The sequence below is a fragment of the Amphiura filiformis genome, chromosome 13 (assembly GCF_039555335.1).
Source record: "Amphiura filiformis chromosome 13, Afil_fr2py, whole genome shotgun sequence".
NCBI classification, from domain to species: Eukaryota; Metazoa; Echinodermata; class Ophiuroidea; order Amphilepidida; family Amphiuridae; genus Amphiura; species Amphiura filiformis.
The window spans coordinates 22,215,103-22,359,281 of record NC_092640.1 but is presented as its reverse complement, the minus strand read 5'-3'; the positions used below and the strand labels follow the sequence as shown (position 1 = coordinate 22,359,281).

At 37.8% G+C, this 144,179-nt stretch overlaps 4 protein-coding genes and 1 long non-coding RNA gene across 5 annotated transcripts; all 5 read left to right on the top strand.

Annotated features, from left to right (window-relative positions):
* The first annotated feature begins 42,540 nt into the window (after nucleotides 1-42,540).
* Nucleotides 42,541-43,719, top strand: LOC140167492 (uncharacterized). The gene has a single exon (XM_072190798.1). The coding sequence runs from the start codon at nucleotides 42,541-42,543 to the stop codon at nucleotides 43,717-43,719; it is 1,179 nt and encodes a 392-aa protein (XP_072046899.1).
* Nucleotides 43,720-55,130: 11,411 nt separating this feature from the next.
* On the top strand, nucleotides 55,131-97,222 carry LOC140167490 (zinc finger CCCH-type antiviral protein 1-like). Its single transcript, XM_072190797.1, has 17 exons — nucleotides 55,131-55,644; nucleotides 65,484-65,526; nucleotides 72,693-72,853; nucleotides 73,779-74,034; nucleotides 75,685-75,893; nucleotides 76,184-76,385; nucleotides 79,542-79,673; nucleotides 81,784-81,799; nucleotides 82,332-82,492; nucleotides 84,294-84,441; nucleotides 85,059-85,228; nucleotides 86,102-86,262; nucleotides 87,009-87,198; nucleotides 88,239-88,468; nucleotides 88,625-88,837; nucleotides 94,565-94,719; nucleotides 95,640-97,222. Exons 1-17 carry the CDS (start codon nucleotides 55,289-55,291, stop codon nucleotides 95,900-95,902), a joined length of 3,066 nt encoding a protein of 1,021 aa, XP_072046898.1. The 5' UTR covers nucleotides 55,131-55,288; the 3' UTR covers nucleotides 95,903-97,222.
* LOC140167489 (uncharacterized) lies at nucleotides 96,357-125,761 on the top strand. The gene is made up of 13 exons (XM_072190796.1): nucleotides 96,357-96,464; nucleotides 103,433-103,517; nucleotides 104,601-104,960; nucleotides 106,657-106,773; nucleotides 108,700-108,813; nucleotides 110,116-110,271; nucleotides 110,723-110,820; nucleotides 111,261-111,408; nucleotides 112,145-112,513; nucleotides 112,972-113,085; nucleotides 118,908-119,272; nucleotides 124,347-124,469; nucleotides 125,421-125,761. Exons 1-11 carry the CDS (start codon nucleotides 96,357-96,359, stop codon nucleotides 119,120-119,122), a joined length of 1,884 nt encoding a protein of 627 aa, XP_072046897.1. The 3' UTR covers nucleotides 119,123-119,272; nucleotides 124,347-124,469; nucleotides 125,421-125,761.
* Nucleotides 125,762-128,104: 2,343 nt separating this feature from the next.
* On the top strand, nucleotides 128,105-131,459 carry LOC140167229 (uncharacterized). The gene is made up of 4 exons (XM_072190575.1): nucleotides 128,105-128,462; nucleotides 129,505-129,615; nucleotides 130,604-130,735; nucleotides 131,183-131,459. Exons 1-4 carry the CDS (start codon nucleotides 128,222-128,224, stop codon nucleotides 131,305-131,307), a joined length of 609 nt encoding a protein of 202 aa, XP_072046676.1. The 5' UTR covers nucleotides 128,105-128,221; the 3' UTR covers nucleotides 131,308-131,459.
* A 4,020-nt stretch (nucleotides 131,460-135,479) lies between these two features.
* Nucleotides 135,480-142,764, top strand: LOC140167228 (uncharacterized). Its single transcript, XR_011861007.1, has 4 exons — nucleotides 135,480-135,554; nucleotides 137,215-137,286; nucleotides 139,366-139,449; nucleotides 140,908-142,764. It is a non-coding gene; the product is annotated as an uncharacterized lncRNA (long non-coding RNA).
* The last annotated feature ends 1,415 nt before the right edge of the window (nucleotides 142,765-144,179 follow it).

The window sequence follows — 144,179 nt, the reverse complement described above, 5'->3', positions numbered from 1 at the left end:
TAATGACCAAGGGCGTAAATCGGGTGGGGGACAGGGGGACACGTCCCCCTCACTTTTTAAAGTGGGGGACACAATATCAAATGTCCCCCCCTTTTTGGTTCCCATCCTAAAAAAAAAGGAAAAGAGAAGAGAAAGGGAGAAAAGAGAAGAAAAAAGAGAGGAAAAAAGAAGAGAAAGGTTAAATTGCATGTAATTGAGTATGCCCATCACTGCCCATGCCTACAAAAACCGCACAGTCGGTTATATCACAGATACTGGTAGGCCTGTGGTTATTTTAGGCATTGCGTGAAGGCGGGTCCACGGCCCATAAGCATGTGAAAATTCCTGCAGGACCTGTCACATTTTATCACCAAAATAAAGTCAGTATTAAGCAGGGGCGGACTGGCCACTGTGGCGTTGTGGCGATCGCCACATGGGCCGCTTGGTTCTGGGCCGCTCAGGGCCGGTTGCTCAAAAAGAAGAGAAAAAGGAAGAAAAAGGAAAAGAAAGGAGAAGGGAGAGAAAAGAAAAAGAGGAGAAAGAAAGGAAAATAGAAGACAAGGGGAGAGAATGGGGAATGAGTATCTTAAGACATAGGCCCTAGGGCCTGAGGCATAGGTCCGAGAGCCGAAGGCGTAAGGCCCAAGACATAGGCCCTAGGGCTTAAGGTATAGGCCCTAACACTAAGCTATTATAGGCCGGCCACTACACCGTCGTGACATCACCTACAAATGGCCTTTTGAATCAATTCTCTAGACCATAAACACAGCAAAAGGCCAATACTCTAGATGCAATACAGTAAAAATTTTAAATTTTAAGCTAACAGCAAAATATTGGGCTGGCTGTCAATGGAATATTGGTATTTCATTGCAGCTGCGGAATGAGACTTGGGCCGGTATGGGCATTTGGTATTAGGCAGACATAGGAGAAAGAAAGGAAAAGAGAAGAAAGGAGTGGGATCATTGAGGGGGATGAGTAATATAAGGGCCTACACAGTGTGCCCGCTGTTTGTCTGCATAGTGATAGGGCCTAAGGCCTGTAGAAATAGGGGCTGATAGGCCTACAGGCACTCGACTTTCGAAGTGACGGGGATGTGCAGACATGGGACACCAGTTTGAAACTATACAATAATGCTATAGGGGTCTTTTGGTGAGAGTTTCGACGCCATATAACAAAGGGGGTCATTCAGTAAGGAGGCCTCAAAAGGGGGTTCTTTCAGTGAGACTGGGACAAAACTTGGGTCAAAATATAAAAGTTGACAAATTTTTGATAATTGTTTTTCAAAAGTCATCAAAATGGGATTTTTTTTTGATAAACAACGATGAAAGACTACCAGAAATTTGTCAAAAATTCTTTACAAAGGGAGGTCTTATTGTGACAGGAAAAGAAAAAATAGGGGTCATTGAGTGAGGAGTTCAGTAATTCAGTAAGTGGTCATTGAGTGAGAGGGAGTTGAAAAATGGGGGTTAATGTGGGTTGTGGCCGCACTGCACGCACATCGCTTCACTCATTTTTAGTGAGTGCCCCCCTACCGGCCTTTGGACCACCATCAGCTGTCAAAACTAGCACGGCTAGACCATCATTCGAAAACCTTTACATTACATAATACTTACAGCCACATTACTCAGTTCAATACTCAAACCAATTTCTTTCCCTTTTGATGTTTCAACTCATAGGCGTAGATCCCGGGGGTGGGGATAAATCCCCCAATATTTTAAAAGGATGGTCCATACAAGCCCCCATGATGACACCTGCAGACCTATGTGAGTTTCTGACCAAATCAATCTCATATTTGGCAATTTTAGCCTAAAAAGTGTCAATTTTTTCGCGCTTCGCGCGAATTTATTCCACTGCATCATCACCAGTTTAGCTTCAATATGCCAAAATGTCTGTGCGCTTCGCGCATTTTGTACAATAAACTTAATGTCGCCAAAAGGTGCCATTTCAAGAATATTTTTCCAACCCCAATGTCAAAAACAAATCTACGCCACTGTGGAGTTTTATCACGCTCGCTATGAAATGATCAATGCAATTTTTGCCAAAGCTCACTACCATTCGCTAGATGCTGTGAACTACCAAATCGCAACAGTTTAAAAAAGTTGTTATTAACCTTTACCCAGTAGGCGCAAAGATGTAATTCTATATGTGTGCAAATGAGTCAAAACATAATTGAATAACTGTTGGTTTGATCTTGATTATTGCAAGCGAGTGACAATGGATAAAGAATATTTCAAGTCTGTACAAATGGAATTTGGCTTCAGAAATCGTTGTCAAATCCGGGCTTCCTGACCCCCTAGAATAGCTAAAACCCTTAGTTGTCCGGGGGCTTCGCCCCCTGGACCCCCACCAGGGGCTTTGCCCCTGGACCCTACCAGGGGCCCTTGCGCGGGCCCCTGGACCCCATGCGCTAGTCGCTACGCTCGCTTCGCTCGCTGCGCTCTATTTGACTAATAGGGCCGGTCTTAATAAATTTGCCACGGCCGCCTAAAACCACCAGTCCGCCCCTGGTATTAAGACGGACTCAATGTTGATTTCAACATCAATCCATGCATACTGCAGTTACTGTCCGTTTTCCTATACACAATACACAGTGCTCTCACCATTGACGCGTGACCCCTACAAATGATGTATGTTGGGAGAATGGACACTTGCCTAGTTAACATCACTGTGTGAAAAATAACCAGCCAATATTTTATTTATTCTCCAAAACTTCTAGCAAATATATTTCTCTAACATGACCTAAAATTACAGCTAGGTTAGATGTTCAGAAATGGTCGCACTTTTGTATAAAAATTCCCTTTAAAAGGGAAAGCCAGCCTCAATGTAGAAGAGGTCTTGTAATTAGTTTTGGTCAATGTGAAAGGCATTTTTAGGATCACGGCTTACTACATCCATGTTACATGACAGTCCACCAAACCATCAACGGTGAGAAGATGTACACTGAAACTGCAGAAAACATTAACTCCTAATCTCCTGTCAACTCTTTAATTCATTATTGTTCATTATTATTAATTCATTATTGTTCTCTAAATTGTTCTGTTCTGGTTTTATTTGTCTTTTCAGCTTTTTACCCACGATATTTCAATTTTCAATTTTTAATACCATAACTTACGAACTCAATTTCTTCGCTTAGGAATGTCCGATTTTATTGGGGAAAACGGCGTTGTGGAGCAAAATAGCTCTTTATGTGAAAGCCTCCAAATTTATAAGCTGTCCAAAAGATGTCTGTTTTTGACATGATACGCCACATTTCTTAAAGACCCATTCAGTGATCCCAGTGCAAGAGTAAAAAATTAAAATTGTTTATAAATTGCTTAAAAGAGAAGGATAGGCCTAAGTCATTCAAATTGTCATTTGGTATTTTGATACTGTCAGTATCTAAAAATACAGATTCGTGTAAAATGTCTTATTTTGTCTTAAATAGGCCTACACGGCTTTTGGCTGAACCATTCGCAGACTTAGCACATCTATGTAATAACAAAGGTACGGTACCAAAATTTTGATGATTTTTACGATCGTCCGGATGAGCAAATCACTGAATGGGCCTTTAATATTAATAATAGATAAGCTGCCTTTAAAAATATAAATTGCTTAAAAGAGAAGGATAGGCCTAAGTCATTCAAATTGTCATTTGGTATTTTTGAAATGCCAAATTTGGCAAAAATGAAGAAAACAGCAGTACTGACGAAGTTCAAGCCCCGCCATTCAAATACTTGTAGCTAATTTTAGATACTGTCAGTATCTAAAAATACAGATTCGTGTAAAATGTCTTATTTTGTCTTAAATAGGCCTACACGGCTTTTGGCTGAACCATTCGCAGACTTAGCACATCTATGTAATAACAAAGGTACGGTACCAAAATTTTGATGATTTTACGATCGTCCGGATGAGCAAATCACTGAATGGGCCTTTAATATTAATAATAGATAAGCTGCCTTTAAAAATATTATTGACAATGTTGAGAGTAGGAATTACCTTGAAAAATGTCTCAAAAATACAACATGCCAGTTATATTCCGGTCTGAAACGATCAGACAATATTTTAAACATTAATAACATCATAAACCCAAATCGTGAAAAAATCACCCCGGGTAGATTTTTGGCTATTTCTCCATTTACGATCCTGCCCAAAAGTGTCTGCTTTCGATATACCACGTCACAAATACTACACTGCACTGACTGCAGGTTTTAGTTAAAAGGGCATTTCGTGATCCACAGCATCATCCCCTAACTTTTCTCAAAAAAGTTGAGATTTTTATATCACTGGAAACCTCTGGCTACATAATGTTTATGTACAAAATATTTCTTGCAGATTAATTCGTTAGCAAAGTAATCGTGAAATTTGAATTTCGTTCTGGTATACCAGAACAAAATTGCAACACATTGTGTACACATAACCATGCATAACTCGTAAAGGCAAAATCGGAATCAACTGAAATTTTTTAGAATAAGCTTTTTTTGTGGATATCTACTGAAAAATGTCATAAAAAGAGGATGCTAGGATCACGAAATACTCCTTAAATTCGCCATATAACATAATATAAACTCACCTTACATGTACATTTTTATTTTAAAATAATTTGATATTAATTCGCAATGTATAGTTTACTATATGATAGATGGTGGCAAGAACATTTATAAAGGACTGATTACTCACTGCAATCTTCACTCTTGTGTGTTTTGACTGTAAGTTTATGAATCAAATAAAAAGATAGAAAGTAGCTTCACTTACGTTATGTGTCATTTTATTTATAACATAGAAGTTATTAAATTAATAAAGTAAGACAATTTATTTATCTATAAGTGCATGTCAAATGGGTACATTGTTCAATACTATAGGCCTACATGCATAAATTATGCCCATATTATAGCTAGGCCCTAAAAACTTTATTTTGCATCGGATTTTTCCCGTTGAAAAGGCAAAACTGATGTTCATGATAGCAACTATTTCATCAATAGCATTTTGAGTCATTTTTATCCATAAAACGACACAGGATAGGATAGATAATTACTTTGACATCAATATGGTCCATATGATGAAGATTTTGATTCTTAGATCTGTTATCAACATGATATCACCACATCTGTGATATCACGCTGTTCAGTGGTCAAGGACCCCGGGTCAAAGACACTGAAATGACATACTTTTCTTCTGCTGACCATATGATGCTGTATATTAACTATTATTGTTACATTTTAGGCCTATACCTAAAACTTTTAAAGTCATATTAATTCAAACATAACTTTGGTAATACTCACTCGTTTTCGTTCGTTGAAACGGCAAAACATACTTACTTTTCCTAACAAATCGAATTAAAAAAAAAAAAAAAAAATTTAACCACAAAAAGTAAAAAAAAAAATCATTCCAATACCACTAAAATATAATCTCTTGAGTAAACTGACCCCAAACCTGAAACAGATCCAGCCCCGAATGGGCTGGCGAAAATATGAGTGAGGGCAAGGCATAGCTAGCCAACTCCCCGTGTTATTTGAATGGAGATTTGACCGAAAATATTGGTATCGGACCGCTCACTTCTGAAGGATGCCACAAAAAAAACCGGTAAAAGCTACATTTAAATTATTCTAAATAGGTTCTAGAAAATAAAGTTTTGTAACATGTCCTAAATTTTTAGCTAATTTAGGTGTTTGGAGAGGGTCGTACTTTTGTGTTTTAGGAAGGACATGTAAACGACAGATAACACCAAAAATATGAAGAAATTATTTCTAAACCGTGTTAAGTCAAAAATCATTATGTTGCTCATTTTCAAGAATGCTGGTTTACAAAAAGCACGACATTGTCTGATTTCGTGAACAAAGCCACACATAACATTGTTTCCTTTCGTTTCCTTTATAATCGGTTACCCAACTGAAGCTATGAATACCAGCTTTATTGCGATATCGCACATGAAAACAGTCACTTGTGCACAACCAGAGAAGATCCGATTTAATCAGTTGAGCTGTTTCAATGAGTGTTATCTTGGTTTAATAGCTTTTAATGGGGTTAAGTCCTGCAAAGGTCGAGATGAATTCTACTGTAGACATGACTGCATCATGGCATGCTTTAGCATGCTTAGTAATTGTGAATCTCAAATCTCAAGTAAAAATTTGACAAAATGACTTCAATTGGACCTTCATTTTGTAAAATTTTCCAACGTCTGAAGGGGAACATCCCCCTCAGACACCCCCTTGTGTGTATAGGCCTATAAACAAGTGGTCGCTTTCACTTGGGCGAGATGGCCGAGTGGTTAAGGCCGGGAGATACGATCGACGAGGGTTCGAGCCTTGGGCTTGCCAAAGGTGAAAATTCTCTTCCCTCCCAAAAAGTTCCTAAATAAATGTGTACATCCATATCAAAACGATGCACTTGTCGGCTGCTACATGTGTCTCATTTCACATAATAGCTAGGAATAAATACCAGACTCATCTCCGAAGTGGAGGTCACTTCAAATCATCCCAAGTCACATGGTTTAGGAATACAGAGAGCATTCCTTATACAATTTGACTTGGGGATGATTAGAAGTGACCTACACTTGATATGAGTCTGGTATATATTCCTTGCTATTATGTGAAATGAGACACATGTAGCAGCCGACAAGTGCATCGTTTTGATATGGATGTACACCTATATGGTCGGGAATCCTTCAATTAAGTTCAGTTAATTAATTTCAGAATTTAATTGAAGAATTTCTTCTCGCCCCCATACACTGCTTAGCACGTGCAGATATAGGTAGTGTATGTGCTTCGTCCGTGATTCGGAAGTCACGTAAAGCCATTGGTCCCGTATACAGGAAGAGTCAAACCCTGTGCACGTTAAGTGTCAGAGCTATTTGAAAAGAGAAGGGGACCATCCCCGGTTCTGATATCTGCAATCAATCCTTGGTTCCAGGATCGTGCATAGGTAAAAAACTGTGCACGTTAAGCCCGTGCGACAATACTCAATTTGAGGTATGCACGTAGGCCTATATAAGGATGAAGAAGAAGGAAGAAGAAGACTTCCACACCCGCAGGCGCGGATTCAGGGGGCGGGTCTTATAGGCCTAACATATCAGTGAATCTGTGTAACATTTAAAATTTTGCTAATTGAGATCGGACCCTTTTTTTCTGTTTAAAGCAATGATTTAAATAGTGTAAATATGATGCACCAAATGGCTTCAATTGCACCTTCATTTTGCAAAATTGTCCAACTTCTCAGGGTGGAACATCCACCCTCAGACACCCCCTGCGTAGTGGGTAAACAAGTAGCCATTTTCACTTCTGCTTTCCACATTTGCCAATTTATGTAATTTATAGGCCTACAATAATAGTAAAAACTTTTCCACAAAAGGCTTCGTGGACTGTCATTTCACCAATTTTTGGCTTTTTTTAACTAAAATTTTACACACTAATAGTGCCAAAATAGGCCACCAAATCGTTTCAATTAGGTATTCATTTTGCAAGTTTCCTACTTATGAGGGCGGCACATCCCTCAGACACCCCCCTGCGTCGCGCAAGTGCGACGCGATGGCCGCTTTACTATATTTATTGATTTCCCCCACTGTCACTGTGTCCCCCCCACTTTCAAAAACGGATTCACGCCCTTGGTAATGACTAACCTTGATGTAACGGCCTGAAAGCAAGGTGAACGTAGTAAAGTTACTTAAGGGGCTGTGCAATAACTATGAGCTGGGGGGGGTCATGCGCCCATAAAAATCAATCGCTTGCCCCCCCATTCGACCTGCCAAAATCGCTTGCCCCCCCCCCTTTTGCACATGCCAAATTGTTGGGATCCCAATTTGCAAACCTAAATTGTATATATGTTGTGAGCGCAGCGAGCAGGAAAATTTGCATATTAAAGCGTTTCCGTATATAGGCCTGCTGTTTTCCGAAGCATTTTTAGAGCGTTTTATTTAAAAGGCGCCCCATGAATGTGTGCCAAAAATCGCCCACCCCTCTGGGCTTGCCAAAATAGCTTGCCCCCCTTCGGCTCGCCAAAATTGTCTTGCCCCTACCCAAATGTTACCCTCCCATCAGAGCTCATAATTATTACACAGCCTATAGACTATTTCACCTTAATATGTATCCCTTTACTCCTTCATTTCCCTCATTCTTCAGGCCCTGCCCCCTGTACCAGGAGCTAATTTATTGTTTAAAAGAAGTCTCCGGCAATCACAACATTATGCCTTATATGTAAGAAAAATAATCATCAAGCACGAATCACGTTGTTTTATTTAAAACAAACCCACAGTGACCATAAAAACGAATAATAAAAATCCCTTTAAAAGGGATGTACCGGCAAAGGGATGAATTACAATGAGTAACATTAGATTTCGTTTTTAAAATATAAATATACAGTAAAAATAGTTTTTAAGTGTAAAGATTATGGTTGTATTTTGAGCCAAATTCCATTTGTTGCTATTCTTTCAAAATCAGTCTTTACGTTGTTACATAAATTTGATAAGATGAAATAAATTCCAAACATTTAATAACATTTAGCACCAAATGTGATCATTTGGTACCAAATGTGATCATTTGATGTGATCCCTTCTACATCCTTAAGAATTTCGGAAGCTAATTTATTAGCGATTTTGCCCAATAGTTTATGTTACACCCTGTTTTGTATTCTTCTCTCACTTACGTCAAAACTGTCTTTTGTGATTACACAAATGAAACTTGTCAAAGCAAACAACATTCGCATCTTTTAGTATAGATTAATTCATAACAATCTGGTTTTGAAAATTTAAACACACAGAATATTAAACACTATATCAAGAATAATTATTTTTGGAATATATAAACAACAAATATATTATATAGGCCTACACATACTGAAACCCAAAGCTATTGTATTAATTTTGTTAGCATGGTTAAAGACTAGTGATATACGTAACATAATTCGTTACATCTGCATTAAAGTTCCATTTTTCTGATTTATATCATCATTATTATAGACCAAAATATATGAAGTTAATCAACTTATCCAAAAGAAGGTAATTGTTTATCATGTGTGCAAATAGGTTTTGATAGCAGACTTTTGATTAAGGGCATAACATTACACCCTCTTCTATCCTAACATCTAATTATTATCCTGTGAAAATGTAGAACCAATTGTCCTGCCAATTATTCTCTCCCACCAATTACCAATTAATTTTCATGTGTAAGTTTTCTGGAATAGATGTGTAATGACATCAAAACAGTTTCATTAACTTAATATAGCAAGATTGCTGATAGATTACCTCGACCCTGCTTGAAAAGCACTATGACCACAGACTGACACACAGATATTGGAACTTGTACCAGGTGGATGTCAGTTCATAAGAGCAATGTCGGGGATTATAGATCACAATTTTTCAATCGATGGGGAGAGATGACACGTCTTTAGCGTCCCGTAATAAACTTTTTAGGCTTCTTGTGAGAAACACGCCATCTCGCGATGACCTCATGGCATGTGAACCAATCAAAATCCAGCTACTATCCAACCTGAAAAAGGACGTGCCCTTGATGTAAAAAGGGATAAAGTCAATACGTGATTCTGAGAATGTGTACGCATGGTGGTGATTGTATTAAAGTATATTGTAAAAAATTCGACGTTGCCAACATTATAGGCTATCAGCAGTTTTACGTCTGCCTGCATTATAACAATGCATAGCAACGATTATGGGACTGGCTCAACAAATCAGATACCGGTTAGGATTTAATAAAGTTCAAAGTTCATACAAAGTAAAATCGTTCGACGATTGTCATGGATAAGAATTTACGCACTGGAAACATACATGTAGGCCTATCATAGCTGAATAGCTCTCAAAAATGATGACATGATAATCGATAATTAGCATGATCAAACTCAGAACTGCAAAAGTCAGATATCTGATAGTATGATTCAGCAGCAGGATGTCATGACTTAATTTATTCTTTATGATTACGATTTAAAAAATAACAACGAAATAATAATTATAATTAAACGATGATAATATTATATACTATAATGTATAGGATTTTGTTTTAAATTAAAGAAATTATAAACATTTTTTTATCATAGGCCTAATTTAACATGTTAAATATAGGCCTAGGCCTATATATCATTTCGCAACATCTTATAGGCCACACAAACAGCATGAACATGATGAATTATAAACTTGTCAAATAACTTAAAAACACTCAGTTGAAAACGTTTGTCATTTTGTCTTTATTTATACAATATTGCTTCTCGTATCATTTGTTTTTGTGTAATTATTTTAACAAAACAATAGCCTACCAATCCAATTTAGCAGAAAAATGTTATATTAAAATGCGCTTTGCGATATTTGTAGGCCCTAAATTCAATTAAAACGCCATATAGGCCTAACTGCACGCGGTTGGTATAGGCTGAGAGAGAAACTTTTTCAGCCTACAATGAAATTATTATTATTATTATTATTTTATTTTTTTTTTTTGGTTAAAAAAGCAGGACAATAAATCTGAAGTGTTTTCCAATTTATACAAATACATTTTTGTAGTAGGCCCTAACCCAGCGAACACAAAACATTAATTTTTAAAACGTTGGAAGCAGGTTGTATTTTGGGTTTTGGTTTTGGTAAAAACCTTTTAATAACATTAAAGGAGTATTTCGTGATCATAGCACTGATATCCTCTTTTTATGACAATTTTCAGTATAGATATCCACGAAAAAAGCTTATTCCCAAAATTTCAGTTGATTCCAATTTTGCGTTTGCGAGTTATGCATGATTATACTGCTCCATAGACTGTGTTGTAATTTCGTTCTGGTATACCAGAATGAATTCATATCTTTGCTAACGAATTAATCTGCAAGAATTTTTTTGTACATAAACATTATGTAAAAGTCTCAACTTTTTTTTGAAAAAAAGTGGGGAGATGATGCTGTGGATCACGAAATGCCCCAGCCCTTTAAATGTCGGATTATGTCAAAGTCATTAAAACGTTTTAAAATGTTTTGTTATGAAAACACACAACAACAATATTTTTAAAATGTTTTCAAAATGTTATTTTAATAAAAATTTCCAAACATTTCTTTTGTGAAATATTTTGTCAACACTTAAATAACATAATGTTAGAATATTTTGAATGTTATGAAAAACGTTTTATATATCGTCTGTATACCCTTTATATAACCCGACATTTAAACATTTTCTGACAACCTTTTCTAACCGTTTGCGAATGATCTCGAAAATGTTTTGTGTTTGCTGAGAAGGTTGCTTCATTTTAGTAATACGTTTTATTTATTTTCATATATTTAGTGTAGCAACATTGAATAGTATTGTTATTATTTTATATTGTTTTATTAAATTTTGAACTATATATGTTCAAAATCTCACCTTCTCTGGTTCAACTATGGTCTTTCAGACTTTCACATTAAAATGTAGATTATGTGGTATCTTTATACTATAGGCTATATAAATAAATGGCCAATGATTTAACATAAAAGTGGGAATATTTTAACTTTATAACATTAAGTTTTAAAGTTTTAATATTTATTTAATATTATTATTATTGTTATTATTATTAATTTTAAACTAAAAGTGCCAATTATTTGCGCTTCGCGCAAATTAATTCCGGTTTTGTACTATATTTCACCAGTTTAGCTTCAATATAGCAATTTTTTGCGCCCTTCGCGCGCATTTGTACCATAAACTTATTTTGTCGGCAAAAGGTGCTGCATTCACTAGACTTTAAGAAATTTTCTCCAACCCCAAAAAGAAATTTATGCTACTGTTAGTGATGTATATTTTTGGTTTCTTTTTAGGACATGAAGGGGGGATCAAAAAAATTTTAGACCATAAAAAGGGGGAATAAAAAAATCCACCTTTTTTAGGGGGGATCAAAAAAATTTGACGTCCGAGGTTCCAACTTTTCCAACCATCCCCACCAAAGTATTTATGAACACTCCCTAGACTGGCGCAAGTCTCTGGCACAAGTCTCTCTTGTTTTAGAAAAGATTAATTTCCGGCTTACGCGACACCACCCGGATTTAGAAAATTCCCGGGAAAAAATGGCCTATTGGCATTTCAACTCAAAACTTGTCATATTATCTTTCCGATTTAAAAGCACCTATCCTAAAGAATATGATCCCGAATCACACATAAATTCGCCCAGTCCCATTTCCCAAATATGAAAGTGAAAAAAAAGTGAATTTCAGTTTGGCAGAGGTGGGACTCGAACATACGCCGCAGCTGCATACAGTATCGCCAAGTCCAGCGCGCTAATCCATTGGACCACATGAGTTGCTGGTAGCCATATTGAATTTTAAACATATAGCTTTATAGGCAACTCCAACATTTCTGGGTATAGAATAGAAATACAACAATACGTGTATTCCCGGCGTGTATTGTGCTGAGCACAATAGATGATATCAACTTTGACTGCATCGTGCATCATGGTATTGATATATCGGTCCGTACAATGTAGGCCTATAGGGAATCTGCCATTTTCTTGTAGGCCTATAGTCCCCGGAGTATAGACGTTGGGTTTTCCCCCAGTTTATTCAAGATTTTCACATAGAACCCCAAGATGTTTTTTAGAAAATAGAAGATTAGATTACCATAAAAACGACACAGTAATCTTTATCGGGGCTCTAGGCCTATGTAAAAATTACATTAGATTTTTCATCATTTTTTGAGCGTTTATTTTCAGTAAATTCAAAAAATATTTTGACGTATATAAAATTGAAATAAAATTCTCCCCTGCTAAACAACACCAACTGTAGGCCTACCACAATTGGGTATCACGAATCGTTCTACATGTTGTGCAGTTAATATTCATATATTCCTTTATAGAATGCTGCAGTTTTTACACAAAAAATATTTCAGCGAAAACCCGCCCACTCGGCTATTTTATAATGATAATCAGACTTCCTTGGAACATGCAATAATTAGCATTAAAACCAAGTTGTTTTTATGCATTTTAAAAACACTTTGGCTGGACGGCGAAGGCCGCTGTGATCCCGAATATAGAGTGCTTGCACGAAAAGTCATTAGTTCAAATCATCATCCAGACATGCTCCAGAAGATATGCAAATGCATGGAGTAGGCCTACAAAAGAATTACTTTGATCAATACCAGTTAAACAGGCAATTGGTATTGTACTCCATGCATTTGCATGTCTTCTGGAGCGTGTCTGGAGGATGATTTGAACGAATGACCTTCCGTGCAAGCACCCTATAATTATGATAGGGTCATGCATAAATTCAGCGCACACTTTAAATTTTCGTCTTGGGTAAAGACTATGCTGCAGGGATCGTTTTAAACGTAAATACCTAAATAAATCATGCAAGTGGCCATATTTTTGGGAATTTGTTGTGACGCACCATGATCTTTGCGAAGGTTGCATTCATAGAACACCTCAATGAAATATGATATGTCCCATATATATGTTTACTTTAAAGTCGAAACTAATTTATAGGCAGAAAAAAATTAAAATTTACTGGCCAAAATGTGATATTTTTGGCATGTTTCTAGTAACATTTTTATGGAAACAAAAATTACAAAAACCTCGGTAAATCTGTCAATTTACAACCAATTCTACCACCCGAAAGAAAAAACTGTCCGTGTTATTTTGCTCACACAATAGTTCTTGTTCAAAAAAAGCAAAACAGCAGAATGCGTGTTATCTCTAATTTTAAAAGAAATGTTCGGGACTTTTTATCACGATTATTGTAACACGACAAAAGAAGTACAGTACATACATCCGACACGTAGCATACATCCTTTTGGTCTGATAACATACCAACATAGCACCCGGCTATATGGCCACATAAATTTTTAATCCGTTTCGCATCCCAGTTGGAAAAGTGAGGAGGGAGGGGCTGTTGATTTTTGTTTTTGTTTTTTTGCTGAATTGACCAAATAAAGCAGTTTTCATGTAAAATTGACATTGCTAGCAGTTTTCGGGCATTTCAGCATATGCCATGAAAACGACGAAACCATCATTAATGAGGGGTAAGATCCCTTAGAGTTCCACAAAAACACTAGCAAGTGATTCATGCTGACTAATAATCTTGTTTGTACGCATTAACATTTCACTCATGTATTGAAACCTTTTAATGTAATATGAAAATTGAAAATGAAAAAATATAGACTGATCCCAGAAAGTGAGGAAGGAGGTGGGCGTACAACAAATGATTTTTTTTTTTTTTCTTAGCATGGACTAACCGGTGTATGTCTATTATTCTTAACCGTAACTGCGGGGTCAACAGTACATCCGATTTATAGTGATCTACAATCAGTCGCCAAGCTGTGAGTTATTGATTAGCAATCAATCAAGTAAAAGCACTTTCCTACAATAACAAAAGCTTCTAGTCCTGTCTCGCAGTTGAAATCGCAATAATCTTAAGCGACCAGTAAGTATAAACTCAGCGCCATGGGTTGTTCCTGGGATATTATATATAGAGGGAGACATTCCAAACCCAGAAAGATTATCGCTGTAGGACCTATGCTATGAAACACTTGTGATGAGGTCCCACCAGGTCCGACCAAGTCTCCTACACAGGTTACGCTCCCTGTGGAGGGCGGAACCAAACTGGCTGATGTGGAGACTAAGCCAGTTTGCGTCGGTCTGATATACTCGTCTATCCTCGTCTTTGACCATGCGCAGATCTGGCTGGTCAGGAAGATATTTAATATCCCGAATTTATAATATGCCTACCAGTTCCACCGTATAACCGATTTGCTAGAGAATATTTGTTACCATGTTTAATAAATTCGTATTAATCGTATAATAAAATGTGGCCAAATGTATATTTGTGTACATAGTGTGTGGACCCACTCTTCTACGGACTTGGCTACTAAGCATGTCGGGAAGGATATGGCGGTATGCTGACCTGGGTCAATATATTCTGGGCAGATGAGGTCCCACCAATTGCCTACGACCTTGTGTGCGATCATGTGTGACAGGCAATTCCCGATAATAATAGAGGTTCCCTGCTTGTACTGAGTATTATATTGTCCCCTGTGCTTTATACTCTAATAAGGTCAACGTACATGGTAAGAGGACCAGCCAATTTGCCAAATTTTCAATTTAGAAAGAAAGTTCCTAAAATATATACTGATTTTACCTTAGTAATGCAAAATCAACACAAAACTTCTGTTGTCTTCACACACCAATTTTGGTATTTCTCTTTGCACTGACAACTTTTTTGACAATATTATCTCAGTGTTTTGTTCATACACTATCTATAGAAAGTTAGAAACAACAACAAACTTGAGCCAAATAATAAGTACCGGCCAGCTGTGGCTGGCCGGTACAAAAACATTGCGTCTCTCAACACGCTACATTCAAATTGCATTTACGACTCGTAGACAATTTCGGCACGGGAATTTTGAGTATCGCGTGTTGAGAGCCGACTGTTTTTATTCGCTTTTATATGACCAGTATGACTTTGTTTTAAATAAAACCATGTGATTCGTGCTTGATAATTATTTTTTCTAGCATATAATTATATGGCATAATGTTATGATTACCGGAGACTGCCTATAAGCTTGGTGGATATTTAAGAGAGATTATTTGAGAAATACCGACATATTATATGGGAAAAAGGCGGAAGACGAGGGCCAGCAAATTTCAACCATATTTTGGCAATTTAATAACTTTTTTAATACCCCTGTGTAAGATTTTGGAAATATGTTCCACAGGGGGAGTATATGAATTTCAATGCAATTAACACATTAGGCAGCGCCTTGTGATTTTCATACACCCTCTGAGAAAGATTCAACCTGAATCTTCCACAGAGGGAGGGTGAGTTTCAAATGGAGCTGCCTTATGTGTTCATTCCATTTGAAATTCATACTCTCCCTGTGGAACATATTTCCAAAATCTTACACACGGGTAGTGTGGATTTTAACATAGACCCTGATTGTAAATGGAATAGCCCATTGGTTTCGTGTCGATGCGAGTTCGAGCCCTGGTGCAGTCCTTGTTTGTTCTAGGCGTGACAGAATTGCTCTATAATTTGACATTCCCGTGGGCAGACGCAAAAGCAGGCAGTTATGCCACATAAATATGCTCAAACCGCTGAGTGCACCAAATCCGCGTAACTTCGGAGTAAGTTACTAGTTTAGTAAGTTGGCGAGTATCTCACATTTTGAGACTTCCAAATCGGCGTAAATTACTAGACTAGTAAGTTCTATTGTTATATACTCGGCAACTTACTCTTCATCTTTTGCGGAGTAAGTTGGCGAGTATCTCAGAATTTTGTGACTTCCAAATGTGCGTAAGTTACTAGACTAGTAAAGTTACGCCGCAGCTATTGTTATTTACTCGGCAACGTACTCTTCATCGTTGGAGGAGTAAGTTGGCGAGTAAGCAAAGCGATTCATAGATAGAGGAGAAAATCATTGATATTGATAAGATTTTGAATGTAAATAATAAGATATTTCGCATTATGCGCGTGGAGCGTCTCGTATGCGGCACCGCAAACCTTTCGAGTAGGCCTACTGACGGAACATTTTAAGTTAAGGTTGGGCTTAACCTTGAAACTATGGAAACCTCATAGTTGCTAAAACATAATTGAAGGCCTATATAAAAGAATACTTATTTTATTTGAAATGACAAACACTTTAGGAAATGATGATGGTATATCATAAGCGATGAAATCCAGGTTGGCACAGCTAAAAAACTTATTATCACCCGAAATGCCGGTGATGTCATTTATTCTGGAAGGGAGAACAAGGCATGTTGGAAGGGGTGATCATCGCTATATACTCCCATCCCACCCCTGGGGCACACCATCCGGTTAATGCCCATGATTGTCAGATATTTGGCCCAAATTGAAAACAATGTTGCGACATTGTTACCAAATATCATTAAAAATACAAAAAGCGCTTTGTGATGTTTTAGAAAAATTGTACATGAATGGGGACCATTATTATACAAGAGGCCCCAAAGTGACACCCATATTTGCTGCTTATTATGACGTACGGTCATTTGAACTGAGTACCAAGGTAGCCGCAGTGTGTGGCCCTCACGGACTTAGCGAGCGCGTAGCGCGAGACGTTCAATCGAGCGCGTCAACTCTCTGGATAGTATACTAAATAGCAACAGAGCCCGAAAGTAGTGCTATACCAAGGTGGTCTGGGGGTGCTCCCCCCCAAAGAAAATTCCAACCCCCTAAAGCCAATCTCACAAATAAAATGTCAACACTCTAAAACCAACCCCCTAACAATTTCAACCCCTAAACACACAATTTTACCCTTATTTGGGCAAAAATAAATAAATATTGGCATTATATAACAAAAAATATCACCTTAATTTTGGGCTAAAATGGTGTACAATAAATTGAAATTAGCAATTATCACAATAACACAGGACCAAAATGATGCCCACCAAATTTTGTTTTTGTCTTTTCCCCCCTCCTACAACTGACCCTGATACGCGACTGAACATGTAAACTACTTTGACCCCGAAAGGATTTTTACAAAAACTACACGGCTGAATCCCCACCCCCGGCGGGTTACCCCTTCTGTCATGGTGTGACAAAATAGATATCATAATCATTATAAACCTATTATAGGCCTACTACATGTACAAAGCACGCTAAATAAGCTTAAATACACCGATAGGGTATTTTGTTTGTACCGGGGTATTGTGACATAACACTGCATGCCTATTGTTAAAATTGAATTTTTTGAAAAGAAAGGACGGGAATGAACAGAACCTGCTAAAAGATCCAGAAGATAAAGTCTTTTGGTATTTTCATACCTTCTTAGGGGGTTTTAAAGGTAGGCCTATCGGCTGCCTTTATATATAATGCTTTTTTCTCTTGGGTGGAATAAAAATGCATTTATTCCGTGAAATATTTTCTGGTGTAGGAAAAATAGATAGGGTACATTCCACTCTTAGTACCAACTTTATTCCACAGTGGAATCCATTTTATTCCGTCCTGGAATAAAAACATTTTATAAAAACTTTATTCTTTCTTAGGAAATGAAAAGAAAGTTTCCCTTACAAAGAGGGAAAAGAAATTAATTTTCAACAAGATGAATAAAGTTCCTATAAAAGGGAAGGTTCCATTTTCGATTTCTCGAATTTGGGCAAAATGAAGGAAGGCCTATTGAGTTATCTTTTTCAATTTCTCAGAAAAAGATGAAAAAATCCCTTTAAAAGGAAAGGTCCATTTTCAATTTCTCGAAGTTGGACTAGGAAAAAGATGAGCCAAGGGAGAAGTTTTTCCAATTTCTCAGAAAAAGAGGGGGGGGGGGCAGGTATACAGGTTTACTGTGGTATAAATATACCTTTATATCCATCTCTCGATAGATATAAAAAAAGAATAAACCTTTTGGAAAAATTCAAATGAATTTTTTGAAAAGTCCATTTCAAATTTCTCGAATTTGGACTAAATGTAGGATTTGCCAGATAAGATGCCTTTTTCAATTTCACTGAAAAGGAGGGGGACTGGTAGTCAGGTTTATTTTGGTATAAACGTACCTTTATATCCATCATTTGGAGAAATACAAATAAAATTAACCCTTTGGAAGAATAAAAATTCCTATAAAAGGGAAGGTCTTTTCGATTTCTCGAATTTGGACGCCACGAGGGTAGGCCTATCGGGTTTTCTTTTTCAATATCTCAGAAAAGAAGGGGGTAGGCGTATAGGTTAATTATGGTATTAAAATATCTTTGTATTCACCTTTTGGAAAGGTAAAAGATAAAATTAACCTTTTGGAAGATTAAAAAGATCCCTGTGAAAGGGAAGGTCCTTTTCGATTTCTCGAATATGGGTAAAAGTGTGAGTAGGCCTATCCAATTGTCTTTTCAGTATCTCAGAAAAGAGGGGGACTGGCGTAGGGGTTAATTGTGGTATTTGCATACCTTTGTATCTACCTTTTGGAAAGGTAAAAATAAAAATAAACCTTTAGGAAAAACAAGAAATTCCTATAAAAGGGAAAGTCCGTTTTCGATATCTCAAATTTGGACCAGAAATAGGACATGCAAAAAGCAAAACCCTCCAATTTCTCAAAAACCGTTGACATAGTTCTGATGTCCAGCAAGGCCGCAGGGCCGGCAGGCCCTAGGCCGGCGACTCCCATACGAAGAATAAACACTCCAAGTGAGTTCCAATATGAAAGCGCCCCGCAGGGCAAGAAAGCAAAGGTTATAGCTCCTTTTTCATTTTCTCAGAAAAGATGGACGACAGGTAGACAGGTTGATTGTGGTATTTTCACACCTTTAATCTAGCCTTATGGAAAAATTAAATATTAAAATTAAAATATAAAAACCCTGTAAAAGGGAAAAGTCTATTTTCGATTTCTCGAATATGGACTGAAAACAGAGCATGCTTGTGGAATAGTATTATTCAGTTTCAGTGTCTCATAAAAAGAGGGGTTTACAGGAAGAATTATTTTGGAATTCATATACCTATAATTCAACCTTTTGAAAAACCCTATGTAATTCCTTGTATTACGGTATAATATCACGTGCGCTCTTTCGGGGTACGAAAAAAGCCCTATGTATGGTCCTTTCGAACACAAAATGGAGCGAAGAGGGAAAAAGTTGCAAAACTTCTTCATTTTGTCTGATGTGAGTAACTTATTTGAAAAAACCTGATAATAGGTTTAGTGTGGTGGACAAATATTAATAAAATATGGCCCGTTCTGTAAGGAATGCTCTTACAGAGGAGATAAAACGATGAAAAATATTTACCATATGGTGAATATTAAATCAAAGAGAAATATCCCTGTCCAGGAGTCAAGAAGGAGATCTGATATCATCATGAGTAAACTCTATGAATGGTATCATTTATATATCATCCTTATGCCTATAAATAACGCTTAGAAAAGGCATAACATGATTATTATATGTGGATGTCTTAAACATGTTAAGCGTTATGTGTATTTAAAGCCATCTCTTTTCAAATTTTTTTGAATTGAGATTAAATTGCCATGCTGAGGATGACTTACCAATTAGGCCTATACGTGCTTGTCTTGAACATGTTAGGCGAAATGAGGATCAAGGATAATCTGTCTTCAAAATGTTTTGAATTGAGATTATTTTGTCATGATAAAAATGACTTTCTTTACAAACATGAATTGTTTGTATAATGCCCTATTAAATATGTAGGGGCATAAATTTGTAGACTCCTGGCTCGATGCTAGGGAGTATACTAACGAAACATCACTTAAAATTATTAAGAAATGTCGATGCAAGAGCGTGCATGCAGTTAGTAATACGCGTTTCCGGGATATTTTAATCCCTTCAATCTATTTTCATCGTTTTATCTGCAGTCAGATTTCTCTTATTAAATGATGTTATAAGAGAAATGAAAATATCAGACGCGTTTCTGGTATAATACCGTCATCAGTTACTCTGCGAGGCCATGGATGGACCCTGGCCTGTGCTTTTTAATGCTCGAAAATCGTGTTAAAATAAGCACGATGGTGTAATTTTGCAAGGGCTATTAAACCATATATGTGAGAGGGTGGTTTAAGGTATTAGGCCCTAATAGACTATCTTGTCGTTCTCATGACTCGATATCTGGATCTTCTGAAGACTCCCATATTGGGTTTTCTTCTGGTGGAAGGAAGAAGTCTTCAAAACCCCTGCTTTCCATGGCTAGATCGTACAGCATGTTGAGAGTTGGGGAGCCAGGACGAGTGTCTTCAAAAAGAGTGCTTTCGTCTGGGACTGAATTCTTTGAAGAGTTCAGTCTTGTTCTAACTCAGTATATCGCTCAGGTTCTGAGCTCTACTGAATGCTATTATTGGGACCTCTGGGAAGATTTTTTTCAAAGAGGTGTGATCTTTGATGATGTCCCAATACTTCAGAATGGCATGCTTAATATGTTTCCCACAGATCTGAGGGAAATATTGAGATTTGAATACCAAGGGATCTTATTTGATCTCACTGGTTTTTCAGTTAAGTATGCCTGTCTGCTTTCAAAGTTCACTTCTTTCGAAGCTGCATTGATCTCTTTGAGGTTATAACCTCTGCTTAGAAGTTTTTCTATGAAGATTGATTTTCTATCTTCGAAAGACTTTTTGTCGCTTGAATTCCTAATCAGTCTTATGAGTTCTCCTTTGATGAAGTCTTTGAAGACTGAAGGGTTATGACATGAGCTTCTGTCCAGGTAGCCCCACGTCTCTGTGGGTTTGGTGAAGCATTTTATGTCAAGTATATTTGACGATAGAAAGCGAACCCCTTTATAGATGGTCAGATCTAGGAACTGGATTTCGTTTTCCGATGCTACATGTGTGAACTTGAGAGATGGGTGGAGATCGTTGATCTTGGAGACGAATATTTCAAGTTGCTCCTGTGACCCTGACCACATCAGGAGGGAGTCATCCATGTACACATGGAAAGAGATGACGTGTTCGTCCATGTGGAGTATTTTTTGGACCAACTTGTTTGCGACAAGGCAACTCAGGGACACGCTTGATCTTAGACTCATCGGTGTTCCTGAGGTTTGAAGGAAGTACTGGCCGTTGAATTCAAAAGCATTTCTGAATAGCACCAGTGTCAGAAGTTTCTCCATATATTTTAAGCTGGGCATGGGAGGATCGAATGAAAGTGGATCTACTCCTTCTAATGCATCTAAAGCAACCTCGAGTGCCTCTCTTTGGGGAACTGAGGTGAACATGCTAACAATGTCGATGCTTGCCAAAATTATATTGGAGGGAGAATTAGCTTTTCAATCTTCCGGATAGTGTCAGATGTATCTTTGAGATACGTAGGTGCTTTCTGTACTTCCGGTAACAGATAGTGATCTAGAAATTCTGAGATCCTGTTCAGTGGGGCTCCACAGTGTGAGGTCACCGGGCGGCCTATAAAGGTGCCACTTTTAGGTGTCTTATGTACTTTTGGTAACATAAAAAACACTGGAGTTTTTGTTTGCGAGCTCTCCACTGGATCTAGATAGTCTGCCAGAGCCTCGTCTATCTCTTTTGCAAGTAGCATTTCATTGATCACATCACTCACCATTTGAATGGTGTCCGTGGTCATATCGTAATCCAGCTTGAGATAAGAATTACGGTCGTAAAGTTGCCTGTGACCCTCGGATATGTAGTCTTTTTTGATAAGATACAAATCCTCTCCCTTTATCGAATTTTTTCAAAACGATATTTGGGTTATTTTTCAGTCTTTTTATGGCTAGGAGCTCATCCTTGCCAATGTTGGGTTGTGCAGTTTCGATCGGAACGTCTGCTAATTCCGTTCTCACACCCTCTAAGTAGTCTTCTAAGCCTATACTTGGAGCCAGACCAGGGGTCCATGATGATGGATTTCTGAACCTGTGTCTGGATTTCCAACCTCTCATTGCTGCATAGAATCTAATTCTCATGTTTCTAGCAAAATCATCTGCTGCTTGCATAATGGTGCGTTTAGCAGGTTTGCTAGGTGTAGGTATGAAGGATAAACCTCTAGAAAGCGCTAAAATTTCTGAGTCTGAAAGTTCATAGTCAGAAAGATTCTTGACGAATTGTTTTGCTTTGTTAACCAATTGTTTCCTGATTAGGCATCTGGTTTGTGTTCTTTTCAATATATTAGACTTTCTTTTCTTACGTCTAATGTGTGTAGATTCCCTGTGAGGGTGCCTGTGGAAATGGCGGCCCATTTTAGAATATAAAAAGGTTTTGGGTTTACACAATTTATTGCGTTAAACCCCCTTACTTATATACAATAAAAGAAGGTAAAATACTCAATTCTCTAATCTGTATTCTGATTAAGAGTGAAAGAGAACAACACTAGACAGGTGTCCGACTTTTGTCTTTCTTCCTTTTGTCTAGCAGCCAGCTGACACTGAGTGAACTCGGTGGATGGTTATGATGCAAGTGACAGAGAAATTAGGAACCGTTTGCTTTTGTAAAAAGCACTGATTCCCAAACCGGATCCTATCAAGTTCTATTTCATGATTGGCTCTATGGGCACTTGTCCCTAGCCAATCCTGTTGTTCGTTGACAGGGTAATTTGTGATTGGTTGAGTGGATTGCGCTGAGGAACCTTCCTGGATCCGACCCAAGTTAGTGGTATGTATGGGCGCCAAAATCTTTGGCTTTATGGGTCTTCACTATTTATTGTGTTGAAAGACCTGTTTATTTATTTTATAAAATAAGGGTAAAGGGAAAATATAAAGAATTACTCTCGTATAATTATGAGATAAAGCAAAAGAGGGGTACTCTTTTTTACGAGTATTGCTGGCTCTGGAATGAGCCGTGGTTTCACCTTGGTAAAACGTGTGACATTAAGTCAATCTCTTTTAGGAGTATTTGGTGGCTCTGAAAAGAGCCGTTTGGTTTGCAGCGGTCCACTATCGTGGTTTTACACTGTGCTTTTAACCTCTTTCCCAAAGAGGAATTCCAATGTTTTTTCGGTTCCGGTTTTGGTGGCTCTGAAAAGAGCTTTGGTTTGGCGGTCCACTATCGTGGTTTTACTGAACCTCTTTCCCAAAGAGCCAATGTTTTTTCGGTTCCGGACTTTTGGTGGCTCTGAAAAGAGCCGTTTGGTTTGCAGCGATCCACTATCGTGGTTTCACACTGTGCTTTTACCTCTTTTAGGGGTATTCTAAACCTATTCGTCCCTCAAGCGTCTGACAAATGCTTCATCCTGCGTTTTAGTCATGTCTTCAAACATGTCTTCAAACTTCGCCTTGGCTCGAACTGCCTTTTACACCTGCTCATACGTGAAGGAGTGAGTCACTTCTTGACGGTGTTTCCTTCGGATCGGGTTCCTATGGTCCCCTTTTGCTAGTGCTGGCATGAGTGTTTTGAGAAGGCTGCGTCTCCTAAAAGAACTTGGTTCTTTTAGAACCAAATTCTTGTTCTGACGGCGAGTTGTCCTTTTCGGAAAACATCTAACGGGTTTTCAAGCTGGGTTTGTTTAAATAAAGACCCAGTCTTTATCCAAATGCTTGAGTAAAACCAGTGGAGAGCAAAGCACAAACCATCCCAGTGGGCCGCTGCGAACCAAGTGAAGAGAAAAAAAAAAAACAATTGCTTTTATTAAAAGCATGGATCCAAAATCGGATCCCAGCGAGTCCTATCTTGCCATTGGCTAAGATATTAATAACCTCGGCCAATCATATAGCCTTTCGGTCAATTAATTTTTTCATTGGCTGGCTGGAAAAGGCGCTAGGAATGGCAAGCTTGAGAGAAGGATCCTACGGAAACTTGTTCCTGAAATCTGGCTCAGTGAGATTAACCAATCAGGTCCCGAAGCGGTTTTTAATTTTTTTGATTGGTTGATGAAATTGCGCCAAGGAACCTTTGTGGATTAAGCCCAAATTAGCTGTGAAAATGGGGGCCAAAAATTTATAGCCCTTATGGGTCTTCATAAATAAATTTATGAAAGACTAATTTTTTATAAAAAAATATAATAACATATATTTGTTTTATAAAATAAAAGGGAAAGAGAATAAAACTTAATTACTCTCGTTAAACTGTGTAGTGAAACAATAAGTGTGGGACTCTTCTTATGAGTATTATTCACCAAAGTAAACCGAACGACACAAGACATTCTCTTTTAGGAGTATGTGGTGGCTCTGAAAAGAGCCGTTTGGTTTGCAGCGGTCCACTATCGTGGTTTCACACTGTGCTTTTTACCTCGTTTTGAGGAGTTCCAGTAGGGTCTCTGGTCCCAGTTCCACATTGGTGGTGGAGGATAGAAGTGCGGCGGGGGCTGATATCCCTGACGTCGCCTCTTCTGCTGTTGTCTTTTCTCTATCGGCGAAGAAGTGGGTTTCTTCGTGGATTTTGTCGAGTTCCTGTTTTTGAAGTGGGTACTTCTGTTTTTCTCCTTCTTAGAGACTTCGTCTTGGAAGATTTTTGTAGCTTTAGCTAATTCTAGCGGTAAGCATTCTTCTTGAATTTTCTTATCCGCCTTCTTGACTGTTTCCAAACAAGCTTGTTCGCATTCCGGAATTATTCTTGTAACGAGATCATCCCTCAAGCGTCTAACAAATGCCTTATCGTGCGCTTTAGTCATGTTTTCAATCTCGGCCCTGGCTCGAACTGAAAAGTTATAACCCTGGGCCAAAAGTGGCAGAACCCTTCTGCTCTGAAGGTTGACAGGAATCGTTGCTTTGGAATCTTCTAGTAAGCTCGAATAGCAGTCCCTTTTAGCTTCCAAACTGGCTAGAGCGTGGTACGATCTTTCGACCGTTTTACCTGCTCATATACGAAGGAGTGGGTCACATTTGACAAAATATCCTTCTTGTCGGGATTTACATCCCTGTTAGTGCTGGCATGACTATCCTGCGCAGGCTGCGTTTCCATTAAAGAACTTGGTTCTTTAGAACCTGGTTCTGTTCAAGCGACGAGTTGTCCTTATCGGAAAACATCGTGCGATTTCTCAAACTGAGCTTGTTAAATTTAGACTTTTTAAATTGCTTAAGTGACATACTCTGAAGCACAAACCAACTCCAGTGGGCCGCTGCGAACCAAGTGAAGTGAAATAGAAAAGACCCTTGCTTTTATAAAAAGCAGGGATTGAAAAAAGGATCACAGCAATGTCTCTGGCAAGTCCTGTCCTGCCATTGGCTGAGAATAACTGACCTAGGCCAATCATGTGGCATTTGGGTCAATTAATTTTTTCATTGGCTAGCTAGAAATCATGCTTTTGAGAAGTATTGGTGGCACAAAACATTCTCTTTTAGGAGTGTTGGTGGCTCTGAAAAGAGCCGTTTGTTTTACAAAGGTAAAAAACGTGAGACTCCCTGGCTGGAAGTGGAGTAGTGTATTGAAACTCTGGGCGGGTGAGGCCCTGTTTGAAGCGGACTGTACACCCGTAAGCCACGGCTACAGATAGTGTTTTAGTACGCTACGTACGGGAAAACTGGAAATCAATGACAAAACCCCAGAATTGTATTTCCTTTTCACAAAAGGACAGACTACTACCTTATGTCGTGCTACGATTTAGGAAAGAATCTTATAAGGAGAAATGCTTACTTTGGTATCACTTTGGTGAGATTTGTGACAAAAGACATTCTCTTTTAGGAGTGTTGGTGGCTCTGAAAAGAGCCGTTTGTTTTTCAGAAGTAAAGCGTGAAACTGTTTACCTTTAGACATTAGTCATTCTCTTTTTGGAGCATATGGTGGCTCTTAAAAGAGCCGAGAGGTTACTTAGTAGCCGGTACCGTAGTTGTACCTTTGTGCTACAAGTGGAGACAGAAGGCGCACCCTTCTCAAGGGTACAAGGTGGCTCAGGAGGGAGCCGAGGCGGCCATGAAGACTGGCGGGAGCGTGGTGCGATCTTTCGACCATTTACACCTGCTCATACACGAAGGAGAGAGTCCCTTAAACGTCTGACATATGCCTTATCCTGCACTTTAGTCAAGTTTTCAGTCCAAACTGTCGTTATAACTGCTCACTCTTGACAGCAATTCCTTCTGTTCGGGTTTTTCATCCCTGCTAGTGCTGCGGAGGTTGCGACGACTCTTATAAAAAGAACTCGGTTCTTATAGAACCTAAATCTTGTTCAAGCGTCGAGTGGTCCTTTCCGGTAAACATTGTACGGTTTTACAAACTGAGTTTGTAGAACAATATACTCCAAGTCTTAGATGCTCGAGTCATAGTCGAGTGACATGATCTGAATTGAATAGAGCGCAAACCATCCCAATGGCTCGCTGCAAACCAAGTGACGGGAAAATAAAAAAGACAAATGCTTTTATAAAAAGCAGGGATTGAAAATCGGATCCCAGCGAGTTCTGTCCTGCCGTTGGCTGAGAAAAAGCTGACCTCGGCCAATCATGTAGCCGTTTGGTCAATTAATTTTTTCATTGGCTGGCTGGAAATAGCGCAAACTCCCAAAGATCGTAAGTAGGATCCTACGGGAACCTGTCCCTGATTGGATGCCTGGCGCAGTGAGGCTAGCCAACCCTGTCCCGTAACGGGCTATTAATTTTTTGATTGGTTGTTGGTTCGTTCCTGTTTGTGGAGTAGTGTATTATTATGTTAGGCGGGTGAGACCCTGTTTGTAGTGGGCTGTATACCCGTGAGCTATGGCTAGCTGTGGCGTTGTAGTACGTGAAGTACGTGGCAACAGAAGATCACTAACATAAATCAAGATTTATTTTTCCTTTTCATTCAGAGATAAAACTACTACCTTTAGACGTGCTATAGTATAGGAACAGTAAGACCTTACAAAGAAGGCCTTGGATGTGGCACGTTTCGGTTTTGAGTTTTGAAAAAATGAACGGCTCTTTTCAGAGCCACCAGAAAAAGCATAAAAGTTTTGAAAATATCTTTCAAAAAATAACCTCGGTGGGTTCGAATCCCTAAAGAAAGGGAGTAGGTTCAAAGACTTTCTTCTGATGGTTTTGAAACCAAAAGAGAGAAGAAGGCGTCTACTAAGGATGAACAAAGTAGCCTTGGGGGGGGCAAAATCCTGGATCATTTAACGAGGGATACTCAGACCATCCCCCGGGGGGAATGCGAGGATACTAACTATTCGCCGGCCGTCCAACCCACAGAGAATAAGGAACCTTTGCAGGGACCTCGTGGACTGGGAGTTATAACAGAATTTTTTGAAAAGAAAGGACGGGAATGAACAGAACCTGCTAAAAGATCCAGAAGATAAAGTCTTTTTGGTATTTTCATACCTTCTTAGGGGGTTTTAAAGGTAGGCCTATCGGCTGCCTTTATATATAATGCTTTTTCTCTTGGGTGGAATAAAAATGCATTTATTCCGTGAAATATTTTCTGGTGTAGGAAAAATAGATAGGGTACATTCCACTCTTAGTACCAACTTTATTCCACAGTGGAATCCATTTTATTCCGTCCTGGAATAAAAACATTTTATAAAAACTTTATTCTTTCTTAGGAAATGAAAAGAAAGTTTCCCTTACAAAGAGGGAAAAGAAATTAATTTTCAACAAGATGAATAAAGTTCCTATAAAAGGGAAGGTTCCATTTTCGATTTCTCGAATTTGGGCAAAATTAAGGGAAGGCCTATTGAGTTATCTTTTTCAATTTCTCAGAAAAAGATGAAAAAAATCCCTTTAAAAGGGAAAGGTCCATTTTCAATTTCTCGAAGTTGGACTAGGAAAAAGATGAGCCAATGGAGAAGTTTTTCCAATTTCTCAGAAAAAGAGGGGGGGGGCAGGTATTCAGGTTTACTGTGGTATAAATATACCTTTATATCCATCTCTCGATAGATATAAAAAAGAATAAACCTTTTGGAAAAATTCAAATGAATTTTTTGAAAAGTCCATTTCAAATTTCTCGAATTTGGACTAAATGTAGGATTTGCCAGATAAGATGCCTTTTTCAATTTCACTGAAAAGGAGGGGGGACTGGTAGTCAGGTTTATTTTGGTATAAACGTACCTTTATATCCATCATTTGGAGAAATACAAATAAAATTAACCCTTTGGAAGAATAAAAAATTCCTATAAAAGGGGAAGGTCTTTTCGATTTCTCGAATTTGGACGCCACGAGGGGTAGGCCTATCGGGTTTTCTTTTTCAATATCTCAGAAAAAGAAGGGGGTAGGCGTATAGGTTAATTATGGTATTAAAATATCTTTGTATTCACCTTTTGGAAAGGTAAAAGATAAAATTAACCTTTTGGAAGATTAAAAGATCCCTGTGAAAGGGAAGGTCCTTTTCGATTTCTCGAATATGGGTAAAAGTGTGAGTAGGCCTATCCAATTGTCTTTTTCAGTATCTCAGAAAAAGAGGGGGACTGGCGTAGGGGTTAATTGTGGTATTTGCATACCTTTGTATCTACCTTTTGGAAAGGTAAAAATAAAAATAAACCTTTAGGAAAAACAAGAAATTCCTATAAAAGGGAAAAGTCCGTTTTCGATATCTCAAATTTGGACCAGAAATAGGACATGCAAAAAGCAAAACCCTCCAATTTCTCAAAAACCGTTGACATAGTTCTGATGTCCAACAAGGCCGCAGGGCCGGCAGGCCCGAGGCCGGCGACTCCCATACGACGACTAAACACTCCAAGTGAGTTCCAATATGAAAGCGCCCCGCAGGGCAAGAAAGCAAAGGTTATAGCTCCCTTTTTCATTTTCTCAGAAAAAGATGGACGACAGGTAGACAGGTTGATTGTGGTATTTTCACACCTTTAATCTAGCCTTATGGAAAAATAAAAATTAAAATTAAAATTAAAATATAAAAACCCTGTAAAAGGGAAAAGTCTATTTTCGATTTCTCGAATATGGACTGAAAACAGAGCATGCTTGTGGAATAGTATTATTCAGTTTCAGTGTCTCATAAAAGAGGGGTTTACAGGAAGAATTATTTTGGAATTTATATACCTATAATTCAACCTTTTGAAAAACCCTATGTAATTCCTTGTATTACGGTATAATATCACGTGCGCTCTTTCGGGGCACGAAAAAAGCCCTATGTATGGTCCTTTCGAACACAAAATGGAGCGAAGAGGGAAAAAGTTGCAAAACTTCTTCATTTTGTCTGATGTGAGTAACTTATTTGAAAAAACCTGATAATAGGTTTAGTGTGGTGGACAAATATTAATAAAATATGGCCCGTTCTGTAAGGAATGCTCTTACAGAGGAGATAAAACGATGAAAAATATTTACCATATGGTGAATATTAAATCAAAGAGAAATATCCCTGTCCAGGAGTCAAGAAGGAGATCTGATATCATCATGAGTAAACTCTATGAATGGTATCATTTATATATCATCCTTATGCCTATAAATAACGCTTAGAAAAGGCATAACATGATTATTATGTGTGGATGTCTTAAACATGTTAAGCGTTATGTGTATTTAAAGCCATCTCTTTTCAAATTTTTTTGAATTGAGATTAAATTGCCATGCTGAGGATGACTTACCAATTAGGCCTATACGTGCTTGTCTTGAACATGTTAGGCGAAATGACTATCAAGGATAATCTGTCTTCAAAATGTTTTGAATTGAGATTATTTTGTCATGATAAAAATGACTTTCTTTACAAACATGAATTGTTTGTATAATGCCCTATTAAATATGTAGGGGCATAAATTTGTAGACTCCTGGCTCGATGCTAGGGAGTATACTAACGAAACATCACTTAAAATTATTAAGAAATGTCGATGCAAGAGCGTGCATGCAGTTAGTAATACGCGTTTCCGGGATATTTTAATCCCTTCAATCTATTTTCATCGTTTTATCTGTAGTTAGATTTCTCTTATTAAATGATGTTATAAGAGAAATGAAAATATCAGACGCGTTTCTGGTATAATACCGTCATCAGTTACTCTGCGAGGCCATGGATGGACCCTGGCCTGTGCTTTTTAATGCTCGAAAATCGTGTTAAAATAAGCACGATGGTGTAATTTTGCAAGGGCTATTAAACCATATATGTGAGAGGGTGGTTTAGGCCCAAATAGACTATCTTGTCGTTCTCATGACTCGATATCTGGATCTTCTGAAGACTCCCATATTGGGTTTTCTTCTGGTGGAAGGAAGAAGTCTTCAAAACCCCTGCTTTCCATGGCTAGATCGTACAGCATGTTGAGAGTTGGGGAGCCAGGACGAGTGTCTTCAAAAAGAGTGCTTTCGTCTGGGACTGAATTCTTTGAAGAGTTCAGTCTTGCTCTAACCAGTATATCGCTCAGGTTCTGAGCTCTACTGAATGCTATTATTGGGACCTCTGGGAAGATTTTTTTCAAAGAGGGGTGATCTTTGATGATGTCCCAATACTTCAGAATGGCATGCTTAATATGTTTCCCACAGATCTGAGGGAAATATTGAGATTTGAATACCAAGGGGATCTTATTTGATCTCACTGGTTTTTCAGTTAAGTATGCCTGTCTGCTTTCAAAGTTCACTTCTTTCGAAGCTGCATTGATCTCTTTGAGGTTATAACCTCTGCTTAGAAGTTTTTCTATGAAGATTGATTTTCTATCTTCGAAAGACTTTTTGTCGCTTGAATTCCTAATCAGTCTTATGAGTTCTCCTTTGATGAAGCCTTTGAAGACTGAAGGGTTATGACATGAGCTTCTGTCCAGGTAGCCCCACGTCTCTGTGGGTTTGGTGAAGCATTTTATGTCAAGTATATTTGACGATAGAAAGCGAACCCCTTTATAGATGGTCAGATCTAGGAACTGGATTTCGTTTTCCGATGCTACATGTGTGAACTTGAGAGATGGGTGGAGATCGTTGATCTTGGAGACGAATATTTCAAGTTGCTCCTGTGACCCTGACCACATCAGGAGGGAGTCATCCATGTACACATGGAAAGAGATGACGTGTTCGTCCATGTGGAGTATTTTTTGGACCAACTTGTTTGCGACAAGGCAACTCAGGGACACGCTTGATCTTAGACCCATCGGTGTTCCTGAGGTTTGAAGGAAGTACTGGCCGTTGAATTCAAAAGCATTTCTGAATAGCACCAGTGTCAGAAGTTTCTCCATATATTTTAAGCTGGGCATGGGAGGATCGAATGAAAGTGGATCTACTCCTTCTAATGCATCTAAAGCAACCTCGAGTGCCTCTCTTTGGGGAACTGAGGTGAACATGCTAACAATGTCGATGCTTGCCAAAATTATATTTGATGGGAGAATTAGCTTTTCAATCTTCCGGATAGTGTCAGATGTATCTTTGAGATACGTAGGTGCTTTCTGTACTTCCGGTAACAGATAGTGATCTAGAAATTCTGAGATCCTGTTCAGTGGGGCTCCACAGTGTGAGGTCACCGGGCGGCCTATAAAGGTGCCACTTTTAGGTGTCTTATGTACTTTTGGTAACATAAAAAACACTGGAGTTTTTGTTTGCGAGCTCTCCACTGGATCTAGATAGTCTGCCAGAGCCTCGTCTATCTCTTTTGCAAGTAGCATTTCATTGATTACATCACTCACCATTTGAATGGTGTCCGTGGTCATATCGTAATCCAGCTTGAGATAAGAATTACGGTCGTAAAGTTGCCTGTGACCCTCGGATATGTAGTCTTTTTTTGATAAGATACAAATCCCTCTCCCTTTATCGAATTTTTTCAAAACGATATTTGGGTTATTTTTCAGTCTTTTTATGGCTAGGAGCTCATCCTTGCCAATGTTGGGTTGTGCAGTTTCGATCGGAACGTCTGCTAATTCCGTTCTCACACCCTCTAAGTAGTCTTCTAAGCCTATACTTGGAGCCAGACCAGGGGTCCATGATGATGGATTTCTGAACCTGTGTCTGGATTTCCAACCTCTCATTGCTATGCTGCATAGAATCTAATTCTCATGTTTCTAGCAAAATCATCTGCTGCTTGCATAAGGGTGCGTTTAGCAGGTTTGCTAGGTGTAGGTATGAAGGATAAACCTCTAGAAAGCGCTAAAATTTCTGAGTCTGAAAGTTCATAGTCAGAAAGATTCTTGACGAATTGTTTTGCTTTGTTAACCAATTGTTTCCTGATTAGGCATCTGGTTTGTGTTCTTTTCAATATATTAGACTTTCTTTTCTTACGTCTAATGTGTGTAGATTCCCTGTGAGGGTGCCTGTGGAAATGGCGGCCCATTTTAGAATATAACAAGAAATGTCTTTAAAAAAGACAATGCCTCCAAGATACCAGTGGGCACCTTTTATTATTAGTTAAGGAGACACTTATAATGCTAGCTTGAAGGTAACGCTATTGGATATAGATTTTTGTCTGATTGAAATATGTGAGTCCATTCTCTTCTGATTACAAGACTGAAAATTTTATTTTAATCGGATATTCGGTTACCAAAATATATGGCCTGTCAAAATGGCGCGAAACCAAGAAGTTGGCAACAAATTTCTTTTATTTTTGTTATGCAATTTTGTCAGTTAGGCCTTATTTTCTAATTATATATGCAAGTATTATACAAAGTAAAATGTTCAGATCGGCTACAAAATAAGATATAAAACCCATGGATGTTTTTTCCATGCAAATTTCCATTTGCATAATTAATTAGGGCCCTAATCAACTTTTCTAATAAGTGGCCCTAATTAATTATGCAAATTGAAATTTGCCAAAACGCAACCGTAATTTTGTCATGTGTGTAGTAGGTCTACAGTGTGTGTTCTACCCATGTACCATGCCTCAGTAGGCCTACTATAGCTCTTTTTTAATTGTATCTGAAATCTTTACTTTGCATAATTCATGCATGTAATTAGAAAATCATCTGGCAACTGGACTTGTCAAAAATATAGAAAATAAAAAGAAAGTTGTTGCCATTTTTTTGTTTTGGGTTCGCACCATTTTGACAGGCCATATCTCAAGAACCGAATGTAATCTACAGGGCATAAGCTTTAACATATTATTTAAATAGAAAGAAAATCTAAATTTGTGCATTTTGCCAATAGGGCCACGGTCACCTAAAGCCATCTTGCAATCTTGCAGATAATTCTGATGTATGAAATAAGACCTTCAAACTTTCAGATATGAAGAGTTCCAGATGCAGGCAGCCGTTTCTGTTTTTTAAATGCATATATCCCCAAGTTGTATCAAGAGTCATTTCTCGTGGATTTTTTGACTGAAAATTACGATTGTAACGTTTCAGAGTAACAAATTTTCGTATCAGATTTTTTTATGCTTGTTTATTATATTTTGTATTCAGGACTAAAATAATATTAATATTATTATATTTAGTAAATTAGGGGGGTCTTTTTATAGGCCATTACTCTTTTGTATATTAATATTATTATATTTAGTAAATTAGGGGGGTCTTTTTATAGGCCATTACTCTTTTGTATGTGTAATTGAATAAAAAATCAAAAACATTATTGTTTTGTTTTGTTTCCTTCATTTGTGCTTTGTCTTGCATCGAAAGGGCCAATATCAACACCTTGTTTGTAAGAAGTATTGTGTAGGGAAAGATGATTCTTGCATTTTATTTTTTTTTTTATCTTAACAAACAAAAAGCAAATTTCTCAGTCAAAGTCTTGAAACGGTCATGGGTATGCATGCAAAAAATATTGCAACAGTACTCAGTAGAACATAAAAAACTGATACATGACCAACCACGCATGGGAATTGGGGAAGCAAATACTTTAAAACGAATTATTCCGAATTATATCACCGCAATAAAATTGCAATACTTTAGTACATGTATTTGAACAGCAATGAAGCCCGCCATAGGCGCGGCTAGGCGTATCATACCATACATTGCAGTTCAAATGCATCATGATCATGATTGTGGCCTAGTCGAGCCTAGCATGCATGCCAGTCGGTCTGCTGACTCGCCGCGGCACAAAAATACCTCAATTTTGCACAAAACAATCCATGATGTCAAATTATCACATCCAAAGTGTCGCCATGAACGTCAGCTTCAACCTATCCAGCCCAAGTTTTTGCAATGATAATCAGGTTTCATGTAATCATGAAATTAAACCTTGTTTGATGTGTATTCCCATTGCCACAGCATAACGGTTTTCCAACTTGTCTTCTACGATAAAGCTGCTGAATCATGAGCGCTGAGGCTATAACCTATAATTAAAGACCGAATTAAAAAAAGACTAGTTTGCGTCTGACGTCATGACAAAGGCGCGCCGTGATTGGTTGCTGACCTGCGCAGTATGGCATTTTTGGTCTGGTTTACAGGACGGCATACGCAAGCTAGTCTTTTTTTTTCGGTCTTCAATTATACAACATATGAGTTTGAAAATATTCTAATGCATAATTCATTAACTTGATAGACCCACGCCATTGGCGCCACGTGCTATGTGTTTCTAGAATCCCTATAGAATAAGATTAATTTTAATGCTAATTTATTGCACTTGCTGAGGAAGCGTGATTACCTTTTTGAACATTCGGAAATGGCGATGGGCGAATTTATGTATGGCGCATGGAGGTGGGGGATATATATTGGGCTCTCAATATTGGGCGGAAATTAGAGTACTTGTCAGAATATAAATTTGTACAATCGGCCTACATGCCGCACAATGTGCGGCATTTTAGGTGTCAATTTCAAAGCAAACTACCTCCTGCGGAGGCAGAAAAAAGGTTTTGGGTTTACACAATTTATTGCGTTAAACCCCCTTATTTATATAAAATAAAAGAAGGGAAAATACTCAATTCTCTAATCTGTATTCTGATTAAGAGTGAAAGAGAACAACACTAGACAGGTGTCCGACTTTTGTCTTTCTTCCTTTTGTCTAGCAGCCAGCTGACACTGAGTGAACTCGGTGGATGGTTATGATGCAAGTGACAGAGAAATTAGGAACCGTTTGCTTTTGTAAAAAGCACTGATTCCCAAACCGGATCCTATCAAGTTCTATTTCATGATTGGCTCTATGGGCACTTGTCCCTAGCCAATCCTGTTGTTCGGTTGACAGGGTAATTTGTGATTGGTTGAGTGGATTGCGCTGAGGAACCTTCCTGGATCCGACCCAAGTTAGTGGTATGTATGGGCGCCAAAATCTTTGGCTTTATGGGTCTTCACTATTTATTGTGTTGAAAGACCTGTGTATTTATTTATAAAATAAGGGTAAAGGAAAATATAAAAAATTACTCTCGTATAATTATGAGATAAAGCAAAAAGAGGGGTACTCTTTTTACGAGTATTGCTGGCTCTGGAATGAGCCGTATGGTTTCACCTTGGTAAAACGTGTGACATTAAGTCAATCTCTTTTAGGAGTATTTGGTGGCTCTGAAAAGAGCCGTTTGGTTTGCAGCGGTCCACTATCGTGGTTTTACACTGTGCTTTTAACCTCTTTCCCAAAGAGGAATTCCAATGTTTTTTCGGTTCCGGACTTTTGGTGGCTCTGAAAAGAGCCGTTTGGTTTGCAGCGATCCACTATCGTGGTTTCACACTGTGCTTTTACCTCTTTTAGGGGTATTCTAAACCTATTCGTCCCTCAAGCGTCTGACAAATGCTTCATCCTGCGTTTTAGTCATGTCTTCAAACATGTCTTCAAACTTCGCCTTGGCTCGAACTGCCTTTTACACCTGCTCATACGTGAAGGAGTGAGTCACTTCTTGACGGTGTTTCCTTCGGATCGGGTTCCTATGGTCCCCTTTTGCTAGTGCTGGCATGAGTGTTTTGAGAAGGCTGCGTCTCCTAAAAGAACTTGGTTCTTTTAGAACCAAATTCTTGTTCTGATGTCGAGTTGTCCTTTTCGGAAAACATCTAACGGGTTTTCAAGCTGGGTTTGTTTAAATAAAGACCCAGTCTTTATCCAATTGCTTGAGTAAAACCAGTGGAGAGCAAAGCACAAACCATCCCAGTGGGCCGCTGCGAACCAAGTGAAGAGAAAAAAGAAACAATTGCTTTTATTAAAAGCATAGATCCAAAATCGGATCCTAGCGAGTCCTATCTTGCCATTGGCTAAGATATTAATAACCTCGGCCAATCATATAGCCTTTCGGTCATTAATTTTTTCATTGGCTGGCTGGAAAAGGCGCTAGGAATGGCAAGCTTGAGAGAAGGATCCTACGGAAACTTGTTCCTGAAATCTGGCTCAGTGAGATTAACCAATCAGGTCCCGAAGCGGTTTTTAATTTTTTTGATTGGTTGATGTAATTGCGCCAAGGAACCTTTGTGGATTAAGCCCAAATTAGCTGTGAAAATGGGCGCCAAAAATTTATAGCCCTTATGGGTCTTCATAAATAAATTTATGAAAGACTAATTTTTTATAAAAAAATATAATAACATATATTTGTTTTATAAAATAAAAGGAAAGAGAATAAAACTTAATTACTCTCGTTAAACTGTGTAGTGAAACAATAAGTGTGGGACTCTTCTTATGAGTATTATTCACCAAAGTAAACCGAACGACACAAGACATTCTCTTTTAGGAGTATGTGGTGGCTCTGAAAAGAGCCGTTTGGTTTGCAGCGGTCCACTATCGTGGTTTCACACTGTGCTTTTTACCTCGTTTTGAGGAGTTCCAGTAGGGTCTCTGGTCCCAGTTCCACATTGGTGGTGGAGGATAGAAGTGCGGCGGGGGCTGATAGCCCTGACGTCGCCTCTTCTGCTGTTGTCTTTTCTCTATCGGCGAAGAAGTGGGTTTCTTCGTGGATTTTGTCGAGTTCCTGTTTTTGAAGTGGGTACTTCTGTTTTCTCCTTCTTAGAGACTTCGTCTTGGAAGATTTTTGTAGCTTTAGCTAATTCTAGCGGTAAGCATTCTTCTTGAATTTTCTTATCCGCCTTCTTGACTGTTTCCAAACAAGCTTGTTCGCATTCCGGAATTATTCTTGTAACGAGATCATCCCTCAAGCGTCTAACAAATGCCTTATCGTGCGCTTTAGTCATGTTTTCAATCTCGGCCCTGGCTCGAACTGAAAAGTTATAACCCTGGGCCAAAAGTGGCAGAACCCTTCTGCTCTGAAGGTTGACAGGAATCGTTGCTTTGGAATCTTCTAGTAAGCTCGAATAGAAGTCCCTTTTAGCTTCCAAACTGGCTAGAGCGTGGTACGATCTTTCGACCGTTTTTACCTGCTCATATACGAAGGAGTGGGTCACATTTGACAAAATATCCTTCTTGTCGGGATTTACATCCCTGTTAGTGCTGGCATGACTATCCTGCGCAGGCTGCGTTTCCATTAAAGAACTTGGTTCTTTAGAACCTGGTTCCTGTTCAAGCGACGAGTTGTCCTTATCGGAAAACATCGTGCGATTTCTCAAACTGAGCTTGTTAAATTTAGACTTTTTAAATTGCTTAAGTGACATACTCTGAAGCACAAACCAACTCCAGTGGGCCGCTGCGAACCAAGTGAAGTGAAATAGAAAAGACCCTTGCTTTTATAAAAAGCAGGATTGAAAAAGGATCACAGCAATGTCTCTGGCAAGTCCTGTCCTGCCATTGGCTGAGAAATAACTGACCTAGGCCAATCATGTGGCAATTGGGTCAATTAATTTTTTCATTGGCTAGCTAGAAATCATGCTTTTGAGAAGTATTGGTGGCACAAAACATTCTCTTTTAGGAGTGTTGGTGGCTCTGAAAAGAGCCGTTTGTTTTACAAAGGTAAAAACTAGGTAAGTGGAGTAGTGTATTGAAACTCTGGGCGGGTGAGGCCCTGTTTGAAGCGGACTGTACACCCGTAAGCCACGGCTACAGATAGTGTTTTAGTACGCTACGTACGGGAAAACTGGAAATCAATGACAAAACCCCAGAATTGTATTTCCTTTTCACAAAAGGACAGACTACTACCTTATGTCGTGTTACGATTTAGGAAAGAGTCTTATAAGGAGAAATGCTTACTTTGGTATCACTTTGGTGAGATTTGTGACAAAAGACATTCTCTTTTAGGAGTGTTGGTGGCTCTGAAAAGAGCCGTTTGTTTTTCAGAAGTAAAGCGTGAAACTGTTTACCTTTAGACATTAGTCATTCTCTTTTTGGAGCATATGGTGGCTCTTAAAAGGGCCGAGAGGTTACTTAGTAGCCGGTACCGTAGTTGTACCTTTGTGCTACAAGTGGAGACAGAAGGCGCACCCTTCTCAAGGGTACAAGGTGGCTCAGGAGGGAGCCGAGGCGGCCATGAAGACTGGCGGGAGCGTGGTGCGATCTTTCGACCATTTACACCTGCTCATACACGAAGGAGAGAGTCCCTAAACGTCTGACATATGCCTTATCCTGCACTTTAGTCAAGTTTTCAGTCCAAACTGTCGTTATAACTGCTCACTCTTGACAGCAATTCCTTCTGTTCGGGTTTTTCATCCCTGCTAGTGCTGCGGAGGTTGCGACGACTCTTATAAAAAGAACTCGGTTCTTATAGAACCTAAATCTTGTTCAAGCGTCGAGTGGTCCTTTCCGGTAAACATTGTACGGTTTTACAAACTGAGTTTGTAGAACATTATACTCAAGTCTTAGATGCTCGAGTCATGAATTGAATAGAGCGCAAACCATCCCAATGGCTCGCTGCAAACCAAGTGACGGGAAAATAAAAAAATTTTGAAAAGAAAGGACGGGAATGAACAGAACCTGCTAAAAGATCCAGAAGATAAAGTCTTTTTGGTATTTTCATACCTTCTTAGGGGTTTTAAAGGTAGGCCTATCGGCTGCCTTTATATATAATGCTTTTTCTCTTGGGTGGAATAAAAATGCATTTATTCCGTGAAATATTTTCTGGTGTAGGAAAAATAGATAGGGTACATTCCACTCTTAGTACCAACTTTATTCCACAGTGGAATCCATTTTATTCCGTCCTGGAATAAAAACATTTTATAAAAACTTTATTCTTTCTTAGGAAATGAAAAGAAAGTTTCCTTACAAAGAGGGAAAAGAAATTAATTTTCAACAAGATGAATAAAGTTCCTATAAAAGGGAAGGTTCCATTTTCGATTTCTCGAATTTGGGCAAAATTAAGGGAAGGCCTATTGAGTTATCTTTTTCAATTTCTCAGAAAAAGATGAAAAAAATCCCTTTAAAGGGAAAGGTCCATTTTCAATTTCTCGAAGTTGGACTAGGAAAAAGATGAGCCAATGGAGAAGTTTTTCCAATTTCTCAGAAAAAGAGGGGGGGCAGGTATTGAAAAAGACAATTGGATAGGCCTACTCACACTTTTACCCATATTCGAGAAATCGAAAAGGACCTTCCCTTTCACAGGATCTTTTAATCTTCCAAAAGGTTAATTTTATCTTTTACCTTTCCAAAAGGTGAATACAAAGATATTTTAATACCATAATTAACCTATACGCCTACCCCCTTCTTTTTCTGAGATATTGAAAAGAAAACCCGATAGGCCTACCCCTCGTGGCGTCCAAATTCGAGAAATCGAAAAAGACCTTCCCTTTTATAGGAATTTTTTATTCTTCCAAAGGGTTAATTTTATTTGTATTTCTCCAAATGATGGATATAAAGGTACGTTTATACCAAAATAAACCTGACTAGCAGTCCCCCCTCCTTTTCAGTGAAATTGAAAAAGGCATCTTATCTGGCAAATCCTACATTTAGTCCAAATTCGAGAAATTTGAAATGGACTTTTCAAAAAATTCATTTGAATTATTCCAAAAGGTTTTTCTTTTTTATATCTATCGAGAGATGGATATAAAGGTATATTTATACCACAGTAAACCTGAATACCTGCCCCCTCTTTTTCTGAGAAATTGGAAAAACTTCTCCATTGGCTCATCTTTTTCCTAGTCCAACTTCGAGAAATTGAAAATGGACCTTTCCCTTTAAAGGGATTTTTTCATCTTTTTCTGAGAAATTGAAAAAGATAACTCAATAGGCCTTCCTTCATTTTGCCCAAATTCGAGAAATCGAAAATGGAACCTTCCTTTTATAGGAACTTTATTCATCTTGTTGAAAATTAATTTCTTTTCCTCTTTGTAAGGGAAACTTTCTTTTCATTTCCTAAGAAAGAATAAAGTTTTTATAAAATGTTTTTATTCCAGGACGGAATAAAATGGATTCCACTGTGGAATAAAGTTGGTACTAAGAGTGGAATGTACCCTATCTATTTTTCCTACACCAGAAAATATTTCACGGAATAAATGCATTTTTATTCCACCCAAGAGAAAAAGCATTATATATAAAGGCAGCCGATAGGCCTACCTTTAAAACCCCCCTAAGAAGGTATGAAAATACCAAAAAGACTTTATCTTCTGGATCTTTTAGCAGGTTCTGTTCATTCCCGTCCTTTCTTTTCAAAAAATTCATCAACCAATCAAAAAAATTAAAAACCGCTTCGGGACCTGATTGGTTAATCTCACTGAGCCAGATTTCAGGAACAAGTTTCCGTAGGATCCTTCTCTCAAGCTTGCCATTCCTAGCGCCTTTTCCAGCCAGCCAATGAAAAAATTAATTGACCGAAAGGCTATATGATTGGCCGAGGTTATTAATATCTTAGCCAATGGCAAGATAGGACTCGCTAGGATCCGATTTTGGATCCATGCTTTTAATAAAAGCAATTGTTTCTTTTTTTTCTCTTCACTTGGTTCGCAGCGGCCCACTGGGATGGTTTGTGCTTTGCTCTCCACTGGTTTTACTCAAGCAATTGGATAAAGACTGGGTCTTTATTTAAACAAACCCAGCTTGAAAACCCGTTAGATGTTTTCCGAAAAGGACAACTCGACATCAGAACAAGAATTTGGTTCTAAAAGAACCAAGTTCTTTTAGGGAGACGCAGCCTTCTCAAAACACTCATGCCAGCACTAGCAAAAGGGGACCATAGGAACCCGATCCGAAGGAAACACCGTCAAGAAGTGACTCACTCCTTCACGTATGAGCAGGTGTAAAAGGCAGTTCGAGCCAAGGCGAAGTTTGAAGACATGTTTGAAGACATGACTAAAACGCAGGATGAAGCATTTGTCAGACGCTTGAGGGACGAATAGGTTTAGAATACCCCTAAAAGAGGTAAAAGCACAGTGTGAAACCACGATAGTGGATCGCTGCAAACCAAACGGCTCTTTTCAGAGCCACCAAAAGTCCGGAACCGAAAAAACATTGGAATTCCTCTTTGGGAAAGAGGTTAAAAGCACAGTGTAAAACCACGATAGTGGACCGCTGCAAACCAAACGGCTCTTTTCAGAGCCACCAAATACTCCTAAAAGAGATTGACTTAATGTCACACGTTTTACCAAGGTGAAACCATACGGCTCATTCCAGAGCCAGCAATACTCGTAAAAAGAGTACCCCTCTTTTTGCTTTATCTCATAATTATACGAGAGTAATTCTTTATATTTTCCCTTTACCCTTATTTTATAAAATAAATAAACAGGTCTTTCAACACAATAAATAGTGAAGACCCATAAAGCCAAAGATTTTGGCGCCCATACATACCACTAACTTGGGTCGGATCCAGGAAGGTTCCTCAGCGCAATCCACTCAACCAATCACAAATTACCCTGTCAACCGAACAACAGGATTGGCTAGGGACAAGTGCCCATAGAGCCAATCATGAAATAGAACTTGATAGGATCCGGTTTGGGAATCAGTGCTTTTTACAAAAGCAAACGGTTCCTAATTTCTCTGTCACTTGCATCATAACCATCCACCGAGTTCACTCAGTGTCAGCTGGCTGCTAGACAAAAGGAAGAAAGACAAAAGTCGGACACCTGTCTAGTGTTGTTCTCTTTCACTCTTAATCAGAATACAGATTAGAGAATTGAGTATTTTCCTTCTTTTATTTTATATAAATAAGGGGTTTAACGCAATAAATTGTGTAAACCCAAAACCTTTTTTATATTCTAAAATGGGCCGCCATTTCCACAGGCACCCTCACAGGGAATCTACACACATTAGACGTAAGAAAAGAAAGTCTAATATATTGAAAAGAACACAAACCAGATGCCTAATCAGGAAACAATTGGTTAACAAAGCAAAACAATTCGTCAAGAATCTTTCTGACTATGAACTTTCAGACTCAGAAATTTTAGCGCTTTCTAGAGGTTTATCCTTCATACCTACACCTAGCAAACCTGCTAAACGCACCCTTATGCAAGCAGCAGATGATTTTGCTAGAAACATGAGAATTAGATTCTATGCAGCAATGAGAGGTTGGAAATCCAGACACAGGTCAGAAATCCATCATCATGGACCCCTGGTCTGGCTCCAAGTATAGGCTTAGAAGACTACTTAGAGGGTGTGAGAACGGAATTAGCAGACGTTCCGATCGAAACTGCACAACCCAACATTGGCAAGGATGAGCTCCTAGCCATAAAAAGACTGAAAAATAACCCAAATATCGTTTTGAAAAAATTCGATAAAGGGAGAGGGATTTGTATCTTATCAAAAAAAGACTACATATCCGAGGGTCACAGGCAACTTTACGACCGTAATTCTTATCTCAAGCTGGATTACGATATGACCACGGACACCATTCAAATGGTGAGTGATGTAATCAATGAAATGCTACTTGCAAAAGAGATAGACGAGGCTCTGGCAGACTATCTAGATCCAGTGGAGAGCTCGCAAACAAAAACTCCAGTGTTTTTTATGTTACCAAAAGTACATAAGACACCTAAAAGTGGCACCTTTATAGGCCGCCCGGTGACCTCACACTGTGGAGCCCCACTGAACAGGATCTCAGAATTTCTAGATCACTATCTGTTACCGGAAGTACAGAAAGCACCTACGTATCTCAAAGATACATCTGACACTATCCGGAAGATTGAAAAGCTAATTCTCACCTCCAATATAATTTTGGCAAGCATCGACATTGTTAGCATGTTCACCTCAGTTCCCCAAAGAGAGGCACTCGAGGTTGCTTTAGATGCATTAGAAGGAGTAGATCCACTTTCATTCGATCCTCCCATGCCCAGCTTAAAATATATGGAGAAACTTCTGACACTGGTGCTATTCAGAAATGCTTTTGAATTCAACGGCCAGTACTTCCTTCAAACCTCAGGAACACCGATGGGTCTAAGATCAAGCGTGTCCCTGAGTTGCCTTGTCGCAAACAAGTTGGTCCAAAAAATACTCCACATGGACGAACACGTCATCTCTTTCCATGTGTACATGGATGACTCCCTCCTGATGTGGTCAGGGTCACAGGAGCAACTTGAAATATTCGTCTCCAAGATCAACGATCTCCACCCATCTCTCAAGTTCACACATGTAGCATCGGAAAACGAAATCCAGTTCCTAGATCTGACCATCTATAAAGGGGTTCGCTTTCTATCGTCAAATATACTTGACATAAAATGCTTCACCAAACCCACAGAGACGTGGGGCTACCTGGACAGAAGCTCATGTCATAACCCTTCAGTCTTCAAAGGCTTCATCAAAGGAGAACTCATAAGACTGATTAGGAATTCAAGCGACAAAAAGTCTTTCGAAGATAGAAAATCAATCTTCATAGAAAAACTTCTAAGCAGAGGTTATAACCTCAAAGAGATCAATGCAGCTTCGAAAGAAGTGAACTTTGAAAGCAGACAGGCATACTTAACTGAAAAACCAGTGAGATCAAATAAGATCCCTTGGTATTCAAATCTCAATATTTCCCTCAGATCTGTGGGAAACATATTAAGCATGCCATTCTGAAGTATTGGGACATCATCAAAGATCACCCCTCTTTGAAAAAAATCTTCCCAGAGGTCCCAATAATAGCATTCAGTAGAGCTCAGAACCTGAGCGATATACTGGTTAGAGCAAGACTGAACTCTTCAAAGAATTCAGTCCCAGACGAAAGCACTCTTTTTGAAGACACTCGTCCTGGCTCCCCAACTCTCAACATGCTGTACGATCTAGCCATGGAAAGCAGGGGTTCATAGGGCCTGCACTTTGGCTCGTTTTTTGCAGGTTTACATGGTCCAATAATCACAAGATGACTGACATGTGGTAACAAAGGAAGCAGTCACTGCAATTTGATTATGTCCCATATGATTGGCCATTCAAGACACCCATGTGAATATACTATAGCGGCCTTTTCAAAATATAATACCTGTTTGCTTGAGTGCATTGACAATATCCGGGAACAATAGGCCTACACACAGTATATTGGACAAACTTTTTACAATATTAAGCATGATAAGTGATGATGTGACTTCGAGATTTTTTTATACATCGTTCGTCTCGCACACTGACAACATTTGATTGAATGGACTGTAGGCTACTGCGCCGTGATTACGGTGAAGGACACATTTCAAATCCTTTGTTTGGAGCCAATCAATAAAAGCATGCAGGGCCTCTATACCCATGTACAGTTTATCCAAAGTACGTTGGTTTATCCCTTACATAACCTATGTCTTGAATACGCTGGCAAAGTTATGTAATAATCGGATTAATACTATATATATAGCAGTAGGTAAAAACAAGTTTTGAATAATCCGCGCTACAAAGCCCCATTCAGTGATCCCAGCGAAAGTGAAAAAAAAAATCAAATTGTTACGCTTATAAATTTTTTAATGAAAACAAATGGCAAAAAAAACAAAACAGGAAAACGACAGTATTGACGAAGTTGAAGCCCCATTCAAATACATGTAGCTAATTTATATACTGTCAGTACCGGTATATAAATTACACACTCACGTAAATGCATTATTTTTTGCCTTAGACACACGGCTTTCGGCTGAACCACTGCACTAGCAAGCTTTGTTAGCACATCTATGACAATGACGAAAGGTACAAAATCAGCCATATAAGGCCTTTAGATAGCAGAAGACACCAAATGACCAAATTGGTGTTTTATGACCTTTGACATTCTTTTGTGGCGAGTGACATGGTCTTTCAATTCACGCCGAGTGTCCTTGACAGGTTTGACTATGCTTCAGTGGTCATGAAAGAATTCAAAAGATAACCTGCCCCAATAATCCCAAGCAATTGTCTGAAACTGCTCCTCGGATCATAAGAACTCAGTCCTCAAATGATAGTCATAGTAATGTCCAAAATATAAAAATTACTGACTATCAATGAAGACCGAGTTCCGCAGTCTAGTATCCAAAATCTGAATTTTGATGATTTTTACGATCGTCGGGATGAAAAAAAATCAAAAAATCACTGAATATTCCTTTAGTTCCCTCCTCTCCTTACCCTGGCAATATAAATCAAAGAAAATAAATAAAACAAGAAAAGAAGAAAAAAAGACAAAGAAAATTAACCAAATTAAAGACTTAATGTACGATTTCCTTCAAATTTGAAATTTGTCATTATATACTCAAAATGCTGAAATAATACTGGTAATAATTATCGGGAATGGTTTCTGTTAATTTTGAGCTGAAATAATAAGGTAAAGTGAAAGAAACACTGCTTGTTATTTTGGCCGTTTAACACGCAGTTCTATGGGAGGACATTATGACTTTATGTCGAGCTTTGCTCTATTTACCTACAAACACAAGCAATTTGGCTGATTCCATTTAGGTGCAAGTTGTAAACATTACAAATATGCAGGTTTGAAAACAAATAACCAAATTCATATTATAAGATCGTACATTATGACTTTAAGGGATCTGGAATGAGCGTTTTGAGCGTTTCGATAGTATTTTTGTGGGACATGAGAGCACATCAGACATATCGAATTGCATTCTGAATACGAAGAATGTCTTTCTGATATCAAATAAATTTCATTGAAATTTATGATATAATACAAATTTTATGACAAATTATTAAAATTTGATATTTTTCACATTTTTGATATATAACAGTCCTCGAAGTAAATATCATAAATCTAATGATATATTCTTAAACAGTCCCTGGCATACCATACATGTATAGTCCTATGTATAGTAATTTTGCTTTATCTGTTTTGTGCTGTTTAAACAAAAATAGTTAAACATAATTTCCATAAAATGTAAGCTTTTACTGTCAGATATGTCCCCTTTTAATTTTGAGCAGAACAAGTGAGGTAAAGCAAAGAAAATTGGAATTTACTACTACTACTACTACTAGCGCCAAAGAATGTTATACGATTTTAAAACGGTACGATCCTTTGGGTGTGTGTGTGTAGGGGTGCGTATGTGTGTCCTGCACGCGTATTTTTTTCTGTAACTATAATGGGACGCAATACGATACCGGTATGTTATAAGAATCAAACTTACAAGAAAAATGGCTCTTGTCAAATCCTACAATTCTGTCAGAGAAAATATGCAAGTTGCATTAAATTTTTAATTAATTGACATAGTTGATTAATTAATAAATATTTTATTTAATGATTTACCATAATTCCAAACATGTCAAACAATGTGTCAAATTAAAGCTAATGAAATGCTTTATAAATTGGTCAGATAGAGCACATTTTGCAGAATGCATTTAGTATTTTAGTTACATGACTCCAAACATTCTATTCCAATTTTTTGCTATACACGCATAGGAGCTGTACTTTTAAAATCCGCGCCTAATCAATAATAATAGTCTTTCACTCCATTGTCAAACCTAAGCCTTGTTCACACAGTCGGACTTAAACCACTTAATACCGGACTTAAATTACGTCGGTAATAGTATCGGGTATAAGTGGCAGTGTGAATGAGCGTCGGATATAACTATATCCGACGTAATGTGGTTTAAATCCGACAATTTAAATCCGAAGATGACCAGGGTTAAGAGCTGTTAAGACCGATCGAAACGTTACGATCGGTAATAGTAATTACGTGTGAACACTGAACAGCGCTTTTGGGCTGTCGGATATAACTGTGACCTTTCACCTTTCTGCGTGATTCAGCGTGAAGAACACTTCCGGGTTAAATTAAATCACTCGCGCAACTGATTTGAAGCAGAGTATAAATAGTGTGACCAGTGAGAGATAAAACAAAATCATCATGGATGCAGGTGCGAATATCAAACGCAATAGAGGAATGAACTGGCAAGAGAAGGAGACATTAGCTCTGCTGACCATTTCCGGTTAGTTATGACCGGTAATAGCTCGGATATAAACACGTCGGACATAGAGCTATTGCCGACTCGTCGTGTTCACACAGTCGGACTATTACCGGACTTAAATTACGTCGGTAATAGTATCGGATATAAGTGGCAGTGTGAATGAGCGTCGGATATAAAAAAATTACTATATCCGACGTAATGTGCTTTAAATCCGACAATTTAAGGCTGAAGATGACCAGAGTTAAGAGCTGTTAAGACCGATCGAAACGTTACGTCCGGTAATAGTAATTACGTGTGGACACGCAGCACTATTGGGCTGTCGGATATAATTGTGAGTAGGCCTATATCACTCGCGGAAAATTTTAAGCAGAGTAATTTATGGCTGCAGCTGCAAATATTAATATAAACTAGCGAAATGCAGGCCTTAGATTTTAAAGGCGAGTGGTTAATCACTCGCTAGCATGATTGTAGGCGAGTGGTCGAATTTTCACAAATATCACTTATTTAGGAAATAATCAAGTAGAGTTTCTGTCTTGACACGGTATTTATGTACATTTATGTTGAAATGCGCGCGAAGCGCGCTAACATTTTTCACTTTCTACGCTTAGAGGGAGTACAGCATCGATTAAATACTGAAATGGCTGATTCAGTGGCTGATTTTGGGAGATTCGCAGCGAGTGATATTTAGTGTCTATGGCGAGTGGAAAATCGCTCACTAAAAATCGAGTTTGGGCGAGCGGCGGCGAGCGAGAGCGATCGTCGCTCGCCTCAAACGGCAAGGCCTGGGGATGCGATTATTTTTTTCGAACATCACCGTTAGATGAGTAAATGGGAGCGTTCACTATAACAGGAAGAATTATTACTGAACAGGTAGAATCATTGAAAATGAACATTAAAAACATTTAGCTTCTTTTTTTATTTGCTGCTTGTGATTTCCCGTTTCCATAGAGGGGTCAATTGGAATGACAAGGAAACATTGGCTATACTCAAAATTTGGAGAGATTTCTGGGATAACAAAAGCTTTGGGACGCTATTACATGACAAGGGGGGGGGGGGTCCCCATACGGTCTGGGGAGCAGATACCTGTAGTGATAAAGGCACTGAAAACTCTCCATCGCACCCTCCATGATCGGGTGAAAAATTCAGGCGCAGGAGCAATTGACCATCCTTATTGGGATAACCTACACGAGTTTCGGGGGGGTAGCAAATGTTAACCCCAGAGGGTTCAGTGGGGGGGGGGGCAGTATGGCCCTGGATGTAGATGGAGATGAAATTTATTAAGCCATAAGCATGATAACAGAAAGGCATGCAATTGCATTTTATAAGATGATTAGGGGGGTCCCAAATATATACGGAAAGAAAAATAGGGGTGTCATAAAATATTTTGATGACCAAAATGTAGGGAGTCACAACACAGCATGACTACAGATAGTGTGTTTATTTTATTCAAAAAGACTGATGCCTTTTTTTTTTGGGGGGGGGGGGTTGGGGTGGGGGGGTCATAAAATATTTGCTGCCGAAATAGGGGAGGTCGCAATTTTATTGAAGCCGACTTTTTGTAAATTTGGGACCCCCCCCCCAAGAAAAAAATAGAATGATGATGGGAGTCAGTGTAATTTTTTTTATTTTTGTCATTTTTTCAACGATGTCCACCATAGTAGGGCCTACATGTATAAAATGCTAAGTCTACTGTAAAATGGGACTACTTTGTCAAACTAAAATAATAATAATAATAATAATAATAATAATAATAATAATGATAATGATAATGATAATGATAATAATAATAATAATAATAATAATAATAGAACCTACATAAATACAAAATTGGTCTTAATTTTGGAACTTTTGAATTTGCATTTTTCTTACATGACATACCTACCGCATTGTCTGTAATTTGTTCTAACGAGGGGCGTTTATTGAAAGTGAATTTTCAGTGAAAACATTTAAAATCGGGTTAAATTTTCTGATGATGCTCATGTAGAAAGAAGAGATTTATGACCGGTAATAGGCTTTAACGGACATAACACGTCGGGCATACGCTGGCGAAGTTACGTCATTTATCGGATTAATTACCATAGCAATAGGTGAAAACAAATTTGAACATTTCGCGCTGTACTACAAGCAGGTTGCACTCATCACCTGTATGTCTGCAATCATAGATTGAATACAATACCGGTCTTTTCAAAGATACTAATCTTACAGGTGCAACTAATCAGCATGATTCACCTATTGCTATGGTAGTTAATCCGATTATTACGTAACTTCGCCAGCGTATAGCGCTATTGCCGACAAATGTGGACGCACTAAGGGATTAGCGGAAATATTTAATTCGATCGGACATAAGCCTAGATAAAATATTACCGGTAATAAGTGCATGTGTGAACACAGCTCTAGAGTGTGATGGTTTTGTAGCAGATGACAGTGCTCATTCAAGCCTGTCAAGGTCAGTTAGTAGCCACTTGCTGAATGGATGGCCATTATCAGCTATCAAAGAGATGCCTTGTGCAGCTGCCAATCACAGTAGAGGTTTGATAACATTTTGTTAAAACCCAAATGTGATATAAGGACAAAGCTGTGCATGTTGGTACTTAATTGTTTGGATTCTTATGTTGAAATGCCCTTGTATTAGTATTTAAGACAAAAATAATGCATTTACGTGAATCTGTAATTACAGACAGTATATAAATTAGCTACATGTAGGCCTATTTGAATGGGGCTTCAACTTCGTCGATACTGCCGTTTTCTTGGGATTTTTGCCAATTTTTTTTATTAAATTTTTTTTATAAAAGTAACAATTTGATTTTTTTTTTCACTTTCGCTGGGATCACTAAATTGGGCTTTGTAAATATGGCGGAGTACTCAAATTCATTCAACAAAAGCATGATTACAAGCTATTGCAATCTACCGCGACAGCTCGTCTCACACACATAACAAATTTAATGCACTATACGATCAAATAGGTTGACGACAACGTTTGATTGAATGCACTGCATTGCGCCATGATTACGGTGAAGGACACCGGTTCAAATCCTGTGTATGGAGCCAATCAATAATTTCACGCACATCCTCTATTATTGCCAAATTATTGCCCGGGATGATTGCACACTGTAAAAGAGCTATTGTTATAATGTTTGATGAAATCGTGTTTAACTATTTGCTTAAGAACGGCACAATACAGATAAAGCAGACAGATTTACTACATGTGGTACATGTATATACATAATAGGGAATGTGTGTGAGTCGAGTATTACCTAATTATAATAGGGGCGTATCCAAAAATGAATTCACACCCCTTTCAAATGTCGAGCCAAAGTGCAGGCCCTATGTTGAAGACTTCTTCCTTCCACCAGAAGAAAACCCAATATGGGAGTCTTCAGAAGATCCAGATATCGAGTCATGAGAACGACAAGATAGTCTATTAGGGCCTAATACCTTAAACCACCCTCTCACATATATGGTTTAATAGCCCTTGCAAAATTACACCATCGTGCTTATTTTAACACGATTTTCGAGCATTAAAAAGCACAGGCCAGGGTCCATCCATGGCCTCGCAGAGTAACTGATGACGGTATTATACCAGAAACGCGTCTGATATTTTCATTTCTCTTATAACATCATTTAATAAGAGAAATCTGACTGCAGATAAAACGATGAAAATAGATTGAAGGGATTAAAATATCCCGGAAACGCGTATTACTAACTGCATGCACGCTCTTGCATCGACATTTCTTAATAATTTTAAGTGATGTTTCGTTAGTATACTCCCTAGCATCGAGCCAGGAGTCTACAAATTTATGCCCCTACATATTTAATAGGGCATTATACAAACAATTCATGTTTGTAAAGAAAGTCATTTTTATCATGACAAAATAATCTCAATTCAAAACATTTTGAAGACAGATTATCCTTGATCCTCATTTCGCCTAACATGTTCAAGACAAGCACGTATAGGCCTAATTGGTAAGTCATCCTCAGCATGGCAATTTAATCTCAATTCAAAAAAATTTGAAAAGAGATGGCTTTAAATACACATAACGCTTAACATGTTTAAGACATCCACATATAATAATCATGTTATGCCTTTTCTAAGCGTTATTTATAGGCATAAGGATGATATATAAATGATACCATTCATAGAGTTTACTCATGATGATATCAGATCTCCTTCTTGACTCCTGGACAGGGATATTTCTCTTTGATTTAATATTCACCATATGGTAAATATTTTTCATCGTTTTATCTCCTCTGTAAGAGCATTCCTTACAGAACGGGCCATATTTTATTAATATTTGTCCACCACACTAAACCTATTATCAGGTTTTTTCAAATAAGTTACTCACATCAGACAAAATGAAGAAGTTTTGCAACTTTTTCCCTCTTCGCTCCATTTTGTGTTCGAAAGGACCATACATAGGGCTTTTTCGTACCCCGAAAGAGCGCACGTGATATTATACCGTAATACAAGGAATTACATAGGGTTTTTCAAAAGGTTGAATTATAGGTATATGAATTCCAAAATAATTCTTCCTGTAAACCCCTCTTTTTATGAGACACTGAAACTGAATAATACTATTCCACAAGCATGCTCTGTTTTCAGTCCATATTCGAGAAATCGAAAATAGACTTTTCCCTTTTACAGGGTTTTTATATTTTAATTTTAATATTTAATTTTTTATTTTTCCATAAGGCTAGATTAAAGGTGTGAAAATACCACAATCAACCTGTCTACCTGTCGTCCATCTTTTTCTGAGAAAATGAAAAAGGGAGCTATAACCTTTGCTTTCTTGCCCTGCGGGGCGCTTTCATATTGGAACTCACTTGGAGTGTTTAGTCGTCGTATGGGAGTCGCCGGCCTCGGGCCTGCCGGCCCTGCGGCCTTGCTGGACATCAGAACTATGTCAACGGTTTTTGAGAAATTGGAGGGATTTGCTTTTTGCATGTCCTATTTCTGGTCCAAATTTGAGATATCGAAAACGGACTTTTCCCTTTTATAGGAATTTCTTGTTTTTCCTAAAGGTTTATTTTTATTTTTACCTTTCCAAAAGGTAGATACAAAGGTATGCAAATACCACAATTAACCCCTACGCCAGTCCCCCCTCTTTTTCTGAGATACTGAAAAAGACAATTGGATAGGCCTACTCACACTTTTACCCATATTCGAGAAATCGAAAAGGGACCTTCCCTTTCACAGGGATCTTTTTAATCTTCCAAAAGGTTAATTTTATCTTTTTACCTTTCCAAAAGGTGAATACAAAGATATTTTAATACCATAATTAACCTATACGCCTACCCCCTTCTTTTTCTGAGATATTGAAAAAGAAAACCCGATAGGCCTACCCCTCGTGGCGTCCAAATTCGAGAAATCGAAAAAGACCTTCCCTTTTATAGGAATTTTTATTCTTCCAAAGGGTTAATTTTATTTGTATTTCTCCAAATGATGGATATAAAGGTACGTTTATACCAAAATAAACCTGACTACCAGTCCCCCCTCCTTTTCGGTGAAATTGAAAAAGGCATCTTATCTGGCAAATCCTACATTTAGTCCAAATTCGAGAAATTTGAAATGGACTTTTCAAAAAATTCATTTGAATTTTTCCAAAAGGTTTATTCTTTTTTATATCTATCGAGAGATGGATATAAAGGTATATTTATACCACAGTAAACCTGTATACCTGCCCCCCCCCCTCTTTTTCTGAGAAATTGGAAAAACTTCTCCATTGGCTCATCTTTTTCCTAGTCCAACTTCGAGAAATTGAAAATGGACCTTTCCCTTTTAAAGGGATTTTTTTCATCTTTTTCTGAGAAATTGAAAAAGATAACTCAATAGGCCTTCCCTTCATTTTGCCCAAATTCGAGAAATCGAAAATGGAACCTTCCCTTTTATAGGAACTTTATTCATCTTGTTGAAAATTAATTTCTTTTCCCTCTTTGTAAGGGAAACTTTCTTTTCATTTCCTAAGAAAGAATAAAGTTTTTATAAAATGTTTTTATTCAGGACGGAATAAAATGGATTCCACTGTGGAATAAAGTTGGTACTAAGAGTGGAATGTACCCTATCTATTTTTCCTACACCAGAAAATATTTCACGGAATAAATGCATTTTTATTCCACCCAAGAGAAAAAGCATTATATATAAAGGCAGCCGATAGGCCTACCTTTAAAACCCCCCTTAGAAGGTATGAAAATACCAAAAAGACTTTATCTTCTGGATCTTTTAGCAGGTTCTGTTCATTCCCGTCCTTTCTTTTCAAAAAATTTTGATTAAGGGCATAACATTACACCCTCTTCTATCCTAACATCTAATTATTATCCTGTGAAAATGTAGAACCAATTGTCCTGCCAATTATTCTCTCCCACCAATTACCAATTAATTTTCATGTGTAAGTTTTCTGGAATAGATGTGTAATGACATCAAAACAGTTTCATTAACTTAATATAGCAAGATTGCTGATAGATTACCTCGACCCTGCTTGAAAAGCACTATGACCACAGACTGACACACAGATATTGGAACTTGTACCAGGTGGATGTCAGTTCATAAGAGCAATGTCGGGGATTATAGATCACAATTTTTCAATCTATGTTAGGCCCATGAAAGTCAATTCCAAGTTTATCGTCACTTTTTTTTTCCAGGTTGGTGAGGTGACTTTTTCATTTTTCATTTTTCATTATTTTATCAGATTTCATTATTGACCTAAAATGCGTGTTGATTTAAAGCAAAATGGTAATAAATGCGACGAAGAAATTTTAACGAAAGGTAGAGACTACAAAAGTTAGAAAAAAAAACCTGGTTTTGCTTCCAAGTTATGAATTTATATGTTTTACAAACAAAAATATATGTTTTCAATTGCTAAAACTGGTGAAACACTGATACTTTGACAATAATGAATTATTTTGGCATTTTTGAAAAATTGACGCGGGTATTTTTGGTTTCCAAAAAGTGACGCGGGCGGGGGACGATAAACTCGGAATCGACTTTCATGCGCCTTATCCGGAAATCTTATATTTCCAGATAAGATTATTGACCAAAAGGTTTCTTAAAAGTGCTCTTCTTTTTTTGTTGACACATGCAATGGTCGCAGCGTCTTTCTCCCTTTTTTCCTTCCTCAGCAACCTTTTGGTCTTAAATGGAAATATCTCGAAATGCTAAGAAGGTATGACCCCCGAATAATGTCACATGAAAGAGAAAAACTAAAGAATATAATATAAAATAATTTCCCTACCGGGGGTGACAGTCCTGATAAGACATTGGTTATTATTCATATTTTGGGTCAGTTTCATATCTAGAATTGCCAAGGAGGTATGACCCCCCGGAGTAGTTTCATATGAAAGAGAAAAATGAATAAAAAATGTAATGAACAAAATATTTCCCCACCCAGAGGTTACACTCATCATAAGACCCGGGTCAATATTCATATTTTGGATCCTTTTCATATCTCGACATGCCAAGAAGGTAGGACCCCGTCGCCCCGAGTGGTGTCAAATGAAAGAGAAAGAAGTAAAACATTTAATAAAATTAATTTCACTACCGGGGGTGACACTCCTCTTAAGACCCGAGCCAATATTCATATTTTGGGTCCTTTACATATCTCGAAATGCCAAGAAGGTATGACCCCCTAAGTTGTGTCAAATGAAAGAGCAACATACAAAGAATATGCATGGATAATAAAAAATATTTCCGCCACAAGGGCTGACACTTGTTCATATGTGGTCTTTTCTACATTAAATATCTCGAAAACAAAACAAAAGAGAAAAAGTCCAAAATGTGTGACAGTGGTATTACACAATATACTGCGAAGCCCCATGGTTCACCTATGGTGCGGTAACCGCTCTAATTGTGTTACTACAACTTCTATGGAATCGTTTAAGAATCTAGTCTGCTGCCTGCCGTTAGCGTCTAGCGAAAGTGACACTTGAACTTCAATCAAGATAACCTTTTACAGCATACTATTTTTGTACTTTCCAACATGTGTAATAGCCTCAGCAACAATTAATGCTCGCTAACAAAACATGAAAACGGAAGTTCTGTTCGGTGCTTTACATTTCCCATTTCACTCTGTGCGTTATTCCTTAGGACGAGGCTAAAAGAATATACGGGGATTCCCCTACAGGAAGTGACCATTACATGAATACGAATACACATAAAGTCAACGGGTTTCCCGTACATTCACGCAACATACGGAATAGCTTGTTGACAATAATATAATGGTCATGGGGTTAAAGGAGACATGTCTTACTTCTATGTAAGCAACAATATTCGCGCCCAGAGATTCGCCGCACAAATCACACAAAAGATATGTCTTATCAACAAGACGGCTGGTCATCAGGTAGACCATTGACAGAAGCGAGCCAACCAAATGGAATTTCCATTTTACGTTGGATATGTTCATCAGGTGGGGTGGTTCAGCTATCGGAGCTTTGTAAGCAGAATTTGTTCACAAATCTCCACGATGCGCAATTCTTTTTCCAACGGCACCCACAATATTTTCGTCTAGAGGGTATTGCAGGCAATGATTGCAAAGTTTATGCTCATACACCGGCAGAAATATGCAGCAGATTTGAACATAATGCAGACTATTGTCGGGTGTATGGTTGCGACAAGTTTCATTTGTGTAAGCATTTTGTAATCGGAAATTGCAGATATGGGATACGGTATGTATATTATTATACATATTAATTCATGTAGTATTTAGGGTATAGAAAGTACCACCCCATTTTTCCGCATATGAACATTTTGCTACATTGTATTATCATAATATCAGTCTTGAATAGTACACACACACACAAAAACTATGTTTTTTGTAATTATGTCAAGCGTTGCCAAAATGTATCACGAGAACATGAATTTTTGAGATAACTATAGGCTCTTATGACTTGCAAGTGGTGTCATTTTAAAGTGCTTTTCAGGGACTACAGGGTGTCCCAGAAAAAAATTACCGGGCGAATGAATTTGGACGTAAGTCGAGAAATAGACATCAGAATCCAACCATTCTAAACATCAGCGTGTAGGCCATCTGATTCTGCATCTTATACGCTAATTTTGTTGGAATCAGTTGAATGATCGCGAAGAGATAAGCGATTACACAACGCATGCGTCAATTCACTTCATTCCAAGTTTGAAAGAAAGATCATTCAACACAATGCGCACTTATAGTGGTTATCTCTCAATGGGCTTCATATTTTGTTCTGTGAAATCCTTCTTTTCGCCAGCCCATTCGGGGCTGGTACCTGTTTCAGGTTTGGGGTCAGTTTACTCAAGAGATTATATTTTAGTGGTATTGGAATGATTTTTTTTTTTACTTTTTGTGGTTAAATTTTTTTTAAAATATTTTAATTCGATTTGTTAGGAAAAGTAAGTATGTTTTGCCGTTTCAACGAACGAAAACGAGTGAGTATTACCAAAGTTATGTTTGAACTAATTAATTATGACTTTAAAAGTTTAAAGGCCTAAATGTAACAATAATAGTTAATATATATAGCATCATATGGTCAGCAGAAGAAAATCTGACATCACCTATGATGTCATATCAGTGTCCTTGACCGGGGTCCTTACTCCTTGACCACTGAACAGCGTGATATCATGTTGATAACAGATCTATAGAATCAAAATCTTCATCATATCCCCGGATCATATCACAGATTCTCAACAATCTGTGATCATATGGACCATATTGATGTGAAAGTAGTTATCTATCATATCCTGTGTCGTTTTATGGATAAAAATGACTCAAAATGTTATTGATGAAATGGTTGTTATCATAAACATCAGTTTTGTCTTTTCAACGGAAAAATCCGATGCAAAATAAAGTTTTTAGGGCCTAGCTATAATATGGGCATAATTTATGCATATAGTATTGAACAATGTACCCCATTTGACATGCACTTATAGATAAATAAATTGTCTTACTTTATTAATTTAATAACTTCTTTATTATAAATAAAATGACACATAACTATTTGATTCATAAAATTACATTCAACAAAATGATTGAAGAGAAAACACACAAGGCACTAGGCAGACTGTTATAGAATGGAGTATGTAAGATGCCATGTCCATAGCTTCGCAGGAGTTTCCGACTAGCAATCAACATGATCAGCACATTCAGAAAAACACAGTTTAAGAGTGAAGATTGTAGTGAGTAACCAGTCCTTTATAAATGTGCTGGCCACTATCTATTATAATATAGTAGGCTTAAACTATACATTGCGAATTAATTAAGTTATTTTAAAATAAAATGTACATGTTAGTTAACTCAAACCGGCAGTGTATATATCGAAAGCAGTGAAATCGGACATTCCTAAGCGAAGATATTGAGTTCGTAAGTTCTGGTATTACAAAATTGGAAATTGAGATATCGTGGGTAAAAAGCTGAAAAGACAAAAAAACCAACGACAACAACAACAACAACAACAACAAAACAAACAGACCAGAACAATTTGGAGTACATGTAATGAATTAAAAGAGTTGACATGAGATTAGGAATTAATGTTTTCTGCTGTTTCAGTGTGCATGTTCTCATCGTTGATGGTTTGGTGGACTGTCATGTAGATGTAAGCGTGATCCTAAAAATGCCTTTCACATTGACCAAAACTAATTACAAGACCTCTTCTACATTGAGGCTGGCTTTCCCTTTTAAAGGGAATTTTTATTAAACTCTGTTTCTTGCAAAACATTTAATTAGCTTTTGTTCAAATTTAAAAACCTGCACGATATTAAAAATGAAAGCTTGCATGTAAGATGATGCTCTGTACTTGTAAATATATATTAATGTTGATATAAATGTTGAATAAAGAATTATTGCATAAAGAATTCCAGCTGGCTTGAAAAAATTCTAACACAATTTAATGTTCTTGGAATATTTCAACGAAATTGTAATGCAAAGTTTTTAAACTTTAAAAAATCTTTTAAAACTTCAACATTAATGTTGCATGCTATCAAAAATCACACGTAAGCTGTAAGCACTTGATCATTGTCATTTTTGGCTCAAATGTTCTTTGGAATGTTAAAATATAACATATTTGCACAACATAAAGAATTAAAGTTGGAAAGCTTCCAATTGAATAACATAACATAATAGTAGGGATGACCATCATAATTTCATGTTGCCGCTATTGCTACAAAAGATTGTTTTCTGGAAAGAACTCATCAACAGAAGTATTTTGGTGGTTAAATGGTCAAAATCGGTCAAAAACTTTTCGAATTATGACTTTTCAAAGTTTCCCATTCTGACCGGTCATTGGAACGAAATAAATTGACAAAGTCTAAAAATACCAATGTGAGCAAAAGTGGTATAAGCATATATTTACCTTTTTATATTTCTTTATTTTAATTATATGCAAACATGAAACAAGCATATTGTGAAAGTATCAAAGGGTTTCTTAGGAAATGGCACTTTACTAGTCAATAGCATTAAGTATTTCTTCAAACCGAGGCACTGAAATCATGCTTTTAGAAAACATTTGCCAAAAATCATCCATAATGGCCGAAGTGGCACAAAATCAAAAGTCCAGGTGAACTTTTTTTCCACAACAATATACACTACACATAAGAAAAAATACTAATGTACTACAAGGGATTTTCAACATAGGTATTCAAACAATCAAGTACCAACATGCACAGCTTTGTCCTGATATCACTTCTGGGGTTTTAACAAAATGTTTAACCTCTATTGTGATTGGCAGCAGCATAAGGTATCTCTTTGATAGCTGATAATGCCCAGCCATTCAGCAAGTGGCTAATAACTGACCTTGATAGGCTTGAATGAATACTGTCATCTGCTACAAAACCATCACACTCTAGGAACTGGTCACTCCATATGCTACAGGGAGCACAGTACTTTAACAATGGAGTGAAAGACTTATTATTGATTAGGCGCGTATTTTAAAAGTACAGCTCCTGTGCGTGTATAGCAGCAAGTCAGTGCAGATGGTATAAATATAAGAAAATATTTAGGGTTGAAATCAGGTGAAAAATACATCGAATGGGCACGAAACTTCACATTTATGTTCAGAAAGGTGTCTTCTTAGCATGATTCGAAAGGAGTATGGAAATTCCAAAGGGAAGCTGGTGATTTAATTTGTAACTCGAGATCTACTCGTTCAATTTTTTAACCTTTTTACAGAGGGTATGATAGAGGTATTGCTGGCCACTCTGCCAAATTACAGCTCAGTAGGCCACGTTTTTCACCTGAAATTATTGACATGAATATTTTGTGCCATTCTTGAGCAGTGCTGAACTCAGCCACTGGCAATTAAGCGCACTGTGGCGATGGACCAATTTTGACTCGCACTTACAGGAAAATGAAACAAGTTATGTTGCTGTAATTTGCAAGATAGTTACAAATTATAATTGGCATTAACAGCTCCAATTTTTACAGAAAAATTATGAAAAATAAAAGAATGAGCTCAATTTAGAAATGTCTGTGCAAGCAGTGCACAGTTGAGCTCCCTGCATGTCTATGGGAGTGTTCTAATCAAGTTGATGGTTCATTGGTCATCCCTAATAATAGGCATTTATTGAGCGCCCCACAAAGAACGGAGCGCTTTACAAAAGAATATATACAGCTACATGAAACTAATACAAACAATACAAAGCATAATATATGTCAAGACAATTGGATAAGAGCATGATAAAAACTACTTGAATAGGTATGTTTTCAGATTTGCTTTGAAAAGCTGGAGTGTACCAGCTTCCCTGATGTCACGAGGTAGAGTATTCCATATCCGGGGTGCACATGATTCAAATGAATGATCACCGGTACGTGTCTTGGTTTTTGGCTGAGATAGAAGTGTTTTGTCCTTTGACGAACGTGTGGCATAAGCAGATGTTTTAACCGAGATCAGTTCTTGAAGATATGATGGAGATTGTGAATGGAGGCATTTGAACACGTAGACCAGTAATTTAAACTTGATACGTTCGCGAACTGGTAGCCAATGAAGGAGACGTAGTAAAGGAGCACTGGGATGGTCTCGGCCAACAAGCATAATTAATCTGGCGGCCCTGTTCTGAAGGCGTTGCAAACGCGTTAAGTCACCTTCATTGGCACCATAGAGCAAAAAGCATTACCATAGTCAATCCGGGAGAAAATGAGCGACTGAACAGCAAGTTTACAAGCATCTTGTGTTAAGTAACGGCGGATGCGTGACAAATTCCGGAGATACATGAATACAAAAGCCACCCAAGTCCATGGGAAGTGATTTTGAGAGAAAAACCTGTGTATCATTTTAATTCCTTCAGTTAGATTTACCTGGTCAATATGATAAGTTTTACGTGCAAATGAGTGGATTAACCTGTATTAAGTATGACGATTAGCATTTCAGGGACTTCGTGGGGTTCATTTTAAATTTTGGACTTGGGTGGTTTTTTGAATCATATACAAAGACAACAATGTTAGAATGAGATTACCACTAGTAAGATAATACAAAATAAAGCACACATGTATGTATAATGTTGATAAGCATTCTGCCATGTAATATAAACCTCACACTTTACTTTATTAAACCCATTTTTTTCAAAAGTCACTCTCTAGCAATGAATGTGTTACAAGTGGACTTTTATACATACTGGATTTCAATCAATGTGTTACAAGACTCAAATCATGGAATTGGGTGATTCTTTCATACATGCTATTTTTCACATGCCCAATAGACACGGAGGATGAATTTGAGTTGTTCTTTCATACATATGACAGGCCTATGTATAGCAACAATTTCCCATGCTTAACTCAACTTGGCCAAAGTATGGACTTGGGTGGCTTTTGTATTCATATATTCAATTGCAGAAATCAAAGTTTTCTCGGACAAACTGTTATTCATCTTCAGTGAAAGCATGAATGACATAACACCGTCGGATTATAAAAAAGATAATGTGGATTTAATTTAATGAGATACACAATCTTTGGGAAGCGGTGAGCGAGTATAAAAAAGCGCCTGTTGATCAAACTTGGAATGAACTGCATTGATGTACGCATTATGTAATCGTTCATTTCTTCGCAATCAGTCAACCGAATAAAATAAAATTTTCATATGTGATGCACAATAAAATAAGCTATACGATACATTTTAAATTTTTTGATTCTGATGTCTATTACTCGACTTACGTTCAATTTTATTCGCTCGGTAATTTTTTATGGGACACCCTGTATGTCACCACAGAGCCTTTTTTGGACAAAGTTCTTCCTTCTCGTGGTTGGGGGGGAAGGTTATTTTGGCGGGAAACGGCTAGTTATATATGCAAAAATGCCAAAATATTAAGTTAGGAGACTTATAATGACTGAAAAATCCTGGAATTATTGATAAAATTACCATTTTGAAATAAACGTGTTTTAAAAATGACCAATAATAGCCAGGTGAGAGATTATGAAATATATTATAAATATACTAGAATATAAATTTGTTGAGGCAAAATTCATATATAAATAATAATAAAGTATATATAGGCCTATATAATAATAAAGTAAATAAATGTTGAATTGTAATTGCCAGGTAAATACTTTTGTTAGTAATTCTTTTACATATCGCACCTTTAAAAACAATAAAATAAAAATTCAAGTGCATGTATGAAACGAACGAATGTTACCATATTTCTCGACACCTTGTTCACTTCAAATAGCCGTAACTTTGCAATACAACATCCGAATTTAATGGGGTGAAAATATTTTAAAGCTAAAACTTTGCTGAATTTATTAAGTTGCAAAAGTCAAATTACACATAATATACTCAATTTTAGTAATTTTCTTACTTTCTATTCCCCTTAAGCCTAATTGTTGATAAAAAGCTGTAGAAGGTGACGGGATATATTGTGTTCTACGGGCGAACGTACCTTTTTACTATATACTAAATTTAGTATTTTAACTGTAGTCACCATTTATATCACAAAGATCCCAAGCTAGGTACCTGCCAAATATTACCCCCCCCCCCCATGAGGGTGGACAGATAATTTTTACAGATAACATTTAAAATACAAGGGTCAAAACCTAAAAATGCTCCGATTTTTGACCAACAAAAAGGGTCTTAAATTGTTCCTCGTGCAACAATTCAAATTTAAATAAAGAATAGTTTGCACCGTCGAAGACAGGGTTGGCGCGATTTAAATCACGATTTAAATCAATAACGATTTGAAATGTAGGCCAGAAGTAACCTCAAGTAGATGACTTATAACTTAATTTTTAAAATCACTTTCTTAGATAACCATGAAATCGACGCTGGCTCATTAGCATGTACCTTTATTGTTATTATGAAAGACGTATGTCATTTTAATGCTGTGCGGACCTTGTTTGGGGGCGCTAGTTATGTTTTATTCAAATAATATTGAATTCTGATAGATAGATGTGCAGCAAACACAAGTAGTCTGCATTTAAGATAGATGTTAATTAAAAGAGATAAATAAGCTCTGGTAGCAATAGTTTATGTCGAAATTAGGAATTGCTTTCAATAATACAAAGGAAATGCGGGACAGGTGTGGCCAAGAGGATAACATAATCATAGCTTGCGAGTTCGAACCCCATTTGTGTCAACGTGTTGAATCCTTGGGGAAGGCACTTTATCCTCATTGCTTACGAGGGGTAGGCTGGGGTTGGATGTTTTTATAGTTGTTTGTTTCGATGTTGCAATATTGGCGCTGATTAAGCTGCTGCCTTCAAATTGCATTGTGTCTGTTTAGGCGTGTTTAATGTAAATTCTAGCAATTTGACCTGCGGGTCACCATTAGAGTTTGACTGAAATAAACCTTTACATTACTTACTTAGGTGTAAGGTATGAAATACAAGTAGTATTTGAAGGTAAGAAAACTATCTTCAGACCTCCCATAATGGCGTCGTATTCGTCGGTGTGTTCCTGTCCTCATGTGAAAATTTTTTTCAATCTGCACTAATAAGACATAATGTTATCTAATTGACTACGACTGTGTGATTGTAATGCACCAATTGCTCCAAATATTGGTAAGACTGACTACTGATCACATGTTGACATATCACGTGTTCTGGAAATCACTGCATATTTATCTATTAGAATTCACCTTTTCGGTAAATCCCATAACCCTTTGCGAGTACACCTGAGAACTCGTCATTTTACGTCACGCCGACTTGCAATGCGCAGTATTGATGTTCGATAAACGATGTGCGCATCGGCGCAGATCGCCGTGACGTAAAATGACGAGCTCTCAGGTGTACTCGCAAAGGCTAAATGGGATTTACCGAAAAGGTGAATTCAATAATTCAATACTCCGAGGGGTCACACACTCACACTGCAGAATTTTACTCTGCACTTCAAAGTCAGGTAAATTTCGATACACTTCTTAATACATTAAATATGATACTTATCTTTTATTATTACGACATAGTATACGAAAGAAACCAGCTCATACTGTACAGAATGCTGATTATACGCATTCTACCCACCCAACAACCTTGTCATGCAGTACGGCTCATGCAGCATCATGCTAATTTCCGGGCTAATTTCACATTGCCGGTTCCAGATAATTGTTCCATGTTTATAGCTTAAACTTGTTGGCTTTTATTTCTGAGTGCTAAGTCAAGGGGGTGACACTAAATTCACGGTTGTTCTATTAGCAACGCAAAACCTATGAAAAATTCCGCTGGTTTACTATGTGAGGCCAGTTATCGATCCGTTATGAATAATTCATGTTCGACCCTTGGATCATGTTAATTGATATTGGCAAATAACAACGTTGTTAGTTTTGCGAACTTTGCCTGTTCAATGAGAGTATAGCGCGCCCCAATACATCTGGGCACAAACCAGGCGAAAACGATCCAGTTTAATGAAATGGCGGACGGGTATTCCCATCAGGCACCAGTGATATGTTTTTTCAAAGAAAGTCTACTAATTTGATATGAATTGACATTTTGCAATAGCAAAGTCAAAATTAGGACTTGCTGTCAATAATATGAAGGAAATATGTGACAGAGGCAAGGTGTGAAATACAAGTAGTATTTGAAGTTACAATAACCTTTGATACCCTTTGATACAGCATGAATTAGTGATTTTATACGGAGGTAAAGAAATACACAGTTGCCTGCAAGCCGTGCACCATACTTCAAATACTTACGGTAAATCTGAATAATGGTCACATGTTGACATATCATGTGTTCGGGAAATCACGTGGCAACATTTATGGATTTGAGACTTGTTTACTAGTTAAATTGTCATTTGTATTATTGATTATTTATCTTTGTTAATTAATATATCTTTTAAATGCTGATAAATCGTGGTTGGCTGCCCATATTATCTGTTAAATTCAATGTTTTATGAATATAATTCTACCACGCAGAGGGGGTCACACAGCATAATTTCACACTACACGATTTAGCTAGATTTGGAGCTCTGCACTTCAAATTCACGTCAATTTCAAAGTTTATACACTCAATATATTTAATATAATACTAATTGTTTTGTTATAACAAACTGGAACACGAAATATACTAGCTTATTACCTATACAGAACGGGGATTTATACACATTCACTCAGCAATTTGACATGCCTGGCGCATCAAGCCATTCTCTGTCTGGATAACATGACTGTCGCCCTCAATACGTCTGGGCACAAATTTAAATACGCTATTTACATATGAATGCGGCCTCATGCTAATTTCTATTGCCGCTTCCAGGTATTGTTCTATGGCTAAGTATTCATTTCTGTAGCCCTGTGGAACAACCTTGAGCAATATTTTCTTTAAAGCCGATACAATGGCATCCAGCTGTCATGTGATACAATGGGGCACGGTGGCTCAGTGGTTACGGCCTTGGACTCATAATTTCAGAGCTTGCTTGACGTGCGTGGGTTCGAGTCCCCGTCCCGCCACCGTGTTGCGCCCTTGGGCAAGGCGCTTTGTCTCGCTTGCCTCACCCCACCCAGGTGCAATGGGAAGCTGTTAGTGGTAGTCACAGTCGTTGTACTGATGAACCCTGCGCCATTTGTAGGCAGCAAACGTGGTTCCGACATAATCTAATAACGGCGGAATAAATGTAAAGCGCTTTGAGGCTGTTTACGTTATAAAGCGCTATATAAATATCTACATTTATTTTATCTACATTTAATGGCATCCAGCTGTCATGGAATAATTCTGGTATAGCCTCTGCACAAGTATAACCATTCCCATACCTCATTGAGGCATTATATTTACCAAATTACTAGTTTTTATATTCTATGGTGTAAAATATCTTCAAAACGTAAAATAAACGCACGTAATTTACTTTAAAACAACAGAGGGTGCTATCTTTTAAGATATCTCTTAAACTGACCAGGTTGCTAAACCAGTTGTGAATCTTAAATTGTTGATCAACATAGCCTACGGACCACGTGTAGATAATAGACCTATACCAACCTCTGACCTTGGTATAGTTTACTCATTTTTGGTTCATTGGTGCAGTATAATATACACCGTAGTCAATATTGTGTGTTTTTCTTTACATGCGTCTAAAAACTGTAACGCATGTTTTTCTCATTCACTTTATTCCCTCGTAATTATCCATAGCTGTTCCAGTACCCATCGACTTGATTCTGATCATAACCAGCTTGTAAGTAACAGAGACTTTTAACACAATGAACCTTGCTAATGCATGTGAAACAATGCATCCAGCTGTGTCATGGTCTTATCGTGGAATAATTCTGGTATACCCAGCGCACATAACCCCATTACTAACACTAACCCTAACACAGGATGCGCAGGGTAAACCAGAATTGTACTGTGATGTACCCTGTATAATCCTATGTCATGAAATAGGGGAAGTTGCCTTTCTAATCATGCAATAGTTTGTTTATTAAGACGTTTCTGGAAAACCCCTAAGATGTAAATAACAACATCATTTATCAAGATTTTTTATGTCAAGGGGAAATCCATAGAGATTGTAAATTGAAATGACATAGTGGGAAAACCCCACAGGAAGTGATGTAATGTTAAAGGTGAATGTCTATTATTAGAACATTGGGGAAAATCCCGGATGGTTTGCTATAAAACAAGATGTTTGTAATAATTCTTGGCAGACCTGTATCGATATGATTGTAATGTGAATGGATGTAGCTATAGCTCTCAAAAAGACAGTTAATAATGTTAACCAGTTAAAATCAGGATACTCAAAGAGTATTTCTGAGTGTGGTCATGGAGATCATGAGTTTCCTACAGTGCTATTTAAAACAGCCTCTGAGCGATGGAGATGGATGGATATTTTCACCGACAAGCTGGAAATATGGTTATTTAAAAGCTACGAAAATGGCCCAAAGTAAGACACAGGGTCTACTGCGGATTGTGAAGGACTTTATGGAAAATGTTACAATTATTATCACCTGGATACAGATCTGACAGGCTGCAATAGCCTTTAATATGACAGAATGTCATGGGAGATCAAAACTCCACATGTGTGTGATGGTGTTCGTGCTTCAAAAAAGAAGTATATACATTTTAACCAGTTTACATAGCCAATAATAATTGAGCTACTTTTAATACAGCAACGAAGGAGATTGCCAGCACACAAATGTGCTCTTCCTCATCAAAGGATTAAAGTTCTTCTGTCGAATTGCTGGAGTTTGCTGGGTTTATGAAAACCACACATCTGTCATATACAGCGGAGCAGTATTAAAGAAGCCTGTTCCCTGGAGAAAGAGTGATTGGTGAAAGAAACACCATTTTTTGGAGAAAGCAGCGCAAGGAGATATATTTTTGGAGAAAGCAGCGCAAGAAGATAAGTGATTGGAGAAAGCAGCATCATTTTCGTGTGAGGATTTCATACGCAAGGATATTTATAAACGCAAGTGTACAATGGACTTCGCGGATTTTTGCAGGACAAGTGAATAAGGATATATTACATCAGTCGTCCAGAACATTGCAAGAACTCTAGGATCACCAACAAGAAGACCGCTGGTTAAGTACTAATAGAATAAAACTGATTGTGTGATTTTATTGTATATACAATATTGTTGTTATATGTACCAATCATACTTTGTTTTCAATTAAAGACTTAGATTTTGTTAGCTTAATCAAACAGTGTATTGTGTATTCGTGTGAGTTCGGGTAAAAGGTGATTTTGGCCTTGAGTCAGTACGACTGGTAACAGTACCATGACATGCTTAATGAGTTGGATAAAGGTAATGTAATCACGTTGGTTCTTTTGGAACTCTCTTCTGCATTCGACACGATTAACCATAATGGACCTCTCCTCTGCATTCGACACGATTGACCATAATAGTCTTGTCCAGCGAATGCAGAGAGAGTTTGGTATTACATGGTTTGCTCAAGATTGTCCTGAAAGCTTAAAGATCGTTGTAGCAAAGTATGTGTCCTTGTTGAGCATTCTAATAAATGTCCTTTGCAATATGGTGTTCCCCGGGCATCTGTTGCAGGTCCACCGATTTTTAGGGCATATGCTCAGGCAGTTTCTGAAATCATCAGGCTCCATCAGGTTGCGTATCATATCTACGCTGACGATACACCATTTTACGCTAGTTTTAATCCCAAGTCACAGGATGATATGGCTGCTTCACAACTTAGGCTCATTAAATGCATCGCTGAGATACGATCGTGGACGCTTGAAAACAAGATAAATGTGAAAGACACTAAAAATTATCTTCATTCTTTTTCTCCTAGATGTGCAGCTGCTATATCCCACCTTGACTTAAAAATCGATGGATCTGTAATTACACCCTCTGCAAGCTTTAGAACTTGGGTGTTATTTTTTTTATAATGGTTTCATCGAGAATGATCAAGTCACTGCAGTGCCCTGTGTCGCAGTATTAATTTCCACCTGCGTAATCTTGCAATAATACGTCGCTATATTGATCACATCTCTTGTGCACATGCAGTGAGATCTTTGATCCTTTCTTGGCTGGATTATGGCTACTCTTTGTTAGGTGGCTTTACGTACAAACCGTGGCATGCAACGTCTCCAAAAGCTTCAGTGCGTCTCACTTTCCAAGTCAGTGCGTCTCACTTTCCAAGTCAGTGCGTCTCACTTTCCAAGTCAGTGCGTCTCACTTTCCAAGTCAGCGGACTGGTGCTGCGCCTTTGTTGCGAGAGTTGCATTGGTTGCATGTCCAGCAGAGAACCGTCAATTGTCTTGACGGTACATCGCCAAAATATTTGCAGGATCTTTTTCACAAGTATAGTTGTAACCGTGGCACAGTGTCGACACCATGTATTATAAATATTTTTTCCCTGCAACTTAATTTCACCGAACGCAAGAAAAGGAGTCCTATCTGATTGGCTAGAAATCGATCGCTAGATCGCTCAGTGGTGAAGTACAAACTCAAAATGTAGAGATGTATTCAATTCTATTGAAATCAATATTTTGTTATTGACGCAGATAAAGAAAGTTGCATAGTGTCTCGATGTGCATTGTATTATAGACTTGTGATTTAATATTCTATACAGCACGTGGATCTGATTTCAATTCTCAAACAGTTGAATATATCACATTTTAATGCACGATTTAAAAATCGTTATGTACACGTATAAAATGCAGTAAGATATATCCACAGCAATCAGCAATCGCCGCTGATTAGTGTACTGAATTTCCAGTTAGTGTATTGAAACAAAACCTTGGTTTTACCTGACAACAAATCGAATTTTCTTGAGCATGCGCAAATCGTAAAATCGTAAAATCTCGAACAAAATCGCCATGCGTAGCTGTTGAAAAACGAGAGATTTCGCCGTACTGTCACGGCAATTTTTGACACGAAGATATAGGGATGATGACGCTGTGCGTAGTTGGCTTAGGTCCTTGAAAGATGTCACCCGTCTTGAAATCCCCAAAACAAAAATATATGAGGATAAATCTTTTTCTGTTCAAGGACCTATGTTTGGAACAGTTTGCCTACAAATTTGCGTGATGTTCCTAATGTGCAATCTTTCAAGAAACTCATAAAAATCTTTTGTCTTTGTTTACCGCACACGGCCGTTTTTAACGTCTACTTTTATCGAAAACAACGAAAACTGAGGGGGTAAACTATTAGTCTCGTATATACGTTTGTGGCGTGTCAGACGCCTACACAGCGAATGCCCACCGTTACTGATGAGTACGTTGAAGATATGGACACGTAATACATAATTATTACGCTTTAAGCTTACTGAAAGTTAAGTTTTTAAGCTTACTGAAAGTTAAGTTTTTAAGCTTACTGAAAGTTAAGTTTTTAAGCTTACTGAAAGTTAAGTTTTAGCTTCCTTAAAATCCCATTAGATCATGGTTATATAATAGTTAAAGTGTCCAATACCTTCAATTTAACAATGATTTTGTCTCTAAGCTAAAGCAATTAATGTAAGTTTAATTGAATCTATTCCAAAGTGAAAGTCCGATTCTTGAAGACCCGGTCAGTGGCCCGAATGTAGACGGGTGGAAAAATTCGGTCTTTTTTTCACCAAAACATAAACTGTGACTGTACAGAACGGAACCCGTAAATTGCTACGGAACCCGTAAATTGCTACGGAACCCGTAAATTGCTACGGAACCCGTAAATTGCTACGGAACGCGTAAATTGCTACGGAACGCGTAAATTGCTACGGAACCCGTAAATTGCTACGGAACCCGTAAATTGCTACGGAACCCGTAAATTGCTACGGAACCCGTAAATTGCTACGGAACCCGTAAATTGCTAAGGAACGCGTAAATTGCTACGGAACCCGTAAATTGCTACGGAACCCGTAAATTGCTACGGAACCCGTAAATTGCTACGGAACCCGTAAATTGCTACGGAACGCGTAAATTGCTACGGAACCCGTAAATTGCTACGGAACCCGTAAATTGCTACGGAACCCGTAAATTGCTACGGAACCCGTAAATTGCTACGGAACGCGTAAATTGCTACGGAACGCGTAAATTGCTACGGAACCCATAAATTGCTACGGAACCCGTAAATTGCTACGGAACCCGTAAATTGCTACGGAACCCGTAAATTGCTACGGAACCCGTAAATTGATACGGAACGCGTAAATTGATACGGAACCCGTAAATTACTACGGAACCCGTAAATTGCTACGGAACCCGTAAATTGCTACGGAACCCGTAAATTGCTACGGAACCCGTAAATTGCTACGGAACGCGTAAATTGCTACGGAACGCGTAAATTGCTACGGAACCCGTAAATTGCTACGGAACCCGTAAATTGCTACGGAACCTGTAAATTGCTACGGAACCCGTAAATTGCTACGGAACCCGTAAATTGCTACGGAACGCGTAAATTGCTACGGAACCCGTAAATTACTACGGAACCCGTAAATTGCTACAGAACCCGTAAATTGCTACGGAACCCGGAACCCGTAAATTGCTACGGAACCCGTAAATTGCTACGGAACGCGTAAATTGCTACGGAACGCGTAAATTGCTACGGAACGCGTAAATTGCTACGGAACCCGTAAATTGCTACGGAACGCGTAAATTGCTACGGAACCCGTAAATTGCTACGGAACCCGTAAATTGCTACGGAACCCGTAAATTGCTACGGAACCCGTAAATTGCTACGGAACCCGTAAATTGCTACGGAACCCGTAAATTGCTACGGAACGCGTAAATCGCTACGGAACGTGTAAATTGCTACGGAACCCGTAAATTGCTACGGAACCCGTAAATTGCTACGGAACCCGTAAATTGCTACGGAACCCGTAAATTGCTACGGAACGCGTAAATTGCTACGGAACGCGTAAATTGCTACGGAACCCGTAAATTGCTACGGAACCCGTAAATTGCTACGGAACCCGTAAATTGCTACGGAACCCGTAAATTGCTACGGAACCCGTAAATTGATACGGAACGCGTAAATTGCTACGGAACCCGTAAATTACTACGGAACCCGTAAATTGCTACAGAACCCGTAAATTGCTACGGAACCCGTAAATTGCTACGGAACCCGTAAATTGCTACGGAACGCGTAAATTGCTACGGAACGCGTAAATTGCTACGGAACGCGTAAATTGCTACGGAACCCGTAAATTGCTACGGAACGCGTAAATTGCTACGAACCCGTAAATTGCTACGGAACCCGTAAATTGCTACGGAACCCGTAAATTGCTACGGAACCCGTAAATTGCTACGGAACCCGTAAATTGCTACGGAACCCGTAAATTGCTACGGAACGCGTAAATTGCTACGGAACGTGTAAATTGCTACGGAACCCGTAAATTGCTACGGAACCCGTAAATTGCTACGGACCCCGTAAATTGCTACGGAACCCGGTACATAAAATTATAATAATTATGTAATGTAGAATTTTATCGGAAATTTTGGCCCGTAGAGCATTTAGTTACGTAGCTGGTTGAAACAAGCTAAAACTCATCGCGTAGCGTTACATTTGTAAATCGGACCAAATTGGTTCTTCGGAAGAGTGCGACGATGATATCAGAACATACCGATACACTATTTCGGCATCGTAAAGAACTACGGAAGGACAAAATATAAAAATGGAGAATTTATCGAGATTGGTAAAAACAAGCGAAAAGTCATAGCGTATCGTTACGTATCTCACACGAACCAAATGAATGCTTCGTAAGGGTTTGACAACAAAATTGCAACTCACAATGATTTCAGTCGGCGCACACACACTACATGTTATACTTTTGGGTTTCTATGTAGAGTTTACATGTACATGTACTGTAGTACAGTAGTATAGTGCGTGTATTATCAGTACATGTCATATCATTTCTGCAAAGCATATGGACTGTGACACTGTTATGCTCGCACAAATTATTATCATTAGCATCTGTTTTACTTGTAAATAAAGCGAGTATGATTATTAACTGTTTTTATGTTCCAATATTCTGACTAAAATACGCTATACCGTACGGTATGATTCGCATTTTGTGCAGTGAATTTAGCGATGGTGTACGGACAGAAGTTGTCTATTATCAAGCATCTAAGGAGTGTGAACGGTAACTCTTGGATAGCATTTTTATCTAAAGCTTCTGGTTTACTTGAAAAATTAATAAAATATAATTGGGAGTGTTTTTGTGGGTCTATTCTAGTGATCAAAATGGGCTATTTTCAACTTCGAAAGGACATTTCGTCGCCATTATCGGCGACCGATTACATTCGGTAACTATGTAGGGTTGGGCGGTATGGGAATTTTGAGTCAACAGTACCGCTATACTTTTGTGTGCTAATTGGTATCGGTAGTTTTAAATTATAACTCTTTGTATCGCCCAACACCACTTAAACCAAATAAGACTCCTTAAGTCAAAACTGAGGGCGCTCTAGATAAAAGTAGACATCACGCATAGGCGGCGAACGGCCGTGCGCATTTTCATGTATTATATGCCGTCGTGCGGAGCCGTTGCGTATAAAATATACTTTTTAAACATTAATAATAATATGTATTTTATATGATGTAGGTCCATAATTATTTGGGTTCAAGTGTCTTTTTACTGATTCTTTTTTTTTTATAGATCAGACGAGCCTGAGAGCGGCGGGCGGCCTCATTCGCACAAGCGAGTCGGGCTCTTTACCATTAAGTTTAAACTATGTTTTACCCCGCAAAGAGGACATTATGGGGGAAATTATGGGGTAGATAAAAAAAAACCCGAAATAAACTGCATATTCATATAATGACGTATGCCATGAACATTATACGCAATATATATTGGACCGGTTCATAGGCCTATTTGTGGTTATTTATTTACTGGTATGATAATTAGCTATAATTGGGTATATCTGCATTCCAGTCGGTAATCCGATTGATTGTGCATGAATTTTTATACTTGTTTTAGGTTGCTTGTAGCCATCAATTAGATGATCTTGACGATGAAATCATCTTGAAGTTATTGAAGCTGAGTTGCGTAGAATACACGGTTCCTGATGTCTGCAAATATTACAACAGCATCACTAAATGTGACGATACGGAAAGATGCAAATTCTTGCACATCTGTCGGTAAGGAATACAATAATTACTCAAAATGATATCATGGCACAAACAAGTCAATAAAACGTTGCAGTTTAGAATATTAGGCTACAGTGCGCAAAAGAATAAAAGGCATCAGTTATATGTGCACCCCTGTATATCATAAACAAAGACAGATGTCATAATTGGATTGGTTTTAGATCACCGTTTCTTTAATTCTCAACAAAACTTAATTTTGAGACATTTGTCTTTGTTTAGGATATATGGCAGGGGTGAACATAACTGGTAGCTTAAGGTTAGCAACTATAAACTGTTGCGATTTGGTAGTTTACAACATCTTGCGAATAGTAGTGAGCCTGAGTAGTGAGTTGTTGGCAAAAATTGCATGGATCCTTTTCATAGCGAGTGTGTAGAAGAATTCAAATATCACAGAAATACTTTTGTAAGTCCTGTAGTTCTGGAGTTATGTTGTAACGAAGGCTGAAACAACAACACTTTTGTAAAACGTACATACCCAGCAAACACAAAACGTTTTCGACATCATTCGCAAAAGGTTATAAAAGGTTGGCAGAAAACGTTTAAATGTCGGGTTATATAAAGGGTACATTAATGGTATAAAACGTTTTTATAACATTAAATAACATTTGTTGGTAATTTACTGCACAGCAAACACAAATGTTTTATAGAAAACATTAAAATGTCGGGTTATATCAATGGTATAAAAACGCCCCTGCCTTCAGCGTTAATTTCTCAACCGTGTGTAGAAAGATATAAGAAAACAATTGCTCTGATCATGCTGATGTCAGTGTAATAACATTTGTATATCATGGAACTGCTCTGTTCATTGTTGGATTTGAAATAACGCAACGTCGACAATCAGAATCATTGCTTGTTAGCTAATCTCAATTGTTATGTTACTCATTTATACGTGTTTCTCATGTTTTACCGATTTTAGATACTACATTCAAGGTGACTGTAAATTCTTGGAACAGTGCCGTCGTTCTCATAACATTCTTGACCAACAGCCACGACAAGTGCTAGAGGAGTTTGGGATTGATGTAGAACAGGATCCAATGGATCTTGTTCAAATGGTTCGATATAAAAAGCGATGCGAAGGTGGTGATGCCTATAGTGATACCGAGAGTGATGATGGCTACAGGGATACTGATAGTGATGACGGTGGATACCTATATTCAAACTCGGGTTGGAAGGTTAGAACTCTCGTTGGAAGAGATGATAACAGGGGCGTAGCCAGCTTTCTTGGTCAGAGGGGGCAAAATAAAACTTCAGGGGCACAGCTGAAAAGAAAAATGGAGTTGCAACATGTTTTTGAGCTTCTGAAAGGGCTTTATTGTGATGATGTGCTCGCGTAGCGCGCAAAAAATTTGAATTTGACTCTATTTTTGCCCATGATCGAGATAAAAAGGGCTTTATTGTGACAATTTTGTATTTTACACTATTTTGGCCCATGAACAGGGTGAATTTAGATGGAAAATGGGCTCCTTGCTCTTTTTCTTTTCCTTTGCCCTTTGGTCAGAGGGGCACTTTTTTCTTTAATTTTTTGTCAGGAGGGACAGTCTGCCCCCTGTCCCCCTGCTGGCTACGCTACTGGTTGATAGAGAGAAATCTTATTATGCTGGTGCGCATCTGCAATTTCAATCATCAGACATTGTGAACAACGTAATAAATCAAATATTTCACGCCGCCTTTTTTGCCCGTCGTAACATAACGATGTGGTTCGCTATTGTGATAATGACAGAATCTCGACCTCATAATACTAGTAATTGACAGTCTTGACCTCTGTTTTGCCCACGGATCCACATGTGTTTCAAGTTGTATCACCCGAGTACAACAAAAAGATGCTATTCAAAAAGGGTAGCTAAACTTGTCACCAAGATGCCGTCAATAAATCAGTTGAAATGATTGTACCATTCTGGGTGAAAACGTGAAACTTGTGATAAACAGAAAATAAAGCAGACAAGTGAACAATCCCTATTTCTTCCGATGCGTATGATTAACATAATTACAATACAAACAATTGTGAAATTTACTCAGAATCATTCGATTAAGGGCTGGGGTATGAACGTTTGGACAGTATTTATTTTGGGACATTAGAGCACATCAGACATATCGAATTGCATTCTGAATACGAAGAATGTCATTCTGATATCAAATAATTTTGATTTTTGGCAAATCATTAAAATTGATATTTTTTATATTTAACAGTACTTGAAGTAAACTTTATAAATCTGATGATTTATACTTAAAGTGTATGTAGGTGGGATGAAAAGCCGACGATCAATTGAAAATTTTGACCTTTCGTATTGAAGATATGGATTTTTTCCCAAAACACCAAAAAAAAATTAGGTCTTTTGGGAAAAAATCCATATCTTCAATATGAAAGGTCAAAATTTTCAATTGACCGTCGGCTTTTTCCTCCCTGCTACATACACTTTAAGAATATATCATTAGATTTATATAATTTACTTCGAGGACTGTTATATATCAAAATTTGAAAAATATCAAATTTTTGTAATTTGTCATAAAATTTGTATTATATTGTGATTTAAAAAAATGAAAATTATTTGATATCAGAAAGACATGCTTCGTATTCAGAATGCAATTCGATAGGTCTGAGGTGCTCTCATGTCCCACAAAAAATACTGTCGAAACGCAATAAACGCTCATTTTGGATCCCTTAACGGACAGCCAGATACATTTTCCCACCCTTCTTTCAGTTTCTGTCAATATTTTCTTCCTCTTCATTTCTCTATATTATTTTCGTCCTGTCCTTTTGTTCCCCATTATGTTTTAATCTCAATAATTTCTTGGATATTGTTTTTACTAATATCATATTGTAGCCGGATCATCCACTCATATGCATATTTCATCTCGGAGGAGCATGTAACTATGGCGACCAGTGTGTTAATATTCACACAGAGGAGCCGTTTCAATGGCAGTGGCAACAAAGAACTAATGATGAATGGATTGATTTTTCACCAGGACCCAATTGGGTAATCGAGAAAGCATTTTGTGATGTAAGCAAAACCAATACTCACGTCAATTGGCGGTAAGTGTATAAATTTATCTTATCATGTATATCGTTGAGAGTTAGCACACGGCCGAATCTCGATTCGTCTCTCTGAAAAGGTTACGCATGATTGTCTTAAATGAAGAAGCATGGAGTCAGCACTTTAGAGAAAGAGAGTAGTATATTAATTATGTTACGGTGTCAAGCGTGATAAGTAAGAGAAAAATGGCGGCAAACTAGGGTTAGTTAAAGCAATAGTTAGTCCGAAATCATCCTTACACCAAAACAAGATTGTAACATATTTTGGCATTGTTTATCAAATATTACAGAGGTACAGGCAAAACAGTAATCGCCAATGTTGATCTTGATGAACATCGAATGACCTATGACATAGGTACTGCACAGTTTGAGAGGGAAGTTCGTCGCCTTGGTCCACGTTTCGAGAGTCAGGGTTGGAGGAGTGCTTTCGTCACCACGTGGCTTTGGTATTGGAAAGATGATGATGGGCGATATATCGAGTACGGAAAGCAGGTGTGTATTTTTTCATTTTCGTTCTCAAAATGTAAAAATTATTATTTATATCAGGTGCCACACTGATATATTGTCAAGCACTGGAATCTTCTTCTTCTGCTTTTTCTTCTGCTTCTGATTATTTCGTCAAACCATCTTTTAACATACTACTAGTGCCAGACGCTTGTATCAATCTCGACCAAACTTGGTCACAAGAAGCACTGACCAAGCTCCTTAAAGTTTGTACATAATTAGGGGTGAAAGGTCATGTAGGGGTTATTAATTGTCATTATGAGAACATCTTTAAAATGCTACTAGTGCAAGGCGCTTGACCCAAATTCGACCAAACGTGGCCATAAGAACCGCTGACCCAAGCTTTATATAAATTGTACACAGATAGGGGTCAAAGGTTATGTAGCGCATATTAGGGGTAATTAAGTGAAAATCTGTAAAAATGTTGCTACTTCTTTAACTTGCATGCTATGACCATTAAACTGATATTGTACCACAGCTTAAGGGTCAACTCAAGGTAAAATTAGCCTGATCTAGCTTTTAACATCTCTGTGTAAAATTTGATAGAACAGCTATCATTAGGCACGGTGACCTACATTTATAATAGACAAGCCACATCTGGAATTTTGAATTTTGTTTCCAAGAAAAGTAAATATTTTGAAATAACCAAGTATTATTAAAGCAGAATCGTAATCAAATAAGATAGCTAACAGTGGATCTCACATAAGATTTTTTTTTGGGGGGTCTATCAACTGTATAAGTGGACCAGGTAGAAGGCGTGAAGAACTGTTAAGGGGGTACTACACCCCGGTGTTAACTTTGTGACTATATTTGTATTTTTCTCAAAAAATAATAACACACTGGTAACAAAAGTTATGTATATTACAGGGGCAAGGAATCCAGTTACTACACTAAAATTGCAGTGAACCTAAAATTGAGGTACATCCTAGCCGTACCACATTTCTTATCATAAATAAAAAACCGCTTGTCTTGGATCACTGAAATTCCGAAGTAGTAATTGGATTCCTTGCCCCTATGATATACATAACTTTTGTTGCCAGTGTATAATTAGTTTTTGAGAAAAATGCAAAAATAGTCACACATTTATCGAGGGGTGTAGTACCCCCTTAAAGGAGTGTAATTTCGCTTGTTCATGGGTGGGAGGGCAGTATGGGTAGGAGGGTGTTCACTCAAATGTTAAACTTTGCCCAGGTCAAAGGTCAGGTCAACTTTGAAGTTGCTCCGATGGGACTCTAACTTGGGAAAAATGATCCCTGACGCTTGGGGAGTATTAAACTGCACAGGTCATCCGATCGAGGTCAAAGGTCAGGTCAAATTTAAAGTTGCTCCAATTGGCCTGTAACTCAAGGATAACAATCCCTAGCACTTGGGGAGTATGAAGCGGTAAAGGTCAACTGAGGTCAAAGGTCAGGTCAAATTTAAAGTTGCTCCAATCGGGCAGTAACTTTGGGAAAACAATCCCTGGCGCGAAACCGCAAAGGTCATTTGAGGTCAAAGGTCAGGTGAAATCTAAAGTTGCTCTGATTGGTCTGTAACTTGGGGAAAATGATCCCTGACACTTGGGGAGTATAAAACCGCGAAGGTCACCTGAGGTCAAAGGGAAGGTCAAATTTAAAGTTGCTCTGATCAGCCTGTTACTCAGGAAAAAATTGACACTTCATGAGTATAAAACTGCATAGGTCATTTGAGGTCAAAGGTCAGGTCAAATTTAAAGTTGCTCCGATTGGCCTGTAACTCAGGAAAAGCAATCACTGACACTTCAGGAGTATGAAACTACAAAAAAGGGTCATCCGAGGTCAAAGGTCAGGTCAAATTTGAAGTTGCTCTGATTGAGCTGCAACTTGCAGAAAATGATCCCTGACACTTAAGGAGTATGATACCGTAAAGGTCATATGAGGTCAAAAGTCAAGTCAAATTTTAAGTTGCTCCCATTGGGCTTTAAAGGTCCGTAACCCGATCGACAGCATCATCCCCCGATTTTTTTCATTGTTGATGAGGTTTTGGTATCACATAATAGATACTATTTTTCTCATTACTATCCTGAAATTTGACGCTCCAAGTCGATGTATTTCCGGAGAAATCATGAATCACAGCGGTTTTTACAGGTTACCAGTTTGTAAACAATAAAAATTTCTTCGGATCATGGGAAGAGAAAAAAGCGAACTACGCTAAGTGTAGTCTCGCGGCCAGACTGTATGTGGCTATCACGAGGATCGACGAGTGTCAGACCGACGCAAACTGGCTGTGTAGGAGACTACGCTAAGTGCTGAGGAGACGGTCCGCCGTATATAATTAAAACAATTCCTTGATTATTTCAGTTGGTGAAATAGCTCAATTGGCTAGCGCGCCGTTCTTTTACCCGAGAGGTACCCGGTTCAAAACCCGGTATCGGAAGGTTTTTTCCTCTCCATTTTTAACCCAAACTTTTTATATTCATTTGAAATGTACATATTGCAAGGGGAAATATATTTTGTTTCCTTTTTTCTGAAACGGTACGAAAAAAAAAAAAAAAAAAAAAACAACAAATATTTTCCGTTCAATACGGGCCGGGCATTGCAGCATGTCAGCATTCGTCATACGAACGGGAATTGTTGTTGTTGCATGCCTACCCAGAATGCAATTCACGTATACAAGGTATTGGATTGCAAATTTGGCTATTTATTCACATTTACGCTGAAAATGCTCTCGTTTTTCACAAAGCAGCATAAAGGGGAGATATTTGATATTATTATGTAATTTTAAAGACAATCCATATCCAAAACCAATAGGGTTACCCCCTTTAACTCGGGGAAAATGACCTCTATAAACAAAATAAACCAAAACTATCCTTCCATTTTTAGCATTTCCACATTTAATATCATCAACCATATCAGCTGCCACCTGATATATGTGCTTCTTGAGCACAGTAGCCCTAGTTATTTTTGTAATTTTAGTAATTTTTAAGGTTTTCTTATTCAATTATATTCACTACTTTTTGTGAGAGTAACTATCAGTATCAATAATCATATTTCACAAAATTGGAAGGTAATTTTAAGCTCATCAATTGTCATATGATATAAAATAAGTCGCCATACTACGTACGCATAATTTAGGGGCTCATTAACGACATTGCAGTAGCTATATTGTCTTTTTTTCATTTTCTAGGAACCTGCTCAACAAGTGAACAAAACCTTCCCGGGTTTTGCAGGCTACTGTGCACCCAATATGTCACATGCACAAGCTCAGCGTAGTCTGTACACCGGACAGATGCATGTACTCAAGCCACGTTTGCCACAATAGGCCAGTAAAATCAGCTGAAAAGGTCAAAAAAATTGCAACATGGAATTTTTTTGCGGAAAACATTTCTATTAGGTTCCCTTATCAATATACTAAAAGTCTACCAAAATCAACCTCTGCGAAATATGGATAAATCGATTTTTTTCAAAATGGCCTCCAAAATGATTAAAATGATGGACAAAATATAGAAAACAGACTCACTATGTCACTTATTAGTAATAGTAACACGATTCGTATGTTTCAAGCTATGCTTCGAGGGTCTGAAATAAGATTAATCACTTTTTTCTCACTTGTTAAGTTTTCAAAATGGCCGCCAAAATAGCTGGAACGGTCATTATTCCATCACTAAATATGGAATTAAATAATTAGCACTTGTAAACACAAACTGATAGTTTGGGACCACAAGAAACCCTCTGTACCACAGAAAAAGCTTTTGACACCCCCAGAGGAACGGGGATACCCAGTATCACCAAACCCTAACGACATATCGCCCCACCAACACACGTTTCTTGTGACCCTCTACGTCTGAACGTATGACAATCCTGAGGGGTGGAACGCCTAAAACGTGGGTCAGTCTCAGTTCGTGAGTGGTAAGTATTATGCGCTTGCTATCTCCCTCTCACTACTGAGTGGGGTAAACACTGAGCAACTCTACTTACCTCCCACGATCTCTTTGATACGCGCAAGGTTCCCTCTTAGAGCCCTCACTGGGCGTGACGGTTTTATCGCATATACCCCGCAATGAGAACCAGATCAGGGAGGCACATCGGGTAACGAGTAGAGGACAGGTATGGTCTGGTTCTTGTCCAGGAACCCAGCCCGGGAAGGATATAGTCTACCCCAGTGGTGAAGCGTAGGTGGTGCTCGTCTATAGACAGAACATGTACATAACTGAACAATGTCGACCGCAGGCTACTGCCATCAAGAACACAGTCTTGAGTGTCAAGTCTTGCAACGAGAGAGGTCCTCCGTGGGTTCGAAGGCCTTGGGTAGATACTGCAACACCAACATGAAGTCCCATTCCAGAACCAGGGAGCGAACTGGAGGTCTTTCTGTCACCATGCTCTTAATGAGGTCCGCAAGGGCTGGACTCGATAAGACCGTCATATACCCCCCCCCCCCCAAGTTGGGAGGGCGAGTTAGCGCAGCGGTAGTTCCCTCGCTTTGCACCACTGAGGTCCCGGGTTCAAGCCCCGGCGCGGCCCAAGGATTCATGTGCACTTGGTTTATCCCGATTCCATGCTCGCTTTCGCAGGTTTTCTCCGGGATCTCCGGTTTCCTCCTGTATCGCAAAAATCGGTGATTAGTTGTTTGGTTATCAAAAACATTTCCATAACTAACATGTACTATTTTAATGCTGATTCAGCTTCTATGGTGAAAAGTTGATTGCCCTGTCTGTATTCACAACTCATAATGAACGTATTTGGCGGCCATTTTGAAATTTTGAACAAAAACTACGCAGACAAATAAATATTTATGAAACGGCAAAGGGCATAAGAGCATTTGTAGGTCAAAATGTCACACAATTCCCACATGGACACTCATATAATATTGATATCACAACTGTCTATTTTTCACGACATTTTGGCTGCCATTTTGAAAAAGTCAATTTTACACATCTTTCGTAGAGGTTGATTTTAGTAGACTTTGAGTATGTTAAAATAGAGACTTAAGAGCAACATTTCCATAACTAACATGTACTATTTTGATACTGATTCAGCTTCTATGGTGAAAGGTTGATTGCCCTGTCTGTATTCACAACTCATAATGAACGTATTTGGCGGCCATTTTGAAATTTTGAGCAAAAACTACGCAGACAAATAAATATTTATGAAACGGTAAGGGCATAAGAGCATTTGTAGGTCAAAATGTCACACAATTCCCACATGGACACTCATATAATATTGATATCACAACTGTATATTTTTTACGACATTTTGGCTGCCATTTTGAAAAAGTCAATTTTACACATCTTTCGCAGAGGTTGATTTTGGTAGACTTTGAGTATGTTAAAATAGAGACTTAAGAGCAACATTTTCCGAAAATAGAATTCATGTTGCAATTATTTTGACCTTTGGAGATTTTGGGGCTGATTTTTACTGGCCTACAAGCAGTTCAAAGACCAAGTACGTAAAACCATGACTAGACTACTAAACAATATCGTTGTGAATTTGGCTGAGCTAGAAACCTTTAAATCGGGGGGGGCGGACACACTCTATCTGAAGTGGCAGGAATATGCCTCGGCCATGTTAAAAGAAGGAGCCGTTTAGGTAAAATGTACATTTACAAAAATATGGGGTCATTCACATGCACCTGAATAAAAATGGGGTCATTTGGTATGACATTTAAAAAAAAAGGAAAAAAGGAGGCCAATGGGGTACGAAATTGTAAAATGGGGCCCATTGGGCACAATATTGCCGAAAGGGTTAATGGAGTACAAACATGTAAAAATTCATAAATTAAGGCTAAAGGCCAAACTGTAAACAACAACAACAACGCTGTTGACGACATTCAATCAGATGTGAAGAAGTTCTTCATGTGGTTAACTAGAAGGGATGTACACACAGCATACTGCGATGAGTAAGTCTGATTTACGTGTTCTTATTCCGGATCTAATAATGATTAACTAATCTTGTTTTTTGATGTCTTTACCCATAGATAATATGCCGCAAGCCCCACAGCCAATGCATCGTATGGCTATACCAGGACCAGCCACCGCTGCAGCAGCAGCACAGAGCCAGCGTGCTGGATTCAAGTACGCAACCGTAGCCCGTAACACCCAGAACTTTTCTCAACCAGATGCATCAGGTGTGCCACAGGTTGGTATAAATGGTTACTTTGTAGAGACACTACAAAATGGTGTATTCAATCTTAATTCATGCATACTGTATTTTTACTGAAGTGAATATAAGAGCTGGGGTCAACAGCCGGGAATATTTCCTCTATACTCCTATCTCTGGTAGATTAGAACTTTTTTTTGTGTGTGATGTGGCATTTAAATATAACTATCATACTAACTTTGCAAATTTATGTGAAATCATTTTGAATGAAAACACTCATAATTTTACATACTACAGACCTTATCATAGCGAAAGTATACATTTTCTGAAAGGAAAAAGATGAATCATTTGTAAACATGTCATCTAAATTTCAGTAGGGGCTTATTGATCAGATATCGGCAATCACTTCTCTGATAAGCGACGGAAGTTACGTCACAAAAAACGCTACGCTCCTTGCGATTAGGCCAAGTAAAATAAAAAAACATGTTTCACGTCCGGGTTTTTGAAAAAAAAATGAGGAGGAGGGGGCTTTTAATTTTTTTATCGCAAAATCGGTGTAAATACCCATAATTACAGCTGTTTTAGCATACACAATAGTGCCTGAAAAAAGGAGGCCTCTTTTTATTTCTTGTTCTGTGATGTAGGCCCCCTCTAATTACCTCAAAACCTTCCAAAAGTGTTTCTTGTATATTAGCAAGGCTATAGAAAGCATTTCTACTTCCTAGACATATTTTTTGAAAAGTTATAACTGAATTTCAGTTAAAATTTAATTGAAGAAACCTCCAAAAAGGAAGCGGGAGGGGACATGAAACATGTTTATTTTTTGATTTGGTCTTACCTAGTATAATTATGTCCTTGAAGCATCAGTTGCAAATCCAGCAAATCTAAAATATTGCTGTAGAGACAATGGCTCTCCTAAAAATGTACAAGAGATAGGCTTTTACGACGGGAATTCATAACAATTAGTGGGTTTTTAGCGGGTTCGCCGTCGGACAAGTTTAGAACTGTCAAGCTTTCGTCAGGAGTAGCTCTGACTTCTTCAGGGCAAAGTACCTAAGAATGAGACATGTAGACCGCCCCTTGTCTACTGATGACTCTGACAAGAGTTGTTCACTGAAGATTGCCCCTTGTCAACAGCCCAGATAACATGTATATATTGGCCCAATGTTGGTTTTCAAACGCCAATCTTGGCATCGGCATTATTTTGCTGGCCATATTGGGCCAATCTTGGCTTTCCATTGTTAATCTTCATATTGGGATCACTGTGGCAGCCTAAATTGGTCCAATATAGGCACAATATATTGGTTATGAACAGCTGCCAGCATGAAGCCAACAATCGTGATGCTATTGGCCCAATATTGGGCCATATTCGTCATGATCAATAAGACCAGTCTTGGCATTATTTTGCTGACCCATATTGGACCAATCTTGGCTTTCAATTGGCAATTTTTACATTGGCATCATGTTGTCAGCCAATATAGGTTAACTTATCCGACGGCGAACCCGCTAAAAACCCACTAATTGTAACAAAATGTGTTCTGCATATATTTATTTAAAGCCTTATTTAGTCACCCGTTCATCAGCTTCATCGGGTGCCGTCCACAAGCCCAACTTTAAAACACATACAATTTTTCAAAGTACAAAACTAGTATTAGCCTACTTGTTTTGCTGCCGTTTACAAAGACCACGAGTCTAGCCATGGCGTTCCATTAGCAAGTCCATTTTTTTCCGATGGCAGTCAGCTTCCAAGTTTTGTTCATGTACAAGTATTAGGATTGGTTCAAATCCAATGACAATTTATGAACATTATTATTTCTCATTTCTCATTATTTGCTACTAGCAACCTGCTCAACAAGTGAACAAAACCTTCCCGGGTTTTGCAGGCTACTATGCGCCAACCATGCCACAGACACAAGCTCAGCGTGGTCTACACGCAGGACAGGTGCAGATGCCAAAACCACGCTGGCCACAAGCAGTGCAAAGACCAAGTACGTAAAAAGATAGGCTGTAAAACTAAATGGGACACAATTCTGAGTACTAAACAATATCGTTGTGAATTTGGCAGAGTTATATTTGGGTTTGCTTCGCTAGGTTCGGTCGGATTGTTAGTTGTCAATATCTTTACTTGGTCGTGTCCCTTACAGGGTTTAGGTTTATGTACATGTAAATGACGATCTCTGTCAGCATAACAGTTAATTTTTGAATTTACTTCTTTTTAAAACTCGGTTACGTGGTGGCCGACATTGAGGTGCTTTTACAGCTACGATGGCTTTTTGGCGGTGATAATTCATTTCGTAATTCATGGTTTATCATTGCTATGCAATTTTCCAATCTTCTTTCAAAAATATGAGTATTGTCTAGATAGTTATAAGGAGTATCAGCCTTTTATTGTGTAACGTGATCGTTGAGAACATTGATGTTTGACTTTGAACCCACTTACATTCTCTAATTTTAAAATCCTTCATAGAACGGAAGTATCTGGTGGTTCTAATATCTTTTGATGGTGTTTGCGTACTGACTGATCTATCATCTATGTGTTCTTAACCCACATCATATAATGAGTAACCAGTCTTGAATCAAAGTTGTTTGATGTATTTTCCTGTAGGTATACCACAAGCCCCGCAGGTAATGCAACGTATGGCTATGCCAGGACCAGCCACCGATGCTGCTGCCGCCGCTGCTGCAGCGCAGAACCAGCGTTCTGGATTCAAGTACGCTGCCGCAGCTCGTAACACGCAGAACCTGCCTCAATCGGGTACATCAGGTGTACCACAGGTTAATATGAATGGTATGGGCTGGGGTCCAGCAGCCGAGAAGGTTGCCTCTATGCTCCTATCTCTTGGAGTCTTTTGAACGTAGATTTGAATGTAATTTAATTCATCTTTACATATAATTTTTTATGTCCGTGTGTCATGGTTTGCATTTGGATCGCACATTATTTTGCACTGAAAGACTAACAAAGTTCAATCTTTCCTAAAACATGCCATCTAAATTGTAGTAGGGGTAAGTCCAACAAATCCAAATTAATGCTGTAAAGTAGAGACAATGGCCCCTCTAAGAATGTATTGTTTGACAGGGTTGCCCAGTTGATATACTATTAATACACGGAATGACACTGTTTTCTCAAGGAGCCGCGACACGAGGCCAGCATTAGCCTAAAGCACATCAATATTGAAATAAATAAAAATAGAGGGCCTTATATTTGCACACAGATACGCCTATACCGCATGTAGTCAGGGAAAGAGCTTATAGTCCTGAAGCTGCCTTATTTGCTGAGAAACGGTCAAAACTTTCTTTTAACATTTGGAGTCCTAGGTCCATATTATTTGATCTATACTATAGTGCTGATAACCCTAGGGTTTTAAATGTAACAATTCAGTTCAGTTCAGTTCCAATGCCCTGAAGCTGCTTTATTAGGTGAGAACAGCTTACTTCGTATATTTAAATTTATGCCCCTGGGATCTTTGACCTCTGGGGCCAAAAAAAGTTCAAGTACAGGTAAAAAGATTAGTTCAAATATCATGACAATTTATAAACATTATGATTTGACCCTGAATGACATAATTTATAATGACCTTAACGTGTCAAATTTCAAGAAGGGTGTCTACGCTATTGATTATTTTACTCTTGTACATTTATAACTTCTAGCAACCTGCTCAACAAGTTTACAAAACCAACACAGGTTTGGCAGGCTATTATGCGCCCACCATACCCCAAGCACAAGCTCAGCGTGGTCTGTACGCAGGACAGATGCAGGTGCGCAATCCACATTGGCCACAATCAGGGCAAAGACCCGGGGCAAAGACCAGGTACGTTAAACTATAGACCAAAAAAATGCTTGGGACAAACCTCTGAATAATTAACAATATGATATCAATTTGATATTAACTCTGAATTGTGACCCGGCAGCACAAATGAGCCGTAAATTCCGTAAATTGTATTCTGAGGTACGGTGTAAAATGTGTACGAAGGTCGTATTCATCGGTAACTTTATAAGCTGGCCCGACATCGATCTCATTTTGATAGTGAAACACTAATCAATTATCCTATTGTTGAAGTGGATAATAAGCTTCTACCTTAGATGGCTCTGGTCTTTGTTTGCTTTTGCTAAATCCTGTTTAAGTGGTGGGTTACCAGGCATTGTAATTTGTATATGTACAACGAGAGAACTTTCTTAAACCTCTCGTTGACTTGGGGATGATTTGAAATGACCGCCAATTATAACTGTTTGATATTTATTGACAGCAATGTGGAAAAAGAGAAACATGTAGAAACGAAAAAAGCTATAATTTTTTTGAAGGAGCAAAGTTTAACAAACCATAACCCCGCTTCTGGATATCGTTTGAAGTCAAATGATATACCATTTTTAAGTTTATGATGTTTATTTTTAAACACGAAATAAAACAAATTGACCGGGGGAGGAATTTACGGCTCATTCGCCGTGAACGGTCACAATTGGCAAGAACAAAATGTGGTGGTGTCACCATGTTTATTAATAATAGTTTTTAAAAATCAAACCAAAATGTTCTCTTTAATATCCAATAACACATAAAAGAATAATTTTGAGAAAAACACTGTTGGTGTATTCATCTATTATTATAGATATACCACAAGCCCAACAGCCAATGCAGCATGTGGCTATGCCAGTACCAGCCGCCGCTGCTGCTGCTGCCGCCTCTGTATCAAAGAGCCAACGTGCTGGATTCAAGTATGCCGCCGCAGTCCGTAACACCCAGATGTCTCAGGTTAGTAGTAGTCCTTCAAGAATGACCCACGGCTATGTGGGGGGGGCTCGGCGAAGCCGAACAACGAGGCCGAAGGCCGAGTAGCGAGGCCGAAGGCCGAGTTTTTCGCCTCAACATGCTCAATACTAGTATATAGTTTTAAACTTCTCAAGCCGAGAGTCATTCTTGAAGGACTAGTTAGTAGAAATGGTTCCTAATATACAGCGACATCACAAAATAGTTTAATCAATATATTTTGCTGGAGTGATTATGGGCTAGATTCCAACTATTCTATAAGGTGTTTAAAGTGTCCTCCTAAACACAATAAGCCCTAAAAAAAGTTCCTGACAATTTGTAAAATGATAAACCCATTACAGGGTCGGCAGCCTCTTTAGAGAACCAAGAAAAGGTTCTTTTATGGTTCCTTTTAAATTTCGCCCCATCTATTCTCCTCATTTTGTCTACACTAGTTAATTCTATCAAAAAAAGTGGATTTATACATGTTATAACATGTGTGACTTTACTTGTTCTATCAAATGACCTCGGAATGGCTTCATAATAATGATAAACATGAAATTGTACTACATTTTCTGATGCTTCTTTTGTCATTTTGGAACGTCATAATTTGCTATCAACCGTAATTGGTGAGCTGTACGAGAATTCTACAATTGACCTATTCAGAATAGATTTAATCATCTACACTGTGTCTCGTCTCAAGTTGAGAGTAACACCAGGTTGGATTGAGTAGTGGCATATTCAAATCGTGCGCTAACCTAATCCCGCAGCCGCGGGGCGTATTTGTACGTAAGCTGGGGACGCAACCGCGTAAACGCACTGATTCAAGTCTACAAAATCCAACATAGCGTTACCATCAGCTTGAGACGAGACACAGTATAGAGTACCTACTAACTTAGTTTGAACTAGTGAAATGCCGTTGCAGTTCCTGTTTCACTTAAAAATAGTGAACTCTCTACAATGTCGTTCGCGAACAGCCATACCTTCTGACCTAGCTGTTATTTAATAATTATTAATGATTTATATTTGTGTTGTGGTCGTTCTAGAACAACAGAGGCACAGAAGCGGTAATAAATAGCAAATCTTTGGAAGAAGCTTACAGAAGCTTTCTTACTTGTGATCAGGAAGGGCGAGTATACTTTGAAACGAGACATCATCGTTACGAAATTGATTTTCAAAAGATGAAGCAAAAGAATCAACGGATCGGAACAGAGAGAGAAGTGAGACGACGACCACAATTTGCTTCCAAGACCGATGTTAATGAACGGATTCAAAGGTAATAGCTTCTGAACCTATATATATATGAAACAATATGACACATTCAATAGCATAATACGTATCTAACATTTCTTACATTTCTATCATGTATTGTATGGTACATTATTTTCTACATTGACTAGCCTGTATCCAACTTAACACGTTTCTCGCTTAGACACAAAGATGCGTCAACTGCTTTGACATCAGTTCCTGACATATGGGACAAAGACGTTATTTCACAAACCGAAGATTTCCAACTTTGTTCCGTTTCAAAGACATCAGAAGAATTTCGAGATACAGCACGACGTTTCCTAGCAACGTTGCCTGGTGCCTCCATTGTATCAATCAAAAGGGTACAAAACGTGGAATTATGGGAAGAGTTCAACAGGTAATAATCCCACCAATATTGAGAGTATGTAAAGAAGGTAATTTAGGTTGACCTTTTCAGTCAAACATTAATTTGTGAGAAAATTTATATCTGCTTTAATTTGCTTTAAAGCGTCTCTAAAGTCAAACTTTTCTTGACAAAATTACACACTCCGCTCTTATCATTGGCCATCGGAATCATAACTAGTGTATTTTCCCAAGTCGAAAATTCGGAATTTCGAGCTGTGAAACAGTATCTAACCAGTGCTAACCAAAATAAGGCAGTGCTAGCTGCAACCTATAAAAAGACTTTTCCTCTACCGCGCCGAAATGTGTTAATGGTTAATGGCCATGTCTGTCATAAGTAACAATTTTGCCGAAATTAATGTAATTTTACCGGGCCGAAATTCAGAAATTTTGCCCGGTGCATATTATCCAAATAAAATAGGACAGTGGTAGCTGTAAGCCATAAAAGACGGTTTTAAAATAATTTCGCCGCTGCGAAATTAATTTCGGAATGGCTGATATTTTAAAGCAAAACATATACCAAAAAATATTTAAAATGGCACTCGTGTAAAGGTGGCCATTTTGGCTTTTGTTTTGGAAATCCCTCATACACTCCCATCACGTCTTTAGCGTCCCGTAATAAACTTTTTAGGCTTCTTGTGAGAAACACGCCATCTCGCGATGACCTCATGGCATGTGAACCAATCAAAATCCAGCTACTATCCAACCTGAAAAAGGACGTGCGCTTGATGTAAAAAGGGATAAAGTCAATACTTGATTCTGAGAATGTGTACGCATGGTGGTGATTGTATTAAAGAATATTGTAAAACGCCGTCGCAAATTCGACGTTGCCAACATTATAGGCTATCAGCAGTTTTAGCTAGTTTTGCGTCTGCCTGCATAGTAACAATGGCGCATAGCAACGATTAGGGCCTATGGGACTGGCTCAAAAAATCAGATAGGATTTAATAAAGTTCAAAGTTCATACAAGGTAAAATCGTTCGACAATCGTCATGGATAAGAATTTACGCACTGGAAACGTACACGTAGGCCTATCATAGCTGATTAGCTCTCAACAATGATGACGTGATGATCGATAATTAGCATGATCAAACTCAGAACTGCAAAAGTCAGATATCTGATATGTTTGGTGGCCAGATGTATTCAAGCAGCTAGGGGACACAGTGTGTGGGCCCGCGGGTGTGGGGACGCAGGGGTAACTTTGTCAATCAAATACTTCATCTATTGTGTCCAATACATAATGATCCGATAAAAATATCGTAAAAATAGAATCAAGATTGTGGATGAACTATGGCGGCACGTTTTAATACTTTACGAGGTGATTCAGCCAGGTACCTGGATTCAGCAGCAGGATGCCATGACTTAATTTATTCTTTATGATTACGATTAAAAAAACAACAACGAAATTATAATAATAATTAAACGATGATAATATTATATATACTATAATATATAGGATTTTGTTTTATATTAAAGAAATTATAAACATATTTTATCATAGGCCTAATTTAACATGTTAACTATAGGCCAAGGCCTATATCATTTCGCAACATCTTATAGGCCACACAAACAGCATGAACATGATGAATATTACAAACTTGTCAAATAACTTGAAAACATGAGACGAAATAGGCCTACCTAGATTTTCGTCTCAGTTAAAAAACGTTGTCATTTTGTCTTTATTTATACAATTTATTTATACAATATTGCTTCTCGTATCATTTGTTTTTGTGTAATTATTTTAACAAAACAATAGCCTACCAATCCAATTTAGCAGAAAAATGTTATATTAAAATGCACTTTGCGATATTTGTAGGCCCTAAATTCAATTAAAACGCCATATAGGCCTAACTGCACGCTGAGGTATAGGCTGAGAGACAAGCTTTTTCAGCCTACAATGAAATTATTATTATTATTTTTTATTTGGTAAAAAAGCAGGACAATAAATCTGAAGTGTTTTCCAATTAATACATTTTTGTAGTAGGCCCTAACCCAGCGAACACAAAACATTTTTAAAACGTTGTAAGCAGGTTGTATTTTGGGTTTTGGTTTTGCTTAAAACTTTTTGATAACATTAAAGGAGTATTTCGTGATCATATCATCCTCTTTTTATGACAATTTTCAGTAGATATCCACGAAAAAAGCTTATTCCCAAAATTTCAGTTGATTCCAATTTTGCGTTAGCGAGTTATACATGATTATACTGCTCCATAGACAATGTGTTGTAATTTCGTTCTGGTATACCAGAACGAAATTCAAATTTCACGATATCTTTGCTAAACGAATTAATCTGCAAGATTTTTTGTACCTAAACATTATATAGCCAGAGGTTTCCAGTGATATAAAAATCTCAACTTTTTTTTGATAAAATTGGGGTGATGATGCTGTGGACCACGAAATGCCCCTTTAAATGTCGGATTATATAAAGGTCATTAAAACGTTTTAAAATGTTTTTTATGTAACACACTACAACAATATTTTTAAAATGTTTTCAAACTGTTATTGTTAATAAAAATTCCAAACATTTTTTGTGTGAAATATTTTGTCAACACTTAAATAACATAATGTTAGAATATTTACAGTAAGTTATCAACAAATATTTTTGAAAACAACGTTTTATATCGTCTGTATACCCTTTATATAACCCGACATTTAAACATTTTCTGACAACCTTTTCTAACCGTTTGCGAATGATCTCGAAAATGTTTTGTGTTTGCTGGGAAGGTTGCTTCATTTTAGTACTACGTTTTATTTATTTTCATATATTTAGAGTAGCAATATTTAATAGTATTGTTATTATTATATATTGTTTTATTCAAAATTTCACCTTCTCTGGTTCAACTATGGTCTTTCAGACTTTCACATTAAAATGTAGATTATGTGGTATCTTTATACTATAGGCTACAAATAAATGGCCAATGATTTAACATAAAAGTGGGAATATTTTAACTTTATAACATTAAGTTGTAAAGTTTTAATATTTGTTTAATATTATCATTAGTGTTATTATTATAATTATTATTATTATTATTTTTTGTGATATATGAAATAAAACATGAAGGAATGAATTATTTCAACATTGTGATAATTTCAAGTTGTAATACTCTATATTTAATTTAACTTTTATTCCATGCATATTATATGCGCACGAGTTAAACTTGGTCAATTTCGCACAGATGGCGGTGGTCCTCTGCCATGTAGATCGATTTGGCGTTGGAAAATATTGGGGGGGGGTCAGAAAATTGTTGGGTCCTAAAAAAGGGGATAAAAAAATTCAGTCCTTAATAGGGGGGATCAAAACAATTTCAGGGTAAAATGTGCGCACTTTACAATTTGGGTGTAACACTATGACTCCAATGCACAGACTCCAATGAGTAATAACTCCAAACGGTAATTTTTAGCTAATGAGTTATTGACCATAGGAGTAGATCCCGGGGGGATTGGTGATAAATCCCCCCTAATATTTTGATAGGGGGATGGTCCATACAATCATTCCCCCAATGTTGGCGCCTGTATATGGGTTTCTAACCAAAATTAACCCCATATTTGGTAATTTTAAACGAAAAAGTGCCAATTTCTTGCGCTACGCGCAAATTAATTCAGTTTTGTACTATATTTCACCAGTTTAGCTTCAATATGGCAATTTTTGCGCGCTTCGCGCATTTGTACATCTTATTTTGTCGGCAAAAGGTGCTGGATTCAATAGACTTCAAGACATTTTCTCCAAACCCCCAAAAAGATCTATCTACTGTTAGTGAATAGTGATGTATATTTTTGGTTTCTTTTTAGGACTTGAAGGGGGGGTTAAAACAATTTTAGACCATAAAAGGGGGGATCAAAAACAACAAAAAAATCCACCCTTTTTAGGGGAATCAAAATTTTTGACGTCCGAGGTTCCAACTTGTCCAACCACCCCCCCCCCCACCCCCCACCCACCCACCAAAGTATTTTATGAACACTCCCCTAGACTGGCACAAGTCTCTGGCACAAGTTTTTCTTGTTTATAGAAAAGATTCATTTCCAGCTTACGCGACACCACCCGGATTTAAACTGAAATGTTTGGAAAATTTCCGATTTAAAAGGACCTATCCTAAAGAATATGATCCCGAATATAGAACGCTTGCACGAAAGGTCATTAGTTCAAATCATCCACCAGACACACATATATGCAAATGCATGGAGTACAAAAGAATTACTTTGATCAATACCAGTTAAACAGGCGATTGGTATTGTACTCCATGCATTTGCATGTCTTCTGGAGCGTGTCTGGTGGATGATTTGAACTAATAACCTTCCGTGCAAGCACCATATAATTATGATAGGGTCACGCATAAATTCAGCGCACACTTTAAATTTTCGTCTTGGGTAAAGACTATGCTGCAGGGATCGTTTTAAACGTAAATACCTAAATAAATCATGCAAGTGGCCATATTTTTTTGGAATTTGTTGTGACGCACCATGATCTTTGCGAAGTTTGCATTCATAGAACACCTCAATAAAATATGATATGTCCCATATATATGTTTACTTTAAAGTCGAAGCTACATTATAGGCAGAACAAAATTTAAATTTACTGGCCAAAAATGTGATATTTTTGGCATTTTTCTAGTAACATTTTTATGCAAACGAAAAATTACAAAAAACCTCGTAATTCTGTCAATTTACAACCAATTCTACCACCCGAAAGAAAAAACTGTCCGTGTTATTGTGCTCACACAATAGTTCTTGTCCAAAAAAGCTAAACAGAAGAATGCGTGTTATCTTTAATTTTAAAATAAATGTTCGGGACTTTTTATCACGATTATTGTAACACGACAAAAGAAGTACAGTACATACATCCGACACGTAGCATACATCCTTTTGGCCTGATAACATACCAACATAGCGCCCGGCTATATGGCCACATAAAATTTTTAATTTGTTTCGCATCCCACCTTTTGGAAAAGTGGGGAGGGCGGGGGCTGTGTTCTTTGTTTTTGTTTTTTTGCTGAATTGCCCAAATAAAGCAGCTTTCATGTAAAATTGACATTGCTAGCAGTTTTGGGGCATTTCAGCATATGCCAGGAAAACGACGAAACTATCATTAATGAGGGGTAAGATCCTTAGAGTTCCACACAGACACTTGCAAGTGATTCATGCTGACTAATAAACTTGTAAATATGCATTAACATTTCACTCATGTATTGAAACCTTTTAATGTAATATGAAAATTGAAAAATAAAAAAATATGGACTGATCCCAGAGAGTGAGGAAGGAGGTGGGCGTACAACGAATTATTTTTTTTATTTGGCTTAGCATGGACTAACCGGTGTATGTCTAGTATTCTTAACCGTAACTGCGGGGTCAACAATGCATCCGATTTATAGTGATCTACAATCAGTCGCCAAGCTGTGAGTTATTGATTAGCAATCAATCAAGTAAAAGCACTTTCCTACAATAACAAAAGCTTCTAGTTTTGTCTCGCAGTTGAAATCGCAATAATCTTGAGCGATCACCAAGTATAAACCCAGCGCCATGGGTTGTTCCTGGGATATTAGATATAGAGGGCGGCATTCAAATCAGAGAAAGATTATCGCTGTAGGACGTATGCTATTCAAATGGTTGTGCCATACGGTGCCTCGCCCAACCAGCTTTCAGATTGTTCAGTTTACATCTGTCGAATTTGCAGTAGTTGCATTGTACATTAATTTAACTTTTTCATTTCATGATCGATTTTATGAAGGAAGCGAAGGAAGATGGAGAAGAAAAACGGAGGAGTATCAATTAGCGAGGGGATGCTGTTTCATGGCACTACAATGCATGCTCTCGAAGCAATATGTCAGCAAAACTTTGATCACCGTCTCAGCGGAACACGAGTTGGAGCTAAGTTTGGCCAAGGTAAACGTGTAAAGCACGCCCACATCCCGTCGCGCAGGAATACACACCTACCAATCCAACAGACATACATACGCACACCACTTACGGTTTACAAACACGTTCAGCGATATACACACGTGTCTGGTAGTTCTTGTTAAGTAGGCAAATAAGCTCAATCAATAAGGCGTTTGACTATGATGCGAGAGGTTGCGGGTTCGAACAATGGTGGTTGTTTACGGTATGCTCTCGTGGAAACATTGCGTTAGCTTGAAATTCCCCTGGTAATAAGTCCATACGAAGTTCTTGTTGAATGTATTGATACGCACTATAAACAGAATGCACCCATCACCTGTGTATGTGTGCAATGATAGATTGACTACCATACCGCTCTTTTCAAAGACACTAATCTTACAGGTGCAAGTGATCAACATGATGTGAAAATTCCATGGTAATACATTACAAGATGTTACATTACAAGTGTAAGCCCATCGCCATAGTAATTAATCCTGTTAGAGACGCACCATTTGATTATCAGGGGAGGGGCATTGGAGTCTGGTTCAGGCGGAGTGAGCGAAGTTTTGTTTTTTTGTTGACAAACACCCACCCCTTGGAAATCAAATGATGCGTCCCTTACATCACTATTTATATGGCAAATTAATGGAGATTTATTATTTTTTATTATGTAGGAACTTACTTCCACAAGAGTGCAATGTATTCTGATGTCTACGCCAAAAGTGATTCAAGAGGCCACAAATGTATGTTCCTGGCTCGCGTACTCGTGGGATCATTTACAAAGGGCAGCCAAGACCTACGACGTCCACCTCCCAAAGATCCACGAAGGCCACTGACAAACACCCACCCCTTGGAAATCAAATGATGCGTCCCTTACATCACTATTTATATGGCAAATTAATGGAGATTTATTATTTTTTATTATGTAGGAACTTACTTCCACAAGAGTGCAATGTATTCTGATGTCTACGCCAAAAGTGATTCAAGAGGCCACAAATGTATGTTCCTGGCTCGCGTACTCGTGGGATCATTTACAAAGGGCAGCCAAGACCTACGACGTCCACCTCCCAAAGATCTACGAAGGCCACTAGATTTATATGACACATGCGTGGATGACACCGCGAATCCAAGTATATTCGTTATATTTGAAAACAACCAAGTGTATCCTGAGTACATTATTGTTTACGCGTAAAAACTAGAGCAGAAAGTAACTAGAGTGCGAGAACACTAAAGAACACCCATTCGTAGGAATGTTCATTCGAAATTGGTCAGGTGCTCCCTGATTATTGCACCAAAAAGACGATGGCAAATTAATGTTGCTGTTTTGTTGTTGTTGCTCTATCATCTCATCGACTGTGGTCTTTATGAGATGGCGGGTAATAAAAGCCGGGATGTGTTGGGGTGTGTAGGGGTGTGTATGTATTGGTGGTAGAGGTGGGGTGGGTATGTATGTGTGTATGTAAATTCTGAAATGCTTCTTTCGTATGCTGCTAACGAGGGAGATTCAGATCTCAAGTTTGCTGTTGAGCAGCCATTCTCGTGTGGAGTCCCTTGGCTCCATTGGGGGGAGGGGGGGGGGCGATGAAGGTGACAAGCTTTGATGATGTGGTGTGCCGTCTGCTCTTCCTTTCTGCACTCACCAGGCCATGGTAGTTGCTAAGGATGGGGGCAGCAAGAACAAATTCTTGGAGAACCAGTTTGTCGTCTGTCTGGCAGTGAGTTTCCTGCAGGAGGATGACTTTGACCTTGTTGTTGTAGGCCAGTTGCTCAATGATGTTAAGTTTTAACATTCAGTTGCAGAACTGGGACACCTTTGCCTTCGACGGCTATAGCCGCCCGTCCTGAAAAGGACGCCAAACTGGGCACAGTGTCGCAGCTGTGCTTCTTCGTGTCAGTCTCACCACTCGTTTGGTAGCTTTTTGTCGGTATGTGTTGACCTTGAAAAGGTTTTAACTTCTCCCCTTTACATTATAAACATGGGTATTGACACCATTTTAACCTTGTTGTATGGCTCATAACTTCAGATATAGCCAAAAATATGTTGATGATGGCAGCCAATTTGAAATATAAAGATGTCCACCAAAAGATATGACGTATAACCTTGTATATGCCTTTATCATGTTTATTGTAATCCCTGAATGTATGTAGAAAATGGCGGCCATTTTGAAATTCAAGATGGCCGCCAAGGGGCTGGGAGAAAATATGGTAACAATTTGATTTGAGTTCCGGGAACCCTCATCTATAACTTAAAGACCAAAATCTCAAGTTGTTCCATTACCTCCCACAAATAACATAGGGTACAACACTATTATGTGCCTATAGGTTTCTAAATGTGTAGCATTTGTAATTGGTAGTTATTATGTATAGGAATGATAAAACTGTGTTGTATTAAACTATACAGATGCTTTTAGTATATTTTAGGGCTACCTATCAATATTGTGTACATTATGATAAACAACAATAATAATATTACCTGCTCGTTCTCTTTGTAGTTATCAAGAATAGGTTTTAGTTTTGACTTGCCATAATTGTGTTGAACTGTAAACCTTACAGATGTGATTTCTGTGATATGGATCTTGCTGTGATGGAAAATGTTCTTATCAAGATTTGGTTTTATTTACTTCTTATTATCCTTCCTACTATCAAAATATTTTCCAACAACATCCCTCAATTTTGTTGTGAGACTTGATGCTCCAAATATGTCTAGCTCGTTCAAGAATATTCCTTGTATAGACGTTCTGGGGTTTTTCCATTTAAATAAAAATCCACTTTAAACCCCAAAGCTAATTTGTGAAAATAAAAGATTATATTAACATAAAAACGAAACGGTAATCTTTGGCGGGGTCTAATGTAATTGTTACCATCTATAACAATCGTTATATCTACAGTTAATATTCATATATTATTTTATACATAGGATGCTTCAGTTTTTACACACAAAAATATTTAATTGACCCCCCCCCCCCCCACTAGGCTATTTCAAAAAGGTAATCAGGCTTCCTTAGTATGAGCAATAAATTAGCATTCAAATGTTTCTTATTCTAACAGCTTTCTAGAAACACTTTGAACAGTTTGAAGTGAGGAGTGCATTTACGTGTGTTTTGAACGTGCTTTTCGCAACGGCTGTGGCAACCGGGCGGCCAGGCCGCACTGGTTCGCGCTTGCATATACGCGATCGCACCATTGGTAAATATGTGCGCTATGATCTATGAACTGTTAATAGTTAATTGAGCAAAGAAAGGCGGTAAAACGGAAACACGGGACTAAATTGTATGGAAGAAAGAAAGAAAAGGAGAGAAAACGGAGATATAGTTACGGCGACGGGCTCTGTTCACGTCGTGTCGGGAATATCCATGCCCCTCCCTCTTTCTAAAGAAAATAATAAAGTCAGATCGCCGCTTCCGAGATTCTGTCGAGCTTGTTAATTTCCGCTTAATTACAAATTGGATGAGTTGGTGAATAATGCGACTTGCGGAAAGTACAATTTTAATTCGAAAATGCCAAAAAAAGCTTTGCTTCTCACTTCTTAGTTTTGGAAATCTTAATTAAGCTCTGCAACTTTTAGCAAATGGTTAATCTTATCAGCACTGGAAATATAAAGATTATATTGTTGTATACATTCTGATCAAAAATATTCTAGTCATTAGCATTATCGTGGAGGCGTATACTGTAAGATTAATTTGATTTGCAGCTATATGAAAATCATTTTTATCTGCGACGTTTTGTCTGTAAGAGGCTGAAGCAAAGTGAGCACTTTGTCGTTTACTCACTGATTGGATCGGTTCGAATGACGGATGGTTATTAACAAAAAATACTTGAAAGAGATTCGTTCGACTAGTTATAGCATCATCTAAGATTGTTATATGATATGATATAGGGACGGGTTTCTGAGTCTGCATGGTTATGAAGATGCGATATTTGGACTTCGTTTAGAATTATCGGTCATCAAGGTAACTTTTAATGTTCTTTGCTAATAACTTACTTTACTTTACACATTAATGCATGCATGATATAATGCAATAGCGTATGTACAGCCCTTTTTATCCGGGGTAAAAGGAGAAGAAAATGTCAGTGTACATGCGATTTCGATGAGATAAATCTCACATTTGACTATTTCAGGTCTTAAAAAAATCTAATTTAGGTCCGCTTTGCACGAATGTGTTCCAATTTATCGATTATTTTCCCATTTTTTAAAAGCGTCAATATGTTATATTTACACGTTTCATGGTCATTTCTTAGCTCACCAAGAAATTCGCGCCCGGGTTGCTGGATGTCTGTATAAGCGCCTGTAATTGTATGTAAAAATTCAACCGGGGTGTGCTTGAAAATGTTTCGGAGTGCACGAAATAATATACCGTATTTGAGTAACGTTAATCTATCGAGTCATGTAGACTGCAATACTTACTAATGGTGTTTAAAGAGCAGAAAAAAGAACAAACATTTAAACACACGAAAGTCTGACATAAAAATATATAGCTTTCGTAAAATGAGACGATAGTGGGAAAATCTGCACGTGAAAGGGAGTCCCGCAGCAAGGTGCACTGATGAGATGCGGATCAATAATGATCTCCTCTTATGCGTAACATCCCAGCAAACACAAAATGTTTTACAGAAAACGTTTAAATGTCGGGTTATATTATAAAAACGTTTTAATAACATTCCAAAAACATTTTTGAATGTGACCTGATACAAAACATTCTAAACAGAATGTTATTTTTGGGTTGAAAAAATATTTTTCGAAAAATGTTTGCCCAAAATATTTGCAATAACGTTTTAAATACGTTTTTATGACCTTTATATAACCCGACATTTAAATGTTATTAAAACGTTTTGAAGAAAACATTTCAAGAACATTTCTGTGTTTGCTGGGATGGGCGCCCTAGACACGAACTTCCCAAAAACGCGCTCATTCCAGGATGTGGATCCGAGTGCCGTGTAGATACTTGCTATTAATGGATGCGAATCCCGGGAGATCACATTGTTGTGTTATTGTCTTAGGCTAATCAAAAACGCAAGTTTGTTTCCGGTATGTCTCGTTTTGGGGAGCAGTTTTACCGCATTAGGCATACTTGTAGCTGTTTTTTTTTTATTTGAGAAAATACAAAAATAATATATTTTCGAGCAAAAACTTAAGGGGTGGGGTATGAACGTTTGGACAGTATTTATTTTGGGACATTAGAGCACATCAGACATATCGAATTGCATTCTGAATATGAAGAATGTCATTCTGATATCAAATAATTTGGATTTTTGAAATTCGCAATTTAATACACATTTTATGGCAAATGATTAAAATTGATATTTTTGATATTTAACAGTACTTGAAGTAAACTTTATAAATCTGATGATTTATACTTAAAGTGTATGTAGGTGGGATGAAAAGCCGACCATCAATTGAAAAATTTGACCTTTCGTATTGAAGATATGGATTTTTTTTCCCAAAACACCAAAAAAAAATTAGGTCTTTTTGGGAAAAAAATCCATATCTTCAATATGAAAGGTCAAAATTTTCAATTGACCGTCGGCTTTTCCTCCTACTACATACACTTTAAAATATATCATTAGATTTATATAATTTACTTCGAGGACTGTTATATATCAAAATTTGAAAAATATCAAATTTTTATAATTTGTCATAAAATTTGTATTATATTGTGATTTTCAAAAATGAAAATTATTTGATATCAGAAAGACATGCTTCGTATTCAGAATGCAATTCGATAGATCTGAGGTGCTCTCATGTCCCACAAAAAATACTATCGAAACGCAATAAACGCTCATTTTAGATCCCTTAATGATAACATTTTTCATCAGTTTGTTTTCTCATAACTTTTTTAAATAATCAATTTCCCACATTTACTGGTTCGATTGCGGGTTTGCTGTGTTTTCTTTCAGTTTTCTGATAGACGTATCAGAATTGTTTGGACGCCACGCCTAAAAAGACATTTCATGATCTGCAGCATTTATTTCAACTTGTTCACTGAACCATGAAGCTTGATTTTGATCGTGTCAAACCTACATCAGGAACATCTTATATTAATGCTTCTTTTTGATTAATTTACTTAATGTAAGAAAGCAATAAACATAATTTGATGTGTAAAAAGCATGAAGAGCCTACGAAGCAAATTGTAACTTTTTTGGCCGAAAAATGGAATGGCTGTATTTCCTACAGTGAAAATGATTTAAAAATTACCTAAAAATACCCACCCATATGTGGAACTAATCAGTCTGTGTTCAAAACAAAAGTAAATTGATCAAGTCGTTTTTGGATTATACCGAAATTGTATACTTACATTTTGGGAACCTTGTATTTGTGGTTTGAACATAATGTTGCTATAAAGCTCTGTTCTATAACATAAGAATAAAATCGCATTTCGCATTCGAGCGGTTTTGCCTTAGGTATTGGTTTTTTTACAATTTGTTTATATTACTTTACATTACACGTAATATAATATGAGACGTTGCATACGATTATACTTTTACATGCAATAAAGATTGCTTTAATGGTATACGATGTACTGTTGGTCGAAGCAGCAGAAAAAAAGAAGTTCACAGCATCTTGCGAATGGTAGTGAGCTTTAGCAAAAATGGCATCGCTCAATTCATAGCGAGCGTGTAGAAGAACGTCTTGTGGTTCGTAAGTTATGTTGTAAAGAGGGCTGAAACAACAACACTTTTGCAAAACGTACATAACTCATTAACAACAATAAATTAAGCAAGTTTTCAAAGTTTATAATTTGTAGAATGAACCTTTGCAAAACACCAAAGTGTTATTTTTCAATAATATATTGATTCAGATAATGATAATCGATTTTTGGCTGCTTCGATCAACAATACCTCGTATACCCTTAAGGCAGTATTCAGACTTTTTATTGTACGTACAATATTGTATGCAACATATCTACGTTGTTTAATCTATTGCCATTCTATTTCCAGTAATGTTTAAGTTCTAACGAATGTTTGATGACGTAAAATCGATAATATATTTCTACTAGATATTACATGTAACATATTATCGATTTTTCGTCATCAAACATTCGTTAGAACTTAAACATTACTGGAAATAGAATGGCAATAGATTAAATAACGTAGATATGTTGCATACAATATTGTACGTACAATACTCGGAGTCTGTGGAGCGCTTAATGCTTTCGTTTATAAAGTTTGTTTACGAAGTAAAGAATGGTGTTATATGCCTACATAGGCGGGGAACGCGGGGGGGGGGGGCGCACACCGACATCACCCGGTTAATAATTACATTATACAGACACTGAAATGAATACCCGGGATCGATACACGTCATGCACGTGAATGTGTTATGCACGATTGATATTCAGACGATAAATCTTTGGATACCGGGGTACAAAATGATGTATATCTCCTGTAAATGATTTCGTATAAAGAAACCAGATTTGGTTCCCTGCACTTGAACATATATGTTCAAGGGATATTATCGTCGTTAGCTAGCCTCTTGAGAAAGAACCATTGCGTCTTGAACTCAAAAAACTGACAGAAATATTCTGATTTTCTGATGTGAGCGCTCACTCACATGGCGTATACACACAGAGGTCACACACAACCCAGTGTGAGCACCCCCTCACATGGCGTATACAAGCTCACTTACACAAAGAGAAGTCAATTACCGAGCTATTGTCAGTAGCCTTAGTCGGGATGTCCCTCGGCTCATTAATGCGTCTCAAAGGTCGGAACAAAATGGCCATGCGTGGCTATGGATTCAAACTACCATGGTGATTTCTGCCATGTAGATATCGGGGCGATGACACTGTGCGGCGTCCATTGCCTATTGCAATGAATCTAGTATATAGATAATATAAGTGATGTGCTCTTTCAATTAATGACATAAAATTAGTAAAATATTGTATTGTATTCAACCGGAGCTTTGACTTTTAAAACCTACATCTTGGTCCAAAATTGTGCGTGAAAAATGAAAAAGAAAATGTGTTTTAGCGGGAAGTGTTAGCTTTCGTTCGATATAATAACTTTTCTGATTGGATGAAGGAAACTATCGGGGTTTTAACAAAACCAATCACATATGCCGTGTTTTCTACTACTCACCAGTTAGAAGCTCACACAGCTATTATGATGCTATGTACTCAACCGTGTAGTGTAAACACAGACTGTGTAGAGCCAATGCATTGCTAGACTCACTGTACTTCGACAAATTTGTGTACTAAGGTGTATCGAGGTGAAAAACTGTGCATAGGCCTAGATGCATTTATAAAAGTATAACTTTGTAGCCAAATTAGAATGCTTCCGCCGCAACTGTTACTGATTTTAAACATTTGATTGGCATACAAACAAAAGAAGCAACCTTATCTTGGGGGAAATGGTGAATTTAAACATGTTAAAGGGGGGGGGGGGTCAAATCAACCAATCTTGCACTTGAACAAAATAATCAGCATCCCATGTTTATTATCAGATGATACTACAGGCTGTATTAAAATGATTGGTACCATCAATTTTAATGTTTATTGAGATGCCTACCTCTTCCAAATGTAGAATTGGAAACCCTTGAAATGGCCAGAATGTATAGTTGATGACTTTTTATACAATTAAGCTAAAAATTATTTGGATCTTATATTAAATTTTGATTTGTCAGACTCATCCATTATCAATGAACCAATCATTTTGATACAGCTTGTACTGTGAAGACTAAGTTCGTGTAAATAAAAGCGTGAAATGTATATTTGTATTATTTTAGGTTAGTTCATGTGTCATGTATAGCAACCTGATACTTCTCATTCACCTATCGGTAAGAATCTCCGGGCTTCTGGCGTTGAACGAAGGTAAGTTAATTCATACATCAAGTAAAATAGCGTTCATGGGTTTGACAGACTAGAGACTGTCGAATATCGATTCTTCTCTTTGCTATATCAATGTTAAGGAATCGTTCACCTACCTTTGCACAGTTTTTTTTTTTTTGGACCTAAGAGTACATCAGACACATCAAATTGCATTCTGAATACTAGGAATGTCCTTTCCTGAAATATGCGATATAATACAAATTGTATGGAAAATGACTAAAAATTGAGATTTTTTACAGTCTTAAAGTACTAAAAAGCGTATGTAGCTGGGAGGACGCTGATCCCCTGTTTACTTATTGAGATGCATGACAAGATGGTATCGAGGATTTTTTAATTGCGCAGAAATGGGAGGAGTCTGCCATGTTTGCCGTGAATTTTTGCCTAGAAATATTAATCACAGGTACAAAATTGACGGTGCATATCAATGACCAAACTCTATAGTTTTATATTTGTGCATGATCACTTGTGTATGTTGCATTTCAGTTCACGCAGTTTCCTTTTTGCAGCCGCGATTTCATAAATTTCCCGTGCGGTGATTTTCCTATAACTTTGCCTTTGTATGTAGAACACTCCAAAGAAATGATGCTGGCACTGTGGTTGCTATTATAGTCACTATTGGTATCTTGTGTTAGTATTATTCCATATTTTGATGGTAAAGGTTCTACGCAACACTTCATTACTGACAACATGTGTCACTATGTTATTAACTCGATTTATTATCGATACCTAGATTTCATCGTTTCAAGGGCTCTCAATGTAGGTTGTCAATGCACGCTTAATGTGAAGTGAACTAAGTCTCTGCTGGAGATATTCTTTGCAAAATATATAACTATATATACATTGTCGCTTAGGTTCGCGACTAAATCGCAGGAACCGGTCTATAGTTATTCCCTTAATGTTAAATGTTTTAAAATGTGTGTCTGACTCCTTCGATTTTTATAAAGCACAATTATCTTATGTAATTGCAAAGATTTGTGCTATTATAAATACATGGATTTTAAATAGTTTTTTTATTGTTTAATTGTAAGCAAAACATAAATGTACCTCTATTTTATTTTGTTGCAGAATGCCATCAGAACTGGACAGACGTAACTATTGGAGATACACACACCATCCAGTCCCCGAAGTATCCGGCCTTTTATCCAGATAATGCGGACTGTTTCTGGTCTTTCACGTCATTCGACTATGGTCAATTTGTTATAGTGATCGAAGAATTAAATCTGATTTCATCTACTAATGTAGATTGTTTCGTATTAGGCGTTGCTGACAATACAGAGATTTTCAAGGAGACGTCTTTCATATCGCCGGGGACAACTTTTATTGCAAACGACAAACGATTATGGATAAGGTTTACGTCAGACGAAAAGCTTCGCTTCAAAGGATTTTCTGTTCAGATTTCACGGATAGAAGCAAGAGTTTACCCAGGTAAATGTTGTTTGATTTACGATCAGCGGGGTGATAACAGCGTAATAAGTTAGCAAAACGGTTACAGGGTTAGCTAATGGTGCAGCGCAGTACGGTCGACGATGATAACCGTTAAACAATTGATATGTTGCCTGCTATAGGTAAAACATTGATCGCTTGTTCGCTAATTTAACAATAATGCACACGTAACATAAATTTACCAAAAGCCAAATCCGGATTCGACCATCTGGCGAATTTATAACGATATACACAATATTTGAGGGGCAATATCCCAGCAAACACAAAACGTTTTCGACATCATTCGCAAAAGGTTATAAAAGGTTGTCAGAAAACGCTTAAATGTCGGGTTATATAAAGGGTATATTAAGGGTATAAAACGTTTTCATAACATTAAAAATCATTTTTGATAATCTACTGCTCCGCAAACAAAAATGTTTTAGAGAAAACGTTTAAATGTCGGGTTATATAAAGGGTATAAAACGTTTTAATAACATTCCAAAAACATTTTTGAAAACTTGATACAAAACATTCTAAACAGAATGTTATTTTGGGGTTGAAAAATATTTTGCAAAAAATATTTGCCCAAAATATTTGCAATAACGTTTTAAAAACGTTTTCATGACCTTTATATAACCCGACATTTAAATGTTATTAAAACGTTTTGAAAAAACATTTTAAGAACATTTCTGTGTTTGCTGAGTGCAAATATTTTAACATAATGTTATTTAAGTGTTAACAAAATATTTGGCAAAAAATGTTTGCAAAAATAGTTTACAATAACATTTTTGAAACATTTTAAAAATATTGTTGTGGTGTGTTTTCATACAAAACTTTTCAAAACGTTTTCATGACCTTTATATAACCCGACATTTTAATGTTATTAAAACATTTTTATGTAAACCAAAAGCCAATATATAACTGATTAAAAACGTTTTTAAAACGTTTTTGTATTTGCTAGGGTATATAGTTCGACGCTTTTGTGTTCGTTTAGCTGCCGGTTTACATATGAAATGCATTTCGGTTGTTATGTACAATTTAGGAATAAAACTTGCGTATTTTTCATGCACATGATGCATCGTCAGCATTCAACAAATGCAGGTGACGCAAAGCGAAACGTCCAACTATGGCCATTATTTTGTACTTCATAAGTCTGAAGCAAATTACTGCAAATAGATGTACCAAAGTAATTCCTTGCCTTTTGTTGTAGGCCTAATGTATAGAATATTCATCTTATCACTAATACTAACCTTCACTCGACCAACCATTTTGTATAGGCCATTATTTTGATAGAACCCACGCCCCCTCCAAATGTGTGTGGTGAAGCTACGTACAAGACGGATGGCTCTGGTTAGAATTCTTGCCTCTTGTGCACGAGGTCCCTGTTTTAGATTCCCGGCGGTGGAAAAATTGCTAGAAAAATAAGAGCAAATGTATTACGCGGCAACATAAATGTACATTGAATTCAGAATTCCGATCTCCCCATGGTGCATTTAGAGTTGGATATATAAACCACCCTTTAGAAAGGGGCGTTAGCTGCCGGTCTTATGTATCTAGAAGAGCCATACCTGTACATGCAGCTCACAGTACAGCTTCATGAAGAGTAGTGCCGTGTTCCAATCCACACCAACGGAATTAAGCTTTTCTTATCAAGTCAAAGTTTCGTAATATATATTATTCTCGATTTATTTTTCAACAGACGAGTTTTGTTCTAGTGATAAGCTGTGCAGCAATGGACAATGGTGCAAAAACGGTGCATTTATCTGTGCTGCAGGAACTGATTGTCTTTACTCCGAGACCGATATCGAAGCTTGTGGTAAGTGTAAGACTTTACAAACAGTAATGCAGCCGTTGCAAACTCTGGCCTCCGTTAGGTACCACCGGGCAAATCGCATAATAATACATTTAGAATAAAAACAGGTGATATATGGCTGCCATTTCAATTGTTATACCGTTCCGGTCGATTTATTGCACACACTCTATATTAACATAGAATTAATCTTAAAAGATCGTACACTTTGGCTTTAATTGGCCACTACGATACAGTCAGAGTCGCGAAGCCCGAGTAATAGCTGTGAACCAGCAGTGGTATAAGATTGTATATAGTGCGCAAAAGAATTAAGGTACCAGTTATGTTCACTCCTGTATGTCCTAAACACGTCGCTAGTTTTTATGTGCTAATCAGTGGAAAGCACGACGACAGTTCTCTTGTTCGAGAGCGCTTTGTGTACACATTGATAGGGCATGCAATAGAGCAAACTTACTTTTGAATTTACATCTTCCTTGGGTTTGGATCATCGTGTCTTTTTTATTGGACGACTTAAAATCCGCGCTAAAAGATGCACCTATAGGCTGCTGGTTCCAATTATGACATACCGTATTTCCTCGAATAAACGCCCCGGGGGCGTTGTATTTTCCAAACGGGGGGCGTTTATTAGAGGTCATTTTAGTACTACAATTCCCGTTAAAATCATTAGGTAAGCTTAAAAGTCACGCTAAAATGACGAACTCTGAACTAGAAACACTGACTTTTGGTTCACTTCCGGGTTTCCGATTATTGCTGCTATTATCGCATCTTGGTAAGCTTACTACACAAGATAGCATGGAAATATCGGCATTTTTGAAACATCTTGGTTGAAAAAAGTGGTGGGGCGTTTCTTTGAGGGGGGGGGGGCGACTATTCGAGGAAATACAGTATGGGTCTTTGTTTAGGACATACAGGGGTGAACATAACTGGTACCTTAATTCTGCTGTAAACTGTTCAGTAATCAGGTGATCTGGGGCCAATCTCATTAAGGCAGTTTACCAGAATTTCTAAACTCAATTAAAAGGGCATTTCGGGATCCACAGCATCATTCCCCCCCCCCCCACACACCCACACCCCCTTTTCTCACAAAGTTTAGGTTTTTATCCCACTGGAAACCTCTGCCTACATAATGTTTATGTACACAAATTTTCTTGCAGATTAATTCGTTCAGCAAAAATATCGTGAAATTTGAATTTCTTTCTGGTATAACAGAACGAAATTACAACACAATGTCTATGGAGCAGTGTAATACACATAATCATGCATAACTCGCAAACGCAAAATCGGATTCAACCGAAATTTTGGGAATAAGCTTTTTTCGTGGATATATACTGAGAAATGTCATAAAAAGAGGATGCTAGGATTACGAGATACTCCTTTAAATCATCGTTTAAACGGTAATGCCTTATATCGCTGTGAGTATCTCATACTGGTGAATCCCATATTACTATACGGTCCACAACTTACAAGTTACCCCTGATACTTTTTAAAATAAGTCAAAAAATATTTTACAAAATTTAAAAATGTAAAGAGATTTACGTCATTGCGTTCAGTTACAATGGTTAATTGTGTAAGAAAAGAGTCGGTTTGAAAAGTTGCACCTGAGTCCACAGCAGTCGGGTTTTCTTTAACAAACTCATGAATAGACCTGGTCAACTGTATTGTTTGAGAGCTGACTCCTATGAAACCTTTAACACTGCAACAGATGCAACAATTAACACTGTTTAAAAGGGTCTCTTTTTACATAATGAACCATTGGGACGCTATAATTTGGTCGATATGTGTAAAACAATCAAGGCTACTTATATCTTATTGCACGTTTGTATTTCGTAAAATATTTTTCGATTTACTTTAAAAAAGTATTTAGGGGGGAAGTTGTGGACCCTATATGTGGCAATCAAGATTTGATATCATGTTATTTCTATTTTATATCAGCTACCTGTAACAGTAACGACTTTTGGTGTAAATCTGGTTTTGGTTGCGTCAACCAATCGATGGTATGTGATCATCATCTCGATTGCTTAGACGGATCAGATGAATTCGACTGCCGTAAGTAATCACTTTGAAGTCGTGTTCACACAGTCGGATATAAGTGACTTATTACCGGTAATAAGCGACTTATAACCGGTATTAGTGACTTATTAAAGTGACTTAAATCCGACTGTGTGAACACGACTTGAATGTTGCAAGGTAGTTTGGGTACTCACCTGTGGTACATGTGAAACTAACAATAGGGATAGGGTCTACCTTTTAAAGGGGAGCTTAATTTTTTTTTGAATTTTAATGTTATAACTGCATTTACAGATTAAATTAAAATTTTACATAATACGTACAAATCATGTAGAACACATTTACTGTCAAAGAGTCTGTTCCATTGTTTTTTGAACATTCACAATACAAGTTGTCGACATAATGTGCAATGAAACGCCCTGGAAGCTATATAGACGAATCCAATTTCACGCATTCCTGCTCCTCAATGGCAGCCATTAGCCGCGACGGGTACCCAACTATCCCACCTAAGATGTGGGATGATGCGGCCGTGAAGGGTATTATAAACTGCATTCTATTACCCGTGTTACACGTAGACAAAAGAATGATGACAGTTACAACACAAAAGAATCTAACATCGAATTTTAAGCGGGTTTAATCCACCCAATTGGGTACTCACAACACCTGTTTGGTGCATGCGGGTAACCAAATATGGCCGACCAAATCCTAACCATGACTTGGCTCGTTGGATTCGTCTATACAGTCCGGTCCGACTGCATGCCCAGGAAACATTGCCGGGTCATTGTCTGCGCAGGCGACATGGTATCCCACAATGCAATGCTTTATTTCAAATATAGTATCCTTTAATAGACCATTATTTCATGGTTTAGAGAAAACAGTTAGGTTAAATATATAATATTATCAATGAATGTACAATCAATGGTATTTTTTATCATCATTTTTGATAAAAAATCAAAGTAAAATTTCCTCCGATCTTTTATAAAAATCACCATGAACAATTTAGGGTTTAGTCTGCCAAATTCGGAGGAGTAACCAAAGTCTATGTTGCCTGCGAACTTGCTGCCTGACCCGGCGATATTTCCTGGGCATGCAGTAGGACCGGACTGATGTATGGCTAAAGTTTCCTAGGACATATACTCAAGATGCCAGAGGAAGACCCTTGTGGAAGATATGCCCTTTTTTTAACCATCACATGGCAAGTCGAGACCATTTTATTTTTTCAGTTATAGCCATGAAGTGCATTGAATTTATGATCGCTTGCACCACTGAAATATTACCATGATTACAACAATCGCCCTAAATTTGTTTTTAATATATAATTATGATATCATTTGTATTTAGAGAAAACATGCTCAAATGGGTGGATCGGATTTGAAAACTATTGCTATATCATAAACAGTACGAAAGTTTCATGGCCGGAAGCGGAACAAATTTGCAGTGACTTAGATGCTAACTTAATAAGCATCCACAGCGACGTTGAACAGAAATTCCTTGAAGGTAAGTGGTAGAGCAGATTTATTTTCCTTAGTGAACTTCCTCATGAACAGGAAAAATGTATAAAATATTTACCATCATTCTTACCATGCTACTGATTGGATCATAATATTCTTCTTGTAACCAATCAGCAGGTAGTACTCATGAGGCTTTACAAAATATCATTCTAATCTTTTGATTACAAACAAACCTAAAATGATGCGGACAATACACGTTAAATATTATTGGGCAATATCAAAGACACTAGATACAAAATCTACCATGGTACACTGTTGGTCTGTATCCACAATAATCTGTTTGTTTGGGTCAAAAAAAAAAATGGACATATCTTACGGTGAAAACTAACCTTTTGTGGAAAAGAAATACAAATCTATTTATTATGGAAATATTACAACTTGGCTTCAATACATCGCACAAGTTCATTACGTTAAGTTTTTTTCAATTACTCTCTTAGATCTTATAAATAGTGAAGTCAATAAAGAAAGGGGTTATGCAATTGGTCTAACCGACAGGGACCAAGAAGGCGTTTTTCAGTGGACAGATGGATCACCGGTTAGTTGATGAAGACCTGAGCGCAAGAAGACCATAAGTCCACTTGGCTTCCCAACATGTATATACACTAAAGTTGCGTATAGTTTCGTACAGTTTGTTAATGTTTTATACATGTTCAGGGGCAAAACAAAACTTTCACAACCTTTCATGATGTTTTCACCCTGGAACATTTATTAAACATTACAAAACCCTAAGAAACTATACGTAACTTTAGTGTATACATGTTGAGGGGCCAAGTGGACTTACGGTCTTCTTGCGCTCAGGTCTTCAAGTGCACGTAATATTAATAATATGAAAATGATAATTAGCTGAGTGCTATTAAGTGCATTAGTTGAGATAATCGCACGCGATTCTGTGTTAGAAACTGTTTCCTTGTGTTTGGATCAAAAGTTTAAATCAAAATCATAATAAATAATTAGTTTAATTGTAAACTTATTCAGGTGGACTATACCAACTGGTATCCAGGGGAACCGAATAATGCCGTAAACGAAGATTGTGTTGCAGTGAGGAGCCAAGAGATTTGGTTTTTTGAATGGAATGATTTTTATTGTTATGAAGTAGGTGGTTATATTTGCAAGAAGCCCAAAGGTAAGAGATTATAAAATTTTTAGAACAACTACCTGCCGATCTTACATTGCCTCTTATTGGTTGATTACATGATATCTTTATTTTAATTACCAATCAGAATGGAGCTTTACAAATAATTCACCCCAATATTGTGCATGGTGAAATTATTTCAACAATGTTGCTGATTGGTCCAATTGATAATGAAAACTTCTTTTTGACCAATAGGCAGGTAGTACTCATGGGGTTAATTCAATCTGTACACTTGAGGCAAAAGCACGAGATTTAGGTTAAATTCTGATCATATTGCCGAGACCTGTCATTTGCCTATACCCGGCGGTAGAGTTATCTCAGAATCATTTTAGTCAAACAGGGGATGCTGTACTCTAGAGGGATGAGGGCATAATATTCAGTATATCAATTTTTATATCCAGTTGCGCCAAACATTTGCTATATTAAACCTGTTGAAGTTAAACTTGTGAAATATGGTGCAAAAGTGAAATAAACTCGCGCGAAGCCCGTAAAAATTGACACCTTTTAAGCTAAAATGGCCAAATATAAGGTCCATCTTGTCAGAAATACACATACATGCAGACGTCAACATTGGGGGGATGATTGTATGGACCATCCCCTCTATAACATATTGGACTATTGGAGAGGATTTATCCCCTACCCTACCCCGGATCTACACCTATGTTTATTACCTTTTAATTGATACTACCCATATATAATTTTCCACTAACACCATTGTTATTGACAGAAACATGTGGGACTCAGAGGTTATCTCTTGAAAATAGTAAACCAATCTACATCACATCACCAAACTTTCCAAATAACAATGCTAAACAACTCGACTGCATTTGGTATATTTCTGCAATTGAAGACAGCGGTTTCTTTGTGATCAGATTCTTCCGCATGTATAGAGCCATTGACAACAATAACGATCAAGTTAGCGTTGGTGTGGGACATGATGTACGTAATATGACCACAATGGTTGCTACTTATGGAATGACTGTACCACCTAATATATTAGTGGTGCAAGATCCAAACTTATGGATCAGGTTTATTACAGATAGCCGGATTGGATATTCGGGATTTTTTCTTGTCTTGAAAAGGACAAATGAAGAAGGTAAGTGCCGTGTGCTGCAAAACATTAATAAATCAATAATCAAATAAAAAAATACACTGATCTTTTCATTACAAACCATCTTGTGGTACAATGTATAATATTTGGGTAGCGATACAAATGTCCACAGAGATTTAGTTTAACCCCATGAGAACTATCTGCCTATTGGTCAAAAAGAAGTTTTCATTATCAATTGGACCAATCAGCAACATTGTTGAAATAATTTCACCATGCAAAATATTGGGGTGAATTATTTGTAAAGCTCCATTCTGATTGGTGATTAAAATGAAGATATCATGTAATCAACCAATCAGAGGCAATGTTAGATCGGCAGGTAGTGCTCGGGGGTTATTAAGCGCTTGTTATCATACCATCGGGACATTCTTTTGCAAATACATGTGCACATTTTGTCCTCTTAATAACAAAATAATAGTTCCACATATCTATATCCTGTTTTACAGTGACTTGTCAAGCTTATGAGTTCCAATGTTCATCTGGTTATGACTGTATTGATGCAAGTCTTCGCTGTTCTGCTCTAAGTCAATGTTCTGATCAGTCCGACGAATGGCAATGTGGTAAGACAGTAATATGCAGTAGTCTTCTCTGTTCTATACCAGCAGATACTACCCTGCTACTTTGGAAGAAGGCTAAATCAACTTATGCCGGTTTCATACTCTCTCTGCCGCTTGCTGCTGAGCGGCCTGATGCCCTTACACCTTTTCTGCAAGCGTAGCCGCTCAGCACCGCTATGTTCTCATACTTCAGAGCGGCACCACTCTCGAGTTGACTTGAATTAAGCTCCTAGCAATCTGCCGCAGCGGGTGAAGCGGTGGAGTCCTCGATATATCGGTTTACCACTGAAGCAAACTAGGTGTCAGAGCGGCATAGCGGCAAGCGACAGGAAAGTATGAAAACAGCATAATTCACCCTCAAAAAGACATTGGTATGTCGATAATGCGATTTTCTTTGGAAGGGCATGATTATTAAAGGGTTCGGAGAAGTAATTCTTAACTAAACGACCCCGGGTAAACAACAAGCCGATCATCTTGCTGCGCACTAAAATTTTGCTGTTTGCCGAACATTATTGAAGCATTCCTAGCTATTATTGCATTGACCTAAATGGAAAGCATGACGTTAATCTTCGACACAGAATGTGGTTACCTTAATCAAGTGTGACTCCTTTCAAAATTCACACTCCTGTGGAACCTTCAAGGTTACGTCTTTCATAGAGAGTGTATGGATTTTTACTAACATTTGTGCATAAAGGAGAAAAAATACATTAAAGAATTTGTTTGCTAAAATAGATTTTTTTGGTGTTTTGACTTCTATATGGACCAAACTGTCATAAAATGACGGGGTTCAAATTTTCACACCCTCCCTCGCTTTGTGGGGGTCACCTCAGTTTTGGCCCCTTCACCTATTTTTTGAACCTATTTCTAACATTTGTTAACAAATATTAATAATGTTTGAAACTTTTTTGTATCTGTTAAAGTACACTGAATATATTTAGGGGACTATCATTTTCTTCGGAGGGGGGTCCCAATTATACGGGGGGGTCATAAATTTTGGAAAGAAAAAGGGGGCATACATTTTTAATGACCAAAATGTAGGGAGTTACAAGGTGACCACAGATAGTGTGTTTATTTTATTCAAACCAATACAATTTTAGCCTGTTTAGGGGGTAAGGTGTATTGGTGGTGGGGAGGGTCATAAAAGTTTGTTGCCGAAATAGGGGGGGTCAATTTTATTGACGCCGACTTTTGGAAAATTTGGGACACCACACCCTTTTCTAAGCCACTTGAAGTTTCTTTTTCCCAGTTATAATTGGTCCGTCCTCTTCATTGGACCCCTTGGAGACACCTTACAGCTATGTATGCCATTGTCCAATTAACAAAGTCATGTTGTTGCTTTCTTAGTATTCTGTAGCAGAATATATCTGTAGCATTTTTGTAAGAGAAAGTTCTGTTTGACAGGTGTTGTTAAAGCCTAATTTCACAAGTTCAGGGTGATCTATTCTCAGCAGTCATAGAGTCAAGTTAGTTCAATCGATTTCATCATCCATGGCATCATCTGCAACGTCCTCCCTTAGAGGAGTGCAAGGCAGGTCATTGCCTGAGCAGCTGCACCGTCCCTTGCAACCTGCTTTCCAGCCACAATTGACGAGTTCAAGTACTGCCTGTGGAGCAGGAATAGCAAGACATCTAACTGGAACGTACCCTCCATTCTCTAAATCCCATCCATTCTCTTTGATCGGTAGCAGCTCAGGGCAAATTAGTCTTGTATGATCTTTCTCTTATTGTGACGTAGTTGGCACGGAGGATATGAGGCAGCAATGCAGCACAAGACGGAGGTAGGATTTCACCCTCCAAGTTCTTTGACATAAATAGTTCCCATCTGAGTGATGGCAGGGTTGTTGGACTTGTTGAACTGTAAACACGGCACACAAAGTGCTCCAATGCCTTCACCAGAGCTGGAAGCTCACCATGAATAAGCTCAGGAGGAATGTAACCTTTACCACGTTCCTTGAAGTAATTAATGGCAGGATCATCATCATCAAGCTTCAGGTAGGCATTGAACCAAGTCTTTATGGAGATTCCAACAAACTTTCCTCCCCAGTCAGCACCAGCAAAATTGTGTAGTCCAAGTAGGCCTTGACATTGGTGATGTCCAACAACTTCAACTCGCTTGAATATGTCTATTTCTCGTTTCTTTGTACCCTTGCCTGTTGACAATTTCAGCGAAGTGGGAGCTGCAATGCGTCCACAAGATACTAAACCAAACGTATATTTCTCGCAAGGCACCATTAGCAGCCGAGGCATAGACTTGATGTGGAATCAGGGTATCAGCCTCTTCATGTGTGCGCCCCTCCTCAAAAAAAATCATGTCCCTTGATGAAGGTGTCATATACGACGACCAACAGGAAAGAACTTTCACTTGAGAAATATTGAAGCAGTCCCTGGCCTAACATACATGTCAGCTTCTTCTTGGTCGATGATGCAGATTGGACTGAGTTCCTTAATGGACATGGTAAGGCTCATTTCTGGTTGGATTTCGTATTCTACCGATGTAGTTAATCCTTTCTGTCGAGTCTTATTCATTAATGACTGATCCATGTTTCGATCAAACAAAATCGACCCTCATCATAGCCATCCATCCTCTTTTCAATGCGTTTGTTGAATGCATTCTGAAAATCCGACAGCTTCAGCATGGTTGGTGTCTTCTTCATTTTTTGAAGAATAGCCATGGCGTCAACTATTAGAACTTTAACAGGTGATTCTTCCTCCTCCAGGTCAGGCTGTGGGACACCTGAAGGATCTTCCTGCATCAGTTCAGGCTGTAGAACATCTGAATGATCATCCTGCATCAGGTCAGGCTGTGGGGAACAGATAAAGGATCTTCCTGTATCAGGCCAGGCTGCAGGGCAACTGGAGGATCTTCCTGCACCAAGTCAGGCTGTGGGACAATTTCAATGAGCTCTGCCTTGGCATTTTCAACAGCGTGTATCACACTGGCTTTGTCTTTGGGGATGTACAGGGTTCCATCAACAGCACATAGCGAGTGGATACCATTGACATCTCGTTCTCGCCGATTGTTTCCTTAAGTTTAGGTACTAAACTTGGTCGGCAACCATGAATTATCAGAACTGAGAGTCTTGATGTAGAGATCAAACGCTCAGAAACAAACTCCTCAAAGCGCTTGTGGCCCTTCTCTGCAAACTGCAGAATATCATTATTTGCCTCATCTGATTCAAGCGCCGATGAAACCAGACTCTTCAATTGTATTTTCTCTTTGAACGGATTGTCTCCACAGTGCAACTCAATCAAGTGAGGTAGCTTCAGATCATTTGCTCTTGACCTCATTGCAATCTCTCCTGAGAGCTGATAATGTTATGTCCTTACAGAAGATCTTGAAGCTTTTGGGAAGCTCTTGAGGTATTGATTCACTAGACCAGCAAGATGAGGTGTGGTAGTGACTAGTCGGTCTAGAGCGGCTTCATCTCTACTGAGTCCAACCATTCCACCATGTCCCTTTAGCTTCTTGATTTCCTGCTCGAGGGCTTGATCAGTGAAGAGATGGGTGAAGGGTATCCGCTGATATTGCCACTACAAATTCACCAGACTTCAGTGCATTCCATGTTTCTGGGTCATCTTTTTCTAGAGCATTCATTTGAGCAAGATGGGCTGGCATCAGACGAGCATAGTTAAGGAGATCATGAGCGAATAAATACTGGATAAGGTTCTCTAATGATGACAAGAACACTCTCTACCTGGTGAAGATACTGAATCAAGAACTAAGCGAACTTGCCAATGTCGTTTTCATCTTCCAGTGGCTTGACATTTCTTGAGTATCAGGATTGGACTTCTTCAAAGGTCTCTACCATCTGTGGGTTACGTTCATGGAGATTGCCCTTGAGATCACTGCATAGGATACGAACTGGACCTTTTGGAAGTGTCGATAAGATTGCATCAAAACGCAGCATCATAATTGCAAGGCAGGTAGTGATGTGGTACTCAAGGGCTCGCTTGTAAACTTTGCAACCGAAGAACCCACGAAGAGCTGGCGATGTGTATGCACCATTTTCAATAGCACATAAATATCCAATGGGTGTTTCCAACCGACCGCTGAATCTTCAACACACGGGAGTCCAGGTCATGATCTAGTGTTATCAGTGTCTTTCTGTGAGGGCCGACGACAGTGGCAGAGATACCCTGGGTTAACTGCAGAGCGGTATAGAGGGTCACATAGTCTGTCGGCGCGGTTTTATACAGCTAGTGGAGCAATAACCGCTGTGTTTGTACATGTGCCGCTTTCGGAGGACTGTGATAACAATAGTGATTTAGTAGCAGAATCAGAACAGAACAGGAAATGCCCTTCATAATGTTCTGCACCTGTAGTAAAATGTTAATTGTAACTGGATGCCCCTGAAATGATCAAATAATGGTAAAAGTTGTTCTTGTATTCACCAAGAAAAGAGGATTAGGTCACGAAATGTAATGATGACTGAAAAAGGGACATGGGTCAGTGCGGGGGATCGGGGGGGGGTGTCTGGGGGTCCCAGCTGAATAGAGACCCTAGCTACTGCTCCGAAAGTCAAAAAAAAACAGTTCTGATTGCTTTAAAAGTGTAATAAATCAAATCAGAATATTTCAAAACCTACAAAATAACTTTAGTTTTACGAAAATTGGTTGTTAACTGGCTAAAATGCTGTTTTGGGGGTCCCAAAATGGATGACCCCCCAGAAAGAGGTAGGGGGTCGGGAAAATTTGAACCCCATCAATTTCTGATAGTTTGGACCCTTTGGAACCCAGAACTGCAAAAAAATCAATTTTAGCACTCTAATCCTACGGGAGCTGTTTTCTTGACATACCATACTACACTATATAGTGGGGCGCCGCGAATAAACAACTTTTCGAGAAAATCGGGTTTGAAGAAATGCCAATTTAAAATCGAGTTGTGTAAATCAGACATTCATTATATTTTGTAAATGATGTGAAATTTCTGTAGTAAACTAAATAGATTTTATTGTTATATATTTCTCAAAAGAAATAAATACATACTATTGCTGGCAAACTGAAAATAAAACTATACGTCACTATGGAAAACGAACAAAACGCAATACCCTAACCTAACGTTAACCGTACGCCACCTCGGTCGCCGTGTAATCCCTATGGCGTTACTTTTCGTCGTAGGTCCGATACGCGTACGCCACTATGACATACGATGTTTTTCATTTTTGCCGATATTTCATAATTATAAAATGTGTATAAAAAGTGGCGTATGGTCGATACGCCACTATGGAATACAAAAATGTCACTTTGTAACTATACGCCACATTTAATTAATTAATTACTAATTAATTAGCTAATTATGACTGATGAGACTTAGAAAATGAAAGAGAACATCATTAAAAACATATGTGCCAATTTTCAAAAAATGACCAAAAATCACCATACGCCACTATGGAATACAGCCGACGATTTATCTTGATTGGCCTCCTAGTGTAATCTTTTCGATCAGTATGCTTCCTTTCGCATCCTATAGAAAAGGACTGATCTCATAGAAAATCATCTGCTTGGAGCGGGAACCTTGACCGGATGTTTTGATTTTCCCGGAAGTAGTATTCCTGTCTCCAGCGGTGCTCTTGAGCAGAGAATCAAAGATGTGACTCTGAAAGAACGTGCCCTCGTCTCTGGAAACAGAAATACTACTTCCGGGGGAATTAAAACATCCGGTCAAGATTCCCGCTCCAAGCAGATGGATCAATAACATCATAAATGCTTTGAGAAAGCCAGAAGGTTTCTAGCGAAACTGTCAGCAGAAAAACGTAAGTTTTTCAATTGGTCTTGACAAATTTTGGATATTAAGAATGATTTTTTAAACATTTTATTATGGGCAGACTTCTGTGGTTCATCATCAATAGATCTGACACATGCTAACGACGTTTATCATCTCAACTCGATACCACCTTATCCATACAATTATCAAAATAACCAACATTGCAAGTGGTTTATCAAGGCACCGAGTGATGGATTCATTGAGTTCAAATTTATCAAATTCCATCTGGAACCCAGATATGACTTTTTTTTATTGGCAAAGGAAATAATGAGTTGAATGACGATTCAAGGATACTTCATCTGGATGGTTATAAAGCGCCTCGTAGTCTAACTGTGAATTCATCACAAGCTTGGGCAACTTTTGTCACTAACGAAGATACAAGATGGCAGGGATATGTTATAGACGTAACATTTGATCAAAGCTATGGTAAGAATTAACATAGTTACCACCATAGTTACCACTACCATTATACCCGCATGCGAAGCATGAACGGGTATATTGCCATTCTATGGTTATACCCGTATGCGAAGCATGAACGGGTATATTGCCATTCTATGGTTTCTTCTCCTTCTCCTTTTCCTCCATCAAACACAACATTCTGTCAAGGCTAGCGCTAAAACTACAAGGGCCACAGGGCCCATATGTGGTACACTTATGGGCCCTACCCCAGATTTATCCTTTGCCCATCTTGGCCCCAGAGGTCAAGGTCACAGGCCCCAGGGGCCCAAATGTAAAAATACAAAGCATGCCGTTTCTCATCAAATGAAGCAGCCTCAGGGGCCTGAGTTGGTACACTGATAGCCCCAGGGTACTCTATATATACAAGTATACATAAACCCCATATGTCATATATTATGGGCTCCAGGGCCCCAAATGTTAAAACAAGGGGTAACAGATTGACAAAGCTAGCGCTAAAACTACAAGGGCCCCAGGGCCCATATGTAGTACACTTATGGGCCCTACCCCGTAGATTTATCCTTTGCACATCTGGGCCCCAGAGGTCAAAGGTCACGGGCCCCAGGGGCCCAAATGTAAAAATACAAAGCATGCGGTTTCTCATTAAATGAAGCAGCCTCGGCCCTGAGTTGGTACACTGATAGAGCCAGGGGTACTCTATATATACAAGTATACATGAGTCCCATATGTCATATATTATGGGCCCCAGGGCCCCAAATGTTAAAATAAGGGGCAACAGGTTAACAAGGCTAGCTATAAAACTACAAGGGCACTAGGGCTCATATGTGGCACATGTATGGGCCCTAAGTTGTAATGTGTCTTCTGCCCATTTTGGCCCCAGATGTTTAAGGCTAGGGGCCCCAGAGGCCCAAATGTTAAAACAAAGGGCCGGTCGTTTCTCAACAAATAAAGTAGCGACAGGGTTTAGATTTGGTACACTAATAGGTCTTCAGCATTATATTGTTTTATGTATATATGAACCCTATGTGTCACATAATATGGGCCCCAGGGCCCCAAACGCTAAAACATAGGGCCGGTCGTTACTCAGTAAATAAAGCAGCTACAATGTCCAGCTTGAGTCTGCTGATAGCACTTGAGAAGTATATTTCAACATATGCACAGAGCCCCATAAGTCAAATATTATGGGCCCCAGGCCCCAAATGTTAAATCAAAGGGCCGGCCATTTTTCACCAAAGCTCAAAGTTTGTACACAGACTGCACCTGAGAATTATATTGTTATATGTACATATGAGCCCCATATGTCACATAATATGGGCCCAGGGCCCCAAACGCTAAAACATAGGGCCAGCCGTTACTCAGTAAATAAAGCAGCTACAGTGCCCAGCTTAAGTCTACTGATAGCACTTGAGAATTATACTTCAACATGTGTACATGAGCCTCATAAGTCAAATATTATGGGCCAGGGCCCCAAATGTTAAAAAGGGCTGTCCGTTTATCATCAAATAAAGCAACTTCAGGGCTCGGAGTTTGTACACAGATTGCACCTGCGAATTATATTGTTAATAACACCCACCCCATCCCATTCACAGACAATTGCGTAATTATAATAATATAGATGACAGAAACGTTAAGGCTGTTCCAGTTAAATTACATACCCATTAGCTGTTCTATTTAATTTACATACTCCCTCTGAAATGGCTGTTCCATTTAATTTACATACTCCCTCTGGAATAGCTTTCCCTAATCAAATTGCACATTGTGAATTTCAATCTATCAAATTGCATAGCTTCACTGTGAATTAGAGAGACTGACAACAGCAACCTAAGTCCTCAGCAAATAAGGACTGTAAGTTTGTGTAAACCGATAACATGCAGGTATAGCCGTATTTGTGTACAAATATATAGCCTTCTAGTTTCTTCTCCTTCTCCTCCTCTTCCTCCTTCTCCATCAAACACAACATTCTGTCAAGGCTAGCGCTAAAACTACAAGGGCCACAGGGCCCATATGTGGTACACTTATGGGCCCTACCCCCAGATTTATCCTTTGCCCATCTTGGCCCCAGAGGTCAAAGGTCACGGGCCCCAGGGGTCCAAATGTAAAAATACAAAGCATGCCGTTTCTCATCAAATGAAGCAGCCTCATGGCCCTGAGTTGGTACACTGATAGCCCCAGGAGTACTCTATATATGCAAGTATACATGAGCCCCATATGTCATAGGTTATGGGCCCCAGGGCCCCAAATGTTAAAATAAGGGCAACAGATTGACAGGGCTAGCGCTAAAACTACAAAGGCCCCCAGGGCCCATATGTGGTACACTTATGGGCCCTACCCCATAGATTTATCCTTTGCACATCTTGGCCCCAGAGGTCAAAGGTCACGGGCCCTAGGGGCCCAAATGTAAAAATACAAAGCATGCTGTTTCTCATCAAATGAAGCAGCCTCAGAGCCCTGAGTTGGTACACTGATAGATCCAGTGGTACTCTATATATGCAAGTTTACATGAGTCCCATATGTCATATATTATGGGCCCCAGTGCCCCAAATGTTAAAATAAGGGGCAACAGATTAACAAGGCTAGCTATAAAACTACAAGGGCACTAGGGCTCATATGTGGCACATGTATGGGCCCTAAGTTGTAATGTGTCTTCTGCCCATTTTGGCCCCAGATGTTTAAGGCTAGGGGCCCCAGAGGCCCAAATGTTAAAACAAAGGGCCGGTCGTTTCTCAGCAAATAAAGTAGCTACATGGTTTAGATTTGGTACACTAATAGGTCTTCAGCATTATATTGTTATATGTATATATGAACCCCATGTGTCACATAATATGGGCCCCAGGGCCCCAAATGTTAAAGCAAAGGGCCGGCCGTTTTTCACCAAATAAAGCTGCTTCAGAGTTCAGAGTTTGTACACAGACTGCACCTGAGAATTATATTGTTATATGTACATATGAGCCCCATATGTCACATAATATGGGCCCAGGGCCCCAAACGCTAAAACATAGGGCCAGCCGTTATTCAGTAAATAAAGCAGCTACAGTGCCCAGCTTGAGTCTACTGATAGCACTTGAGAATTATACTTCAACATGTGTACATGAGCCTCATAAGTCAAATATTATGGGACAGGGCCCCAAAGGTTAAAAAGGGCCGTCCGTTTATCATCAAAAGCAGCTTCAGGGCTCGGGTTTGTACACAGATTGCACCTGCGAATTATATTGTTAATAACACCCACCCCACCCCATTCACAGACAATAGCGTAATTATAATAATATAGATGACAGAAACGTTAAGGCTGTTCTATTTAATTTACATACTCCCTCTGAAATAGCCACAAAATAGGCTGTTCCATTTAATTTACATACTCCCTCTGAAATGGCTGTTCCATTTAATTTACATACTCCCTCTGGAATAGCTTTCTCCTAAATCAAAGTGCATATTGTGAATTTCAATAGCGTATTAGGCCTATAATAATAATTATAGATGATGATAATTGGAAATACCATGTGTGAAGCGTTAAGGCTGTTCCATTCAAATTACATACATTTGGCTGTTCCACTTAATTTACATACTCCCTCTGAAATGATCCCAAAATAGCTGTTCCATTTAATTTACATACTCCCTCTGAAATGGCTGTTCGATTTAATTTACATACTCCCTCTGGAATAGCTTTCCCCTAATCAAAGTGCATATTGTGAATTTCAATAGCGTATTAGGCCTATAATAATTATAGATGATGATAATTGGAAATACCATGTGTGAAGCGTTAAGGCTGTTCCATTCAAATTACATACATTTGGCTGTTCCACTTAATTTACATACTCCTCTGAAATGATCCCAAAATAGCTGTTCCATTTAATTTACATACTCCCTCTGAAATGGCTGTTCGATTTAATTTACATACTCCCTCTGGAATAGCTTTCCCCTAATCAAATTGCATATTGTGAATTTCAATCTATCAAATTGCATAGCTTCACTGTGAATTAGAGAGACTGACAACAGCAACCTAAGTCCTCAGCAAATAAGGACTGTAAGTTTGTGTAAACCGATAACATGCGGGTATAGCCGTATTTGTGTACAAATATATAGCCTTCTAGTTATTATTAGTATTATTGGGCTGCTCAGTTCATCCTGAGTCCAGTTTAGCAAAACGATTTTGATGTACCACCTTCCCCGGGGGTGGGCACCTATGTTTCAGATATCATCAGATGGGGTGTTTGGTACCAGTTGGGAGGGGACAAAGCTGCCCTTTTATCATAGGTAGTTGACATCGTGGGCTACACAACAATGCCTGATAGCAATTGAACCGGAGTAGCTTTTGGTGGGAAAATGTCATCGAACTATACACAGGATCAACTTTCAGAGATTCTCAAATTGTGTTAAAACCATTCCAATGTATTCCTCTGGTCACAAGGATTCAGAAAATGTATAGTTTGACCTATCTAGGACTGTTCTTGAGTCATAGCCAAAAAAAGTTAAATGGCACGTTTTTTGGCTCTATGGGGTCAAGAAATTCAAAGTGCTCCGATTTTGCCAAAAGAGGTGTCAAATTGTTCGTTTTGATAAAACAATTCAAATAAGGATAGGATTGCACCGTCTAGAATTTTCATTACCTAGGTAACACAGCAAAATAGGTCAAGTACCATTGAGGCCTATTGACTTTGACTTATTTTGCTGTGTTACCTAGGTAACGAAACATCCAAGATGGTGCAATCCTATCCTTATTTGAGGGTGTACTTACATTATCGCTGGATAGAAGAGACCCCGTGACTATCCTGTAGTATCAAATGCAACAGTTTGAGGTATAGAAATCCATGTAGGGGGTTCTTAAAGCCTGTAAGCAAAACAATATATTCTTAGGCTATTCCAGTTGAAAATCATACACCCCCAAATGGAAGACATGACCATGATCTCTCTCACAGAGTAGGTAGATTTCAAAAGTTGTCACCCATTCTGGTAACCACACTTGAAATTCACACTCTTAGTGCAGATGATTAAGGTCGTGTCTTCTATAGGGGGTGTGTGGATATCAATTGGGACAGCCCATCAAAACATGGATTAAACGACACTTCTTAATAATCTCTTTTCGTAGTGGGCTGTTTACCAGACGAATTCAGATGTGCATCAGGCTATGGTTGCTTTGATGATCAGACAATCTTATGCGATGGTTTTGCTCAGTGTTGGGACAAATCAGACGAAGCGGCGTGTAACGAAGGTTAGAAAAGCCAATTTTAGTTTAAATAAAATAAATTTCGGTATTTATATAGCGCCTTACCACAGATCACGGAGTGTTCAAAGCGCTGTAATTTCGCTGTCATGGTGAATCATCACAATCAGATCGCATCAACTATAGGCATTGTGCAGCCGGAATAGCGCAAACCTATCCGCACTTAGATTGTAACATCCACAATTTATCTGTGCAGCTCTCCAAATTCCATTGGGTGAAGGAAGTTTTTGTTAACCAAACAACTAATCACAGATTTTTTTGAAAGCAGGAGGAAACCGGAGATCCCGGTGAAAACCTGCGAGAGCGAGCATGAAATCGGGATAAACCAAGTGCACATGAGTCCTTGGGCCGCGCCGGGCTTGAACCCGGGACGTCAGTGGTGCAAAGCGTGGGAACTACCGCTGCGCTAACTCGCCCTCCCTGTATTTACAAATAATAATCAATTAAATTAATTAAGTAAAAAACGCTTACCCCATTCCACCAAGGTATAAAATGGGGAGCTTTTACATGATAGTCACACTGGTTCCGCTTTTTGTTTTGTATATTTCTTTCTCTTTGTATCCAAATGGCGTGATATATTTAAGTGGCAACGGAATATGTGGTATGATCATGCAAAGTCAGTCTGAAGTCGGACATATTAAATCATCAGTTTCTTATAGGATTGTAAACAGCATTTGCAAAACTATATTTTGCAGAAAACCCCAATTGAATTTGGACAACCAGTTCAAAAGATATGAGCAGTTAAAGAGTATCCATAACAATAGGAAATAAAAGGAAATACTTCTTTTGTTTGGCTATCTCAAAATCAATATTTCTGACTTTCGACTGATTTTGCATCATCACATCGCATATGGTTACCAGTATCTCACTTCAATTAATGATAAATGAACCGGTTGAAACTCAGTACTCACTTTTTCATATTATTTTATTGTCCTTCAGTTTTCTGCGGCGAAACGACCCTTGTAGTTGCACCAGATGTGATACACAACATGTCGTCAAGAGATTATCCATGTGAATGGGCCATATCTGCTGAATTTCTAGGATCTGTAACAGTTACTTTCCTTGATCACGAACTAACTTATTTACTTGATTACGTCAACGTTAGTGTCGTTAACAGCGCATCTGGAGACGAGGTTCCCCTATTTCAAGACTACTCATTGACAGGACAGAATATACCGATTTCTGTTACGACAAATTCGACAAATATAAAAGTGATATTTGTGCCAGGAGAGTTAGCTGTTGTGGAAAGTAGATATATTTTTATGGTTGCTTCGTGGTCAGAAGAAGGTACATAATTGAAGACAAAATTAAAAAGACTACATAGTTTGCGTATGACATCATGTCAACCAGACCAAATATGCCGTACTGCATAAACAGCAACCAATCACGCCGCGCATTGCGCATTTGTTAGACGCAAACTAGTCTTTTTAATTCGGTCTTTAATTATAATTCCAAATGCAGGATGTTTGAAAAAACATACCCCAAGCTATAAGATTAAGGGACGGGGTATGAACGTTTGGACAGTATTTATTGTGGGACATTAGAGCACATCAGACCTATCGAATTGCATTTTGAATACGAAGAATGTTCTTCTGATTTCAAATATTTTTGATTTTTGAAATTCGCAATGTAATACACATTTTATGGCAAATCATTAAAATTGATATTTTTGATATTTAACAGTACTCGAAGTAAACTTAATAAATCTGATGATTTATATTTGAAGTGTATGTAGGTGGGATGAAAAGCCGACGATCAATTGAAAGTTTTGACCTTTCGTATTGAAGCTATGGATTTTTTCCCCAAAACACCAAAAAAATTAGGTCCTTTTAGGAAAAAAATCCATAATCAAAATTTTCAGTTGATCGTCGGCTTTTCCTCCCAGCTACGTACACTTTAAGAATATATCATTAAATTTATAAAATTTACTTCGAGGACTGTTATATCTCAAAAAATGTGAAAAATATCAAATTTTATTAATTTGTCATAAAATTAGTATTATATCGTGATTTTCATAAAATTAAAATTATTTGATATCAGAAAGACATTCTTCGTATTCAGAATGCAATTCGATAGGTCTGATGTGCTCTCATGTCCCACAAAAAATACTGTGGAAACGCTCATTCCAGTTCCCTTAAGAAAATGACGTGATACGAATTTACAACGTATAAGTATATAAATAGTGTCTGTCTCTCTATAATGATAACAACGTGGTGTGCATGTCGTAACATTTCCAAAGATCATAACGGAGAAGAATCTGCATATTGTGAAAGGATGCTAGCTATACAGTGAGTGTAAAATTTTGCTCCAAATTACATTGATCACATTTGCTGAATTATATTCCTTCCTACATTCCCTTTACATTATTAGGTCAGTGTAAGAGTGGTGAATTTAAGTGTGATGATACCTCGTTTGCTGTCATATGCCTTCATGAGAAACAGGTGTGTGATGGCCTACCGTTGTGTCCTGATGGTACAGATGAGACCGGATGCGGTATGTGCAAAGGATGTAGAAAATGTGTGACTCGATCAAGCAAACAATTATAAGGACTATATCGTGAAACATGAGACATAAGCAAACCAAATACCTGAAAACCTTTCGTCTTGTTAGGCGAGGCGTCCAAACAAATCCCTTATGCGTAATGGAAATCCCTTAACAAAGAAACACTAAATATATATTTGGAGAAATTCTTAAAACGTGTATAGGTTGATCAGTTCAGTTTCAGTTCAGTTCAGTTCAGTTCAGATAACGGTTATGGATGGTGTCTGAAAGGCTTTGAATCCCCAAGTTTGAACTCATGAGTTCGAGTGATAAGGCATAATGACAATAGCCAGTTGAGATAGCCATTTGAGATAGCCAGACACCCCGATGAAAGGTATTGTTATCAAGTGGCTGTAAACCAAGTGGCTGTAAACCAAGATCCCGTGGAGCGGTATTATTAATTTTTGTCATTCACTTGGAGTCTATCATAGTGATCTCTCAAGTGGTTCTTGATGGGCGTAAATAATCAATTTCCGACATGAAAGAACTCTCAAGTGGTAATTGCTGGTTCGAAAAACGGATTATTTGGTCAAGTCCGCATATGTGTTAAGGGCATGTCTCACGTCGTAGTGCAAAAACTTGTTGTCAAACCCTCAAGATTCCATTCCATGTCTATAACGAATTAGGGATTTGACTTCGGGATTTCCCTTACGCGTTAGTGTTTTGTTTGGACGCTTTGTCTCAGTGCAAGAAAGTCGAATCTATTTTTTGTTTTGTTTGTTTTATGTGGTTTATCAAGGCACCGAGTGATGGATTCATTGAGTTCAAATTTATCAAATTCCATCTTGCTTTTTTTTGCTTTACTATTCAAATAACCTTAGCCAAGACCAAGAACTAAATCGTCTGCTTGTGCGTTGTCTTTTGCTTGCCCTACTCTGGCTTTGATAAATATCCTGCTGGAATCGAAAGCTGAAGCCATTAACCAAGTTTGTAAAATAATCGAACACGGTTTAAACTTGAATTGACGTTTAATATTATAAGGAACTTAATAAGCTTTTTATAATGCATGACCTTTGTGTGATTTATATATTAATATTTTAGTTATTTTAACTCATTTTTATTGTAAAATTATCGCAGGTATTTGCCAATCTCGGATTATCAATCTTGAATTCGGTGTCGCTGCTCTGGCATCACCATATTTCCCATTGGATTATCCCAACAATTTAAACTGCACGTGGTATATATACGCGTCTGAAAGCATGAAGATAGTGCTACAGTTTGAAATAAATTGCCACTTGGAAAATGGCTTTGATTTCCTGAAGATCGGAGATGGAACGAATTCAGCCCAAAAGAAGTCAACAATTGTGAATCTTACAGGAGAAATTCTAATTCGAAGCATGATATCCAAGGGGTTCACAATGTGGATAACTTTAGTAACTGACGGATCAGATTCTAGCAATGGTTTTGGATTGCAATTGGAACAACAATCAAACGTTGCAGGTATGTTTAAAGGGTTAATGAATAGATGTTTATTTTGTTATAAACTGAGCTCAAAAAGAAACTTATAATTTTTCACAACTTGTGATTCACAAGGTCATATCTTAAAATCATGTCCATCAAAATGAACCAAAATTTACACACAGGATTACTTTAATACTCTACTCAAAACACATGTCAGTAACCAATCAGTTGTCCAACTGACACAACAGCAAATAGCACACGGAACGGCTTCCTGCACCACTTTCACAGCCCAATATTTGGCACCCAGCACAAGAAATCTGTGAGAATACACACAAGATGATGGCACAGATGATTAAACAGGGCTGCTTTTTCCTTTTCACGCACTTTCATCAAGAAACATGTATTGTTCCACACTATTACACTTACTCTTTGGGAATTATCACTTGTACAAGGATCTTGTACTCATTCTCACAGATTTCTTTTGCTGGGTGCCAATTATTGGGCTAATGTGGTCCAGTAAGCTGTTCCATGTCAGTGCATTTTGCTGTTGTGTCAGTTGGATAACTGCTTGGTTACTGGCATGTGTTTAGAGTAGAGTATTGAAGTAAAACATGTGTCTAATTTTGGTTCATTTTGGTGGACAGGATTTTAAGATATGACCTAGTGAAATATAAGTTTCATTTTGAGCTCAGTTTAGTTCAAATATTCATTACCTTTTGATTATTTATTGCGATTTTTTTATTATAGATTTAAATGAATTTAATCAAATTAGATCAAAGGGCTTGATTCTATCCTTATGTTCATTTCATTTCATCACTACTATACAATTTATCGGAGGAAATGTGCATTTCAATGAAAAACATTGTCAAGCCCTAACCCACATTTTCTTCTTAAGCGAAACTAATCATAAAAGAAAGTAATCCAAATTCTCCAAAAATAAATAAATAAATAGATAAATAAATCTTTACACTTGCGTACTTCTGTCACTTCACTCTTCTATTATAATCTATGAAATTGTAAATAATTGTACTGTTATGTACTCAACAGTACCTTTTAAACATTTTAACCATAACAACTGCAGGTGTGTGCAGACAAAGTGACTTCGACTGTGGTGATGGGATTTGTGTGGACATTGAAGCAGTATGTAATGGGTTTAATGATTGTCTCAATTTTGCTGACGAAATTGGGTGTGGTAAGATAAAAAAAACGAATGTTAGAATTAAATTTTGTCGACATTTTTGGCAAAATTAAGACTTTGGGTAATTTTGAGCGGGCACATGAAAGCACACGTTTTGAATCGTGTGCTAAGTAATTGTAACGGTAATATAAATAAAGCGCAAAATAAATGCAGTTCAGTTAGTTTTACTGTTGCTTGCAAGACTATTGTAAGTGGCACTTACGATACACTTGCATTCTATACTCGTTTTAACTGCAATACTATCATAAGTTCAGCATTTACAAAAGACTTGCATTCTAAACTCGTTTTAACTGCAATACAATCATAAGTTCAACAATTACGATAGACATGCATTCTATACTCGTTTTAACTGTAATACAATAATAAGTTCAACAATTACGATAAACTTACATTCTATACTCGTTTTAACTGCAATACTATCATAAGTTCAGCACTTACAATAAACTTGCATTCTATACTCGTTTAACTGCAATACTATCATAAGTTCAGCACTTACGATAGACTTGCATTCTATACTCGTTTAAACTGGAATACTATTATGGTAAGCTCAGCACTTACGATAGACTTGCATTATACTCGTTTTAACTACAATACTTTCATAAGTTAGACACGTACAAAAGACTTGCATTCTATACTCGTTTTAACTGTAATACTATCATAAGTTCAGCACTAACGATAGACTTGCATTCTATACTCGTTTTAACTGGAATACTATTATGGTAAGCTCAGCACATATACGATAGACTTGCATTCTATGCTCGTTTAACTGCCATAATGTCGTAAGTTCAGCACTTACGATAGACTTGAACTAAAAAGAAATTAATTTGGAATGCAAGACTACCATTAGTGCCACTTAAGTATTCTTGTCATTTCATTTGACTGTGGAGCAGAAAACTGCAAAGTTTCAATATTATTAATGGTTGTAGTAGTAAATAAAACCAATGTTATTAAAAAACCATAAACTGCTTTTCATATTTTAAAGACTCGATTACATGTCCTGGATCCTACAAGTGCGACGATCAACCAGATGTTGAGCCAAATCCATGTGTTGAAATTTATCAGGTCTGTGATGATATCGCACAATGTCTAGCTGGGGATGACGAAATCGATTGTCGTAAGTACGATATACAATATAATCCAATGATTATCAGACATGATTAACATAACATGAATAAAAAAGAACTCAACATTACGAACTTCATCTAGCAATGAATAAGACGTACTAGTTACGGCTTTTGTATTCCAAATGTGAGTAAACCAAAAGAATGATAGAGCCCTAATAAGCATAGGGTTTGTTAAAGTTTTCAGCAAAGCTGGCTTCTTTACTACCTATCTTTCCCGGAGGTTAGTGGAAATTGACAAATGAAGTTGCCCTAACGAATTGGTTGGTTTATAAACTTTCGCGAACATTCATCATAATTCACTCATTCATATTTGGTAAATATTTCAATCAAATCTACCACACCTTGACAATGATTTACACCCCACCACCCTCCACCGATCAATTGATACAATTCTTTCTTGTGTTTGTTTATTATTTTGTTTGTTTGTTGTTTTTCAGATCTCAAGACGTGCCCATATGATTGCAAATGTAAATTTGCAGACTCAAATGCACAGGTTACATGCGAGATCACATGGACGAAAAACGACATCCTGGTATCATCGATGAATACTACATCAATGTAAGGAAACATAATTATTGTGGGTTTAGCATACTGACTAACCGTAGACTCTCTCACAGTCTTGGCTATGTCTCTCAGGATTTTTATTTATCCTTAAATTCGCCACATTATGCAGTCATGAATTCACCACGCCCTTTGCATTACTTAAACCCCATTACACCATAAACCTCATTCAAAACAGCTCAACTATGTTAAATCAGGGATGTGTCTCATATCCCTGGTTAAATCCATAAATATATGTTTCTGATTACCTGTGCGATATCGCAATGTGCTGTGATGAAATAGGTATTATAGTTTCAGTTGGATGCACCATTACAAAGCAAACGCACATTTACAATACTGAAACGAGAACAAAAGTCTGCATATTGTAATCCAGCCATGTTGATGGTACAACTCATGTCAAACTTGTCACATGTATTGTGATCGTATCACACATGTAAATGAGAAACATGTCGCTTTAGACTTAACACGGTTTGGACAACGTTTTTCCATTTTTTAGCTCCCTATCGGGCAGTCAGAACTCCATATTTGGGAGGGCTCGACAACAATCTTCCCAAAATCGCATTTTAATCATTTTTAGATGACCATAGAGGGAAAGACTTGAAGTTTTTTTACAGCTTCTATGGCGAAAATTGATTAAACCGATCACACGATGGTGCTCGCTCGAAGTTGGAGCTATATCGAGTCAGCTGTTGAGCACAATTTGCCATTAAAATTACACGTCCGACTGTTATGAAATTTTGGAAGACTCTCTTCGGAAAAACAGCTCGACAACAGCTTTCCCGTGACATTTTTACTTCAAATTGTAGTATGTTAAGGATGAACATTATAATTCACATGTGAGCCTCTATGGCTATTATTGGGTGAAGGGTTTTCCTCCAGCCTACTAACTAGTCTATTGCTTATACCTACAGTACAGTGAGTGAGCGAAAGGTCAATCATCAATTGGAACGCTGTGTGTGCACTGAATAGGAAAAACGGACAGTAACTCCATAATGATTTATTTTAAATAGGATATACTTAACAGTCCCATGCAAATCATGTCACGTAAGCTAGCTGGCACAATTCTCATATTGCACACTTTACAATTCTCTGTCGAAAGTGACGTAATAATCGGATATACCATAGCAATGGGGTAAAACAATTTTTGAATGTATCGCGCTGCACTACAAGCAGGTTGTACTCATCACCTGGTGTATGTCTGCAATCATAGATTGAATACAATACCACTCTTTAAAAATATACCGCGTGAACGTACCAGTGCAGCGCGGTATTTCAAAAATTGTTTTACCCCATTGCTATGGTAGTTAATCCGATTTATTACGTCACTTCGATGGCGAATACTGTAGGTGTACATACGTTTAAATGCATACCAACCGATACGCTAATCCTGGTTTGGGTTGAATAAAATGGGGGTATGGTCTAACAATACCATGGTTACCTAGCATTATCAGTATTCCCCGTAGAAGTGACGTAGTTAATCGGATTAACTACCATAGCAATAGAGGAATATAACTTTGACTATATCGCCCTGCACTACAACGTTCACTTGGTACCTATGCATTGAACCATAAGTCGTATTCACACGGTAGTACATAAGTGACTTATTACCGGAAATAAGTGACTTAGTACCAGTAATAAGTGCCTTATGTTCGACCGTGTGAGCACGATCATAGATGTTAAAGAACAGGGATAAAGACCTGTATTGTTTTTATAGAATATGCATATTATTCTGATCACTCGCACCTGTTAGAGTGCAATCTGCTTGTAGTGCAGGGCGATCAATTAAAAAATTGTATTCCTCTATTGCTATGGTAGTTAATCCGATGGGACGTCACTTCTACGGCGAATACAACCTGGCATAATTATTCTATAGGGCGTGGGTATGTGTTTTGCATGGTAAAACAGTTTATTACGGGTGTTGCGTGTGACGTTATCTCCGGTATTAACCACGATAGTGACGACCCCTTTGGTATTGTATGTGAAACTTAGTTAATATTTATACAAGAATGCTCAATTGTCATCTTAGAGACATTGCACCCCACTCATTTACTTACCACATATGAGTTTTTTGTTTTTTATTTTAAAAAAAGGGGGAGGGGTGTTTAATCTAAATAGGGCTAAATGACATCAGATTTAGTTAACACGAAAGCGACGCTACTACAATTATTGCAGTATGTGTAGTGTTGTATTTCAAGTTTTCTTTTGAAAAACAAATCGTCTAATATCAACATCGGCTGACGATGAGGGCGTTCCTCGAATACGCTCCTGGTAAGCGAAATAAACAAGATTGCTGAAGTCTCATTATTAAAATCGTCTAATGTATGTTAAACAATCATTTACTTTTATTATACAGGATACTTTCTGGTAGCCGAGATTCAATCTTAAAGAAAGGAACATTTAAAAGTGTTCCTGTTTTAAGAACACTGTAAGTTTTTGTCTTAAAATGAAGTATTAAAAACTATTGGTAATACACAGGCTCGTAGCCAGGGAGGGGCAGGGTGCGCCGCACTTCTCCCCAAAACAACAAAAAGGACCATGTTTTGAGAACATAATGTTAAAAATGTGAATTTAGATGGTGTGCTTAGCCTGGCTTGAAGAACTAGTGGATTCACCCTACTATCATGGCAATTTCTGACACGAAGATATAGGGATGATGACGTTGTGTAGTGGCGACCAATACTGTATGAAATGTACTTATACGCTGAATACCGGATAATGTGGCTCACTACAAACACGCTCAAACTGAAATGAAAACCGAAACTGCTTTCTAAAAGTTTTAAGTTTCTAACAAAGAGTACAAACAAAGGAATCGGTAATCACGTCAGTCAAGAGCTTATCTAGGCAGGAAGCCACGTGACCAAAACCAATACTAATACTCATAACTTGAAAAGACAGAATGTATTGCCCTGAGCTAGACGTAACGCCGTTCCACTGCATTGCACATAGAGTAAGTTTATAGTGATCCAGATTATCCGTTGTTTAGCGTAAAACAATGTATTCCGTATACAGCCACTATAAACAAGCTCATAGATTATCAAAGAACGGGAAATAACGACATGGATCGTAATTCTATAGAATGTTCATATCATACTGAGCACTGGCACCTGTAAGATTAATGTCTTTGAAAAGAGCGATATTGTATTCAATCTATGATTGCAGATATAAGCAGGTGATGAGTACATCCTGCTTATATAGTGCGGAGCGATAATTTCAAAATAGTGTAAACTCATTGTTATGTTATGGTAATTAATCCTGTTACATCACTACTTCCACGGCGAATTACTTATTGATGTGCCAGGCGTATGTAAACATGATTACAATTGCAAGTATTCGAAGCTATTTGATTGCTTTTACAGATCTTTGACTCGGAATAGCTTCTTCCTTATTGAGGCTGGTGCTTTCGACAAGCTCACAAACCTAACGTGGCTGTAAGTTGTATAATTCAATTCAAAATGTCTCGAAGAAGAGTACTGCTATCTATAGCTTTGTCTAAAATTCAAGTTAAAAATTCATTAATATTGACTTTTCCAATTGTTTATCAGTTTTGACTCCTTTTGGCTCCTTATTTTGTTTCTGAAATGGTTGTGAAGTAAACACATGTACAGAAGTTCTTGGTTATCATTTATAAACACATTGCAAATATTTTGCTCAAGCTAGGGGTAGGGCTTTGGTGAAATAACAATAATATTAGGGTCCTCTCCGTTTTTATGGTTTTTATGATAGCGTTGACAAAGCCTTTGCAATTGCAATTTTACACAGAAGTGAATGGTCAATGTATACCTCAGTAACAAATAACACCAAATTTTGGAAAAGTTCGAATGATACTTATTTTACTTGGCCTTACACTAGGATCCACAACATGCTCATCTATCAGGACAAAATTCTTGAACTCCAATACATTTGTAGGCCTACATTTATTGAATGACCTTTGAAAATTTGGATACAAAAACTCATACTCTGCAACTTAAGGTAAAATTTTTCTTTGTTTGTTTAATTGAGGTTTTTGAACTATGCCATTGGGATGAGGCTATTGTGGTCCATAGTGTAAGATTAAACCACTTATCTTCATTTTACGAAATAACGGTCTAATCAGTAAGAAAAAAAAGTAAAGTTAAGTAAGCAACCTTATTCCTCAATAACATTAGGTTTACAAATGCATTCTTTGTTTTTAAGTGATTTATCCTTCAACCCGAATTTAACGTCTCTGGAAAGGGATACATTTGCTAACCTTGGAATGTTGAATAGCATGTAAGTGTGGTACTACAATTATTTTCATTAATTTCATAAATAATAGCAATCGACCAACTCGATAGTCATTCAGAAAGATCGAACTTATTTGGTAGTATTGCTAAAATAGTTTTGTTGTTTCTATTTCATATTTAACTGTACAGGCATCTTTCTAACACCCGTGAAATATATCAATTCAATATTTTGCTGAAAATAGGGTCTAAATACCAGCATTATTTAAAGTAACTTTTAAGTTATTTCGTGATCCACAACCTCATCCCCCACTTTTCTCTAGGGAAGTTGAGATTTTTATTCCACTGAAACCTCTGGCTGCATGTTTATGTAAAAACAATTTATTGCAGATTAATTCGTTTAGCAAACATATCGTCAAATTTGAATTACATTCTTGCATACCAGAACGAAATTGCAACACAGTGGCGTATGGAGCAGTGTAATATACACAGAATCATGCATAACTCACAAAATCGGAAACAACTGAAATTTTGGGATTAAGCTTTTTTCGTGGATATCTACTGACAAAAGGCATATTCAGAGGATGCTATGATCACGAAATACTCCTTTAAATATATTTAATTAATGTGGGTTAACCGGCAACCTTTATATGTTTCTGAATTGGGCAGTCGTCATATTTGTGAAAATCCACGAATAAAGACATTAATTTATCTACGCATTTGTATTTAGCACTACTCCCTATTTCAGAAAAATACAGCACTATTTTTTTGGAACTAAAAAAAATACCATTTTGTTTTGCCAAATGAAACGCAGCTAAATTCTAATCGTTTAGTTAGTTCTAACTGGCAAAAATACTTGGACAATTTAAGGGAAAATGGGCCAAAAACATGCAAATTGTAGTCACGACAACATTTTGAAAATTCTTAGTCTAAAGTATTCAAAATTTTGATCATAGGCTAAGAGTGAGCTCAAAATTTTGATATTTTGTGTTATTTTTGATAATTGGTTGTGGAAAATATTAGAAAATGTGTTTTCCAAAAGTTAGAATGCATAACTTGAAATTAGTGTTTGTACAAGTCTTTGGGCTTGATTGTCACAGGATACGATAAACACATTATGACACCATATTGAATCCAATGTGACCTCAAGAAATAAAGTTACAAGCAATTATAGACGAAGATCCAGTTTTAAAGTGACAAACTGGCCTATACAAGGCGCAAAAAGATTCCAACAAGCGCAACAAAGGGACAGCACAGTTTCTTCAATGAAGCTTTATTTAAAGCAGTATTTATTTCAGTTTTTACTTCTCTGTACTTTTCATAACTTCCATTTTATTTGTCAGCTCTTTTGTTTCAGTTTTCATTTGTTCCTTTTGTTTTAAATTAGAGCCACGCACAAATTAGCCATTTACAACTCTCAAACCAGATATCTGGTCAGTGGTGTTTTGGATAGGACACTTTTGTCTTTTACTCTTTGTCACTTTTAAAACTGGACCTTTGTCTAATCAAATGCTTGAACTTTGCTTCTCGAAATCACATTGGATTCAATGAGGTGTCATAATGTGCCGGATTAAATGGCGCTTCTAATTTACCCCAATATGGTTCATTTTGAAATTGTGATTATTTTTCCAAGTGTAAGGATACTTTTTTGGAGCAGTATAGTTAATGAAGCCAAGAAGCAATCTCTCAATACCTTTTTCCCCCAACAGATTTTTGGTTAAAGTGCCATTGATTGTAATACACACAAGGGCATTCGAAGGACTGGACAATTTAATCACACTGTGAGTATGTTGTTTATAAAGGACGTACAAGTTACCAGTACCGTACCGTTTACGGAATAAAGCAATTACAACATGGCTACGTTTCATTTTGAGGTTGCGATTTCCAAACGCACGTGTCGAACGCCCGTATATCTCAGTATTCAAAATCGCCCGTATATCTCAGTATTCCAAATCGCGTCAAAGGAGAGTGATTTTGAACGGGCTTACGATACGTACGTTTGGACATCGCAACCTCTTTATTGGGCTATTCTATTTCAAATCCACACAACCCCTGTGGAAGATTTAGCTAAAGTCTTTCACAGAGGGAGTATGAGTTTTGAATATAATAAACAATTGGGTAACTTCCATTTGAAATACTTACTCCAGTTGTCATTATGGTTGTGGAAGATATGGGTAAAGCCATAACACAGCGGGAGTAGGAGTTCCAAAATGATTAACCCTGACCAATTACATTCGAAAAGCATACTCCCTCTATGTTAGATATTTCCAAAATCTTCCACAGGGGTAGTGTGGCTTTCAACTGATTTAGTCCATTGTGTCGGCTAAATGTAAGCACTCGGGCTAAATAGCAATATAAAGTTTCTCAAACCATGGGTAAAATTGCATGGGCATATACCTGTAAATATCAATTCGTCAAATGTGTCGTTAATTTAAGGGCTGGGGTATGAACGTTTGGACAGTATTTATTTTGGGACATTAGAGCACATCAGACATATCGAATTGCATTCTGAATACGAAGAATGTCATTCTGATATCAAATAATTTTGATTTTTGAAATTCGCAATTTAATACACATTTTATGGCAAATCATTAAAAATTGATATTTTGATATTTAACAGTACTTGAAGTAAACTTTATAAATCTGATGATTTATACTTAAAGTGTATGTAGGTGGGATGAAAAGCCGACGATCAATTGAAAATTTTGACCTTTCGTATTGAAGATATGGATTTTTTCCCAAAACACCAAAAAAATTAGGTCTTTTGGGAAAAAAATCCATATCTTCAATATGAAAGGTCAAAATTTTCAATTGACCGTCGGCTTTTCCTCCCTGCTACATACACTTTAAGAATATATCATTAGATTTATATAATTTACTTCGAGGACTGTTATATATCAAACATTTGAAAAATATCAAATTTTTATAATTTGTCATAAAATTTGTATTATATTGTGATTGTTAAAAATGAAAATTATTTGATATCAGAAAGACATGCTTCGTATTCAGAATGCAATTCGATAGGTCTGAGGTGCTCTCATGTCCCAAAAAATACTATCGAAACGCAATAAACGCTCATTTTGGATCCCTTAACAAACCAATAAACGTCATTATAAATGGCTGGTTAGTGGTTAAAAAATAATCTGTTTATACGATGAAAATTCATTCATAATGATGAAAGAACTCTTTAAATTTATAAATGACAAATTGATATTTGACCACATAATTGGTCATTTAATTTATCAATTAGTCATTTATCAATTAGTCATTTATCAATTAGTCATTTATCAATTAGTCATTTATCAATTAGTCATTTATCAATTAGTCATTTATCAATTAGTCATTATATGTGAATCTGTTATGCAGAAAATAGTTTAAATTACTGCATAGTTTTCATCCTTACAATACATTTCCAACGTAACAGATTATTTTTGAATGACTAACCAGCCGTTTAAATTTTAAGTTGTTAAAATAAATGCCACTTTTTGACGAATTAATATTTACAGTGATATGCGGCTAGATAAATAATTAGTAAAAACGGGTTTGATTGATATCTTAGAAAGTGGATGCTCAAAAAGATTGTTCGTAAAGGTCATCAACAATTCCTTTTCTTGGATTCTCTGTAAATAACAAATCTATTGGGCTGTTCCAGTTGTAGTCCATACAGCTCTTATAGACACGACCTTAATCTCTCCCAGGGTGTGTGAATTTCAAACGGGGTTGCCTGAAAGGGTGATTCTATTAGATATCTACACCCCCTGTGTTTGAGATTAAGGTTGTGTCTTTCATAAGAGGTATATGGGTTTCATCTGGAATAGCACATTGTCTTCTATTGACGAGAATGTTATATTTATTTACAGTGTACTCGTCCGAGGCTCATCTGTCACAAATGAGATGCGAGTACAAAACAATGCCTGGAATGGAATGCCAAATCTACAAGAAATGTACGTATATAAGTAAAAAGTTTTGATATCTTTGGGATTTTAAAATTGTTTTAAATTCTGCATCTAGAACTGGCCTTAGCTTTATAGGAAAGCCCACTGATTCCAAAGGAGCTTGGCGATTTCTATCTGAGTTTTTTTCTTACAGTCTTGATATCGTGTTGAATCGGTATTCGTCTTTTGGCAAATTCATGTTAAGCATGAATTATTTTTGAATTAACGAACAAGGGATTAATGCTTTAGATAGTAGAGGACATCATATCAATCTTTAATCAATGAAAAGAGGGCAACATACTGAGTTAGATAATGGTGCATCGCAGTACAGTCGACTGTGATCACACTTAAAATAATGTGCTGCCCTCTAAAACTAATTTCTTCTGACCCCATACACTCTCGTGGTTCTGTAGTCAAATAAAGCTGTTTGTCCCGTGCCATGTACAGGAAGAATCAAACCATGTACACATTAAGTGTCACAGTTATTCGAAGAGAGAAGGGGGACCATCCACGGTTCTGGTATCTGCAATCAATCCTAGGTTCCAGGATCATGCATAGGTAAACTGTTCCTGTAAAAGCCCGTGCGTTGAGGCTGTTGAGTTAAGCTCACAGGAAGGAATCTAGGATCTCCCGATTTTTTAAGAGCAGATGCAAGCCCGGGGGGTCACTCCCATTGTGGCCTGTACACCATCCGCGATAATCAACTTTTGAAAAGCACCCTAAACAAGGATTTAACCCTTGGCTAAAACAATACCCCAAACAGGTGTTTTCACACCCTAAACAGGGATTTTATTCCTTGCATCAAATTTCATACCCTAAATTTCATTTCCGCGTATTAGCAATTGCAGTTTTGCTACCCTTTTTTTCCAATATTTCATGTTTTTGACACCCTAAACGCGTTACGCGCGTATCGTGCCTACCCACGAAAAACTACCCTTTTTACGCGTTTTCATTATCGCGGATGGTGTACAGGCCACAATGGAGTGCCCCCCCGGGACGCGAGTTAACATGGTCGGGAAATCAGTGGACGGGATAACCAGTGGCGTAACTAGACATTTTCATTTGGGGGGGCAAGCGGGGGCAAACATAATAAATGAGGGGGCAGGAATCCAGCACCTTTTGGCGACAAAAGAAGTGTATGGTACAAATGCGCGCGAAAATTTTTGGCATATTGAAGCTAAACTGGTGACATATGGTAAAAAAAAAGTGGAATAAATGCGCGCGAAGCGCGCAAAAATTTGTGTTTTTTAAGGTTAAAATGACCAGATATGAGGTTAATTAATAACTCTCAGAAGTAGGCCTACTTTAACTTTTTCATTTGGGGGGGCAAACAGGGGGCAAGGGTTCAAAATGGGGGGGCTCCAGCCCCCCTGCCCCCCCGCTGGTTACGCCACTGGGGATAACATTAAGTGAGCAAGTAGTTGCAAGTGAGCTTGACCTGTTGGTGTTTCTGTGTTTAATTTACAGGTACAATGATGACCATCGGTTGTGCTGCGTCTTCGAAAACCTTGAGACATGCAGGACGGTTGCGACATATTCACCCTTTACATCTGTGGCAGATTATTTCAGAATCTGTCCCTTCGGGTTTCAATGTGGGTACTGGGTATAAGTGCTGTATTGGGCAACTTGTTTCATATAGCTTTGCGCAAAAGAGATAAAACCATTTCTGATTCTGAAACTAAGCAACTTCACTTTATTTTCCATCTTGCTCTTTCTGATTCCCTAATGGGTATTTACGTGATCATATTGGCATGTGCTGACGTTTATTACGGCGATGAATACTTCCAATTTTCTGACGGTTGGCGTTATGGATTGGTGTGTAAGATCGCAGGTTTTTTGGGACTTTTATCCAGAGAGGCATCCACGTTTTTCATATCACTTATAACCGTAGATAGGTTCATATGTCTGGTGTTTCCACACAGCCGAGCTCATATGGACTTGGCTAAATCAAAAATCGCCATTGGTGTGATCTGGTCCATTGCTTTCGTAATATCTGTAGTTCCCGTTCTTTTAACTGGAGCCGATTCGGATTCCTATGATCTATCAGATGTATGTATTGGATTGCCATTGATAAGGCGGCCTTCAAGTTTTAAGTTTGAATCCGATGGTATTGGTGGTAAGATGGACTTTACATTGCCTGTGACCGATAAATATGAGCCTGCATGGTACTTCTCTATCATTTTGTTTCTTGTCATTAACCTTATCTGCTGTTTGACCGTGTTTATTTGCTACATTATTATGTTTGTAAAGGTTAGAATGTCTGCACAACCTGTCAAGCGCAACGAAAGCTTCTACGCCGAAATCAAGATGGCGATCAAGCTTGTGGTCATCGTTGGCACGGACTTGATTTGCTGGTTTACGATTATTTTTATGGGGATACTTTCTCAAGTAGGAGCATTTATAATTCCTCTGGAAGTGTATGTGTGGTCTGTGGTTTTTCTTTTGCCGATAAATTCAGCTCTGAATCCGTATCTCTATACCATAATTTCTGCTGTTTCTGATTATCGTAGTGGGTAAAGACTTATACTTATCATTCTGAAGCGTATGTGTGGTTCGTTTGCCTTTTGTCGATAAATTCTTCTCTGAATCCATATCTCTATTCTATGATATCTGAGATTTCTGATTATTGTAGTGGATAAAGAACTTTCAAAAATAAGCATTCGGTTTATGAAATGGGAGATGTCGATAATATATAGATTGAGAATGTACGATTATTGTGTAATATTAGATAGATTGCGATGTTCCATACGCAGCACGTGGACCGTACGTTTTAACGTACGTTTTTACGTACGTTAATATGGTGTTAAATATTGCTAGTCTTGGTTCCAAACTGGATTGTGCTCATTCTTCAGGAAGGAGAACAAAGACTATAAGCTACTATAATGTCTGATCTAGGTCAATAGAGGGCATAGTGATTGAAAAAATAATGGTTACCGAGTCTCTGCCTAATTCAAACAGCACGCTTTTGATTTTGACTAAAAACCAAGGTTAACATGCTGCTTAAACTTAATTGTATTGTTGTGCTCCCCAATTATTATAGTTGCCCAAAAACATGTATTTTGGTAGATTAAGGATCACTACATCCATATATCGTGACTTTACTTTCAAAATGAGACTTTTTCGTCCTGAAAATTGGGCGCGTTGCATGAGGTAAAATCAGCATTATTTCAACGTAGCACCTGCGTTAACGTTTTATTCTACGTTGGAATCCAAAATGTGAAATCGCAATGTCATTTTTTATACGCAAAGTATCACACACATTTCAATGGGCAATCTCTGCGTATGGACATCGCGTATAAATATAGTCAATTTTTAACACATCGCTGCACCTTTATTACAATGATTTGTTACAAACAAAAAGGATCATTATAATAATTAGAATTTCCTTTGTATGTTCCTTATCCTTGACTGTCTTTAACATATTATGAAATGGACACATTTTGTGCATTTTCAACGATGTATCTACGGTCACTTCAAACGTAGAATATCTTCACACCTGGCTAAATACGTGACCTCGCTCGATACAGTAGAGTGGTTTTGAATAGATCAACGTACGTCCGATACCTACGTTCGGAAATCGCAATCTCTCTATTATTACAGAGTGTCCCTGTACCGTGAAACTTTAATTGTTGGGTATATTGTAGTGCCCGAAACAAACATGATTAAAACCTTTATGCATTTGCACAGTTAAGCAGCTTGCATATACTTTTGAATTTTGAGAATTGACAGTTTTGTTCTTTAAAAAAAGAAGAATTTTACGAAAATAATTATATACCTCATTTTCAATCCGTTCGACATAATTATACAAAATAACTATCGATACGTTATCTGGAGTATGAACACGAGGCGTCCAATTGCCATGGTTGTTCAATATAGTATGTTTGACTCGAGCATTGAAGATTGGATTAATGAAGTGGGCTTTCAAATTGTTATAATTTAAGAACGGAGATGTCAATTATTGTCAAACTTCGAAAAGTATGTGATAGCTGTTTTATACCCCAACAACATGCATTATGTAGTTCAGTTTGTTTCGGACATTATAATACCTAAAACACCCTGTAGTACTACGTGTTAATGTTTTGTTCGATGTAGTATCTTTAGAATCAAATTAGAATTTGTCAACATAATAATTACAACTGTGGGAATTACTTAATCTTTGATCTAACTAAACTCATAAGCAAAGAAGAAACTCTTAAGTCCGGCTGCCAAACTCAATTTTGCCACAGAAGCTTGTTTTGGTGTCCATAGTTTTGTTGTTGATGGATATTGCCACACAAGACCACCAACTTCAAAAATAAGGTAACTGGACCTCGGTCAGCTTTGAGCATTTTGAGATATGGCGGGTCAAAGTTCACACAGAGGTCAAAATTCAAACTGCTCAAATGCTGTGGAAAAGTTCCCCATATTATTCCTCTTGTCATGGCGATCCAGAAAAATTATACTTTTACCTATCTGTGACATACCCTTTTGGAGTTATAAGCAAAAATGTCAAAGGTCACGATTTAACCTCCACAGGGGTCAAAACCTGAAAAATGCTCCGATCTTCACCAAAATGGTCTCAAAGATTGCATCATAGAAAATCCATCCAGAAAAATAATAGTTTGTATTGTGTATGTTTCCTTACATGTGTAACCATGGTAACATAGCAAAAAAAGGCCAGGTCTATATATGATCATAGTAATGAAACATCCTAGCTATGGCAAACTATTCTGTTTTTTCATTGTTTATAGAAGACAAAA

Coding starts and splice junctions, on each gene's coding strand:
- LOC140167492 (XM_072190798.1), top strand. CDS start 42,541: ATGACCACGGACACCATTCAAATGGTGAGTGATGTAATCAATGAAATG.
- LOC140167490 (XM_072190797.1), top strand. CDS start 55,289: ATGTCTTATCAACAAGACGGCTGGTCATCAGGTAGACCATTGACAGAA. Junction 82,493..84,293: donor ATGCATCAGGTGTGCCACAG/GTTGGTATAAAT, acceptor ATTTGCTACTAG/CAACCTGCTCAACAAGTGAA. Junction 84,442..85,058: donor ACAAGCAGTGCAAAGACCAA/GTACGTAAAAAG, acceptor ATTTTCCTGTAG/GTATACCACAAGCCCCGCAG.
- LOC140167489 (XM_072190796.1), top strand. CDS start 96,357: ATGGTAGTTGCTAAGGATGGGGGCAGCAAGAACAAATTCTTGGAGAAC. Junction 106,774..108,699: donor GACCGATATCGAAGCTTGTG/GTAAGTGTAAGA, acceptor ATTTTATATCAG/CTACCTGTAACAGTAACGAC. Junction 110,821..111,260: donor AGTGGACAGATGGATCACCG/GTTAGTTGATGA, acceptor AAACTTATTCAG/GTGGACTATACCAACTGGTA.
- LOC140167229 (XM_072190575.1), top strand. CDS start 128,222: ATGAAGATAGTGCTACAGTTTGAAATAAATTGCCACTTGGAAAATGGC. Junction 128,463..129,504: donor ACAACAATCAAACGTTGCAG/GTATGTTTAAAG, acceptor TAACAACTGCAG/GTGTGTGCAGACAAAGTGAC. Junction 129,616..130,603: donor TGCTGACGAAATTGGGTGTG/GTAAGATAAAAA, acceptor CATATTTTAAAG/ACTCGATTACATGTCCTGGA.